Source organism: Zalophus californianus, chromosome 2 (genome assembly GCF_009762305.2).
Source record: "Zalophus californianus isolate mZalCal1 chromosome 2, mZalCal1.pri.v2, whole genome shotgun sequence".
Lineage (NCBI taxonomy): Eukaryota > Metazoa > Chordata > Mammalia > Carnivora > Otariidae > Zalophus > Zalophus californianus.
In genome coordinates this window covers 181,734,477-181,878,655 of record NC_045596.1, presented here as the reverse complement: position 1 = coordinate 181,878,655, position 144,179 = coordinate 181,734,477, and the positions used below count along the sequence as shown (strand labels likewise).

Genomic DNA, 144,179 nt, shown 5'->3' with positions numbered 1-144,179 from the left:
TCTTTGAGTCTATAATTTTTTTCAAGGGATTCTTACACCCTCCAGATTCTGAATTTCTTTGGATTATATCACTGGTTGATAACACTTTTCTCCATTGGCTCACATCTCAGTCTCTTTGATAATGGGTCATGCTATGAAATGCTAGGATGGAGACTATCAATGACTTTCCTATCTGGAATATGAGACAACGTAAGTTTTTGTTTTTCAAACACTCAAAATAGTGGTTGAAGGTTCAAAGTCCAAATGACTAGAGATTTTGGATTTTGTGCTTTGAATCAAATAATAGGCTTGGATAATAAATTCTCATTCTTTTAAGCTTTCCTTTGAATTCAGTAAAATAGTAAAAATAACATTTTTTAATTTCCAGAAAGTAGGAAAGATTTGACAACTTGGCATAGTCACTTTGTGAATTGTTGGAAAATATGTTAATTTAATTATAATGTAGAAATTACAGAGTTTTAAAATATTTTTAATGGGTAGAACAGTTAAATTGGACTTTATTTATACATGATGTGCTAATGAAACTTTTCCAGTGGTAAAGATAGTGACCTATAGGAATTTATCATTACTCTTTTATTAGAAACATCTTGGATACAATAAAATACACATATTAGAAGGCAAATTCCAGTGACTTAAACTAATGTTATAAACATCAACATTCATTCTTTTGTTAAATAGATTAAAAATTGACATGACTTATACTGCTTCCAACACTGGAATAAAAATATCTAGTTTGGCTAAAAGTACTAATTAATTTTCTTTATAAAAAGGTCAGTTATAAATAGCTGAAGAAATGTAGAAAAGAGCAGAAGTTTCCAATATGTTTACAAAATTTAAACATCATAAACCTATTGAGGCTGCTTTAGTATCAGCCTAGGACCTTTTCAAAATTCTTGCAATGTACTGTTTAACAAATATTTATTGATCGCCTGCTGTATGCCCAGATACTGGGGATATTCAAACTAAAGAACACGGTCTCTAGCTTCAAGGAGCTTATGGGTTAGTGAGACAAAGATATAGATACTTTCAGTAATAAGACAAATGTACACTGAATGCTGTACCAAGTACATAGCTGGTAAAGGAGAGTGCCTAAGAGTGCCTGGAACAGTAAAGGAAACTTTCAGAAGAAGAGTGGAATTTGTGCTAAAGCACAAAGGATAAGTTGGAGCTTGCATTGTGGAGAAATGAAGGGGTGGTTCTCTTGCACAGGAATGCCTTCTTTTCTTGAGAGGCCTATTTTGGGAACTAGAAGGGAAGGGAATATATGAGTCAAGATCCAGCCAGGAAAGCAAAACCCACACCAGGGAATTCAGTGGGAGGAATTTAATATGGGCAATTAAATTTAAAAAATGTTGGAAGGTTGAAAGAGCAACCATGGTGAGGCAAGGAGGCAAGACAAACACAAGGTTGGTGATGGCAGGAGGCCATTGCCTGCGCAGGACCAGAAGGACGAAGGGGGGGTGATGGGGCTGCAGCCCAAGATGATGGGTCACCTGCTGGACACTGGGGACCACTGAGGTGATTTAGCCACTGCTGGAGACACAGCTTGAGGAGGGAAGGAGGGAGAGAGAAGAGAGAGAATGAGGAAGAGAGAGAAACAAGAAATTTAGTTGGAACCCCATGGCCAAGGAGCCTGGGGAACTGTGGTTTGCAGGAACAGCTCCCTGAGTGTAAAGCAAAGCAAAAGAAGGATGAGGAATAATCTAAGAGCAAACAGGCAACTGACCAGAACAAGGGAACTTAGAGTAGAGGAACAGTCAAAAGATGAAGTAGGTGTCAGCTCATTACAACAAAAGCAAAAGGGCTTGGGGGCTGTTCCAGAATTTGAATTTTACTGAATAGTCACTAGAGAGCTTTCCAACAATGTTAAGCAGAACAAACTCTGGGTATGAATTCCAGTTCTGCCACTTACCAGCTCTTTGATAGGAGAAAAAAAGATGTTGAATTTATGTTAGAACAATAATTCTGAAAGCACTGTAGTGAATAAAGTGGACAGAAAAGTCTAGAAACTCTTGTTCCTGAAAGGGAATGGAATCCTGAACTGGGACCATGACAAGGGGGAAAGAAGAGAAGGAGACAGATTCTAGAAAAGACCAGGGGGATCTGAAAAACAGGAAAGATCAGATTTCCTAGATTTTGGAGTCTGCAGAAAGGGAATCTGGGGAAAGGCCCGAGGGGTGGACAGGCCCATCACCCCCACTGGGCTCATGGTGCACAATAGCAGGGCCTGAATCCATATTTGAGGTTCTGAGATCTTAATTTTCAGAATCCCCCTGCAATTTCTTGATGACCTCCAGTCTCCTCTTGACCACAGTCCACTAAGGAAGAATACATCTCTGGATGTCTCCACTGCCATTAACCATAACTTCCATGAAAATGTCACTTCTAAATAAGATGCATAAAAGATCCCAGAGTTAGAAAAGTGGAAATGGTTATTTCTGCTTTGGAGAGGCCTCCACATACACCTTCCATTTGGATGATGTAGGGCACATGTGAAATTTTCTTTTGGGATTTTATCTTTCAGTTACTCCATGTGTAATCTTTCACTCTCTGCTTTTTGTTTTGTTTTGTTTAAGTTTGCTCCTTACCAAGTGTTAGGGCTATAGATTTGAAAAATCACTTCCTCGTCCTCCATGTTTGAGGTGAAAAAGTAGAAGCATTAAAGAGATTGGACAACTTGCCCAAGGTCATACCACCCTGCTATCTGGTCAACGAACCAACAACCCAGGCCTCCTGACTCCCAGAGTGCTGTTGTTTGCCCTTAGCTGTGAGTCTAAGGGGATCAGCTTGGGAGGGGAGGAGCACGATGGTGGAGGAGTAGGAGACCTGGATTTCGTCTGGTCCCAGGAATTCAGCTGGATGGGGATCAAACCATTCTGAACACCTACGAACTCAACAGGAGATCGAAGAAAAGAATAGCAACAACTCTCTGAACAGAAAAGCGACCACTTTCTGGAAGGTAGGACGTGCGGAGAAGTGAATCCGAGGTGATATTCGGGAGGATAGACGGCGGGGGAGGGGGCCTCCGTCGGCCGCTTCTGGCAAGTGATAGAGCCGCAGAGCACAAAATTGGAACTTCTAGAAGTCGGCTCCGCTGAGGGACGTTGCTCCAGTGGCTAAGCGGGGGTGGGGGGGGGAACCCTCGCGGGACAGTGTGGTCTCAGGACCCTCCTCGGGGTCACAGAAAGACCGGGGGGTGCCTGAGTGCGGCAGAGCTCCCGGGTATCGGAGCGGGGAAGCCGGGATCTGCAGCACAGTCGGGCCGCTTCTCCAGCAGGGACCCAACAAGCGGCAGAGCCGGGGAGACTCCCCTCCCTCCCCCGGGAGGAGCGGCGCGGGAGTGCACCGCAGGGATCTGCTGGGTTTGGAGACTCCACACGGGGTCGGGTGCCAGAGATAGAAACGCTCGGTCACAGGCCGGGTGAGCACGAGTGTGGCCAGAGACTGGGGACATGGGAGTGACTGACTGCTTTTCTCTGGGGGCGCACTGAGGAGCGGGGACCCGAGTTCTTGGCTCCTCCGGGGCGGAGATTGGGAGGCCGCCATTTTCACTCTCGTCCTCCAAAGCTGTACTGAGAGCTTGCAGGGAACAAAAGCTCCTGAGAGCAAACCAGAGCAGATTGCTTAGCCCGGACCGACAAGGGCGGGGCAATTCCGCCTCCGGCAAAGATATTTGGGAACCATGGCAACAAGCCCTTCCCCCAGAAGATCAGCACGAACAGCCAGCAAGCCAAGACCAAGTTTACCAGTCAATGAGAACGGCAGAACTCCAGCGCTAGGGGAATACTGCACATAGAATTCATAGCTTTTTTACCATGATTCTTTAGTCTTTCAAAGTTAGTTTTTTTAAATTTTTTTTCTTTTTTCTTCTTTTTTCTTTTTCCCTTTTTCAACCAACATCTTATCAATCCCTTTTTTTAAAAATCTTTTTTATTTTTCATTTTTAGAGTCACATTCTATCCCTTCATAGTTGTTAACCTTATTTTTGTTATATATATATGATATATATATATAAGTTTTTCTCTCTTTAAAATTTTGGGATACAGTTTCTTCTAACAGATCAAAGTATACCCTAAATCTCTAGTGTATGGCTTTGTTCTAGTCTCCTGCCTGTTCACATTCTCTCCCTTTTTTTTTAAATCCTCTTCTTTCTTTTTTCAATCAACTTATCAATTCCTTTTATAAAATCTTTTATAATTTTCATCTTTACAGTCATATTCCATCCCTTCATCGTATTAAACCTTATTTTTGTACATATATAAGTTTCTCTTTCTTTAAAATTTTGGGAGGCACTTTCTTCTAACAGGCCAGAATACGCCCAAAATCTAGTGTGTGGCACTGATCTATGCACCAGCCTGATCATATTTGATCATATTCTGTTTTTTGTTTTATATATGTTTGTTTTTATCTTTATCTTTTTCTTTTTTCTTTCTTTCCCTTTCTTTTCCCCTGGTTTTAGGTCTTTTCTGAATTGTTTAGTGTATATTTTCTGGGGACATTGTTACTCTGTTAGCATTTTGTTCTCTCATTCATCCTTTCTCCTCTGGACAAAATGACAAGACAGAAAAAATCACCTCAAAAATTAGAGCAAGAGGCAGTACTGACTGCCAGGGACCTACTCAATATGGACATCAGTATGATGTCGGAACTAGAATTCGGAATGATGATTTTAAAGATACTAGCTGGGCTTGAAAAAAGCATGGAAGTTACTAGAGAAACCCTTTCTGGAAAAATAAAAGAACTAAAATCTAACCAAGTCAAAATCAAAAAGGCTATTAATGAGGTACAATAAAAAATGGAGGCTCTAACTGCTAGGATAAATGAGGCAGAAGAGAGAATTAATGATATAGAAGGCCAAATGATGGAAAATAAAGAAGCTGAGAAAAAGAGAGATAAATAACTACTGGATCACGAGGGCAGAATTCGAGAGATAAGTGATACCATAAGATGAAACAACAGTAGAATAATTGGGATCCCAGAAGAAGAAGAAAGAGAGAGAGGGATAGAAGGTATATTGGAGCAAATTATAGCAGAGAACTTCCCTAATGTGGGGAAGGAGACAGGCATCAAAATTCAGGAGGCACAGAGAACCCCTCTCAAAATCAGTAAAAATAGGTCAACACCCCGACATCTAATAGTAAAACTTACGAGTCTCAGAGACAAAGAGAAAATCTTGAAAGCATCTCAGGAGAAGAGATATGGAACCTATAATGGTAGAAACATTAGACTGGCAACAGACCTATCCACAGAGACCTGGCAGGCCAGAATGGACTGGCAAGGTATCTTGAGAGCACTAAACGAGAAAAATATGCAGCCAAGAATACTATATCCAGCTAGGCTGTCATTGAAAATAGAAGGAGAGATCAAAAGCTTCCAGGACAAACCAAAACTAAAGGAATTTGCAAACACGAAACCAGCCCTACAAAAAATATTGAAAGGGGTCCTCTAAGCAAAGAGAGAGCCTAAAAGCAGCATGGACCAGAAAGGAACACAGACAATATACAGTAACAGTCACCTTACAGGAAATGGCACTAAATTCATACCTTTCAATAGTTACCCTGAATGTAAATGGGCTAAATGCCCCAATCAAAAGACACAGGCTATCAGATTGGATTAAAAAACAAGACCCATCAATATGCTGTCTGCAAGAGACTCATTTTAGACCCAAAGACACCCCCACATTGAAAGTGAGGGGGTGGAAAGCCATTTCCCATGCTAATGGACACCAAAAGAAAGCTGGGGTGGCAATCCTTATATCAGACAAATTAGATTTTAAACCAAAGACTGTAATAAGAGATGAGGAAGGACACTATATCCTACTTAAAGGGTCTATCCAACAAGAAGATCTAACAGTTGTAAATATCTATTCCTCTAACATGGGAGCAGCCAATTATATAAGCCAATTAATAACAAAAGCAAAGAAACACATCGACAACAATACAGTAATAGTGGGGGACTTTAACACGCCCCTCAGTGAAATGGACAGATCATCTAAGCAAAAGATCAACAAGGAAATAAAGACTTTAAATGACGCCTTGGACCAAATGGACTTCACAGATATATTCAGAACATTCCATCCCAAAGCAACAGAATACACATTCTTCTCTAGTGCCCATGGAACATTCTCCAGAATAGATCACATCCTAGGTCACAAATCAGGTCTCAACCGGTACCAAAAGATTGGGATCATTCCTTGCATATTTTCAGACCACAGTGCTTTGAAACTAGACCTCAATCACAAGAGGAAAGTCAGAAAGAACTCAAGTACATGGAGGCTAAAGAGCATCCTACTAAAGAATGAATGGGTCAACCAGGAAATTAAAGAAGAATTAAAAAAATTCATGGAAACCAATGAAAATGAAAACACAACTGTTCAAAATCTTTGGGATGCAGCAAAGGCAGTCCTAAGAGGATTGTATATAGCAATACAAGCCTTTCTCAAGAAACAAGAAAGGTCTCAAATACACAACCTAAGCCTACACCTAAAGGAGCTGGAGAAAGAACAGCAAATAAAGCCTAAACCCAGCAGGAGAAGAGAAATAATAAAGATCAGAGCAGAAATCAATGAAATAGAAACCAAAAGAACAGTAGAACAGATCAATGAAACTAGGAACAGGTTCTTTGAAAGAATTAACAAGATTGATAAACCCCTGGCCAGACTTATCAAAAAGAAAAGAGAAATGACCCAAATCAACAAAATCATGAATGAAAGAGGAGAGATCACAACCAACACCAAAGAAATACAAACAATTATAAGAACATATTATGAGCTACGATATGCCAGCAAATTGGGTAATCTGGAAGAAATGGATGCATTCCTAGAGATGTATCAACTACCAAAACTGAACCAGGACGAAATAGAAAACCTGAACAGATCTATAACCACTAAGGAAATTGAAGCAGTCATCAAAAATCTCCCAAAAAACAAAAGCCCAGGGCCAGATGGCTTCCTGGGGGAGTTCTACCCAGTATTTAAAGAAGAATTAATACCCATTCTTCTGAAACTGTTCAAAAAATAGAAATGGAAGGAAAACTTCCAAACTCGTTTTATGAGGCCACCATTACCTTCATCCCCAAACCAGACAAAGACCCCATCAAAAAGGAGAATTATAGACCGATATCCTTGATGAACATGGATGCAAAAATTTTCACCAAAATACTAGCCAATAGGATCCAACAGTACATTAAAAGGATTATTCACCATGACCAAGTGGGATTTATCCCTGGGCTGCAAGGTTGGTTCAACATCCACAAATCAATCAGTGTGATCCAATATATTAATAAAAGAAAGAACAAGAAACATATGATCCTCTCAACAGATGCAGAAAAAGCATTTGACAAAGTACAGCATCCTTTCTTGATTAAAACTCTTCAGAGTATAGGGATAGGGGATACATACCTCAATATCATAAAAGCCATCTATGAAAAACCCACAGCAAGTATCATTCTCAATGGGGAAAAACTGAGAGCTTTCCCCCTGAGGTCAGCAGGGATGCCCACTATCACCACTGCTATTCAACATAGTATTAGAATTCCTAGCCACAGCAATCAGACAACAAAAAGAAATCAAAGGCATCCAAAATGGCAAAGAAGAAGTCAAACTCATACTCTTTGCAGATGATATGATACTTTATGTGGAAAACTCCAAAAGACTCCACCCCAAAACTGCTAGAACTCATACAGGAATTCAGTAAAGTGGCAGGATAGAAAATCAATGCACAGAAATCAGTGGCATTCCTATACACCAATAACAAGACAGAAGAAAGAGAAATTAAGGAGTTGATCCCATTTATATTTGCACCTAAAACCATAAGATACCTAGGAATAAATCTAAGCAAAGAGGCAAAGGATCTGTACTCAGAAAACTATATAATACTCATGAAAGAAATTGAGGAAGACACAAAGAAATGGAAAAATGTTCCATGCTAATGGATTGGAAGAACAAATACTGTGATGATGTCAATGCTACCTAGAGCAATCTACACATTCAATGCAATCCCTATCAAAATACCATCCACTTTTTTCAAAGAAATAGAACAAATAATCCTAAAATTTGTATGGAACCAGAAAAGACCCCAACAGCCAGAGGAATGTTGAAAAAGAAAAGCAAAGCTGGCGGCATCACAATTCTGGACTTCAAGCTCTATTACAAAGCTGTCATCATCAAGGCAGTATGGTAGTGGCACAAAAACAGACACATAGATCAATGGAACAGAATAGAGAGCCCAGAAATGGACCCTCAACTCTATGGTCAACTAATCTTCGACAAAGCAGGAAAGAATGTCCAATGGACAAAAGACAGTCTCTTCAACATACGGTGTTTGGAAAATTGGACAGCCACATGCAGAAGAATGAAACTGGACCATTTCCTTACTCCACACACAAAAATAGACTCAAAATGGGTGAAAGACCTAAATGTGAGACAGGAGTCCATCAAAATCCTAAAGGAGAACGCAGGCAGCAAAATCTTTGACCTCAGCTGCAGCAACTTCTTCCTAAACATCGCCAAATGCAAGGGAAGCAAGGGCAAAAATGAACTATTGGGACTTCATCAAGTTAAAAAGCTTTTGCACAGGAAAAGAAACAGTCCACAAAACCAAAAGACAACTGACAGAATGGGAGAAGATATTTGCAAATGACATGTCAGATAAAGGGCTAGTATCCAAAATCTATAAAGAACTTATCGAACTCAACACCCAAAGAACAAATGATCCAATCAAGAAATGGGCAGAAGACATGAACAGACATTTTTCCAAAGAAGACATCCAAATGGGCAACAGACATATGAACAAGTGCTCAATATCGCTCAGCATCAGGGAAATCCAAATCAAAACCTCAATGAGATACCACCTCACACCAGTCAGAATGGCTAAAATTAACAAGTCAGGAAACGACAGATGTTGGCAGGGATGCGGAGAAAGGGGAACCCTCCTACACTGTTGGTGGGAATGCAAGCTGGTGCAACCCCTCTGGAAAACAGTATGGAGGTTCTTCAAAAAGTTGAAAATAGAGCTATCGTACGAGCCAGCAATTGCACTACTGGGTATTTACCCCAAAGATACAAATGTAGGGATCTGAAGGGGTACGTGCACCCCAATGTTTATAGCAGCAATGTCCACAATAGCCAAACTGTGGAAAGAGCCAAGATGTCCATCGACAGATGAATGGATAAAGAAGATGTGGTATATATATACAATGGAATATTATGCAGCGATCAAAAGGAATGAGATCTTGCCATTTGCAATGATATGGATGGCACTGGAGGGTGTTATGCTGAGCGAAATAAGTCAATCAGAGAAAGACAGGTATGATATGTCCTTACTGATATAAGGAATTCTTAATGTCAGAAAACAAACTGAGGGTTGTTGGAGTGGTGGGGGGTGAGAGGGATGGGGTGGCTGGGTGATAGACACTGGGGAGGGTATGTGCTATGGTGAGCACTGTGAATTGTGTAAGACTGTTGAATCACAGACCTGTACCTCTGAAACAAATAATACATTATATGTTAAAAAAAAAAAAGAAGAAGAAGAAGATAGCAGGAGGGGAAGAATGAAGGGGGGGAAATCGAAGGGGGAGACGAACCATGAGAGACTATGGACTCTGAGAAAGAAACTGAGGGTTCTAGAGGGGAGGGGGGTGGGGGGATGGGTTAGCCTGGTGATGGGTATTAAGGAGGGCACGTTCTGCATGGAGCACTGGATGTTATGTACAAACAATGAATCATGGAGCACTACATCAAAAATTGATGATGTAATGTATGGTGATTAACATAACATAATAATAAAAAAAATAAAGGGATCAGCTTGGTTTCTTTTAAACTCCACATGTGGCTTGTCTGATTTTGAAAAAAGATTTATTTATCTATTTTAAAGAGCAAGAGAGGACCCGAGGTGGCGGGGAGCAGAGCGAGCAGGAGAGAGAGAATCTGAAGCAGACGCCCTGCTGAGTGCAGGCCTGTCTCACTGGGCTCGATCTCGGGACCCGAGATCCTGACCTGAGTTGAAATCAAGAGTTGAACGCTTAAGCGACTAAGCCTCCCAGGCTTCTGGTGGCTAGTTTATTTATTTATTTGTTTGTTTATTTATTTTTATATTTTTAAAGATTTTACTTATTTATTTGACAGAGAGGGAGAGAGGGCACAAGCCGGGGGAAAGAGCAAGGGAGAGGGAGAAACGGGTCCAAGGAGGTACTCGATCCCAGGACCCTGGGATCATGACCTGAGCCAAAGGCAGTCGCTTAACTGGCTGAGCCACCCAGGCGCCCCACTCAGTGGCTAGTTTAATTTAAGAAGCTAAGCCTGGGAAGTTAAAGTTCACAGGGGAACCAGTAAAATGCCAGGTAGCAGGGGACAAAGGCCTCCAATGAATAGCGGTAAGAGTGAAACTTCTTGGAATCAGCTATTCTAGCTTCACTCAAGCCCTCAGTGTCTCAGCAGATGTCCAATGTCCAATGTAGTGAAGGTCTTACCTCGAAGACATTTGTAAGTGTGGATTTGGCTGGAGAGAACCTAGGAAGATCCATAGGAGAGCCATAAAGTGTTAGAGAATTATCTTTATTGAAACACTGCCGGAGGCAGAAACAGTAATACATAACGAATAGAGTCCTTTGGACTTGCAAACTTCTTCAAGTTGTAAACTACTGAGGAAATCACACAGCAGCACACACATGCTACATTTCATGAAAAAGGAGGGATGACTAAGGTGGCAGAACCAGGAGCCCAGAGAGCAGAGCTCAGAGCCATAGAGAATATTCCTTGGCAAGGAATAAGACTGAATCTCTATGAAGCACCTTCCAACATTTCAACAAGGCTTTCAGAATTGCTATGAGCCATTGACTCCTTTATTCTTCCCAGTTTCCTCCTGCCCCCTTTTTTTTTTTTAAGATTTTATTTATTTATTTGACAGAGAGGGAACACAAGCAGGGGGAGTGTGAGAGGGAGAAGCAGGCCTCCCGCGGAGCAGGGAGCCCGATGCGGGGCTCGATCCCAGGACCCTGGGATCATGACCTGAGCCGAAGGCAGACACTTAACAATTGAGCCACCCAGGCACCCCAGTTTCCTCCCTTTTAAACAAGAATGTCTATAATGGTTATCCTGTCTCTGTTCTACTATTGTATTGGGGGGGGCGTGTGGCAGGGGCAGGTAACTTGTCTCTGTTGTTCACACATCTTCAGGTTGAGGGGGGTACACTAAAGGACTATCCCCAAGGAGCCTCATTCATACCAGGAACTCATAGGATGATGAGATTCTGGAGTTTGAGCTGACCCATTAGATTTCGTGGACCTTGGGAAGGGTGAGTATATTTTGCATGTGGGAAGAATGTAAATAATTTGTGGCCAGAGGATGGACTATGGTGCTTTTAAATGTGTCCATAAATTCTCTGATATTGCTCCCCTCAAGAAGTAGAGTCCAGTCCCCCTTCTTGTGAGTGTGGTCGGACTTAGTGACTCATTCTTCATGAGTAGAATAAAATAGAAGTAAGAGAGGGAAACTTTAGGAACTAGGTTACAAGCCACTGTACCTCAGTCCTCTCTCTAAGATCATTTATTCTGGCAGAAGTTAGCTGCTGCGGCATGAGCAGCTGTATGGGGTAGCCCATGTGGCAAGAAGCAGTGTCCTCCAGCTGAGAGCCGGGGGAGGGAGCTCTCCTGGAAGTCAATCCTCCAGTTGCAGTCATGCCTTCAGATGACGAGTCCTAGCTCACAGCCCCATTGCAACCCTGTGAGTGACCCGGAGGCTGAATCACCCAGCTAGGCTGCTTCCAAATTCCCGACTCTCAGGAATTGTGTGAGGTATTAAATGTTTTCTTAGGACACTGCATTTTGGAGGTAATTTGTTATGCAGCAATAGATATCTAATATAGCAAAGGGAGAAATATTCTTCTGTAGCATTTGTCAAATAAGTTCAAATATGAGGCCCTTAGTGAGCTTCCCAATTTCAGATAGTTGTGGCAAATTATTGCCTCTTGAAGCACATGGGAAGAGCCAGTGAGAGACAGGGGCAAATGAAGAGGGAGGTAAAAGAAGAGAGAGAGAGAAAGAGAGAGAAAAAAAGAAGGAATAAAAGGGAAAAAGTACCAAGAGAGGGACATGGGAAAGGTGACCCTATTTCCTAGTTTAGTTGAGACAGTCCTGCTTTGTAGTGTTGTCCTCATACAGTTATGACTGGAATCCACTTTCACTTTCAAGTGTCCTGGTTTGGATGATAACTATATGACTCTAGCTGGAGGCCAATATTTCAGGCTTCCTCCACTCTGTTTCCTGTCTTAATATTCCATCTTTTCCCCATGGCTTGTTGCCCACAGAGTCTCTCTAGTCTGCTCTGATATGTTTGCTACTGGCCCAGAGTCCTAACTTTGCCACCAAATCACAACCTGTCACCGGTCCCAGCTCCAGGAGGTAGAGGTCCCCTCTGTCCATTCCCTGTGTCCTTACATGAGTAAACAGTTTGTCATGGCAGCTAAGAGATCAGGGCAGGAACTCGGCAAACCTGGCTCCGATCTTGGTTGTATACTTACCGTTATTTGACTTTAGGAGAATTACTTAACTTCCTTAAGCCTCAGATAGAATCTACTATCTTATAGCGATGCTGAGAATGTTCATGAGATTGTGTATATAAAGTGCTTAGCACAGTGCCTGGCATATCTACAGAAGATAGACGGATATGCCAGATGCTGTATCTTTAAGCATTTTATATGCATAATATATTTGGTGAATATATGTTAGCTATAATCTGCACTTATTATCACAGAAGGCAAATTCATCTCATTGAGGTTGAAGTACCTTAGGTGTTGGGACATGTATATTAGTCGGCAGCTCTCAAGTATGTGAGTAATTGTATTTATTAGTTTTAATATTAGAAGGCAGACACATGGTTAGGAAATGTGTTCTGAAGTAAAGTAAAAGGCAAAGACTATATTTGCTCTCCGGGCTTGATATGCCTTTCTTTGTTCATTCATTCATTCATTCATACATTTATCCACTTATTCTTTCAACAAAGATGTATTAGTTATCTACCCGATCCCACATACTACACTAAACACAGGATTGAGCAATGCTTTGCAACAAGAATAAAGCTTTATTCCCACTTCTTCAAGGAAAACATTACATTTAAAAAAAGTGTTGTGTGGGAATATGAGTGACTAGCGATCTGAAGCCAAATTAAAAAAATATATATATATATATACACACACACATACGTTATGTTTTTCAGGATGACCAGATTTTATTTTAAATTAGCTTTGAGCAATAGAAGAAATTTTCTGCTATAAAAAGGGATGCATTTTAGCTTTTGACTTAACTTGATATTTTTTAAACTAAAAGTGGGAAAATGTAAATTATATGAATATATAATTCGGAATCCTGGAGATATGAGCAGAAGGAGCTGACAGGAAGACAGAATTTTTTTTTTTTGGCCATAAGCAATCCTGTTTTCTGTTTTTAGGAAGAAAGAAAACTAGTAGACAGAAATAGTCCTAGGTACATTGACTCTATATTTTGTATGCATACCATAAAATATTTAATAAAGTTAAGTAGATGCCTGAAAACCAAGAAAATTCAATAGATGAAGAGGGTGACAACAATGAAAATAGGCAATACATACATAGGGTAGGTTTAAGGCATTTGGCAATATCATTTAAAAAAATTTTTTTTAATATTTTCTTTTCCCTATTTTTAATTCCCTTTGATAATGAGCACCACTTTATACTTTTCAATAGCCCATGAAATTTTTACTTTTGTTTTCATCTTCAAGGTCAAATTTATGAACAAGTTACAAATAAGCTGATTCTAGATGAATTAGGGATATTATTTTAGGAGTAATAATAACCAACACTTATTAAGTGTTTGCTAAACTCAAAGCCTTACAGGAAGTTTCCCCTCTAGGTCTCACAAAGACCCCAGGACTCAGCCACTCTCACTGTCTGATCTCGCATGTGAAAAAGCCCGGACCTGGAAAGTGAAAGAACCGGGCTTAACTACACAAGTAGGTGGTGACAGAGTCAGGATTTGAACTCAGGAAGTCTGGCTAGAGAGCCATGCTTAATGAACCACACTCTTCTGAATGGATGGGCTAAATGTATTTCACCTCTTTATGTATGTTTCCCAATTTATCTTTTTTTGGAAAAGTTATGTCTTCTTGGATTCTGCTTTAAGTCCTTGCCCAGTTTCTCTGTTCTATCCAAGGATCATTTAACCTGACAATTATGCAAGTCCACACCTGTCTGCATGATACACTGACTCATTCATTTAGTTGAAAGGTGGAAACCAAATTGGTTTTTAAAAATACATAGGAATCTAATTGAAAAATTTCATGAATCACTTTAATGAGAAACTAGTAGCGGCATCTCAAGTACAGAGAGCCTCAGACAATTGTTTTTCAAAAGCGCTGGTCAGCTCTACCTATTCATCTTGAATAAAAATGCCTCTCTAGCAAGGCATTGTATGACAATTGTAATCACTGAAATTTAGGATGCAGAGAATCATTTCAGTGACTTTTAAATAGTTGTTCCTTATTCTTCTGTGTTTGAAGATAATGATGTGACTACTTATATATTGAATAGTGAGGTGACCAGTATTTTTCCCAGCTCTGGGTAAATTAAAGACAAACAAAGTTGATATCATTATTTGTCAGCTCTCGAATTTTTTCTTCGCGGCTGTCATTCATCATTTCCTCCCTAATTTGTCTCGAGTCGTAGTTCTCTGTTAGTCTTCGGCCCTCAGCCCTTGGCTCTGCCACACAGTTCAGGGAATGTTCTGTGTGTCCTTCAAACCCCCGTTTTTACCTAAATAGCTTCTGCCTCATGTAAAATTAAAAAAAATGTTATAACGTCTTGCGATTATTTATTCTTTATAAATTACTTGTGATAAGCTTGACTTTGTACCTTTTTTAAGTGAACCCATTTGGAATGTGGTTGTTAAGTAGAGTCCCCACATCGTATTGATGAGCCGTGAGGGATCCGGTCAGACAGTTCACCACGGCTGCTCTCTGGACACCAGCTCTCCCCGACCGGAAGGCTGCTTGTTGCCACACACTGTGAGGGCTATGAGCAGCATGCTTACCATCTTAATATCCTTTCTCCTATTTTTTTTCCGAATATGAAAGCATCTTCTCCATTATAATTTTGAGAAGAATCAATGCCCACTTCCAAACAGCATAAACTATAACTCTGTTCTTCATTTGTTTCTTACCATCCGGTATCTCACCAAACTCATAGACACGCTTGCACACTGGCCCAACTGTCCACAAACCAGGGAAGGAACGGCTGCGTAATTTTTGCAGCCATGTGCAAAATGAAAGCGCAGGGCTCTTTGTTCAAAAAAGCAAGAAAAAAGGGCTGTCTATGGTATTAAAGTCTAAAGTTTTGTTTTTCCTTCCATTCTCTCTCTCCCTCAACTTGTCGTGATGTTATCTATGTGCTACTTAATGTCATGGTCAGTAAATAAAAATTAAAAATGTTACATTATTGGGATGCCTGGGTGGCTCAGTCGGTTAAGTGTCTGCCTTCTGCTTGTGTTGTGATCCCAGGGTCCTGGGATCGATTCCCACATCCGGCTCCTTGCTCAGCGGGGAGCCTGCTTCTCCCTCTGCCTGCGGCTCCCCCTGCTCGTTCTCTCTCTCTCTCTCTCTTAAAAAAAAGTTGAATTATTAACACGGCTTTCCCCATTCATCTTTATATTCTCCAATGCCAGTTTTGAATGCAAACAGAGCATTTAACGCCTATGTGGAATCATCAAAATTACGTCATTCCTACTTCATGGTACAGCTTCCCCTCCGCCAGAAGAGCGTAGACAAGTTAGATGCAGGAAGCTTGTGGAAGAAGCGTCCATCTAGCACAGGCTGAAGTATACTCCTTCAGGCATCAGGCATCGGGATGCTCGCAAGGTGAGGGCACGTCTTCCCGGATGTGCTGGGATCCCATTCCCTGACCCCCTGCGCTTGTCTTTGCAACGGCCTGACACTGCTCGGGCGTCTCACACCAGCCGCTGCGCGGATACACCACCGCTCTGCAGGTGGAGAGCTCCCTGGTGAAGCCCAGTCAGACGTCTCCGCCGTCCACAGGCCTGGTGCTCCAACTCACTTGGAGGGGCAACTCCCAAGGGTATTGCAAGCTCTGAGTTAGAAAGGTCTAAGTACTTGGATTAGGAGTGGGTGAATGCATCATGGCACTGCCCCCTTAGGGCAGGACATCCTCCACCATCCTAAATGCAGTGGGATGTGGGTGCCCTGCCCCATTCCTACCCGTATCTGCACCCAGGTCCCTGCCAGGGGGCTGGATATTGGGAGCAAACACTTGGGCAGGGCTGGGGAGGGTGCAGCTGGGCAGGCAGAGGATAGCCAAGAACCCAGCCCGGGGACGTGCGGAGGGCGTGGGAAGGAGAACTGCCTGTGAGCAGAGGCCCTAAACCCCCTGCACAATCTCCATTGTCCCAAAGATTTCAGCTGTAAAACAAAAATTCAAAGATAACATTATTAAGAATTTGAAGATGGGGACTAGAGAGCGTTAGACCCCAATCCTGGGGCCCTTCTGTCCTGGGCTTTGTGCAACTGTGTTGATCACGTGACCATGAGGCCAGCACAGCCCAGGAATATTACGAGCGAGTTAGCTGACCTGCAAGGAGGTCGGAATAAACTAACAACATAGTTTTAAAATAAGATAAAGAGAAAATAACTTTTTATTGTTCCTTCCCATGATTCATACATGAAAATTTTAAAATACCTATTTTATTTTCTTTAAGAAAATTTAAGAAACATTTCACTCATGCATATAAAAATTCCCACAGGAAATAGTCTTCCCCACTCAAAACTATATTCAATCCTCTTGGTTAATAACAATAATAATGGTACTACTAGCTGAACGTACCTGTGAGCCAGACATTGTGCTAATTAATTAATTAAATTTACTTTATATAAATTATCTCATCTGATCCCTATAACATGGGGCAGATACACATTTTAGCCCCAATTTGGAGATGAGGAACTTGATATATGGGAGTCAGCTTGTCTAAGACCATGATGTGAAAAGAATGGTTTACTGTGACCAGACTTTATTACAGTAATGTAGAATAATTTAATATTTGGAAGCCTATAAAGCAGATATAGCGCATCTGGAGGTCAAATTGGAAAAATGTAATCATCAGTGGAAGCTGAAAAGGCATTTGAGATGATTCAACTCTCATTCCTTTTCCAGACTCTTTTAAATCCAGGAAATAAAGGGTACAAGATAAAGTATTTGTCTCTAATCAACAGGAAAATATTATGCTTCATTGAAAATATTAGAGATAACCTTATTAAACGAGAAATCAAAATTTCTGCTATTAGTATTTTACATTGCTCTGGGAACTATAATCAGTGAAATAATACTGGAAATAGGAATAAGAGCAATAATATAGGAATGGGCAAAGACACACTTGCCATCATTTGCATATAATATGATTTACCACCAGAAAACTCAAAAGAATCAGTAGAAAAAAATGTTGGAACTACTAAGAGTTTAATTAAGTAGCTGAATAAATAGAATGTTTTTCTATATACCAACAATAATCAGATAGAAAATCCAATGGGAAAAATTCCCATTCTTAGAAGCAGTGACAAGTACATAGGATCTAGAAAAGACCTCATCAGAAGTAGTATGACCTAGATAAAGAAAACTATACATTTTGGGATAAATTCCTGAGATAACTGTTCCTGAATGGGCTAAAAATATTATGAAGGTGTTATGATAGTTAATTTTTTTGTCAACTTGTCTGGGCCATGGAGTACTCAGGTGTTTAGTCCGATGTTACTCTGGGTGTTTCTGTGAGGGTGTTTTGGATAAGATTAACATTTAAACCGGTGAACTAAGTAAAGCAGATTGTCCTCTCTAATGTGGTGGGGTCTCATCCAATCAGTTGAAGACCTGACTAAAACAAAAGAATGCCTTCCTCAAGTAAGAGAATTCCTCCTGCCTTACTGCCTTTGACCTGAAACAGTGGCTCTCGAGCCTGCCAGCCTTAGAACTGGAACTAAATCATTAGCTCTCTTAGTTCTCAGAACTTCAGACTCGGATTGGAACTAGACCATCAACTTTCCTGGATCTCCAGCTTGCTGACTCACCCTGCAGATTTGGGACTTGTCAGTCTCCATAATCTTGTGAGCCACTTCCTTCTCATAAATCTCTTTCTGTATACAGGTACATCCTATTGGTTCTGTGTCTGTGGAGAACCTGACTAATACAGCATCATTTCTTCCAAAATTAACTTGTAATTTTAAAGTGATTCCAGTAATCACTTGGGAGGAGATATGGTAAGACAATTGTAAAGTTCATCTGAAAGGATAAACAAGTAAGAATAGTTGAGAACATTTTTGAAAAGAAGAGAAATTTAAGTCTGGCTATTGTAGGGGGAGGTAGACTAGTCTTATGGAGTACGAAAATATTATGAAGTTATGTTAATTAAAACAATGTGGTTATAAGGAAAGTCAGACAGTCCAAAGGAAGAGAATAATATCCTAAAACAGATTCAGGTATATAAAAATATTTAAAATACAATTTGCTTTATATTATGTGACAAAAGGGAAGAATTACTCTATAAATAGTGCTAGATAAATTGGCTAGATATTTGCAGGGAAATCTAGAGTTAAGTCCTCTTTTTTTTTTTTTTTTGCCATTTAACAAAATCCTAGGTGAAGTTTTTTAGTTAAATTCAAAGAAAATACAAACCATAAAAATATATGACAGGGTAGTTATCAAATTGGGAGAGGAATTTCTAAGCTTAAAACAATGGAGGAGGGGTACCTGCGTGGCTCAGTTAAGCGTCTGACTCTTGATTTTGGCTCAGGTCATGATCTCAGGGTCCTGGGATCAAGCCCCAAGTTGGACTCCGTGCCGAGTAGGAGAGTCTTGAGGATTCTCTCTCTCTCCCTCTCCCTTTGCCCCCCAGCCCTGACTCACCTGCGTGCTCTCTCTCTCAAAGAAGTAAATAAATTTGACAGAGAGAGAATGAGGGCACAAGCAGGGGGAGGGACAGACAGAGAGGGAGAAGCAGATTCCTTGCTGAGCAGGGAGCCTGACTCCAGTCTGATCCCAGGACCCTGGGGTTATGACCTGAGCTAAAGGCAAACACTTAACCCACTGAGCCACCCAGGCGCCCCTTCCTTTTGCTTCTTATAGGTATGTGCTTATGGGTATACGTCAACAATATCCATCTTCTCTTTCTTTTCCATTAAAATATCTTTCTACAGATACTTAGAGGTTAATTTTAGAGTTTAGTCATTAGGCAACAGAATATTCAGTGGATTTTGAGGGGTAATTAACATAGCCACCGCGGTGTATACAGTGATTGTTGGGTTCCTATAGAGTTGTTGCTCTGTTGTCTGGCATTCCGGAGTGTGTAGACATTATATGGAAAGCTGAGTGGTCAAAGGGTGGGTCATGCTCTTGATCCATTAATTTCCTTTTAGCCCCAAATTCACCCTTTTTGCCTTACTCTGTAATAACGAAGATGGATTTTCGTAAATGTTTCTCATTTGCCAGCCAGCCTGGTGTTAAACATTGTCAGAGGAGGGTTCTGGAAGGACACTGGAGGAGGAAGGGATTTTCTCTTCCTGGTTCTGGTATGGTTCACTTTCCTACAGTGCACTTTGCCTCCAACCTGTTCCCTGCGTGGTCTCCCTAGTGCTAAGTTCCTGCAGGGTACAGTTTCCTCTGGGATTTGGTGACTGCCTGCCTTCTCCAGTGCGCAATTCAGGCAACTGTGGTATGTCTGGGATCCCCAGATAGCATGGGACTGTGCCCCAACCCAGATCACTGCTCCCATATCCTGCCTTCCGTCCTGGAATTCCAGAGCCACCTGTAAGTATGCTGGACTCCTGCAGAACGCTGCCGCCGCTCCAGATCCTGGTTCGAGCTGTGCCCGGCCACCAGCAGTTGTTCGGGCACCTGACGAGCTCCAAGGCTCACTGAGGACTCTGTGATGATTGAGGACTCAACTTCTGTGTAGATGGTCTTCCCTGGGACCCTAGAGACTTCCAGCAAGCCCCACGTAGGAAGCACGGCAGCATCTTCACCATCCGGTGAGTCAAAGCTGTGCCCTCTCTGAAGAGTCTTTTCCTTTAAACTCTTTAACGTATTTATAAGCGCTCTTAAAGTTTGTATCTGGTAATTCAAACGTCTGGGTCATCACGGGGTCTGCTTCTATTGTTCATTTTACCTCTGGCTGAGGGTCACATTTTCCTGCTAATGTATATAATACTTGTCTATAGTAGATGTCGTGGATACTACATAATTGAAAATATAGATTTTGTCATCTTCCTTTGAAGAGTACTGAATTTTGTTTTGGTAGGTAGTTACTATACTGGCAGATCAGCTTGTGCCTATTGTAGATTAATTTTAGGTTTTATTGGGAAGGGTCTAGAATCACCCATATGCTAGAGTAGCCTTACTCTTAAGGCATGTCTTTAATTCTTGGGTTGTTTAATGAGGCCTTCACACCCTGGCTGATTTGAACTCTGATGTCTCCCAGGGCTGTGTGACCTCCAGTCCCTGCTTTCTGCCATGTGCCATGGAGTCTTGCCCTGCTTATGTGCTGTTAGTATTCAAAGACTTAAGAGTGTCCCTCTGCAGATTTCTGGGGCACCCCCTCTGCATGGCGCCCTCTTCTCTGGTCCTCTGTCCCACAGATTCCCGCTCCCCGAGCTAGCCTCAACTCTGGTTTCATTTCTTCCATCTCATGCACCTTCTCTATTCTGTTTGGGCTTCCCTTCCCTCTGCTGCAGTTTGGAAAGTGTTCCCAGGGAGAGAAAACAGAGCGAATGTAGAGTCAGCACACTGGTGTCTTTCTCTCAAGGATCAGAGCCCTGAAGTGTTTACTGTACACTGTTGTAATTTATGATAGAAGGATATGTCTGCCACCAGTTTCAGTCATGGCTGGACCCAAAACTCTTAATTGAGGTTTTCATTCCACCAATTAAATATTTTATTTCTAGAAATTTTATCTGGTAAGTGTATCTGTTTAATCCCAATGGTCTTTTTTTTTTTTAATAGTTTTTGTAATTCCATAGTTTGTTTCATACATAGCTCTGATTTGCTGTCTGTCAATTCTCACTCATAGTGGCTGGTTTTATCTAGATTTGGTAGTCGTTAAGAGGTTATGCTTGACTGTAATCCAAGAGAGTCTTGTTGGATGGTTTCTTCTGCTTCAGCTAGTGTGTTTCTCTCTCTCTCTCTGTGTATACACTTGTCTCAGGACCCTTCAGGACCTTCTTGAAGACTTTAGCTCAGAGGAGGGGGTCTTGGATCCAGGTTCTCCTCCTGACTGCTATTTCAAGGTTCAGTCTGCTCAGATACTGTCAGTAGAGAACTCTGGCCTCAGGGCAATCCTACCCTTTCACAAAACCTGCAGGCCCCCCATTATGCTGGTTTCAAGCCCCTGTGAACTCTGTTGCTCCAGCCTGGGATCCTTACCTATGTTCCTGGTTATTTCTAGCAAGTATAATTCAGGCTGCAAGCTACCTAATCTTCACCTTGGCTCCCTGAGGCTCAGCTCGTGGATTTTAAAAAATTTCTTTTTACCTCTTTTTTTTCTTTTTTTCCTTTTTGAAGGGAGAAACCCCTGGAGACTAGAAATGCTTGTGTGTGTTGGGTATTGGGTGGTCTAGCTATCGTGGAAGAGAAGTTTACCTCTGACCTAAAATCTCAAGTACTGGGGAGCAACAACACATGTATTAATTTTATAATCAGGAAAATAACAAAGAGATCAACAAATACCTGTATCTGAATTACTAATGTACATATTTATATGGTAAGTAATCACTGAGAAATTGAATTCTTAGTATAATCTGGTACTTTCATGTTGCCCAATTTTTTTCTCAAGGCCAAATACTAGCTAAAGGATACTTTCCATAGACTGAATCTTTGTAAGTTTTAGAAAAACATATTTAAGTTGACAAACGAAGACTGACATTTGGCTATGCTTTAATAGGCTGAACACCAAGCAAATCTTTTTTCCTTTATTTGTTCATTTTGCAATAAGTCTTGACATCACCTTCTCCTCTTTCTTAAATTTGCTTACTTAGCAGGGCACAATGCAGTTTTGATGTGCAATCTGATTTCAAAAGAATCTTTGAGACAGCTAATCTTCTCTACACTCACTGTAATAAAATATTACAGCACAAACGGTACATAAGATACTCACTTTCTTGAGAACCTCTTAGCACCAAAGAGCAATGACATAAAACAGTATAGATTTTCAGTGTTTTTTTTTTTTTTTTGTAGATTTTCCAGCTTGAATCTTTAACTCTTATAACACCTAGAGCTTGCAAAGAGTAAAGCATTATATGCCATAGACTGCAAGTATGTTTATTGTCTTTCATTCCTAAACTAATTTTATCTTCAGTTTAAAATCTACTAGTAGACTAATCTGCTTACCTTCAAGCTGCTTGCTTCATCCTTGAAAATATAGGTTTAAAAGTACCATACTGGGGGCACCTGGGTGGCTCAGTCGTTAAGTGCTTGCCTTCGGCTCAGGTCATGGTCGCAGGGTCCTGGGATCGAGCCCCCCATCGGGCTCCCTGCTCCGCGGGAAGCCTGCTTCTCCCTCTCCCACTCCCTCTGCTTGTGTTCCCTCTCTCGCTGTGTCTCTCACTGTCAGATAAATAAATAAAATCTTAAAAAAAAGAGAAAGAAAGTGCCATACTGAATTAGACTAATAATCAAGTTCAGTTTTTTGTCTCTTATGGTAAACATCACCAAAATATGTTTTGTGAGAGTATGGCTGCTGTCTTCCATTTTTTTTTTTTTTTTTTTGGTCCCCTTCATTAAATAGACCTATGGTCCCATCCCCACAGGTGACCGAGTTCAGTTCCGTATGGGTACTTCCAGATATATTCTAAGTATGGAGGTTAAATATGCTGTTTGGGACACAACTTTTTTCCACTCCCTCCTGAAACCATCCAAAATGACAGAAAAGCATCACTTTCTTTCTCAGGGACAAGAGAGTACAGGCACAAAATTTTCAAATCTCAGGAACAGATGGTAATTACCAAAGAGAACTTAAATGCCTGCAACAGAGCGACACCCTCAAAGAGGCCGATTCACCCTGCAGAGTTCCCGAAAGGCTTAAGAATGGAAGGATCCAGATACCTCTGAAGCTGGCACTGTAAATAAGATTGACTGAAATTCTGTTTGTAAAACCTTTAGATCTCAAGCACCTCGTGCACCAACAACATCCCCTCCCCTCCCCCCACCTCCCCTCCCCCGCCCAGCAGCTGAAGTTCTGCATCAGGACCAGAAAACAACCATTGTAGATGGAGTGAGAGCCCCGGGAAGCATTTCTAAAATTATGATTAAAAACTATTACTTGATGTGTTGGAATGTATTAACAATATATGTTTAGTTCTCGAGATGAGTTGGGGGTTGAATTCGTCATGGGTAGGTACATGAGAATTACACAAAAAATTAAGCAAGCTGAAAGGGTGAAAATTTTAACTCTAGGGAAAGTAAGAAGATGTATAAGAAAAGAAATATAATAACTGATGATGCTATAATAATTGATTTCACTAAAGTCATGTTCTAACTATACGAAAAGGATGGGGAAGGGGAAATGTCCGTCTTGGAGGGGTATTGCATAAAACAGCCAAACCCCCATCTTCCTTTGTAGGAAGTCAACAGTCAGTGATCTAAAAAATTAAATCAATCAGTAAGTATCTGTGTAACATATTATCCTGAAATAGGAAGGCAGATACCAAGATTAGAAAGTGGCATTGCCTCTGAGAGCAGAAGTGAGGGTTGAGGGGAAGAGAGATGCTGGTTTTTATTTTAACCCTCTAGAGCTCTTTGACTTTCAGAAATATATACTTTCAGATACATATAACTTTAAGATACATTAAAATACAATTCTAGGCAATGAAAGTGTGTTTTGAACATATTGTAGATTCTTCTGTACCTTGCTGTGCTCCTATAAAAATACCTTGCCAATCATCTCAGATCAGCACGATAAGCAGACTTCATTCTTTTTCAGAGTTACATGCAGTGTCATTTTGCAGACAGATTTGTTGGCATGCAAATTTATGAATATATGTATTGGGATATTACAATACCAGAAGTAAAATTCTAGGTCAGAACTTTGAGCTATTTCTAGATATTGCCCTCCAAAGATGCTGCACCCAAACGTATGGCCTCACCAGTAATTGCGACACACGCTTAACCAACACTGTGTATTCCAAACCACTCCATCTCTTCAGTCTGATATGGGAAAGGATATATTGTCATTGATTTAACTTGCATGTCTTTAAATTTATTTTTCTAAAAACTGTCTATTCATTCCCAATTTATTTATTTTTAAAAAGGTTTTTATTTATTTGACAGAGAGAGGAGGGAGGGGGAGAGAGAGAACACAAGCAGGGGGAGAGGCAGAAGGCAGCTCCCTGCTGAGCAGGGAGCCCAAAGCGGGACTCGATCCCAGGTCCCCGGGTTCGTGACCTGAGCCGAAGGCAGACGCTTAACGACTGAACCACCCAGGTGCCTCTATTCAATCCAGGTTTAAAAAATCTTTCCTCATTCAGATCCCTTCTCCATTCTCTTCTTACTTTCTCTATCCTGTGTCCCATAATTGCTTGTCCTTCTCTTCCTTTACGACACTGGATAAAATTTATCTTTCCCAGAAAACTTCCATAATAATGTTTTCATTTCCTCTCAGCATTGTATAGTTATGTGCCTATAGTCACAATTATAGGTATATTCCTCAGTTCTTAAGATGTCTGCCAAAAATACTGATTGTGATCTAATGATAATTATAAAGATATAGAGAATTCCCTTTGCGTTGGCTTTCATCATACAGTATTTCACAGAATGTAAGATGTGACTGATTGCAGGACACAAAGTAAAAGGGCTGCCAATTAAAAGAAAAAACCACAATGCTTTCTTATCACTTAGAATTTTTATTTTAACATTAGTGAATATTATACAATTCATATTTTTACAGCCTATGGAAGTAAAAGCACTATGTAAAATGTTAATATATAGCTATAAAACAGTAGGAGTTGTCTTAATAAAATGATGCCTACCAAGTACTAACATTAGTAAAACAGGGTCTGCTGTAGTGTTGGTTTAATTAAGACATTTAAACAACCAGTACTGTAAAACAAAACCGATATTCCATTCAGTCACATGAAACTTTCTGACTATGACTCTAGAATACAGGAATTCCTATTATACAGTTTGAGAAGCTTATGGCTCTGTGATTTATTTACACCACTAAAATCCCGATGAGATTAATCTCATTGGCATGTATTGCTATACCAGAGGGCCTAAGATCTAAGATCCATGTTGGTTTGGTTATCAACAAAAATTTTCAAAGTTCGGAGGTGACATTTTTCAGAAAGACATTAGTCCACAGATACACATATAAACAAAGTACTAAGTTTCTCTATTCAAGGGCAGGTATATTCATTTTAAGATAATATAAGAATGTACAACAGGTTGCTTTACAATTGTATTTTATAATAAGAACAATAAACTAGGACTTAAGTGAATTTCTCAACAGGAAATGATTCTGAGAAATAGCATAAACCTTTTAACATGCAGACTTTCTGTAGAGAGTATGATACTAAAATTTACGTATAGCTTCATGTTTCCACAGAATAATTTGTAGAAGGAAACAACTGAGAGTAACAGCATACATATATTTAGTCTGTTACTATTTTCAAACCATTAAAATTTTTTTAATCAATGTAAACAATCCAGTGAGAGATTTTCACCTCCCATTTTATAGATGATGAAGTTCAACAGTGATAATACAGAGGGAATCACTGTAATTACTCTTTCTCAATTTAATTTATCGGAATATTTTATTTATTCCCATTTTAATATTATGTTGCAGCCTTATAGAAGAATATTCATTTACACTGAAAAGCAAAAAAGACTGCATATGTACTATGCCTTTGGAGAGTGAGAGAATTATAAAGAATTTTAATGAGCTAATTCATTTTTAAATCTCTATTTAAAGAACTGTTCTCTTCTTCTATTCCTCCTACATATTATGCAAGTGTTAAAAAATTTGTCCATTTCTAGTACCATGTAATTCACCACATCCCTTGTCTACTTTTTAAGAATCAATATAAAGGAAAACAATACCTTAGGATAAAAAAAAATAAAGAACTGTTCTCAATAGCAATTTCTTCATGTAGGCAAGATAATATAACTTAAATATAAAAGTAAATTGCATTTTTTCAGTTATCCTGGATAGCAAATAATTAATATTGAGAACATCCAGTGTAAGGTAAAATAGACTTTGTGCATGTTAAATGAGTGGGCTGGCACTTTCATTTAGTCAATCAATTGAATCAACCTTCAAAGCAGGTGAAATTAAATTATTATACTATATGGAATCTTCAAATCTATGAATCATATATTTCTATAGCAATGTAAGAAATAATACCAGATAAAGAATGTAAAAAGTTTAACAAATACATAGTCAATGCTAATAGTAACATCTTCTTGGAAATAACATTACTTTTATAAATAGGCTGATGCAGAACTATCAATTTCACATTAATAACTCACAAAAACAAAGTCAGTATTTCCTATTTTCATATGCAAAAGCAAGGTAATAGCTGGAGTATGTACAATTTACATTAAATACATCTTAGAAAAGAAGATAAATGAACTTATCTTCCACATATAATATATAAATATATTAACTTAAATTCATTCTTTATTTTTGCACAGTATCCTTTTATAAACTACACTTTTTAACTGAAGAGACTTCCATTAGGTACTATCAAATTATTTTCTCCATGTGAAAGTCTAATTCTGTTTCTCACTAGAAAGTTTTTCTTTTCTCTTTAAGTCATATTGTTTTGAAATAATGAATTACACTTAAATTATTATTACTGGCTGTCTGGCATGTGGTCCTTTCACAAGAAACAAAATATTAACTTCTACCAAATATATACATCGCTCTTCTAAACCATTTCATATTTGCGTTTTATAGCACTCGCAGACTAATGATATGCAGTAAGTCACAAAGCTTCAGGAGACTATTCTGACTAGTGGTACGAATGTACGCCGTCTGTGGTTAGGGGCAGAAGCGTGTCCAGGACCAGAATGGCAAGGATGGCGACGGCTGCCAATAATGCCACTCTTTCCACCAGCGAGATGGGACTTTTTTTGAGGAAAAAAAAATCTACATTTTATATTTCTTTACTGTATACATAAAAGAATAACAGACATTCTGATGACTTTGGTAAATGAGCAAAAACTTTTTAAAAACTTTATATGATTCACACAATATATGTTAAGTACTTTTAAACGTTAAAAGTACAATGTAAACCATCACAGTATATTATACAGTAACTTAATTTCTATTTGTTTTTCAAAATTATTTTAATGTAATTAAAAACCTGGTAATAATGGGGGTTTATCAACAATTTTAAAGGCCCTAAAATAAATCTCAAGGAATACTCATTTTCTGAAAATAAGTTCACAGTCCAAAACCAAAGAAAATATGTTGTTGCTGTTAATTTTTAAGGGATCTAGATTCCAGGAGTCATACATTATTTTGAAATGCGGCAATTTCTAATAAATAAATAAAAAATTTAAATACATTCTTATATAGTCATTGGAAGTATCTATATACTTCTGAAGGGAATGAAAAAGTACAGAGTTCAGTAAATCAAGGCAAAAGCTCAACTTGATAACACATAACATGTATAGTTAGTGAGAAGATGCATTTTAAGTGTCTTATGTTCAAGAATTCTGTCAAGACAAATTATAATTAGCATTTCATCTTTTCCTTCATTTCTACATGTTCTGATCTCAGACCTGCTTCCATTCTCTGAAATTTGTGCTTCTTGCATCGTCGTGTAGATAATAATCCTTACAACTTTGCTTTGGAAGTACCTAATTAAAAAAAAAAAAAAATATATATATATATATAAAAGCAATATTTACTTAGGATGAAACCAAGAGTGATGGCATTAATCAACTATTATTATGGTATTAATGTGAAACAGTAAGGCACATAATGAAAACACTCGATGGAAAATATAAGATTCAAAGACTTCACTAAAACTTTTCCTTTAACTTAAAAGTTGAGTATTTTGTTTAGTAACTTGTCTAACCTTTGGTATTGTAAGGTCTAAAAGAGATGTTTTTGTCTCTTGGTCTATGTACTACTACATGGTTGGGAATACTACCTAAATGAACAAATGATAGGGTCTTACTTTTTTTAATGTTAGTTTAAATTCTTATAGGGAGTATAAAGCTCCTTCAAATAGAGACAAAGACCTGACTTCTTTTGTTCACTCAACAGTTACCACCTTAGATAGATAAATAAGCCTACTTGCCTCTAAACATTTTAGATCCAACATGAGTTTCCCAAATGAGTTCCATAAAAACATTAGATGTGAAAGCTTTGCAAAATAGTGGGTACCTGGTTTTCTCTTAGAGAGACAAATAAATAGTGGCATATTAAGATCTGATAAGTTCTAAGGGGGAAGAAACCTACTGAACCATGCTTATTATAGTATTTCTCAAGCTTATTGGATTAAGCAGCTTTTTTTGTTTTTTAGAATAATACACATTGATATCCTATGGAACCACTTTGGGAAATACTGCTATAGACAAATACAAACATTTCAAGCTCAAGAGAAATAGCAAGAAATATACATATTTGCAAGCATTCACTGTCCAGACCTAACTAATCAGAACCCACAATCAACCAACATTTTATAGCTACAATGGGCTCTTACAAGAAAAAAGGAAAAGCAAACCTCTCATTCTGGAGATTAGCAGCAAATATGAGTTACTTCTTTGGGTTGACACAAACTGAATGAATCTCCTGTATCTTCCTCAATTACTGTATTCTATGGTGATAGTTTAGTAACTAATACATAAGATGGCTTTGCCATCAGACAGAATGAGGCTCAAATCCTAGTGGGCCACTGACTAGCAAGTTATCTTTGGTAAATTACTCACTACGTCTTTATTTTCCCTGGTGTTAAATGGGACATCTGTCTCTGACTCTACATGTGGAACACCTTGTACAGGGCCAGGCACCTAAAATAACTAAAAAGTTACCTGCTATTATTGCAGCCGATGTTTGGACATGATCCTATAAAACAGTAACTAATATTCCTTAGATGCTAATGGTCCTAGATGATGAAAATCCTGCTTGGAGTCGTTATATTGTATCTGCTCAGATACAAAACTGTAGGTTTAAGAGAAAATTTTTCTTTCAAGACATTCCAAGAGAATTCCAGTGAGATGAGTATTTATTCTAGTTCATTTTTGGATCACAGCTTAATAGTAGCAAACCAATGCTTTGTTGTAATGGCTAATTCTTAAATTAAATTACTGGTCTAAAATCATTAGAAGAATAATTTGTAAATTGAATTAGTGGCCTAAAAATAAAAAAAAAATAAGTTATAAGTCTATTTCTTTCAGCGATTTCCTAAATGTCATCATAGAAAAATAGATTATGACCCTTCCTTTGTTACTGAACAAATTTAGACAGAGACGCTAACATACTTATCTGCTATGAAGTTCCTTCTTTAGACAGGATTTGAAAGTGGGATACTTCTGCACTGTTTTATAACCCTGTAGAACAGAGGATTAAAAAGTAAGCAAATGTAAATAAAATGTTATGGGGACACAGGTATGCAATAAATACATAAAGCAAAAATAAAAACACATAAAATTTGAGAGAGAAATACAGCGTCAGAGGCTTCTAGCATAGTTTATATTTTAATTCGATCTTGCTACTCTAAAATTTTTGAGGAAAAATAAGTGATTTTCAACGTATATCCATCCTTTCAGGTTATCCGTGCCATCAGTCGCCAATGTTAACAAGTGACCGCTAGGTGGCAGTTAAGTACACAGTATCTGTACCAACACGCTTTGGATTTTTAAAAAGTCATTAAAAATCCCTAAAAACGTTTCAGATGAATCGTGATTTTTTGGGGGCGGTATATATAACTTTTTATCTTTTTAGATGTATAATACTTAGGGGTATTCTTACCAAAGAGAGAAGACTGAACATTCTAGCTGTTACAAGAAAAATTTTTTCTTTTTCCATTTGTGGCACATCCACAAATATGTTAAATGTGTAAACATTTGTTGACTTACACTATATTTCATAATTTAAAACATATTTCTGAGAAAAAATCATTAGTAATTTTCAGTATAAGGCATTAATAGGAAAAAGAAACAGTTCAACAGACAAATTTTTTTTTACCTTGTTTTCCATTTAAAGTACTGAAGATGCAGTGACTTAAGAGCCTCGAATTGCTTACTGGAAATCTGCATCGTGCAAAATGAGAATCATGCTATTTCTTTGTATAGTACCAAGTCTGAACTGCCTGTGTGCTGACTGAATTAATCAAAAAATATTTGGCAACAGTTCTCCCCACAAACTGAGATGGAGACATTAAATTAATTGAATATGAAAATAAGTCACTGAAATTCAAACTGATTTATATTTTTAAAAAGCATTAACTTTTATCACCTTAAAGTGTTTTGGAAAATAAGTATGACCTTATGTTTTTTCTTCTCAAATATAACATTTCACATTTATATCCTTAAAAATTTATATAAATTGTTTTTGAAACTTAGACGGGGTTTTTTCCTTCTTCAATTTTTAAAAAGGGTATCAATAGGCTTCAAATTTATTGGTTTACCCGGAATCCTCTATGGAGTCTGTCTTTCATAATTCCAATAAATTCTTTATAACTTAATTGATCATCTTTGTCAACGTCAAAAATCTTGAAGACTGTGTTCACTAAATGTGGTGAAAGTTTGAGGCCAGTAGCTACATAAACGGCACGCTTGAACTCATCTAGATAAATGTTACAGAAAAGAAGTAAACGGTTAACATTATTTTTATAATCTGTTAATTGCTAGAAAGGTTATAAAAGAAGTTTTTCTAAACATGGGTCATGACCTTAGGTAACACATGACTCTTCTTTAATCATGCTATCTTTCAGGGAACAGAAAATGTTTGTGGTTTGAATTAAAAGGACCAAGAAGTAGCTGTATCTTAGGTTAATAATGTATTCATATTCAGTGGATGTTTAATGAGCACCTACTACCAGTGACAGACACTTTAGAAATTAAGATGAATAAGTTATCAAGAAACTTACGGTTCAGATGGGCGATGAGACACCTGCCCAAATAACCTAACACAGGACCACACAAAATTCAAAGTGTATGAGAACTTGGACATGAGTGATTACTTCTGTCTGTAGTGTGGAGTCGTAGGGAAAGGAGAGAGAAGAGCAGTGATTAAGAAAGGCTGCGATTTGTATGTGAGCTGAGCCCTGAGAGATGGATGGGGTCAGCTTGTGGAACTGAAGAGTTTCCATAGCAGGCATGTTGCAGAAGAGGTCTATGTCTTAGAAAGATCATTCTGTGAGTTGTCTAGGAAACATCAGAGAGGAAAAGAGAGATGTATTTATTCCTAGCACCTTCAAGAACATACTTTTGATTTCCTTCATTTCGTTACATAAAGTAAAAGAGTAACTTTCCATTCTGAACCAGGTAAGCAGATACTGACTTGTTTTTCTTCTCAAGGTTGACTAGTGGGTTTATCATGGCAGTAAATGCTAGTCTGTGAAGGCAGGGTTCCCAAAGTTTTTGTTTGAAAACACTAAGGTAGGCTGAGTTGAGAGGATGCCTTATTTGAACATCTGCACCAGACAAAGGGTGAAATATGAATAATTTTCAGGTTTCTCTAACTCAGTGAATACATGAATGCAGCTAAGTGAGGGATTCAATATCTATGTTTTTGGGAGAGAGAGAATTTATTAGCACTTAAGGCCCATAGTTTGGCTTCTCCCCAGAACTTGGGAATAACAAGACTGTCCTCTGAGATTTAAACCTGGGAATTAGCACTTACTAGGTTATGGCAGACACAGGTAAAATTACTTCAAAGACATAAATAGAAAGTCCTCATGTGGCAAGAATATTAAAAAAGGATATGACCCATGAGGAAGGGAAAGTGGTCACAGCCGCAGAATCCTAGGAAAACGACTGGACTTGTTTGTCTACAGGGCAAGAATGAGCTGGTCCTGAGGATGACAGCATTCTGAATTCTGTGACAGCTGTATTTCTTTGTAAATTAATGTAAAATCAACATTCGATTTTATATATTATTCATAAAACTCCATTAATGTAAGTCCACAGCAGAGGGGGTTCTGGCGGCAACATTCAGGTTTCTGAGTCAGCAGAGATTGAGAGTAAAATCGGAAATATAAATATCATCCTGTGACAACGTTTGGGCATGGCCAGTTGGCTCTTCTACAGGTAGACAGGTATCCCTCCATGTTACCAGCGGCCATGACGTTTCTTCCCCTTTGGATCTTTACAAGCATTGTTAGCTCTTCCCCATAATATGAAATGAAGCCAGTAATAAGTTTAATGGAAAAATTTAGCAAATTTCCCTAACTGCTTAGGGAAAACAGATTTCCCATTGAAGCATACACCACACTTCCAAGCAACTTGATGGCCAATATGAAATGTCTCATTAATTTGTTGTCAAAGTTCCTAGAAGCAACATATGATTAGTTTTTCCTTTTAAGTTTTGAAAGACGATTACTTACCTTGCCCTATAGAACGACTTGCAAAATTATACATATTCAAGGCTATTGCAAAGTCTTCCAAGTTGTTCAAAAACTGGAAAAATGACCTGAATTCGTCAAATGTGATGCCCTATATTAAGAGAATATATGTAAATATATTTAGTTTTGCCAAATTTATTACAATAAATATCCATACTTACTAGAAATAAATAGATTAAGCATCTGCAATGTACCTTGTAAGTAAACATTTCCAGGGCACATTCTGAAGCCTCCTTTCTCCAAATTAAATGTAAAATTCACTCAATATCCACTGCATGCGGTTGCTACCATTAGCAATGCTAGGTGAAAATATTTTTAGAACACTGTCATATCAGCACAGTGTTTCAAAAAATGATACAACAAAAATGAATAAAAAAGTTTCAATTGTGATAACTCTGTATTTCAGGCCTAAATTTTTTAAACCCTGAAAGTAACTATGATTAAGAAAAAAAAAAAAAGAGGAAGACAACCCCTAAAACACCAGTTTCTCCCGTACATGTATTCCTTAAATGTAACTTAGCATTAGGTAGGTCATCAACATCTGTAATAATGACAATGCAAAAATCAACATGCTGAGTAAGCCAAAAGCAGTGTACTTTTACTTATTTCTGTCGTGATAATACTGCCAGAATAGCAGGAGGAAGTACAATGAGTGTACACTTAACAGTTCTGGGCCCAACACCAGGCCTTGGTGAGGGACCATGGAAAGGCTTCTAGAATGTCATTTACATAAATTGCAATTATTGCTACTGCTACTAGTTCAATTAAACAGGAACATTATTTAAAATAAGCACAATGTATCTTAGATAATACCAATTTGGACATGAAGAGCTACATTTAATTATTGTGTTCTCAGCAAAATTAACATAATTGAGAAAGTAAACAGAAAAAGAGCAGAGGGCTAAGAGCTGGGGCTTAACAATTTCGCACTTTAAGGTAGAAGTAAAAGGAAAGGGAAACTAACAAGGCAGCATTGGAAAGCCAGGGAAAGAACCAGAAGAGTCTAATATAAGCCAACTATGGATTAAATGATTATCAAAATAATATTCATTACCAGTGTATTATCATAATAATAATACTAATTTTTGGTATATATTATTTCCACTTCACTTGCAATGCCTTTTTACTTACAAGGAGAATTCTCACTGTCTTTTTTCTTCACAATTTTCTCTCTTTTCTAATATTCATTTATGGACACTCCAACCCTGGATTCTGCTTTGTGACCCAATCCCACCTGCCATGTTTTCCAGGGAGGGCTGTTTGAATCAATTAGGGGGACTGAGCCAGAAGGGGTTTGTCTTGATGTGGAGAGCTTGTTGCTAGGGAAACTGGTCACTGTTCTGGTTCTGTATCAGTTTATGCTGCAACCAGCTGCCACAGCAATTTTTAAGCAAAGTATAAACAAAAATGTCAATACTTTTACGGAAGATAAGATTAAAAAGCAAATCAAGGAATGACAGAATAGAATGTTCACCACCTGAATCTTTAGATTTTTCAAAACAGTGTTCTCATGTTTGGAAAAGACAAGTCAAACTCAAAACCATACAGTAATTCTTCTATGTAGATTAAACTCTTTATGTTTGGAAATATGGAACTGTAAACTGAAAAATAGGGCATTCATCTTGATGGAGATAATTTAAAGCAATCCATTCTTAACAGCAGTGAGGGAAAGACAGTGTCAGGGAGAGGGAGGATGGTCATTTCTTCCTCCTCCCCACCCTCACCACCAGAATCACTTTTGTTCATGGAACATTTGGATTTGGATGAAATGTGTCCTAATTGTTAGAAGGGGAGTGAAAAGAAGTAACTTACATTTTATCAAAAACAAAATGATAATAACAACTGAAAAATTTAAAGCATCAAAAAGACATGAAACTGAGAGTTCAGAAATAAACCCAAATACCTATGATAGACTGATTTGCAGTAAGAGTCCCAAGGTCATTTACTGGAGAAAGAACATCTTTCTTTTTAACAAATGGTGCTGGACAACTGTATATCCACATGTAAACGAAAGGTATTGAACTTTTATTTCACTCCATATAAAAAAATTAACCCAAAATGGATCAAATACCTAAACTTAATAGGTAAAATTGTAAAAATCTTACAAAAACCAGAAATGAAAACTTCATGACCTTGGAATTGGACAATGGTTTCTTCCTTTTTTTTTTTTTTTTAACATCGATATATTGTTTATTTTCAAAGTGGAAGGGATGTTGTTATCTCCTACTTGGTAATGGTTTCTTAAATATGACACCCAAAGTATGAGCAACAAAATTAAAAATAGATAAATGAGACTTTGTCAAAAGTAAACATTTTTGTGTATTAAAGGATACTATCAAGGAAAGTAAAAAGACAGCACACAGAATGGGAGAAAATATTTGCAAACCATATATCTAATGAGCTTCTAGTATCCAGAACATATAAAGAACTTTTTAAAAATCAATAACATAAAGACAACATGATGAAAACATGGGCAAAAGACTTGAGTAGACATTTCTCCAAAGAAAATATACAAATGGCCAACAGGTACAGGAGCAGATGCTCAACATCATTATTCACCGGGGAAATGCAAGTCACAACCACAATGATCCCACTTCACATCCACTAAGAGGACTAAAAATAAAAAGGCAGGCAATAACAGTGTTATTGTGGAGAAAAGGTAGAGAAAATAGAAACTTCATTCATTATTAATGGATTAATATAGTTACTTTGGAAAGCAGCTTGGTAGTTCTTTAAAATGTTAAAAATTAAGGATGCTTTGTCACCCAGCTATTTACTCTGAAGTATATATCTAATTCTCTGACAATTCAGAACATATGTCCACATGAAAAAATGCAGACAAATGCTCATAACAGCATTATTTAAATAGTCCAACTGGAAACAACTCACCAACTGACAAACAGAGGAAGTGTGGTATATCCATATGATAAAGTATTATGTGGCAATAAAAGGGAATGAAGTGCTGATATTTGCTAAAATATTGATAAACTCTGAAAAAGTTATGCTAAGTTAAAGAAGCCAGACACAAAGGCTCACACATTGTATGATTCCACTTACATGAAATATCCATAATAGACAAATCCACAGAAACAGAAAGAGGATCAGTAGTTGCTGTGGGCTGAGGGGAAGCGGAATGGGTTATGGGATTTCTGTGTAAGATGATGAAAAAGTTCTGGGACCAGCACTAGTGATGGTTGTGTAACATTGTGAACATAATTAATACCACCACATTTTACTCTTTAAGATGGTTAAAATGGTAGATTTTATGTTATGTGTATTTTACAATAAAAATGTACATATACTACTGAAATATGTTATTCAGGATGTGAACAAGCACTTGGATTGAACTGTGCGGCAAGGCATAAGTGAACACAACTGAGACAGTTGATAAGACATAATTCAGTACAAAGACAAACTAGAAAATGCGGAAGATCTCAAACTGCTACCGTAATTACACTGGTGGTACGGGCTGCTACCACGCCCCGCCTGCAGCCATGAGGGTGCTCCCAATGTGTGCACTTGTTTTTCTTCGGTGGAGGTGCATAAGCCTGAAATAATTCTTAGGAGACCAGGGTAGGGGGCCTAAAGAATCAATCCCTCCACTGAAACAACCATCAGCTGAGAAAGACTGACAGAATCAACTTTTTTGAAACTCCGGAATCGAATCCGAAGTTTACAGCAAGGAGGGGACTGAGCAATAAAGAGAAGGGTCGCTGAAATTCAGTGTGTGCCTTGTGGTGTTTCTGTTCACTGAACTACCATTTTCATCTTTTAGTGCTGTGGCAGCAGCTTTGGGACTAGCGGCTGATGTTCCTGGTGTGGCTTCCTAGTGCCAGAGGGCTAATACGGGCCTTGTTATTAACATGGTGTGGTATGGGATTTGGTTTGTCTGGTGGTTCCTTGAGGGACTAGTGCAGAGGCTGACTTTTGATTTGCCCCCTTGGTCTTGGACTGGTTTGGCTTTCACGGTGACAGTGACAACTATCGAAAGATATAAGGACATGCACACTCTGTGTCTGTTTGAGGCAAGGGATGACGGATGGGACAAGTGGCAGACAGAATCCAAAAATCTGGCAAAGAGAAGGCTGAGGAGAATGGTTATTGGAACAGGGGCTCAAAGGGCCATTGTAAATACATGGGAAATTAAACAGGCCCAGGAACTGACACATGCTTTGAAAAGACCTGAGTGGATGTTAGGTAACTACCTCTGGCAGATCTGTGGGCTTTGTGGAAATAGGAGATCAAGGCAAAGGAAGAGGCTTAGGTAGCCTGGCTTAGTGTTGAAGGAATGCTCCAGCTCAGAGCTGAACTGCAAAGACAGTACTATATGTATTTTTTTCTTCCTGGCATTAGGCATTTAAGGAAATCTCTGTCAGTTCTCTGGCTAATCACAAAGATAACAGAACAGAGTCTTCAGTGATTGCACATGACAAGAAATACAGTCTTTTCCATTTGTTTAGTGACTTTCCAAGCTACCTTGCAAATGGACAACCACAGGGGAGAGTCTGGTTTTTCAGAGTTAGCAAAGCATAATATTCAAAATGCTTAGGTTTTAGCAAAAATTACAATGCATACAAAGAATTAGGAAGATATGGCCATTGACAGGAAAAAAAAGATCAACAAACCATCCTTGAGAAGTTTAATCATTGGACCAAATAGACAAAGACTTTGAATCAACTGTCATATACACTCAAAGGGCTAAAGGAAACCATGGATAAAGAACTAAAGGAAATCAGGAAAACTACCTGTGAACAAAATGAGAGTATCAATAGATAGAAATTATAAAAAGGAACCAAATAAAAATTCTGGAGCTGAAAAGTACTATAACTGAAATGTAAAGTTGAGTAGATGCTCAGCAATAGATTTGAGCAATCAGAATAAAGAATCAGTTAAAAGTATTCAGTTTGAGGAGCAGAAAAAAAAAAGAAATAAAGAAAAGTAACAGAACCTAAGGAACCTGCAGACACCATGGAGCATACCAAAATACACATTATGAGATGTCCAGAAGGAATAAGAAAGAGAAAAGAGCAGAAAGAATTTTTTAAAAATAAGATTGAAAACTCCTGAAATTTGATGAAAGATAAAAGTCTATGCATTTAAGAAGCTTTACTGACTTTAAGCAGAATAAATTGAAAGAGACTCATACCAAGACATATACTTAAACTGTCAAAAGATAAAGACAATCATGCAAACAGCAGGCGAGAAGTGATTCTTCACATATAAGGAATCCTCAGTAAGATTAACAGCTGATTTTTCATCAGAAATCATGAGGCCGGGGCGCGTGGGTGGCTCAGTCGTTAAGTGTCTGCCTTCGGCTCAGGTCATGATCCCAGGGTCCTGGGATCGAGCCCTACATCGGGCTCCCTGCTCCACGGGAACCCTGCTTCTCCCTCTCCCCCTCCCCCTGCTTGTGTTTCCTCTCTCACTGTCTCTCTGTCAAATAAGTAAATAAAAATAAAAAAAAAAAAAAAAAAAGAAAGAAACCATGAGGCCAAAAGTGAGCAGGATAGTTCAGGTGCTAAAAGAAAATCTGACAACCAAGAATTCTATAGGTGGCAAAGCCATCCTTCAAAAATGATTAAGGCATTCTCAGATAATATGTAGTAAAACGATCCTTCAAAAATGAAGAAAGTAAGACATTCTCAGATAAACAGCAGCCAATGGAGCTCATTACTAGCAGATCTGTCCTACAAGAAATACTAAAGGGAATCATTAAAGCTGAAAAGAAAGAAAACCAGGCTCTAACTCAAAGCTATATGAAGAAATAAAGAATTTCATTTAAGGTAAAGCTAATGGTAATTATACAGATACCATTTCACACCCACTAGGATGGTTATTACTTACTTGAATATATATATATTCATCCATGGACAGATGAATGGATAAACAGTATATGTACAATAGAATATTATTCAGCCATAACAAGGAATGAAGTACTGATACAAGTTACAACATACAGGAACCTCAAAAATATAATGATAGAAGCCAAACATATAAGGTCACATATTGCATGATTTTATTGATATAAAAAAGAATAAGTAAATCCATTGAAACAGAAATCAGACAATAGCTCCTAGAGGCTAGGGAGAAATACTTAATAAGAACAGGGTTTCTTTTTGGTGTTACGAAATGTTTTGGAAATAAAGATGGTGTTTCTATTGTGTCCATACTAAATGCCACGTGAATTGCTCAGTTTAAGACAGTTTATGTTACATGATGTTTACCTCAATAAAATAAACAGAAACAAAAGACTAGAATGAGAAAAAGATGAACTTGAAAAATCCATCTTAGTCATTAGAAGACATTATCAGCCAAATAAAAATAACCCTTCAGAAAATATGGTCTTACAAGAGCCTCAAGAGTAAATTACATTTGTTCTCAATGCAAAATGCATGCTCATCTCATAAACTGAGTATGCTACTAGTTATATTGTTCAAATTATATAGGTAACTGATCTAAATGACAACTAGATAACTTTTAAAATATAAACAACTTTAAAAGGCTAAGGGAAATGGGGCATTTTGGAATAAGCAGAAAATTCAAACTTGGAAGTTTACTGGCTGAATGAATGACCTGAAGTAAGTCACTTAAATCTTGCTGAATAACAGTTTCCTCAAAGCTTAATAATGAATTTTACTACTTTCTTGTTACTATTTACATTACATAGTTATTAGCAGAAGCCCTCTTCCCTTCTACAGTCTCTACCTACATTCTCTCCTAGGTAAGTTCAGCTGGTCCCATGGCATTTACAATTTTTAAAAACTATTTTATATGGCACTGTATTCATCTGTTCAAAATTCGAAAGGGACAAAAGCATGTACGACGCAAAATCTCCCTCCCTCTCACCCTTGTTCCTTAGCCATGCAGTTCCTTTCCTTGGAGGAACCACTGTCTCTAATTACGTGGTTCCTTCCAGAATTAGCACAGGCTATCTTTTTAAACAAATGGTAGTATACTGTACACATTGTTTGAAATTGTGCTCTTTTTCACTTGTGTCTTGGAGATCATTCTACTGTAGTATATAAAGAATCTTCTTTGTCTTTTTTTGGGAATACCTTTTCCATTCTATTGATACATCATAATTTATTTACTGATTTACTGAAAGACATTTAGACAGTTTCCAATCTTTTGCTGTTACAAACAACACTCTAATAAATAACCTTGTATATCTGCCGTTTCACATGAGTGAATATATCTGCAGGTGAAATTCACAAAAACAGAAAAGCTTTAAGTTCTACTTCTTTAAATGCTATCAATTCATTCAATAGGGGTTCAAGGTACTGGGATATAGGAGTGAATAAAAAAAGATAAACTACCACTGTTACATTCTACTTGGGGACACAGACAACAAATAATTAAAAAACAAGTTCTATTGTTTATCCAGATAAATAATGAAAAATAAAAACTAAACCTATATTATATTATACTCTAATATAGTATGTTAGAAGATGATAATGCTATGGAATAAAAACAGATAAGGGAAGAGGACTAGGGAACGCCAAGGGAGAGGGTTATAGTTTTTGTAATAGATTATTACTTACGTAATAGCTTATCTGCTGGTATAAATAGGTGATTATTTATCCATTAGATTGGGGGGTAGGCCCCCCTGAGAAACGACGTAGTACGCCACGCAGACAGCCAGGACAAGAAGATTCTGGGCAGAGCAAAGAACCCACACAGAAGCCCCGAGACAGAAGACTGCCTGGTGCTGAGAAGCAGGAAAGCTGTCAGTGTGACTGGAGCACGGGGGGCCAGGGGGCGGATGGGAGGAGATGAGGGAAAAGCTTGTTGGGCCTTGTAGGCCACCGTAAGGATTTAAGCTCTTTCTTTGAGTACAATGGGAAGTTTGTAAGATCTGAATCATGGTAACAATCATTTCCTTAATTGCCACACGGAGACCAAATTGTAGGGGGGCAAAGTTGGAAGCAGAGAGATGATTTAGGAGGCAACTGCAAGAATTCAGGCAAGAGAGAAGGTGACAAGGGTAGTAGCAGTGGTGGTGGCAAGAGTGGTCTTGCTGATGGAGGCAGCGTCAAGAGGATCTGTTGATGGATTGTATGTGGAATGTCAAAGGAAGGAGTCCAAAATTTTGGCTAGAACAATTAGGGAAAACAGAGTTTCCATTAACTGCAACAGGAAAGACAGTGTATGGAAATTTGGGGGATGATCAGGAGTTTTAATTTTGCAACTATTAAGCCTGAGGTGTCTACTGGATACCCAAGTGGAGATTCTGAGTAGGTGGTACAATGTAAAAGTGTGAAATTGAGGGGAGACGTTTAAGCTGGAGACATAATTTGGAAGTTTATACACTAATGATTACCAAAAGTAGTCCTGATGGCACCCCTATATTCCAGAGGCACATCCAACTGCCCATGTAATTTCTTCATTTAGATACCTCATAGGAATCTCAAACTCAAGTTGTCCGAAATGAAACTATCAATTTTTTCCTAACCCCAAACTTGTAGTCTTTCTTGGCTCAGTGAATGGCACCACTGTTTCATTATGTGGTTCAGGCCTAGGAATTCTTGATTCCTCTTCTTCCTTCACATTGAAATCTAATCCAGCAGCCAGCTTGATCAACTCTACTCTTTAAATGACCCAATATCTGACCACCTTTCTCTACGTTCCCCTGGTGCAAACCATGCTCATCTCTTCCCTGAACTCCTGTGACAACATTCTAATTTGTCTCTTTCTTTCAGAGGTGGGCCAACTAAAGTCTCTTCTCAATATACAGGCCATGATGATCTTTTGAAACATGAATCCGATACCTGGCACATGAGTCGGATCACATTTGGGTGTCACAGTAGACAGTGAATACTTGTTGCATAAATACTTGATGGATGAATGTACATTCACCTATGTTCTAAAGCAAGGTTAGCACACTTTTTCTATAAAAGGTCAGAGGGTACATATTTTCATTTGCGTAGGCAATATGGTCTGTGTTGCACCTATGCTACTAAGGCACAGAAGCATTCACAGACAGTGCTTTCAAAGAATGAGTGTGACTATGTTCCAATAAAACATTCTTTACAAAAAGGAGGTAGGTAGTTTGCTGACCCCTGCTTCAAAGTTTAAATACTACAGTAGCTTCCCGTCACCCTTTGAACCACCATGAGAATAAAACGTAAATCCCTTATCTTGGTCTACAGGGTCCTGGAAGATCTAGCCTGTATCTGTCTTTCCTCCATCTCCTACTATTTTCCTATTGACTTATTTTACCTTTTTTTTTTTTCTTGCAATTTCTCAAATAGTCTCAGCTTTTTCTGTCTCCAAGCCCTTGGTATTTGCTGTTTCCTCCACCTGGAATGTTCTTCATCCAGATCTTTGCATAGGTCATGCCTCACCGTCCTTCCTCAAAAGCTACCTGATCAGAGAATGTTTCCCTGACAGTCCAGATTATTTTCCAGTCCCCATGATTTTTGTTTCTCTTCATAATATTTATCATTATCTGAAAATATATCACTTATTAATTTTTTGTTTACTTGTTTATTGTCTCCACTAAGAGGTATTTCTACGAGACAAGGATTTTGCTTATCTTGTCGCTTTATCTACAGTAACTAGAATAAGGTCTTATAAATAGCAGATGCCTAATATCTGCTAGATTCATGAGTGGAAATAAAAGTATTTTAGAATATGTAAAGTGCCATCCAAGTAGCTGTACTTGTTATTCTTTTTGGAGAGAGGGGATGAGAAGTGAAAGGAAGGGAAAGATATAAATAGGGTGTTGGAGGAATATCACTGGCTTACAGTCGTGGGTTTGATTCCTCGGGCCAGTGTCTAAGTATCTGAGAGACTCAGCTTCCTTTTTTCTAAAAGAAAGACGTCAATGTCTGGAAGTCGGTTCTAAGGATTGATGAGGTAATACCAAAACAAAAATCATGAGAATCGATGTTGGTTCATTTGCCAAATTTTCCTTTTTTTTAGCTGTAATGATGTGTAGTGCTTAAGATACTTCTATCAATTAGACGTTTTCAGAAACTGAATTTAACCTAAAAGAAAACTTTATTTTCAAATAATTTTAGGTATAAAAAAAGTTGCAAAAATAGTACAAAGAGTTCCCATACACTCTTCACCCTGGAATTGAACTTTTTGAGTTATATAGATTTCTGTGTTTCCATTGGATAAAAGAAAAAGAGAAGCAGACTCATTTAGGCCCTAAATAATATCCTAGCAGCTTGACAAAGTAGTACAATTTCTAATATTTATTTTTAGGGAAGTGTCTCTGAATTGAAAAAATTCAGTTTAATCATGTAAAACAGATAAAAGTCCCCTAAGAGATTATGTAAACTAATGGCCAAATGCATCAGGTCTTTTCTTCTCATTCCTTAGGGGACCTGGCAAATTGTTAGCACTGTCACAGTGTATCCATTTTAAACAAAGTCAAACTATTTGCAAGTTTCTCTTGGAGAGATTAACTTGATCCTTCTATAAACACAAATAGAAGGCAATATATCCAAAACATCTCATGCTTGAAGGGGTACTTGTAACACCAGTTCTATTTAGTTGCAATGATGCATTCAAATACCACTAGGTAATGCAACTGCTCAGAATTGCTGACAACACATTTGCTGCTAAACAAACAGACAATCAGTTGTCCAGGGTTCTTAACCATTCATGCCATCCAAACTCTTTGAAAAACCTCACTTCACTTGCTGATAAGATCACTCACTCATCAATGGCTGTCTTCAAATGACCTTTTATTAAGGATATTAGAGAACAAAGTGTGACTGAAATGATGTCACTATAAACTGTTTCATAGGAGGGGATGTTTATGTAGTAGTCAAAGCATGTATTCAGCAGAATTCTCTTCAAAAACGATATTCATAATTTGAATAAAACAACTGCTAATGAACTTAATGGTTTTCAGCATATCTAAGAAAAATGTGGATCTCTATCCAGAATTTTACATTAATTGATCTTTAAAAAAAATAATAAAAAAAAATAAAAATTTAGCCAGAGCACCTAGGACACTGAGGAAAAATGAATGAAATATATCCAAAATATCTATTAATCCACAGAGGAGAAAAAGAACTAAGAAACAATATATTCTATAGACCTATATAATTATAAAATAATATCATATGTAATAAAATAGATATGGGAGATTAGATACCTTTTCTTCAGGTATACTGTAACGCACATTTTCCAAAAACACTGATGTGTTTTCCACATTTGTATATCGTAAAAGAATATGAGCAAAATCTTCTTCACTGATAGTGTTCATCCCATTAGAGTAGGAAAGGAATTCTATTTCTAGAACTTCTGTCTGTAGGTTATCCATGAATCTATGACAAAAATATAGAAAGAATGAATAAGATAAATGAAGAGTGATGGCAACAGATGATACTTAGCCTCTCAGGGCTCTGGCTTCCTCATCTTTAAAGTGGGGACAACAAAAAGACCTTGCAGGGTAGTGATGAGACTTAAAAGAGTTATTGTGTAGTGCCTGGTGTTTACTACAGAGGACAGTACATCCATGCTTATCACTACGGCTTATACTTTCTTAGGAATATACAGGAAATAATCCAGATATCCAGGCGTTTATCATTCAGTAACTTCCCATTATACTTATCAATATAATGACTAGTATTACAGGTATTGATGGAAGCGCTCGTTTGTTAGACAGTATCTTCAGCTCTGACGAAATCAGCAAAGAGGTGAGTATTTCTGCACCAGATGATTCCTAAAGACCTTTCTGACTTTAGCATGTTAACATTTTTCAAAACAAATATAAAATTAAGCTCACCTATAAAAATCTTCAAAGTTGAGCTCAGCTTTTCCTTTCTTTCCAAAAAAGTGTACAAGAAGTGTAGTATCTGTTACTAAACTTGTAATGTCATCAGCACGCTTAAAAAATCACAATTTAAAGGTTAGCTGCAGTAAACAAACAATAGGGATGCCCAATGTCCCTCAAATAATTTTATCAACATATAAATACCAAGAACATGAATATGTTAACATTAGAATGAAAAGCATAAGACTGTATTAATAAATGCCATTACAGTTAAAATGAAGTTCAATATTTGAAAATAGAAATATGACTGAAATTGATCTTTATCCTACAAAATTTTAAAGATGACTATATTTTAGGAAGTTTTCAACCTCAAATTATGCATATAGAATACCCATGTTTTAAATCATCTAAAATAGTTGAAATCTTTTAGTAATCACCTAAATGTTTTATCTTTAAGTCATTTAGTTTGGATTTTCCTAATCAACCTAAAAAAATCAGTTTTTTTAAAGGATGTTCAAAAGAGGTAAATTCTTCAGATATATGAAATATATGGGGCTGACAAAAGAATGGTCTTACGCTTCACAAAATAGTTTCCTTTGAACATGATACTTTCCTATTGTATTCCATATTTATGATACTTTAAATAGAAGATACCATATTTTGAAAGAGAAACTATACTACTATTATTTTGGAATTTACATAATCTATAATTTTTTTTAAAGAAAAGTTTACATTATTTTTGAATGGATAAGAGAATAATTCCAGAGGACTTTTTCCTTCAAGTTCCAACAAGTGTATTCTTAGAATCACTTGTCTAGTCCTTATAAAGTTTAATGACCTATGAAAATAGTCCTTCTTTCCTTTAATGTGGTGACACAGATTTCCCTTTTTTTTTCCTCCCTCCCCTTCCATCCCTTCTCTTCTTCCTCTTCTTTCCTTCCATTAACTCATATCTATCCTATAAACTCAGGTACAAAAATCATAAAATTCAAATGATTCTAACTCTCCCATATATTATCCTGGGAAATGTAAGAAAAATAAGAGGTTAAATAATAACTAACATTTTCTGTATTAAAAAAAAATAGCTGTAAATGTCCATCCAAAGGTACATCATGTCTGAAATGTTACTTCTTGGCCAGAATTCTGCTTCAGAGAAAACCTAAGAAATGAAAAGTATATACTTCTCTACAAAGGAAAAGTTGTGTCCTATGATCCCTGACGAAAAGTCTCATCTTACTCATAGTCCACACACTTTTGGTAATCTTTTGATTCTTTAGAGCTCTCTTCCCAATTTTTCATCAAGACAGCTGTTCTATCCTTCATACCATTTGTTGGGTCTTTATTTCCCTTCTCCCTAGACCAAATATTATTAACTTCTAATGACTAGTTTGGCGTTATAAAGAGTCCATCTTGTGATTGGTCTTTTTCCCTCCTATGTGCCTTTTAATCCCTCTTTTTAAGTGGTCTCTTTGCTACTTTGACTACTCAGGTCTCTCTTGAAACCTCCAACATGTAGGGTATCTTCTACTTTAAATTATCTAAAATTGTTGAAATTCTTTTAGTAAATTGTGTAGTCTTACTTAGGTTTGTTTAGCTTGTTTTCCTAAGTAATCTTAGGATTACATATATATATTATCTAGCATATAACCTCCTAAAAATTGTTTTGAAAGATCTCTACTTAGTTTAAGTTTGCTGACAACTCCCAAGTATTTTCAGGAGTTGGAATAACTTAGAAGTTTCCTATGTATCTCCAACTTCTTCGAAGATCTGATTGCCAGGGAGGAAATAACAGCCCGGAAGCCAGGTGCCACATACTATCTTATGCCTTCCTGAACAAGCTTATAATGGATGCTGAGGAATGTGAGTGGTGCCAGCCTTTCAGGGCTCCACCTGTGACAACAGACTAGGATAATTCTGAGTAGTGCTCAAAAGGCACTATTACTTTCACCAGTAGCTTTATGTTGCAGAGGCTGACTGCTGTAAGGAGAGGATTTAAAAGCAGACCTGAATTCACAGAGTTTTTTGACCTTTAGCTTCCTTATCTGTAAAATAGGCATAAACCTATCTACGATAATGATTTTGAAGATAAAATTAGACTCTGAGTGTAAATGAAGCATACAAATGTTATTATTGGCAGTCACAAGATGCTTTGGCATATAGCATTAAGACCTTTGGGGAAAAAAGGAGGTATCTCGTGTTAATTGTAAACATTCCATTGTGATTGTGTATGATCAAGTCTAACCCATTATTACCCATGGAATAGCCTCAGTAAATTGGGGGAGAAAATATTTGAGAAGGCAGGCCTAAATGGAGCACAGCAGTGGAGGCTCTATCGAATCAGCAGGCAACATTAGGAACTGGGGTATCCATCTAGAAGCTAGAGGACTGGAACGTGGCGGGGAGATAAAGTTGATCAGAAGAGGGGCCATGGTGTCTTAGACAAGTCACTGACTTCACAAATAAGCAGTGGGGTGGTGAGCACGTAAGATGACGAGCCCAAGACTCAGATTTCTGGCTTTGAATTCTGACTTTTTTCCTTATTAGTTAAGTGACCTCAGTGACGTTAATCTCTCTGAGGATATTATTACCCTCAGTAATAACAACAGTACCTACCTTAAAGTGTTGTTGTGAGGATCAGGTAACACATGTAAATCATTTAGCACTATAACTGGCATATTGTAAATGCTCAACAAATATTATTTATTTTTGCCAAATCAATATATTTCAAGAAGTTGAAAAAGGACTAGACAAGACAGAAAAGATAATAATGTTGAAGCTTAATGCAAAAAAAATGTTTTACATGGCACACTCTTACTTTTTTAACTGAAACTACACATATGTTATATAGATCTGAAAAAAAAATGCCTTCAAAGGAGAGGTCACAGGAACACCCAAAGTTAGTGAACTCAGCTAACATAATTATGAAATGTTTTCCTTTAGTGCTGTGATGTCCTTTACCTCAAAACCTAACACAGTGAAATGAGGTGGCTTTGTTTCATACAGGTTTTCAATAATGACCTCATTCTTCCAGCTTTTCTCATGCCCACTGAGCAGAGCAGATCTTCGTTTACAGTCTTTCATCATCAAAATCTTATTAGACTTAGGTTGCACTTATCCAGATAATCCAGACCCACAGAGGCATAAGTAACAGTTTGACATTAGAGAAAAAAAATTAGAAAATGGAAATGGTGAAAACTTTTCTCCCTCCATTCAATGAAACAGAGCACTGTTGGGAGTCATTGAAAACCACACCAGTGTCCTTAGTATCTTAACAGTGTTATATAACTTAAATCACAGGGGAGTTGGGACAAAAATAGAGACTTTATCCCTTTGATTCTTGTGCCCATTGTTAAAATAAAATGAATTCAGGTGTTTTCATAACAAAGCAAGAAAAAGCCACAAAAGAATCCGCATGGGCCATTTACATGAGAGGCCCTTACTTTGTTGTGATTAAAAATTACTTTAAATGATTTCATCAAAAATAAAATAGATAAATGAATTTGCATGGGATTAAAAATATGTAAAAATATTACAGATTTTTAAGATACCTTTAACTTATTTTTATTGATTATAATGGGATAATAATCATATCAAACTCTATCCAAAGGGCGGGGGGAGGGAAATCAAGTAGATTTCTAAGCTTTCTTTCTGAACCAATTTGAATCCTGAAATACTTATAAACAATTCAATGTTACCATGGCATCAGTAGTAACCTATAAAGAATTTCAATGAGTTGTAACTTAAAGTTAATTCTCAATTATCCTCTCTCATGTGGGAGGGTAGTAAGAGATAATCCCCAAATAATTATTTTATTTTAGAACACAATGTAAGTTTTGTTTTCTTCTTTCTTCTATCAGATTTACTTTCATAATGCTTGAATCAATTTATTAATTAATTTAGTAGCTTATGATTATAATGTGGATTGATTACAGCCAATGGTATGCTAGTAAATTAGCTCTTTAGGGAAAAAAAAAAGCCTGATTTGTAGTGTTTGCCTATTTCTATGGTATTAATACTTCTATCATGGCCACTTTCAAGTACCAACAGGATGTCACGGATGTTGAGTTGGGAGGAGATGTACAGAATTAACTCTAGGAAGCCATAAAAGCCAGCTCCAAGCACACCTCTGACAGTTCACATCTTGAAAAGGTCTTATGCATACCATGTAATCTCTGAGTGTATGTAAGAGCTAACTGGTCTTCTGATATTAAACCTCCCAAGATCTGAATTAAATTCAACATCAAATCAGTGGATTGTGTCTAATTGTGAGAATCTCTAGCAGAGTTAAATTAGATTAAAGATAGGCTGGAGGCTGAGGTGGACAGTTTAGGATGGAGAGAGAGCAGTGACATGACTGTTAGTTTGAAGCTAGGTCCCAGATGGCTTGAAGGACTCTTGGGCCAATGTCCCCATTTGCTCTTGTTTTTAGGCACTGACTACTATGTGCCTGCATAAATGATTACAGAATTAAGTACTTCTAAAATACCTTACATGAAACATCTATTACCACTTTATGACTAAAAAATGGTTCAAATTTAAAAGGTAATTTTAAAAGGTTATTTACTGGTCATAGTTACATCATATTTACATATCAGAAGTAAATTAGAGAAAGGGCAAAATGCTTTATTTGTTTTGGGATTTTAAAATTGAACACGAGTGACAAAATTAACATTTCCAAGTATCTGTCCCAGTCTAGAGGTGCCAACTGAGTAACACTACGTACGGATAACAGAAGTCACACCTGATTTCAGTTTACTTCTCTAGATATTTTTAAATGTAATTTTTAAAAGTCAAATTTTAGAAAAAAGAAATGAGAAGCCAGCTTTAAAGAGAAAAATAATGAAAAATATCTCAGTATTAAGACTGATAGTAAAGTTTTAAAAAATTCTTAATAGGATATATGAAACAGTGTTTAACGTAGAAGACATAGCCCATCTTTTAAAATGGCAAATCCCTAAAAACAAAACAAAACAAAAACCCAAAACAAAATGACAAATCCCTAGTAACACTGGCATGCTGAGTGGGTGGGGGGGGGGGGAAGAGCAGCCCACCCGAGTGCTGCAATAAGGTGCATGTCTCTATGCAATTCAAAAACAATAATGAATAACAGTCAGTCTGTTTTTAGTTTTCTATGCATTGGCAATCCAAAATAATGTCAAGTTAAAATATTCCTTCCTTCCTTGACTGGCTGCTCCTACCATACCTCCCTTACTCACCATTGGTAAACTACACACACAACTAGTATTCGGAAATTTAATGTTTAAATCTCCCATAACTCTAAAGCACTAGCTGTCTTTTTCCAAGTTGAAAGTTTCAGCACTTCATGTAACATGGCAAAATTATAAGGTTAAAAGATTCAGTGAAACTATAAAATAGTATTCTCAAATTTCTGAAAGTGATCCTTAAATTAAAAATAGCGATATTTCTTAGTTAAGTCATGTTTTCTACAACAGGCAAGCTGACTTAACACAGACTGTTATAGGTAACCTTGCAGCCCCTGCCAGTGTAGCAGACATATTTGAATCTATCATTTATATATAGAAATTACTGCTTTACTGAAGAAAACGGAAAATATAAAATTATTTTTGGTTTCATCATTGTAACACTAAAATGAAACGAAGACTAGTTTAACAAAATGGCAAATAGTACAAGGTCCTGGTTGAGGTTTAATTATACCTCTGCGAGGTCTGAAAAGAGTGCTTGGCTTGTATTACGTCTCAGTGTATCCCAATAGCTTCTGGAGACAAGTTCCTCAGCATCTGTTTTAAGTACCTGTAGAAGTTTTAAGAAGTACATCTGAAATCTAAAGAATAGTCACAAAGAATGATAATTTATACACTTTTAAGTCTCTTCTAGCCAACCTTGAAAAGAAAACACATTAGCTTACCTGTTTTGTTTTCTGCTGCGCACAACAGTATTATATTACATTGCTGGTAAACCCAGGGTATTTTCGAAGGTGTAATGGTATATAACCACTATTTCCACATACAATGTGGCTCTGTCAAAAAGGATCACATTCCTCAGCCCTCCCCCATGCTGTCTACTGAAACATGCATAACTTCTAAGAAAGTGTGAAATAAAAATTTTATTCACACCTTATGTGAAGTAAATTCATTTGGGCAGTATTTTGGTAATTTTGTAGCAACCTATAAACATCATGCTTAATTTAAAAATCAATTATTATTGGCTAGTGTACATCGCATCAGTGCATCAAAGAAAATGACCACATTCATAAGTAGAGACACAAAATTTAAATCAATCTAAAACTTGTCAAAAAGAAATATGCCAGTTTAGGTTAAACCAAACTAGTCAGGGATTTGGTAGGTATGTCTACTGTGAATAAATAAGGTACTTTCTAACCTTTTGCAAGGATAGAACACTAGCTTCTGTCTCAGTATTGGCTAATCTGAAGGCGGCGAGATCACAATTAAGGGCAGTCTAATCTTCATATGAAAACATAGAACTACAAGCTTAACTTGGGTCTCTGTAAACAAACATAATTAAATGCAGTTTCTGTCAGGATTTATCAGGGAAGATTTCACATGTTCGCAGGCTTGGTATTCTGGTTATTATGAGAAGAAAATGCTGCACGATGTATGCAGGAGTGAGTGTCTAATGATGAGAAGAACTTTTATTTTTGTGTGTGTTAATTTTTAAATCTGGTGCCACTAACAAAATTACAATATGTTTGGGAGTTATTTCAAAAAACCAAGCTTTAGTTCATTATTATTAATTAGAAAAAACACTGCCTATTGCCCATATTTTAATAAAATCTTAATAATAAAGTATTATTTAGCAGGAATCACTTATATAAACATAAACATACTTATTACCATCAGTGTAAATGCAGCAATATGTTAGAGAATCCACTCACCACACCCTCTAGTAATAAAACAAGCTTTAATAACTAAGCAGTTATAAGTCAAATAAAATTAGTTGAATTTAGAGCAAAGTTCATTTTTTTTATATAAGTATGGTAGAACCTCAAATGTTAACTAGATTAAATACTCTGCAAATATTATCTCAATATTTTCAATTTGGATACATTTTTTATTGTAACTGAAAAGGTCAGTATATGATAAAGAAAGGAATTATTAAACCTATCAAACTAGAAAATCAGGCTGACTACACTGTTATTTGAAGGGTAACAGGAATGATTGATTCACTTTGTGAAGCAATGCCTCCTTCCTTCTTCCAACACTGGTCACCATCACCACTCACACACTCACATATGTACACAGACCAACACTGATGACATCAGAAGGATGTTCACAACGTATTAAGGGATAAAAGTGGTTTGACAAACTATATTGATATGGATCTCTATAGAAAAAAATACATTTTCTGAGCTTAGAAAAGAAGTAAATATATTTGAATATACCAATTATCTCTGGTGAGATTAGGATATGTTTTATTTTCTTCTTTTTGCTTTCCTATATTTTAAAATATTTTAAGAATATATATTTATCTATCAGGATCATATACTACTTTTTTCAATAAAAAAATCTTATTTAGAACATAACAGCTTATTGGTCCCTCCTGCAGAAAGCTTTCACACTCAACATTTAGCTCCAAAGATTAAATTATGATAGAATATATAACTGAATTGCTATAACTGCTTATATATGTTGTTTTGTACAGGCAGTCTTTTAGATTAGAGTTTCTGAAAAAAGGAACAATAGTCTCACAGCAACTATTTTCATTCTTTGTATTAAGGGAAAAAAAGCTCACGTATCAGTGATTTTCTCAGCACAGTCATAGATTCCTAGATGTGTGTTTGTTCAGGAGCCAGTATTTAATTTTTTAATGGCTTGGGTGACGAGATTGAGAGTAAATTTTCAGAACATGCAAAACGAGTAGAAAACTTTAACGTCAGAAAAGTATAACACAATATTTAAAATAAGCTTAAAGTAGCAATGAAAATCACAATAGATTTTACAGCAAGAAATGCAAAGCAAATACAAAACCAGAATATATGCCTACAGACTAAGGAAAGACTGAGAAGAGAAGTGCCCAAATATCACTAACTGATGGCTATGAAATAGATATTATAATGCTCTGATGTAAATATAGGAAAATTTGCAAAGACTTCCTGAAGTCTTCTCAGGGTCTTTGATTACTATACAAACTTTAGGTCTCTTTACTAGAATGTTAAGGTAGGTGAAGACTTTTATTAAAAAAGGTAAAAGAAGACATAGATAGTTCATAAGAACTTCAAAAATGGATGGCACAGGAAAAATGATGTCCCAAAAGTACTGTATTCTGAAGCCTGACACATTTTTTGCCTAAGTTTAGAGTCTGTTATTAGTAGAACTTCCTTTAAGTTTGAAGTTTGGTCAAGAATTCCCTCTGAAAAATTCTTAGGTTGAAATCCTAACCTCCAAGGCGATGGTATTCGGAGGAGGTGGGGCCTCTGTGAGGGGAGTAGGTCATGGGGGCAGAGCCTTCATGAATGGGATTAGTGCCCTTATAAAAGGAACTGAGAGAGTTCCTTTGTCTCCTTCCCACCTCGTAAGGACACACTGAGAAAGTGCTATTCATGAACTAGGAAGTAGGCCCTCATCACCCACCACACTGCATCTGCCAGCTACATGATCCTGGACTTCCCACCGTCCAGAACAATGACAAATATTTGTTCTTCATAAGCCACCCAGTTTATGATATTTTTATTATAGCAATATGAATTGACTAAGACGGAAGGAAGGAAATAAAAGAAGGGAGAAAGGAAAGACAGGAGGAAAGAAGAGAAAAGGAAGTTAGGAAAAAAGAAGACTGATTTCAAGAAGGGAATATATCACTGTGGTAAGTAGAATAATGGCTCCCTAAAGTTGTCTGCCTGCAGACAAGTAAATAACCTAGTTACAGTTAGAATCTGAGAAAGATTATACTCTGAGATTAGGCAAACTGGGAAAACAAAAACAAAATAGCAACCCATAGAATCAGACACTAAACTGTCTTTATTATTAGTGATACTCAAAACACAGAAAAAATAAAAACAATAAAAAAGCCTATATAATCTGTGCCATTATGACAACTGTGGCCTGAAAAACTATAATGTGAGACTTGTAATTTAAAGTTACATAGGACTGCAGTTTTCCACAGAAACACACACACATAAACACACACCCACATACACCCACGCACACCCCTTCCCGGAAAAAACACACGTTTAGCCCAGTCCCTAATGAATCTCCACAGACACATTCCAACAAATATATGCTCAAAATACAAAATTACTAAACACATAAGAACATAAACCACCATAAGTGAGAACCAACAGAAACAACAAACAATAGAACAAGACCTGCAGACTTCAGATATTGAAAATAGTAGGTATGGAATACAAAATAAGTTTAATAAGCTTAAAGAATATGAAGCTGCATTTGAAAGTATTTTTCAGTAAGAACAGACTACCAAAAATTAGTTGGTTGATCAGAAAAAGAACCAAATAAAACCTCTGGACATTAAAGATGGAACTACTGAAATTTAATATCATATTATATATAGGTAGGGATAAAATTAGTGAACAGGAATATAACATGTATAACTTATACAGAAATGCAATGTGAAAAGATAAAAATATGGCAAATTATTAAAGAGAAATTAAGGGACATAGAAGAGAACATGAATATCTATGAAAGTTCCAGAAAGCAATTAACAAAGAAAATGGGAAAGAGACTATAATATCCAAAGAAATATTGGCAGTGAATATTCAAGAATTAATGAAAGAAAACAATCCCCATATTTGAGAAGCCTGGTAAACTTCATGATAGATAAAGGCAAAAAGAGAGATACAACTGTAGTAAAATTGTAGAATACTAAAGGCAAACAGAATCTTAAAAGTAGGTAGAAAGAAAAACAAGATTAACTACAAAATAATAATTAGACTCAGAGCTGACCTTTCAATTTCAATAATAGGAACCAGAAAACTGGAATGATATAATTTGCTGAGAATAAATGTCAACCTACGATTATATATCTAATAAAATTATCTTCCCAAATAAGAGCACAGATAAATAAAGATAAAAAATGAATTTATAGAATCAGAATAGATTGGGAGTTGCTAGAGGCAGTTGGTGGTGGTGCGGGGTGGATGAAGATGGTTAAAAGGTACAAACTTCTAGTTATAAGATAAATAAGTCCTGGGGATGTAAGGTACAGCATGGTGACTATGATTAATGATATTGTATATTGGAAGTTGCTAAGAGAGTAGATCTTGAAAGTGCTCATCACAAAACAATTTGTAACTATCTGAGGTGACAGAGGTCAACTAAACTTATTATGGTAATCATTCTGCGATATGTACCTATATTAAATTATGTTGTACACCTTAAACTGACATAGTGTTATATGTCAATTATATCTCAATACAACTGGGAAAAAATAAGGGCAAAATCAAGATAATTCCAGAAAGATCCTCACTTGAGGATATACTTTCTGAGATTAAGATTGTAAGAATTAGAATGAGATTAAAACGGAGATTAAGAAATGGCAAATATGTAAGTAATTCTAAACTAATACTGACCGTATATATTTAAGACATCTAATTTGTGGGATTAAAAAAAAAAGAAAGACAAGAAAAACAAACACTGTATAACCTCAAGTATCCATGCCAGGAGGGAAATGAAAGCCATCGAAGCACTTTAAGACTATTTTTAAGGAAGGGGTGAAGATACGGCCTATCTAATAAGACTTCATTATTTTAAGTATACTTATTATTAAAATTTCAAGAGTAACTATACAAGACATAGAAATATGGTGTCTTCTAAACTAATAGAGAAGAAAATAAAACGAGTAAAAATAAATCTTAGTTAATTCAAAAGAAAGGTAAGAAAGGAAAAGGTATATAGAATGGCTAAAATAAATCCAAATAAATTAATAATCACAGTAATGTAAACTGATGGAATCTGTCAAATTAAAAAGTAGAAATTATCAACCCATATAAAAAAAAACCAATAACATACACAAATTATATGCTTTTAAAAAAGACCTATCAAGATATAAGGACAGAGACCGAAAAAGATATGCCAGGTTTCTATTAATGACAGGCTAGTAAGCAGCAGCAAGCTTCTCATTGAAAATAACTGAAAAAGCTGGACAAAATATAAAATAGTTATATCTTCTTAAAAGTCTACTGTATAGATGTTGTTTGCCTCAGGTACTGTGTTGAGTGATGGTGTAACAGCAATGGTGGGTAAAACTGCTGGTGTCTTAGTACAAGACAGCAGAGGCAACAAAGACCAAGTCATTACATTCTTCAGTTCCATACACTCATATTAAAAAAAAAAATTCACTTAAGAATGTACTTGCTGAAGAATAAAACACATTTTTTTAAATTAATCTTTGAGCACACACTTTTTTAATTTTCAATGTGATGAAACTAGAAGCATTCATAAAACACTTCTGAAGTACAATGGTTGTCTTGAGAAAAAGCCTCTGTGCAAAGGTTTGTGTTGCAAGGCGAACTGGTCACTTCTTTCATGAGCTGCCATTTTTACTTGAAAGAACAATGGCTAGAGAAAGTATAGTTATTCAGACTTTGGTATTTGGTGGGCAGTCTTCTGAAAATGAACCAAGTGAGCCTGTCACTTCAAGGGAAACAATTAGTAGTATTTGTTGCCAAAATAACATACTGCAACAGGTTGAATGCATAAGCATCCATGAGGAACCAGCTGTCTTCTATTAAACCAGACATTATAGAGATTCCCAAAGAATGTGAAATACCACCCTCCTCACTACATTTTTAAAGTTATTTTTCATAAAATATGTTTAACTTGTGAGTTTATTATTTTTAAGTGGATTATTAGTAAATACTTTTAAATTTCTCGGTTTTAATTTCTAATATGGTAAATACAGATACAACCAACATAAATAAAAGCTTTTTTGGGTCCTCTCTAACTTTTCAATAAAGGTACCCTGAGAACAGAATGTTTGAGAACTGCTTACAGCAATAAAAGTGAGTAAACTAGGATTGGATACAACAGTGCAGATGGAACAGGCAGGCATGATGGTTGTGTCAAAGAAGCAAGAACAGAAAAACTCATTTAATATGATCCCATTCATACGAAGCACAAACACGGGTAAAACTAAACTATATTGTTGGGGCGCCTGGGTGGCTCAGTTGGTTAAGCGTCTGCCTTCGGCTCAAGTCATGATCCCGGGGTCCTGGGATGGAGCCCTGCATCGGGCTACCTGCTCAGTGGGGAGTCTGCTTCTCCCTCTCCCTCTGCCTCTCCCCCCTGGCTTGTGCTCTCTCTCACTCACTCTCTCTCTCTCTCTCAAATAAATAAAATCTTAAAAAAAATATATTGTTGAGGATGCATTAAGTAGGTGGTAAAACCACAAAGCAAAGCAAAGAAGTGATTTACATAAACGTCATGATTGTGGCTATCTTTTGGAGGAGAGGGAGGGATTATGATTAGAAAGACCTAGGAAGGGGCATTTGGGGGCATGGCAATGTTTTATTTATTGATCTATACAAGATCTATACTTTCATTATTAATTGTATATTTACATTTTACTTGCAGTAAATTTCGAACTAAAAAGTGTATTTTAAAAATAAGGGAAAGTTTCATTACTAAAGAACAGAAAATGAAACTAAATAGAAAATAATACAAAATATTAATAAAAATAAAGTTGGTATATTTATTTTGACAACTATATTGATTTTTAGGCAAAAAACATTTCTAGAGATCTAAGGATAGTATATAAGAGAAGATTCAATTCACTAAAAAGATTTAAGAAATCTATATTCTTATAGCAGGGAATAACAATGCTTCAAAATATAAAAAATTTAAAAATAACAGAATTACAAGTAGAAATTAACAAGTCTATCACTGTAAGTATAATTTAACATACTAATTAACAGATCAAGCTGACAAAAATATTGATAAAGATAGAGGTTTAAAACACATATTAACATGTTTGGTCTTATATATAATAAAACTCTGTACCCTAGTTGGAGAATACACATTCTTTTCAAACACAGACATTGTTTTAGTCCATAAAACAAGTTTCAACACATGTCAAAAACTGTATAAAAATTGGCATTTTTCTGACTACAGTGGAATTAGGGTAATTAAAATAATCTTTAAAAAACTTAAAAAAACCATATAGGACATTTCAAAGTAAAATATACTTGATTTGCACTATTTATTCTTTTGAATTCTTAATACTTGTTTTCATTCCTGTGGCAAGATAATCAAGAGTTGAATATATGAGAAATATGGAAAGAATCATGGTTATTCAGAACAGAAAAGGCTATAAGGTAACTATCTTCATGCATATGAAGGAGAATGCTCAACCTTACACTGTAGGAGGAAATAATTTGACATAATACAGGCAGAATCTACTGGAAGAGTGATTAAATTTTCTAACAGGCTATTACAGAGGCCACAGAATCTCTCTATAGTCAAAGTGAGGAGGGTCCCTGCCTTTCCTGAAGGAACTTCTTCTAAAGTTAGACTCTTAGGTTATATTCAGCTCCATGAACTGCGCTCACATTAGATACTATGGCCCTCCAGTGGATCTACAATTTTGGAAACTAGCACATAACTGCCAGTTAATTCATAATATTGTACTAATATATTCGTGCAATATGTACATCATGGTATTATATAAATTTTCGGGCCAACTGAACTTTTTTCTAATTTTCAACAAATTTCTCTTGTTTGTTTGCATGTTTTTGAAAATGATCATTCCTTTCTGGGCCAAAATTTTTTTTCTATTAGAGGAAAAAAATGTCAGTTTATATAACCAACAAAACCCTAAGGGAGTTGAAAAGTCATGCAAAATCCATTTAATAAGACTGTGGATAAAAATGACATCAAGTTACACGACTTTAAAATATGTATTTTAGGGGTGCCTGGGTGGCTCAGTTGTTAAGTGTCTGCCTTCAGCTCAGGTCATGATCCCAGGGTCCTGGGATCGAGCCCCACATTGGGCTCCCTGCTCAGCAGGAAGCCTGCTTCTCCCTCTCCCACTCCCCCTGCTTGTGTTCCCTTTCTCGCTGTGTCTCTGGTCAAATAAATAAATAAAATCTTTAAAAAAAATGTATTTTATATTCTTAGATGGAAAAAATGTCTTCAATTAAATAACAAAAATAAAAAATACTATCACAATAAAATGTAAAATCATATATTTACTTTACTATTAAATAAGCAAGCATAATATAAGCAAAATAGGCAATTTAAATCGGCTTCTTAATATCATTCTCTTACTCTCTGAGTGACTGCAATTTCTATATGTAACTTAAACTAGAGCTATGTTAGTACCTGTTTCCTTTTAATGATAGTATTCTGGAATGTATATTTTTAAAAATCACATAATCATCTATATGAAAATTATTTGAGTTTAAAGGAAAAATGTAAAATGCCACAGTTGGAAAAATGGCTCGTGCAATGACACATGAGATTAGAAGAATAAGTTAAAGTCACAAATATTATTAACATTTATTAAGTTTCAGACGGCATATGGCATTATAATCTATGAGATTTTCATTTTATACATTCTTACAAATTTTTGAAATGATTAATAGAGGAACATTAAAATTTTTAAGAAAATGGCAGACTATTTACTGGAAACAGTAGTGAATTTTGTAGTAAAAATTTAAAGTACTTGTGAGTTACCAAAACAATTAGTCATAAGGGTCCCATGGACTTGGCTTATTCTCCAACCTGTTCTAGGTCCATTCCTTGTGACTGAAGCAAGATACCTTGGATTTATTTTATGCTGAATCATTCTCCAATGTATGTTTAAATCTAGAACAGAGTTAATTTTTATAGTATGGAATTTTGATCAACTCTCCAACACAGGAGACAGCACACCTGCTTTAGAGTTGCACACTTAGGACTGTAACAATTTCAAGCAGGATACTGAGTCAGTAAACCTGAATTCAAGGGCTCCTCTTGGGGAGTCTGTATAATTTGAAAGATCCTTCCAAGTGACTTAAGGATCCTTGGGGAAATTCAATGAACTGTGCATGTTTACATTCAAAAGGGGCCATGGCCTTTTGTCAGTTGTTTAGGAGCTGGGCTAACCAACAAGCTCTGACTTTCTAGGAGGAAGGAAAGAAGAAAAGCTTAGCATAAGAATATCTGGAAGGTATTTGCAGGAACTCTCAACTTTTTCAAGAAAAGAAGAGTCTGAAAATCATAATCCTCTTCTTAGAAATAACATGATACAGTGATATAGTAAATATATCAGGTATCATACCAGGCTTCTGTATAGACCACAGGCAGTAGGCAGGCAACAAAAGTTTTAGAAAAATTTTGCAGAAATACTAATGACTAAGAAAAGTCTATCTGTTAATATTCTCTTTATTAGAGTTGAGAAAAGACTGTATCAGATGGAGAGATCTAGTTTTTAAAATACCTGTGTTCTGCAGGAGCATAGCCTGAGAATCTGCTCCATAATTTGTATTTACTCTTCAAATACTGCTGAAAAATATAAAATTTTCATTATTTTACCAGAGCTTTTGGTGGTTGTTCACTCAGCTTTTCAATCTAAGTTTAAAGATATACAATGGCTCTGTAAATTTTAGTCTTCTCATAAATCTAGGAAGGAAATAGAAAATTTTGGCTTGGCTGCACCTTATTATATTCAATAAATTCCTAAACATTCTCAATAGCAGATATAGCTGTATATAAAGAAATAACATTATCAAATATAACAGGTGAGGGCTATTTACATAAAGAACATTTAAAGTATTGTACATACACTATTAGTAGGAGAATGGTATCCATAAAGTTGAAGACGCTGACATAGAGCACAAAGGGCCAAATGAAGTGTCACATTTCAGAATGAACCCAAGTATAGCAAAAGAAAAAAAGAAAAAGACGACAAAATAATCAATTAGGAAGGGCAAATCATTATGCTACATTCTATATAGAGCACACAATACAAGTGGGATAAATGTTAAAGATGAGTAGCAAAGTTTTTCAAATCTCATATAATTAAATATTAAATGAATCTGTGCTCATTTCAACCATTTTCATTTTAACTCTCTGATCAACTACTGCTTTGAGTAAAACATTCCTCTGAAGTACACGGTTTTATTTAGACATGCTTCAGCAATTCTATATGGGTTAGGGGAAAAATCTAGATATAGCAGCATGGCAGTGGAATGGTATGAGAGATCTGCAGTGGAATCTTGTTCTGTTCTTTTTAGTGCTGTGATCTTAGGCAAGTTAATGAACCTCTCTAAGATGGCTTTCTCATCTGTGAATGGTATGATACTTACCTGGCAGAAATGTAGTGATGACTAAATGGGCGTAACATTTATAATGGATATGGCACAGAGTGTCCCAAGAAATATTATGTTCCCTTCTTTCCTTCTGAAGCATATACTATTAAGTGGCTATATGTTTTAGCTCATTTAATCTCCATAACAATCACATGTGGTCATTAGTACTATTATCCCCTTGTACAAATGAAGAAACTGAGGCACAGGCAGGTTAAGGACCTGTTCAAGGTCACCCAGATAATAAATGACTCCTAAGCCTGTGTTATACTGTCTCCCTAATGTAATCGATATATTTTCACTACACACTAAATTTCAATGGCTTAAAAACTGAAAAATCTCATCAGTTCAGATTTGCATTATTTAACATGTGGCAACAATTAACAGTAAGTTACCACTAATCATCATTATTGTTAAACATAGTAACAAATATTTGTAGAGAGCTATACTGTCTTAGAATGCTATTTATTTAGTTCAGAGGCTGTACTAAAGTTTATTTCTGAATTGTCTTAAGGAATAGTTTTGATAGCTAAATTATGTAAATAAATTTCAGGAGCACTAATTAAACTCTGTAAGATAAATACCTATGAGGTACCTGTGTAGATCAATGACTCTAGTAAGCATTTCTTTACATATAAGCAAGTTATACAGTATATTACTTAAAAATTCTTTTTATCTGTTCTTTAAAACAAGTCTCCTTCTCCATATATTTGCTAGAGAATGCTTCACTGACCTGTACGCATATAAAATTATACAATTTAGGGTATGCTGATATAATTTAAGTTTCATAATTCAGATAGACTGTCCCTAATTAATCCAAGTTAATGAGGTTTTTCTGTATCATTATTATGAGCTATTTGCATTAAATCAGCATTAACTTTACTTTACTTGGGTTGCAATAAAGCTCAGAGCCAAGCTTTGTGCTGACACTAACTTTTCCCAGTGTGGGTTGTCTGCTATCATTTCACCCTTTCCTCTCTCCCTTTGTTATTTGACTTACATATTTTAGTAAATGTTAATGATTAAAATAGTATGGTGTTTTTCTTGGAAGATCCACAAGTCCTTTCTGGAAGTAGTATAAACAAATAAATAGAACAGTTAAATTTCTGAAAGTAATGTAAATACCGCGTGTTTCAATTATGCTCAAATAAAAAAAACAAATTTATATCCATTGAAATATGATCTTTTCTATCACTGAGGTATCTCAAAAGGTTAATTAACATAGTTCAACCTCCTAAATGATATTTTATTAACAACTTGGCTATCCAGTTAAGTATAATCCATCAAAATTAAACAATTGCTTACTCTTTCAATATGTTATCTACAGAAAATAAAATTTATGAAGGTATTTAATTCTCTAGTGTTATTTGCTAATATTCTAAAAAATGGCATTTATGGGGCTAATTCCTATGGGATTTATAGATTATAATTTAAAAACCATGAGACCTGAATTAGAGAATTCGTAATGCCCCTTTTAATTCCTGGCTAACATTATATCAGCTCTTTGATTTTTTAAGAGTGTCTTCCATAAGCTTTGTCAATTAGAATACAGAGGGTGGTTCAACAAATATTGATAATTATAGTCAAATATACTATGAAATAATAAGTATTTCATATCCTGGTAATCTGATTTTATTAATATAAATATAAATATAAATATACACTTAATCTATTGGGATTGAATGTGGTACCATCTGCTATAGATAATCCATGTTTTTAAAAAACATAATACATATCCTTATAATAATGAAAATCATAAAAAAAAGTTGCAACTCCCTGAGGTTAGTTATTTGAATTCCAGGTAGACCAACTAAACTACTGCACAGGGTCACTAATTTGCAAAGGAAAGAGTTATCATTTACATCTCAACAAAACTGTGTTTCTGCTAAGTACCAGATGAAAAAATATGCTATAGTGGGTAAAAGTACAGTTTGGGAGCTGCCCAGCCATGGACTCCAATCTTGGCTTTGACATAATTACAGATAATAAGAGAACTATTAGCAGATTAAATGAGAAAATGCATGCAAAGCATCTACTACAGTCCCTGATAGTAAGAACTCAGAACATGTTTGTTATTTTTATTATATGAACCTGGGATACTGTCAGACTGAAATATGTGGGATAAACAAAAAGGAAACTGGTAGGAAAATGGAGGGAAATGTTCCTTAACTCTACCTTCAGAATAAGTTGAAAACATTAGTCATCCGAGAAGAGCCTATATTTCTAAGAATTCAAAAAAACATATTATTCCTTGTTTTTGTTTCGACATTCATATGGCTATAATGCCACTAAATTCACTTACATGTATAATTAAATCTTTGCAATTCACCTTTAAATTTTTTCATGCATAATGATCTGTATTCATCTATTATATGATATACCCTTCAAATCTCATGGATAACAACAATATGGATGAAAATGATATAATGAGTGGGATTATGGACACACATGTTTAATATCAATATTTGATATAATATTGATAGAGATGCATATAAATCTGAAGCAAATTTTCTACGTAAGAGCTTTAGAAAGTTTTCCCAAAAGGGACAGCTCCACAGTTACAGACTTTATTGTTTTTCAACATGAATAAAATAATTCTCAGCTAGAAAACCCACCTTAAACTACTATAAATTATTCTTACCAGCATTGCACGCTTTTCTTCATCTCCTTTTGTTTCTCTCTTTTCATTTTTTTTCCTGAATATCTCTTGAAGCTAAAAGAGAAAGTGATCAAGAATCAAATCTCCAGTGAGTTTCTGGGTACCTAGTTACCACTCTGTGCTAGGTATATTCTAAAAACAAAGAATTAGCTTCATCTACCAAGAACATTAAAACTACTTTAGATACATTTTCTGACACCAACTTTTTTTTCCTGAGAAAAAGAAAACACACCCTTTGCTATCGGCAGCCTGTGGTTCACTTAAATGTACAAAATTATAGCTTTACCTTATCTCTAAGACATAAAGACAGGGAGTTTGTGACACACAAATAAAAGAGATGAAGCCTACTGGGGTAGAAATAACACTGGAATAGAATTCAGGGACTCTGGGTGTGAGCCCATCTTCTGTCACATACTAATTTTGTGATGGTGGACAGGTCACATATCCCTCACGAGGCTCCACTTGACTCATATATGAAATGAGGACGCCCCCTTAAGTCCCTTTCAGGTATCTGTACATTGTGGGAGAAGCATGGGCTCTGTGTACAACCCCTTGGGCAAGTTACTCTAATTATTCGAGGGATTGTTTTCCATTTCCAGAACATGTAGATAATTCCTTACTTTAGAGGAATATTTTTTTTTCCTCCAGCTACATTGAGGTACAATCACCAGGTCTTGTAAGAATGCTGTGCAAAGGAAATATTACAGATAGTTACTCAGCACATTGCCTGTCACATAGTAACCTCTCAAGAGATGTCAGCTCTATTATCAATAGTATCATTACCTCTTTAAAAGCCTATTTTACAAATGGAAGCTTAGTCCTACCTCTATCACAGCTTTCTGGGGAGGTCACTGTTCGTGGCTTTGTAACTGGAACAGCTATCTTAACTCTTCATTTCATTTTGTATGGCAATAGTTGAAAGTCAAATAAAACGTATCACCTCCCAAGATATGTGATAACACAAATACAGTATAGAACCTGAATGATTTTTTAACAAATACATTTATTTTCACACTTTTTCTTAGTGAAAAGAGTTTTTTTTAGCAAGGGTTATTAATAATCATTTTTTAAGTAGGCGGGAGAATCATAGGTTTTAGACCTCTACAAGGAAGTCAGCTTAACTCTACCTCCTGCTTTCAGGAATTCTTTGCTGTTTACAAATAAAAACAACAAACAAAAAACATCACCTATGAGGCAGCAGGACAGCCACTGCAAAGAGTAAACCGCAGCAAAGAGTAGAGAGGGGAAACAAGTTGTACGTGAACGTTTTTACCTCCCATCCCCACCAACAGACAATATTCCAAAGGACATCTATAGAGACACCTTTCAATGCACTGAGTTCCTAAAGGTACTCTTTTAGTCAATGGGGTAGAACTTGGCAGTGTTGCCACAGAAAATTTATTAAAAATTATTTAGAATACTAGGCCCATTCTGAAAGTCCTAAAATAGTTTTATGCTATCATAACAAAACTATATTAAACTAAATCTGTTTATTTTAGGGTGTTAGGAACATGTCTATCTTTGCAGTGAAACTGAAAACTCTCACCTCCCCACCATCCTGAAAAGCACTTGAATGAGGGGTCCTTCACGGTTCCAGGTCCCAATGGTGTGGCTTAGGGACTGTCCCCAGGCAAGGGCTACATGGGTGTTAGAGTAAGTCATCTGATAGATCCCAGTAATTAGTCTGCTTGCTTCCTTTTGAATGGCTACTGATTATGACAAGGATTTTTATCTCTTCCTTTTTCTACCACAGAAAAGAATGATTTCATAGTTTCTCTTCCATGTTCCAGCCTCTGAGGAAAATATTAAGCTGTTTAAGAGGTTTTTTGAGGGATTTTTAATGGCTTGTTACAAAAGAAAATAGAAAATAAAATGGCTATTTATATGCCATCTCTTCCTTTTCTTTTAGCTAGGAAATATAGGTAAATACAGAATTGAACATAAATGTTAAGGGTAGAACTTGTTACTGTAAGCATCTCTACTTTGGAGAAAAAAAATAGAATAGGCATTTTGCCACTGAAAAAGATGCAGGATCCATGGGTAAAAAGAAATAGGAAAATTCTGGAAGGGGAAGTGGCAAGATGAGTGAGCAGCTGATGATGTTGCCAAACCAGCACCAAGCTGCATCAGTCAGGTGAGAAAGACTGAAGGCAGATACCTAAGAACAATCTTATTCTCCCCATTTTAGATCAGCCCTTGTTCAAAGACAAGAAAAAGGAATAGCAAAATGGGGACAAGACTGGAATATAAGGCAGTCATGAGTGGAAGAGAAAAGCAGAAAGAAAAATCACAGGTCCTATCATGAGAAGGAAGGGAAGTTCCGGTGGCAAAGAGCTGTGGGTGGGGGGCTGATACGATGGGGTCTGAGCATAACTGAGCATATACCACACCTCTGAACTGCCTGTCATCCACCCAGTGGAAAATATCTGACTCATTTCAAATGTTCAGAAAACATGTAAACAATTATAATCATCTTCATATAATGAATACAATTTATATATATATATATATTTTTAAAGATTTTATTTATTTATTTGACAGAGAGAGATACAGCGAGAGAGGGAACACAAGCAGGGGGGGTGGGAGAGGGAGAAGCAGGCTCCCCGCGGAGCAGGGAGCCTGATGCGGGGATCGATCCCAGGACCCTGGGATCATGACCTGAGCCGAAGGCACACGCTTAACGACTGAGCCACCCAGGCGCCCCTACAATTTATATTTTTATAATATAAAAATTATTTAAAGTACACGATGCTATACTTCTTTATTAAATTAAGGTGAAAGCATAAATTTTTCACTCTTCCTTCTACGTTATTCCAAATAATGCAAAAACATAAGGATGTAAGTAAGCAATATTTATTAAAAAAATGCAGCACATAATATACATACCACCAAAAACTCCTTTTTATCCACCATCTCATTGCCATCAGTGTCAAACATGTTGAAAGCTATTCTAAAACCTGCATGTGGCTCTGCCAGAAAGAACAGAAAAGTACTTGTGAAATGGAAAAATGTTTTTAAAGTGCAGTTGTAAATAGTTAAGTATACTCTGTACAAAAATACTTTCTTTCATCAAGAAATTAAAAGCAGCAGTTTACTATTAATGAAATATAATAAAAGCTATATATGTATACATCTTTCTATTTCATGTGTTAGCACTCTTAGCAACAAAACTGGTAATACACTTTAAAAGTATTTGTCTGATACCTGCTGTGCAGCACAGGCAGTATAATTTAACTACCTTAACTTCCAAAAATAAATACTTCTTTTTGTTATCCCAAGTTTGTCAGTTTAAAAGGGAAATAGCAAATCATCACATATGTTCAATATTTAGAACAAAAGAAAAAAAATATGACACAATGGACCAATCCTGATTCTTAGGAAAATCAGAATGGAAATGACCTATGAAAATAAATGTCAAGCACAAGAGATTACATATTGGGTTTAAACTTTCAGAAGCTTCAAAAGCAGAAATATAAAATAAAAGAGGCTTGAATAATTCTCAATTCCCCAAAATACAAGGAACAATTATTTTTCAGAGAAAGACACACTTTTAAACACTAAGAACTATTTAATTTTATGAACCTTATAATGAGGTTCAATCCCTTTATCCCTTCTAAGGCATAAAGAAAACCTCAACAGAAGAAAACTTACATATCCTTCAAAGAGAAGCTCAGTGCACATGCCTTTGTGAAACATCTGACCCTTTCTTTTTTTAAGATTTCATCCATTCATTTATTTTAGAGAGAGAGAGCGCACATGCGCACACACACACACACACACACACACACACACACATACAGGCGCACGCAGTCGCGTGAGGGGTGGAGTGGTAGAGGGGGAGCGAGAGGGAGAATCTCAAGCAGACTCCACACTGAACACAGAGCCTGATGTGGGGCTGGATCTCAAGACCCCAAGATCATGACCTGAGCCAAAACCAAGGGTCAGTAGCTTAACGGACTGATCCACCTAGGCTCCCTCTGACCCTTTCTTTTGAGATGACTGGCAAAAAGTTTTTAAAAGGGACTTCCATAGATATATTTGGCATTACCTGTTGTAAAATCTTGAAACTAGCAAAAGAGAAGCATGTAACCTTACTTTCTTAACTGGTAATAGCTGTCTCTGAAAATGGAAACAGAAGCCAGTCTTATATGCAAGCTCATTTCTGGCATATAGTTTAGGAATTGAAACTTACTTTCATCAGCATTCAGTTGAGAAAGAAATAAAAAATTTCATTATCTCTAATAACCAAGTTTTAAGCTTTAAAATGATCTTGAAAATACATAATGAAAAGAAGTCTTCACTGTTTGGAAGGGAAAATGAAGTAAAAATAATAAATAGCAAAGAGGAAAGAATCATAGACAGGTAAGGTGAATTCTCTAGCCCACTTTCTGCCAGCTCTCACAGTTTTCTGCCAGTTTTCACATTTCTCTTGGTTCTAATCTAAAAAACAACCAAAAGTTTTCAATTCAAATTCCCAGAAGTTTCTAGAATAGGTTCTGAACTCCAAAGGAAGATTCACTGCATCCAAAGATCCTAACCTTTCCATGTAAGCAAAACCACCATAGGTTTTTTCCCGACACTCTTATCCATACCCTGTCCCATCTCAACAAGTGGCTTTCCTAACCAGTTCTATTATATTCTTGCCTGTCACTCGCTGGTTTAGGTATTTCAGACTTAACGGTTTTGCAACCAAAGTTGTTCTATAGCTAACAATGTAACTTTTTCACAAGTCTCTGAGAACTCCTTGGTACTCCTCTAATTTTCATGGAGTATTCATCATTGACTAGACTTGAATCATAATGGCTTCCAGCGTGGAACAACCTCAGATAGTTGTATTACTAACTGCACAACATTTCTTGTTCTTCAGCACCAACATTTTAATTTCATTTTGAGTCCAGGAGGAAAAAAAATACAAGAAAAAATAAAGGATAATTTTCGAAATTCACATGCACACATGTACATCCCCCAAACTTCCTGCGACAGAACTCCAACATAACATCATTCATTACTAAATTCAGAATAACATAATGGCTCCGATTTTTCTAATCATAGAAGTACAAGGAATTTTTCATTTGTTTCTAATGGCAGAGTTTCACGGATAATTCGTATTTCCAGACATCTCCACAAATCCCCACAAACAGAAATCCCTCTAGCAATATTCTTTCATTTATTCTTTTTTTTCACTCATTCACCAACTAGTTTTTGAGAGGCTACCATGTGCTAGACATTGTCCAGAAATGGACAAAAAAAGAGAAAATCTTTGCCATCATGGACCGTGCATTCAAGTATGGGGAGACAGACAAAAACATATAAACCAATAAATACTTTCAAGTAGTTTTAAGTGCTATGAAGAAAATAAAACATGGTAAAGGGATAAAAAGGGAGAGGTAAGAGAGGGAGCTATTTTAGGGAGGATAGTCAAGAAGGGTTCACATTTCACATTCAAACGAAACCTGAATAATGTTTATTATCATGAGGATCTTGAGGAAAAAGCACTGATGGCAGAGGGAGCAGAAAGTACAAATTCCTGAGGTGAGAATTCAAGGAACAGAAAAGCCAGGTGGCTGGAGCACAGTGAACAATAGCAGGTAAGTTCCTGCATTAAATACAATGAAATTTAACTGAAATCATTAGTAAGCCCTTCTTATATTTCATAAAAATTGCTGCATATGAGAGGCAGAGAATAACAAAGCTGTTTTAGTATGTATAATGGGTATTCTGATACACTCACAGTTAGAAGACTCATTCTTTCACACTAGTCTTAAGAAACTTAATATTTCAATGAGTGTAGCAGGAAATTTACAAATCCCTACATGACCTGACTTTTAGGCTTTCATGTAAACCCAAAGGAATGATATATGATATAAAATTTATAATTTATGAGCATTTTATTCCTATACCATATGCCATAAAAATATTTATGTCTTTGACTCTTGATAGTGCTATTTGCTGATAACATTTAGACATGAATTTTGCAAAATAACCACAGATAAACCTAAAGTGATTTTCAATAGTAAGAGAATCTAAGATTTGTTTTCCAAGATTCTTATTTAAAAACAAAACTGTATCCAAAAGTAGACTCAATGAGTACACTTACTTGTTAAAATACATAAAAGAAAAAGATATTCTGTGTAAGAAATCACACCTAGAAGAAAAATAGTATTAGTCATGTTATATATAAAATATTACTTTATCAAGCAAAATATTATTCTTACAGTAATAAGTTATATTAATAAGGAACTTACTGTTTTAAAGAAAATGCTAAGTATTGTTTTAAATAAGACTAAACTATTAAAAATCATGGCAAAAGAAGCAACAACATTAATTTTAATTTGTTTCACAATGCTTCTGTAGAAACTCATGCAAAATTCCCATTAATACCCCTAGATATATTGGCCAAGAAAGCAAAATTATATTGTTTATTTATAACTGTAACTTTAAACTTGTTGCTAGTTTTCAATGGATGAACTAACATAAAATAAAAAGGTTGGAAATGGTTAAACTGTAAAGTGCTTAATTACTTCTTAATAACTCTTGAAAAAAATAACAAATAACTCTTGAAAAAAACATTTAGATATTCCTGCTTAAAATATGATTTCTGTAATCGCATTAAAAAACAAAACTCTGTATCACTTTTCTGCTTTCAAGTTATTATTATTTTTGACAAAGTTAATGGTTCTATTAAATGTACTCTAAGAAGTTTTTGTCTTAATTACATGGCTTACACTTTCTGAATATTGCATCCCGAGTTCTCTGTAATCCTAGTATTACAAAGTTTAAAAGGTAAATACAAATATATATTCTGTTACTCAAATTCTTGCTTTTGGACATAACACCCCAAACTAGAACTAACGCTTAATTGAGCTTCTAGGTGGATCCTGAGAAAATTAAAATCAGGAATAAGTCAGTAACACTTCTCCAGATATCAGATAGTCCTAACGTTTAGTAAAAGCGTATACAAAAATCCTTAAATAATCAGATTGTGAACCTTGAAAGTCCATTCTACCTGATGTTCTTTGAGGCTCCGCTCTTTGTTACAGAACAAAGAGAAGAGAAGTCACTGTCAGGCAGTTTGTCAGAAAACTTGAAGGGAACTAGCTGGAGGCCCTGAAAGCATTCCCTTCTTTTGTTTATACTACAATATTGTGACCTATAGACAGATAGTTCTGGTTGACTGCCATGAATGTTATGGGAGAAAGATTCTGGAATGGTCAATGTATATAAAAGATACAATACCTAGATTCCATAGGGATCCCTCATAGAAAGAAAGAGAGAGAAAGAAAAAGAGAGAAAGAAAGAAAGAAAGAAAGAAGAAAGAAAGAAAGAAAGAAAGAAAGAAAGAAAGAAAGAAAGAAAGAAAGAAAGAAAGAAAGAAAGAAAAAGAAAAAGGGAGAAAGAAAGAAAGAAAGAAAGAAAAAGAAAGAAGAAAGAAAGAAAGAAAGAAAGAAAAGGAGAAAGGAAAGAAAGAAAGAAAAAGAAAAAGAAAAAAAGAAAGAAAAAAGGGGAATGAGATTGGGAAATGGATTCTCTGTCTCTACAATCCCATCATCACTGACTGTTGTTCTAATTGACCTGGTGGAACACACAAGAGATGTCGGTTGATATAAAGAAGTTTAATAACTGTATCTTTTATTTGATAATTAACTCAAGATTTCCCTCAGTGAACAATTAGCAGTGAGAGTACTAATCATAATTATCATGGTAGGTACTTGTTTGTAGGACCAAATGGTTTTTGAGGTGGTGTAATCCACACCCAAGAACAAAGTGAAATTTATGATATAATTTAATAAAAATGATCAAGGAAAAGAGAAAATACTACTCAACATGAACTGTAGATTCTTAATGCTTTCCAATTACAAAAATGGAAAACTATTAGACTCACCTTTTATTTTAAGGCCACCCCAGATCAAAAAAATAAAATAAAAATACATATGCTAAGCATATAAAAAAAAGGGTAAGAAAGATGTCAACTACGTTTCTTTTGAAAATTCAATAAAAGAGTTCTAAGGGAAGTTCCTTAAAAACATTATACTGTTTAGTTCCTATATCATGATACGTTACATAGTTGGCTGTTATAACTAAGTCTGAAGTACATGTTTTCATAAATGTTGCATATCAATTAATTTTTTGTAAAACTGCATAACATTTTCTTGCGGGGGTAATACTTTAAGCAGATAAAATGCAATTGTAAATTAATCTCCAATAGCTCTCAAGATTTAGCTTTAAAATTCCTTTGCCACTTAAACCTATCTATAAAAAAGCAAGGCTCTCTGTGACATTCTACTTCGCCTAACCTAATGGTTCTAAAACTTTTTGTGTACATGGATTCCTTTGATAATCCAATCACGATGACACAGCTCTGCACTATCCTACAGGGTAGCCATTGGTCACATGTGGCAACTTAAATTTAAAATAAATAAAATTAAATACAATAAAGAATTCAGTTCCTCTATTACAGTAGCCACATTTCAGGTGCTTTTTAAAAGCCCACATCTGGCTAGTAGCTACTATGGGAGACAACAGAAATAGAACATTTCCATCACTATAGGTAATTCTCTGGGATAGCACTGAATAGATCATTTCCCCCCAAAAACATGCAAATATTCATGTAACATAAAGATTAGGACAAGCTTAAACCCAGGGCTTCCAGATTCAACCCCTTCTATGACTACAAAGAATTTCCTTTTTCCATGCATTTGGTTTTCTCAGATTATACTCGATCCAATTTGTATTTTCCCATGAGAGGTATTAAAAGTAAGTATTTTTATATTTGCTAACTTATCTCTTTGAGCTTTGATTTTTCCTGATCCTATCATCCCACCCTAAGATTTGAATGACAATCTTTAAGACAATTTCCAAGAAAAAATTTCTAAGAGCTTTAAATATACCATGGCCCCGATTTCGCAAAGATTTTAAAACCCTAATTATGAAAAGACTACGATGAAAGGTAAGGTGTCTACCCCTTTCAGATTCCATGTGAACCAGGTGGAAGCAATTTGAATTTCTAATTCCACTCAGATAAAATAACATGGATTACAATTATCCTTTAAAATATTTGTCTTCATGCTAGAGTATAATTATTTTCAAATCAGTATCTGTTAAAATTGATGAAAATGAAAAAGGTAACTGTTTATACAATTTCTTTAATATTTTTATTAAATATATACTCTTATATTTGAAAAAATAAAAAAGTATATTTACAAGAAAAATTCCTTTTTAAGATTAAATTTAATCTTTTAAGATTAAAGAGATTTTATTAATTAGTCTTTTTATAAATATGTACAAAAAGTAAAGTGTAAAAGAAAACGGCAATAAAAGCTATATAATTTGATTGTGAGGAAATGTATGAATTAACAACTTAGCTTAGATACATAGATATAGACCATATAGTAGGTTGAAAGGTGGCTTTTGCAATGAGTGTTGTTTTTAAAAGAAACATGTTCAAATTGGGTGACCAAAAGACATATCCAATAAGTTCTTCACGGTGATTATTAAATTTTTAAAAATATGTAATCTCCTGGAAGTAAAATGGAAGGAAGAAAAATAGTTGGAGATCAGTATTTTTGAAAAATGCTTTCTATAATTAAATATAACCCTCACTACTCAATATGGTTGGAAAATAATTTTTTATAGCCATAAAAGTTCACTTTCTTCTAAAAAATTTGAAAGACATGAATAATATATTTAAAAACATAAAAACTAATGATGTAATATATGGTGATTAATATAACAATAAAAAATATATTTAAAAATAAGAAACACCTTTAATCCCGCTACCCAGAAACAATCATTAATATTTTGGTGTTTTTCTTCTCAGTTTTTTCTCTATGCACACACACATCTGCACATATAATTAACTTGTTATATTATTTTAAGTATAAGGAAAAATATATATAAAGAGTATGAATAATATAGCGTCCATTTTAAAATGCATAAGTACTAAAGTTAACTTACCTCTTTCTTTAAGATTACGAAAAAGCTTTGATGATCCTTTCCAAACTGGTGGTGTTTCTGAGAGCATTTGATTTAATTCCTATAACATAAGGTATCATAACATTGATTAATAGGTAAACCACTTACTTAAATAGATATAAAATATTTAAATGCCTTATACAAAAAAATTCTCCACTTAAAAGACTTGAGACATGGCTGTATTTATTCTATTCTATACCTGTGGTTCGTTCAACCACAAAACCCAATATTTGCCCACAGTCTAAATATAAAATAAATCATAAAGAAGCTATGTTGAATTCAATTAGAGCCACCAAAAATTTCAGATAAATTTAGCAAGTGGAGGAATATATATAAAATAATCAGATTAAGATAAAACAGTGAGTTTAAGTTCAGGAACCAGTTAGAAAAGGATAGTTTCATGAAAGTGGTAAGTAAAGGTGGATTTCCTAATCAAGGTCAGAGATGATGGCCTGGCTTCACATACTGTCTCTTTTCTGTAGCCCTCTTGGATTTAGGGAGCTTTGTGGATGAAGTAAATGGACAGAGGATCAAAATGGGAAAGAATGAAGAATATTTTAGTAGTGACTCAAAGAGTGCTGATGTCAAATGGAGTTCAGGGGTATTGAGTGATTATGACCACTGTTTCCTTTTTTTTTCCTTTCTAATTTTAACTTACATATTCAGTAAAGAACACAGACTTCAATTGCTTAGTCAGCCTTTTTTGTTTGTTTCTAAATCAAACTACCACAGCAGGTTGGGGAGCTATTTTGGAAAATTTAAACATTTGAATCATTGTTCAGATACTAAAGGAATTTTGAATTTATTATGCATACTGAGTTCAAAATAATTAAATGAAAATTATATTTTGGTTAATTGTAAAGAAAAAATATTAAAGGATTTGATGAGATAAACTGAAATAATTTGAAATAAAAAAGGTGGTTTGCTAAGTAACACACTGAAAAACACTAGAAACCACTTCTATTTCCAGACCTGATTCTTCTACTCAACATGTGGTTCCCCAATAGCCTAGGCATAACCTGTGAGCTTGTTCAAAAAGCAGAATTTCAGTTCCCAAGCCAGAGCTACTGAACCAGAATGTGTATTTTTAACAAGAACTCCTGGCGATTTTGTTTCCCCATGTTCCAGTTTGAGAAGCACTTTTAGACAAACCCTTCCTGATGTGGTTGTACCTAAAAATGTTCTGTAACATTATAAACTGCTTTTTTTTTTCATTACAAAGCTGAGCTGACAGGCAAATAAAGAAACCCTGGGATGCCAAAGGCAGCAGAGGTATTTTTAGGGGATTTATGGATTCCCTGCAGCCCACTGTGAACCCCGCTTTCATCCCCTTCATAGTGCTATCTATCTCTGCACTGCAAGTAACAGATGCCACCAGACGGCCAACAGTGTCTGATTAGAGTAGCAACGGCACAGGGTAAGAATTCGGGCTTGAATAACGATGAGAAGCTGGAATATTTACTGCTTAAACAACAATAAACTCATAAATATTTTTGTTAGAGCAAGAGATTAAAAAGAACATTTTGCATATATTTGATATACCTTAATGTATACCGTATCTGTCATATAAGTATCAACTTCTCTTTCTCCATTTTAACTATTTCCATGTATTCAATTTCATCTCTTCTAGCTTGAACTCAGCTAGAGTTTACAACCAAAAAAAAAAAAATCATAGCTACCTTTTATTGAGTGCCCTCTATGTGCCTGACAATATATAATCTCTCATTTAATTTTAATTAACAATCCTCATTGTGCATATTTTACTGAGACTTAAAGAGGATAAGAACTTACCCAAGGTCACACAACTACTAAATGACTGACCAGATCCTTACTGACTAAGCAGTTTATTTTAGTAATAATTCAGCTTCTTCTGGTCTGGATTATCTAATTAACACACTGATTTTTGTCTTCGGTTCACTTTAAGAAGTTTTAAAACGTATTAAAATCTGTATTTCCGTTCAGACTGGGAATCTCTCTCCCCATTCCCAGTGCCTAGATCTTGGTCTCTTACATGTAGTAGTGTTATAATAATAAATAATTTGGGGCATCTGGGTGGCTCAGTCGATTAAGTGTCTGCCTTCGGCTCAGGTCATGATCCCAGGGTCCTGGGATTGAGCCCCACATTGGACTCCCTGCTAGCAGGGAACCTGCTTCTCCCTCTCCTCCCTGCTTGTGTTCTCTCTCGCTCTCTCTTTCTCTCTCAAATAAATAAAAAATCTTTAAAAAAATAATAAATACTTTGGTTGGCCTTTGCCCCTGGTTCCTGGAAGATGCTATATCCTTGAATCACACTTGGTTATAGGATGACCCTGGATGGGTTACTGATAGCCAGAAAGAACCACCATGGGATTAGAAGGTTGGGGCTCTGAGCTCTCCCTACCTCTGGGGAGGGGTAGGGAAAGGGACTGGAGACTGAGTTCAATCACTGGGCCAATGAATACATAATGAAACCCTTAATAACTCAACACCCAAGCTCAGTGGACATTGCCACTGGTAAATATATTGGTGTGCCAGGAGGGGTGACACACCTCTCCATGGGAAGAAGGCATGGAAGGTCTGTGTTTGGGATCTTCCTATACCTTTCCTTGGAGTCTCTTCATATGGCTAGTTCTGATTTGTGTCTCTTAAAATAATTATAAACTGTTACTTATAAATATAGAATGTGTCTGAGTTCTGAATCAGTCTAGCAAATTATTGAACCTCAAGGGGAATTATGGGAGCCTCTTGGATTTGTAGCCAGTTGGTCAGAGGTGTGGGGGGCCTGGGGACACTTGATCTTGCAGCTGGTATCTGAAATAAGGGCAGTCCGTTGGGGACTGTGCCCTTAAATCAGTGGAGTTTGACACTAAATCTGGTTTTATTGCTTATTGCAAGTTGGTATTAAATAGATATTTGCTGTATCAAATTCATTTTCCTAGAATTATAGTGCCTTGTAAAAGATTTATATAATTTTCTTAAATAAGTACAATTTTGTCTTATTATATAGTTAATTTATATGCATTATAGAAAAATTAGCAAATATAGAAAATAAAAACTAATTTCAATCCAGGAATGAACCATAATTGAAAGTTTTATTTAAATCCTTTTAGTCTAATTCTCTCTAGGCATAATTATATAGCTTTTTTGTCATTGCAGCAAATATTAAATTATTTTCTACATATTGTTTTGTAACTTACTCTTTGCACTTAATACTTCATGGGCATATTTTCCTGCCAGATAGTCTTCATTGCATTTTAATGGCTACACAGCAGTTCTATACCAGCAGTTCTGAAATGTAATTCTTTATACTCTTAAAAATTATTATGGACCCCAAGGAGATCTTGTTTATGTGGATATCTATCAATATTTAATGCATGTGGAAGTAGAAATGATAAATTTTTAAACACAAAAAAACACAAGCACATACTCTATTAGATGTCAGATTGATGGCATCATCAATCATCCTGTAGCCTCTAGAAAACCCTACTGAACACTTGTGAGAGAATGCAAGTAATAAAACAAATTATCTTTTTGGTGTTATTATAAAAATAGTTTTGACTTCATGGACCCCTGAAAAGGTGTTTGCACTTTAAGAACAGCCAGTCTATATTATTCTGCAACTTGCTGTTACTCAACTTTCAGTCTTCTAGGTCCATTCATAACTTGGATGTATTTTTTCACTGTGGCTCTGTATTATTGTATTTGTCTTTGAATGCCTATTTCACAATTTTTTTATTTATTTCTCAACTGACTGACATTTATATTGTTTCTTTTTTTTAATTTTGGCTATTACAATTGATGCTGCAGAAAACGCACACAGGACTGCTGGTGTAGTATTTCTCTAGTATACTTCTCTAAAAGTAGAGTTTTTGATATGTACTTTCAACTTTATTACATTTGCCAAATTTCTCTCAAAAGTGAATATACAAATTTACACCCTCACCTGATTCTTTCTTCTTTGTTGCTAATTATTGGTACTGCTAGATTTCCAGAAGCTGATAATCTGATGGGTGTGAAATAGTATCATATTATTGGTTTAATTTGCATATCCCTAATCACTAGTGAGGTTGAGGTCCTTTAAACATGTTTATCAGCCATTCTATGTTTACCCTCTTTTTTTCTTACTGAGCTGATTATCTTTTTTATATTGACTTACAGGAGTTCTATATGAGTACAGTACACTTAATGTTTTGTTAATATATTGAAGCATAATTTTCCCATCTGTCATACTTCTTTTAACATTGTTGGCACTCTTTTGGTATGCCAAAGTTTCTGATATTTAATTTAGTCAAATTTTCCAAAATTTCCTTTGAGCTTTGTTTTATATGTCTCATCTAATGAAACCTCTTGTGTCCTTTATTTTGCTTCTAATATTTCACAATTTTTTGTTTGTCAAAGTAAGAACTTAATCCATCTGAAATTTGCTTTTGTATATGGTGGTCAGTTTGATATTTAATTGTATTTAGCCCCATTCTGGAAAGACTATTGTTCCAATACCTAAAGGTCAATCCTTCCTCCAGGGATTTACAGATCTTCCCATACATGCCTTGGTCTGTTTCTAGACTCTATATTCTATTATTTTCATCTAATTAAAAAATTCTTGCAATAATATAATACTATTTTAATTATAGCTCTATTATTAATCTTAATATGAGACAGGCCCAATTGTTCTCATCCTATTGTTTGTCTGTTTGCTTCCCTTCCTTCCTTCTCAGAATTGTTTGGAAAATTCTGGGCCCTTACTCTTCTAAATGAATCATCTGTGAACATGATATATTTCTCTGCTTACTCATATCTCTTAAAAATAGAATAATATCTTGCACATCTTCTGTTAAGTACACTAAGAATCTAATAGTTTTTGTTGCTATTGTGAAAAGTATCTTATTTGATAGTGCAGTTTCTAATTGCTATTGCTGGTGCAGAAACACTAGCAGCAACCTTGCTAAACTTTTACTAAATCTGAATTTGAAATCTATGCATTTTTATATTTTTCTCTCAATCATATTGTTTGTTATTGTCCTGCTCCTTAGAACCTATTTTTTCTTGTCATACTACATGTTATAGCCTGAGTTATGTCTACCTCAAATTTGAAGTCATAATTCTCAGTATCCAGAATGTGACTATTTAGAGACAGCCTTTACAAAGGTAATTAAGATTATTAAACGAGGTCATTATAGTTGGTCCTAATCGAATATGACTGGTGTCCTTATAAGAAGACATCAGGATACAGACATGCACAGAACAATGATGGGGAGATGACAGAGGGAGAAGACAGCCATCTGCAAGCCAAGGAGGGAGGCCTCAGAGGAAACCAACCCTGCCAACACCTTGATCTTGGACTTCCAGCCTCCAGAACTGTGAGAAAATAAATTTCTGTTGCTTAAGCCACCCAACTTTGGTATTTGTTACAGCAGTCCTAGCAAATTAATATACTACCTTAGCTTAGACCTGTAATAAAACAGTGAGTAGTGGTTGTGATAGCAGACATATTTGTATTCTATCTAATTTGAAAGAGAATGTCTAAACATCATGCTTGCTACAGGCTTTAGAAGATTCGCTATAACTGGTTAAGGAAGTTCCCTAGAATGCTATACTAATACGGTTTTTTTTTTTTTTTAACATTTTAGTTCTTTTTTTTTTTTTTAATTTTATTTATTTGACAGAGAGAGACACAGTGAGAGAGGGAACCCAAGCAGGGGGAGTGGGAGAGGGAGAAGCAGGCTTCCCGCTGAGCGGGGAGCCCGATGCGGGGCTCGATCCCAGGACCCCGGGATCATGACCTGAGCCGAAGGCAGACGCTCAACGACTGAGCCACCCAGGCGCCCCTAATACGGTTTTTTTTAATTGAAGTTTATCATACATTTAAAAGTGCAAAAGGAATATATGTAAAATTTAAAGTTAGAAATTGTTAAGAAACAGAAAATTACCAGTACTTTAGAAGCCTCTTTGCACTTCTCACTGATGATATTTCCTTCCATCTCCCCCAGAGGTAAATATTGTCTTGAATTTAATATTTATCGTTCCTTAGTTTTCCCACCTATGAATGCATCTTTAAGTGGTTTCTTTTTAGACTTTATGTAAATGGAACTGTAATTTATATTTTTGTGAACTGCTTGTCATTATGTTTCCCAGATTCATCTAGTTTAAGCACCAGTATAATTCATTTGTTTTCAGTTGCTATACTATTCACTGTATGAATATATAAAAGCTTATTTATCTTATTGACATTGTATTGTAGTCTTTCTGGCCAACCATGAATAATCTAATAACATTCCTGTGACCCTCTCATGCATGTACGAGTTTCTCTAGGTATAGAGACTAGTGTAAAATTATTGGATCATAGGGCATATTCAAGTTTAACTTTACTAGGTATATGTATATGCACTGTGGCAGAATTGAGATCCAAGAGAACTGGTAGGTACAGGGTATGTGTATCTTTAAATTTTATAGACGATGCCAAACTATTTTCCAAAGTGGGTATGTATATATATATCTGAATTTGAAATCTATGCATTTTTATATTTTTCTCTCAATCATATTGTTTGTTACTGTCCTGCTCCTTAGAACCTATTTTTTATGTATATATATATACATAGTGTGCATGCATATGTACACCAAGAGCTTCAACCTACCTGTTTGGTAAGTGACTTCCACGTTTTAACAACTGTAATAAACAAATATAAAAGAATTAGATAATAAATAACTTCATGTAATGTACATCTGAATTCAGTAACCATCTATAACCCTAACTCATAACACCAAGCTTCTATATCTAAAAGACAAAGTATTTTTTAGCTTTGAGATGTGGATCTAAGGTATAGGTTTTATTTATGTTACGTATTTGTTTCATGTACTATACACTAGTTATAATAAGTGATAGCAGTAGAATAGGAAACATATTTTCCATAATCATCTTACTTTGGAGATTTCTGGATTTATAAAGTTAACTTACTCCATGTTAAACATCCTATGGGCTTAAAAACACAAATACTGATATTTATTAAATATTCATACTAGAACATAAAATATGAACATAGAGAAATTATAATTTTAAGGTGCTGCCTATGATCTCTGCTTTATCTCTAGTTATAATTCAAATGCCAGGTCTTTCTAGGGTGAAGGGGAAGGATGGGGGCAATGAGAAAATGAGATGAAGATGAAAGCAGGTAACACGATAGGGAGACCCTCATCCTGTTCTCCATTCTTTCTCTGTATTTAAGAATCATTTCTAGAACAAGAGTATTATAGTTGAATAAATTACCTGAGATCACTTTCTTTTTCTGATTCCTCCTCATACCCTTGAAGATCTCAAACACTATAAATCTTATAATATTGGAATAAATGCTCAGTCACCACTGCTGTTTCCTTTGCTCAGATTTGAAAACTCTGAAAATCCAATGTCTGCCCAAGAATTATCTCCAGGTTTATATGTCATTAAGTCTTATAACACAGCTGCATTAGGAGCTAGTAAATATTAATTATTTCAGCTACATTACAATAATGACAACCAATAATTTTTTACATGGTAATGTGGCTATTTCTTTATAATTAACCATAGTTACTGTAAACAGTATATCGAAGTCAGGACTATAAGATAGGCAGTTTTTGCCATGTAACTTTCTTTTTTGTAAGCAATATAAGTCACTTTAAGATCGAAAGCATAGAAGTATGTTCTAAAATTCAGCAAAGTGATTTTTATGGAGATTGACTTCTTCTCTATATAGCAACAATATCCTTTTTTTACCCAAGATAATTTATACAAACGTGTAATCAAGTGATTAAAATCACAGGTTTATAAAGAAGTCAGCATTTAGCCTTAATTCTAATACATTTATTTCATCCACCTTTTCATAATGAACAGAACATTGTAAATAGTATTTATTACTCTGTTGCTTTTGAAATATAGCAGTATGAACAGAAGAAAAACAAATGGCACAAAAGTACATGCACATGCTCTTATGCAATGTTCAGAAGCTATTTATCAGAAGAGGAAGTTAGACACACTCTTGAGTTTTGTAGGGTTTATGAGATTTCCAGGGTAAATTATTCACAAAAGACATATTCATTCTGCCGGATATGTCACCATGTTCAGTATTATTAGCTTTTTTTATAAAGACTAAAGAGCCATTAAGATTGTTCTTCAAAGGATTTTCTGATTTTCTAAATTCCTTATTTCATATGAAGTTACTACATATATAAATATAACTTGGGTGAAGAGGGACTTCAATTCTATTGGATGTATTTTATTTCTTCAGCTATAGCTTGATGTTCATATTTTAATACTTTTATGTATGTTTGAAATTTTTAACAATATATTTTTTAAAACTAAAATTAAAATAATACTTGGAGCTACATGAAGGTAATCAATTATTTTAGTTCTAGAAGGGAAACTTACCTTTTAGGTTCTATTTAGGTAGGTAAAGTAAGAATTTTTCTAGATTTCAAACACAAAGCTATAATCAACAAATATATCTCGATTAACATTTATTTGAACTATATTAAGCAAATGTTTACACAGCATACCAATTTTTTCCTGTTGATGTCACCATAAAATTATATCAAAGATTTTTTAAAAAAATTATGATTATGAATTCAAACGATGATGAAGATGGTTGACAATGACAGCTACCAGCATGTATTAAGTGCTTACCATGTATCTGATATTTTACTAAACACAACCAATATTACTCAATCTTCAAAAACCTCATGAGGTTGCTATTATTTTTATTTTTATAAATGAGGAGACAAAAAAATAAAAAATTTAACAAAGTTCTCAAAGCTAGTAAATGAATACTCAGGTTTAAATACAAGTCTGTCTAATTTCAATATGCCACATTGAATATGATTTAATATTCAGTCTATGAAACATTTTCTCTTCTGAGGCAAATACTTCTTTTTGTAACCCCACACTTGAAAAAAAGTTTTTACACATATCTTGATCTTTAGTGATCATTCTTAACTATGTTTTAAAAGTTCCAGTTTGAAATTAACTGATCAGTTAATTTCTGGTTGTTAAATGTCCTGTGCAAGTTTTTTATAATGGAATGTTTTTTCCTGCAAGTGGTAGTTTTGTAATACCTTGAAAAGAATCAAATTTGAAATTTATTTCCAAAAAGTAAAAAGCCACCAGCAGGCTTACAGTTGGTATATTATGAAGAAAAAACTCAAGAAAATAATGAATTAAAAATTTTCAAACTATGAAATTCTAAATTAAGCATTATTTATTGAATTTCTCAAATATAAATTTGACAAAAATTATAGGATTTGATGCAAAAATACCATTTGATATTCTAAAAAATACATCAACAGTTTTATCAAATCTGTGCTAACTTAATAATAAATATAAAAAGTCCACATTGTATGAAGTCAATTAAACAAATGTATGGAACACATATATATCTATTTTTGTATAAGGGCCTTTTCTACGTACAGTCTCTACACTTACGAAACTTAAAATATTTTAAGAGGACAAAAAGTATCAAACAACAAATTCCAAGGTGAAATATGGTTATCTGGTACATGGTAAGTACTCAATAAATATTTCTAGAAGGGAGGGAGGAAATGGAGGTTAAAGGAGCACAGAGAGCTATAATCCTTACCATAGCCCTCAAATTCCTCCAAAAAAGAGCCCTACTCAATTTATAGCCTTTTCTATCACTACTACCTTACATACTCCCAAAGTGGACTATTCTGAATACACCATTTACTCTCTTGATCCCATGTGTTTGTTCATATAGTTCCCTCTCCTTCAGTTGATAACCTCAGAGTCTCCTGACAAAATATTGTATGATAAAGTCTCTCCTTCAGCTACTATCTTTCATTTCCTCTACTTCACAGCTGAACATTTTGAGAGGGTCCTTTATACTCACTGTCTTCATTTCTTCATCTGCTCTTGCAATCTGGTGTTTGCTCTAATCACTACACTGAAACATCATTTTAAAAATCATCAATAACCTTCAAATTACCAATCTAGTAGACATTTTTCTGTCCTCATCTAACTTGACATCTCATTTGACCATTCTGTTCATTTTCCTTAGCTTCTATGACTCCATACTCTTGATCTTGTTCCCATGTTTCTGGATACTCCTATTTTTCCTTTTGAGGCTCATGTTTCAAGCTGTTGTACCTTCACCATTTAAAGTCTAGGAGTTCCTCAAGGATTGGTCCTTGGTCATCTATGTTCTCATTTATACTGCCTCTAGGCAATCTCATCATAATTATTGCATTAATTACCAATCACATACAGAGAACCCTAAATATATACTCTACCCAGTCCTCTCCCCTCATTTCCAATAGAAATAATCTAAAATATAAAATATTGATTAAAAGCTAATTTCAAAGTAGCCAATTTGCCAAATTATTTAGGATTTTAATTTTTTTGAACTTTTACACTTTTTTTTTCACCTCACATAAGTTACTTTTTTGGGTACTATTAGGAATGCTTAAGATCTACTCTCTTGGCAAATTTCAATTATACAATATGGTATTATCAATTACAGTAATCATGCTACATATTACTCTTAAGGATTTATTTAAGGTTTTGCCATATCCCTAGCTCTGAAGAAAAAGGGCTATAATTTGTTCTAACATAAGTTAAGGCATTTTTTTGGCAGTTTCAAGTAGATTATCAAACAACTGATTATTTGGTACATTGATTTTCAATGACTTGAAATGAATGATCAAAAGCAGATCCAACTGCCTCTTCCATATCTCCTCTTTTGGATATCTAAGGCATCTTAAATCCATCATGTCCAAAGTTGAAGTTAAAATATTTCGCTTCAAACCTGGTCTCCACTGCCATCCATACAGGTAAACCAGCCAGAAATTTTTAGTACTCATTATTCCATCATCACCATTACCACCCTCATTAGAAGCTTTTCAGCCTGACAAGTCTCCTCTCTGATCTGCTCATGCTCACTCTGGCCCTCTTCAGTCTATGTCCACCCTGAAAGATCTTTTCAAAACACAATCTAATAATGGTATGCACCTGTTAAAAACAAGACAACAGGTTCAATATGGAGTTCTTATGCTAAGACCCACATAACCAAGCCACGGCTTAATTACAGTTTCTGTTCTACCAGAAATGGAATCTTAACTCAGTCAATCAGCACTAGTTTGTAATCTGCCTGAGAGACCCCTGCTGTCCTCTAAAGGAAAGTAACCTTACAATAACTAACCCACTTTTTTTTGCCTCATATAACTTTCTTATTCTTATTCTCTTCTGCCTATAAATCTTTTGTTTTATACAGCTCCTTGGAGCTCCTCACTATCTGCTAGACTGGATGCTGCCTGACTCATGAATCATTGAATAAAGCCAAAAGGATTTTTAAAAGTTACTCAGTTGAGTTGTTTTCTAACACACCTAATTATTCTGCAGCTTACACTAGTGCCATGATTTTCCATTACTTTTAGGATAAAAACAAAAATGTTTAATATAAGCTTACCAACTCAATGATTTGGCACTGCCCTACATACCCACCCTCACTTCATACCATATTCTTCTTTGCTCCTTGCACTATAGCCACCAGATCTTTTTCCCCTCCTCACATGTATCACATTCCTTCTTGTGATGGCACCTTGATACTTGCTGTTTCTCCTGCTGAAATTCTCTACTCTCAACTTCCTACAAACCTACTTAACTCTTATTCACAATTCACATTTCATGTGGATATTTATTTGCCCAGGGAATATCTCCCCGAGCTACCTAAGTTACTTCTCCAAAATATGCTCTCAGTATCTTTCTTTCATGGCATTTATCACAGATATAATTTGCTATTTATTTACTTCATTGATCAGCGTTGGTTTTGTCCACCAGACTGCAAGCATTGTGAGGGTGGAGGGCACCTATTTTTATTTGTTTGTTTCCCTCACCCCTTTATCTCCAGAGCCTAGTACAATACCCGGCATTGGATAGGTGTCTTTGAGTATGTCGTCATATGCTGTGAGATGAAATGGGAAGTGTGCATAAAGCACTCTGTTGCATTCCAAAGTACTATTGCTGTCTTGAGAGAAAGCCCTGTGATTCTTTGAGCTGCGAACTGAACTTTTTTTCATGGAACATGATTTTTACTTGAAAGAACAACTGACAGATAAATTATAGTTATTTAGACTTAGGTATCTGGCAGGCACTTTCTTACAAATGAACAAAGTCAGCTATCACTTAAAGAAAACAACTGACAATATTTGTTGCAGTAATACATTTGAGCTTCAGTAAAAATTAGAATTGGGAAAACTTGTATACACCACCATGAGTTTGACGGCTTTCCAATAAGTAAAGAGAATATTATGACAATATCACTGAATGTGATTTTAAAAATGTATTGTATGATAAATATGTCAACATTTGGAAGATCTGTATAACTGAATCTTCCATTTGATGTTACAAGATTATATAAGGGTAAAAGATCCATTCAAAGTGCAGTGTAGGCCAGTGGATTTTAACATAACAGATGACAAAAGTTTCAAATTCCACACTGCAACTAAACTTTAAGAAACTACCACTAGCCAAGTGTTGATACAGTATCAAAGAAGAATATTTATAATAACCTGAAAGGGCTATTAAAAATACTCTTCCTTTTTCTATTTCTTTATCTGTGAGGCAGATTTTCTTAATATACTTTATGAAAAACAACACACTGCAACTACTGAATAAAAAAAGCAGATGAGAATATAGCTATCTTCTATTACTCACTGAAGAGATTTATAAGAATGTACATAATGCCAAAGAGTTTGAGAACCACTGCTCTAACAGATGAAAAGCTGAGTAACAGTATGTATTTGCCCTGTAGGAGCCATGACAAATACAGAAGAAATATAGGTAGAATTCTTGACCCAGATCTAGCTTCAAAGCCAGTCCTCTGAATTACTGTGTTCATGCTGGATAGAAGAACTGAACAGGCAGAATATGAACCTATTATAAAGAATATCAAGAGTAAGGTGGTTTTTAAGTTCAATGAACTGAAAAAGAGGAAACAAATGAAAGTTTGTGAAAAGAGATATCAGTCAGGGTTTATAAGAAATATTAGTCTAGTAAGATTATATAGCATAATGTCTTTTGAAATACATTACTTGGTTAGTTGTTCTGAAAACTTAACCTATTCCACACTTTTACAAACCAGAGATAAGAAAAAATCTCATAAAATTATTAAGAGAATTTACAAAATATACTTACATTTGGGCTCATCAGTTGTAACAGCCAAAATAAAATCATATGGAGTCATGAATAACTGTCCTTCACATTCTATAGAAGCAAACAAACGAAATCCTCCTTTCCCGAGATGTAGCATAGAGGTCTAAGTCTTCGATGTCTGTTCGGTTGATAGCAACCTAAAGTTAAGAAAGTAAATAAATTTGAACTGTGTGAAATAATGTCTCCTTTTAGAAGCTAAATGCTTTTAATTATGCTGAAGTGAATTAACAGAGTAAATGACCAAGTGTGAAAATATGTCTTCTGGAGAACTTAATAATTTTATAAATAAATTACCCATGTGTAATAAAATGAATTGTTTGAAAGATCCTACTATAAATATCATTAAGGGCCTGAAAATTCTAAACTGGCTCTTTAGGGCGCCTGTGTGGCTCAGATGGTTAAGCGTCTGCCTTCAGGCTCAGGTCATGATCCCAGGGTCCTGGATCGAGTCCCGCAAACGGGCACCCTGCTCCTTGGGAGGCCTGCTCTCCCTCTGCTTCTCTCTCTCTCCCACCCCCCGTCTCTCGTGAATAAATAAATAAAAATCTTAAATAAATAAATAAATAAATAAATAAATAAATAAATAAATAAACAAACAAACTGGCACTTTAAAGGACCAGTAATTTACTTCTGAAGTTTCAGTTTCAGAAAACATGAAATTTTCTGAGCTAATAGTTTCTTTAGAAAGAACACTAACTCTTGCTGAATGCCTACTATGTGCTCTCTAAATAGCCTTACTGATCTAATCAGAATTCTGTTCAGTAGAGTCTTTGGTTTTTTTTTTTTTAAGATTTTATGTATGTATTTATTTATTTGAGAGAGAGAGAGAGAGAGAGAAAGAGCACAAGCAGGGGGAGTGGCAGGTAGAGGGAGAGGAAGAAGCAGGCTCCCCGCTGAGCAGGGAACGCCATGTGGGACTCAATCCTAGGACCCCGAGATCATGACCTGAGCTGAAGGCAGATGCTTAACTGACTGAGCCATCCAGGCGCCCCTAGTCTATTGATTTTCTAAAAGAAGAAAGTGAAACCCTGATATGTTATTCAGGGCTACCACTAAGGAAACCACTTAGTGGCAGCGCTTAGATTAGAACTGAAGTTGCTAACTCTAGATCACTATAGTACAGTTACTACCAATAGTTGTTCTGAATTCTACCTAAGGTTAAGATTAACAGAATTAGAAGAGTGTGTATAAATGCGGGGGCAGGGGGGAGGAGGAAGTCTCTTTTGTTTTCCTTAATTTGAAGACCTTTCTTTGTGGATAATTTTTCACTGTTATTTTCTCTCTGAACCACAGCAAATTTATTTTTTAATAGAAGGATTTTTTTATTACAAAAGTGATGCATAGTTATTATATATAATTCAGAAGACAGAATTTTTAAAATTTATATAGTTTTTTTTTGGCAAAAATGGGACTACACTACACTGTTCAGTAATCTGATATTTTTCACTTATTAATATATCAGGGCTAATTTCTCATGTCACTAAATACACTAAATACTCTAGTAGACCATTTTTTAGTAACTGTATAAAATTTCATAGTAAATGTACGATAGTACAATTTATGAATTACATATGGTTGAATATTTAGGTGATTCATAGTATTTTACTATTATAAAACAATGTTAAAATGACCAGCATAGAATATATTTACATATATGTACAAAGAGTTCCTTGAGATAAATTCCTAAGAGTGGATTTGATTGGTCAACCAAAACCTTTTCATATATATTTTCACTCTGCCTCTAGGGAGTTAATAGCAATTTACAAGATTATCAACAGTATAATAATTATATTTTGAACACTTCATAAAAATTATTTTATATTAGAAAAAATTATTTAGGATAATAGAAATTATTATTATATAAGGCAAACTTATTCTATTTATTGTCTCTTCCATGTCTATGAGGTCATAATGCAGATTATGTGTAAACTATTAAAATTATTTAAATATCTAGTATCTTCAGAAGTCGTATCAAAACAATCCACAAGAACTTTCAACGAGACTACATTTTGTATTTCTAAGTTACACTTTATTAAACGAAAAGCTAGGCAAATGACTCATCTTTTCCCACTATTCTGAAGACTAAGACTTTTAAAAACATTACACAAGTAGTCAAATAAAAACTAAAAGAAAGGTTCACTCCCTACTTTTTAATGGCATGTATAAGAGATAGAATATATAGTCTCTGCCTTTAAGAAATATGCAATGTATATGGAGGGACAAAATAGTAGTTGGAGAGACAAAAGGTACAAACATGGAAGAAAGGAATGAGTCAGGTTAGAGTAAATCAAAATAAAAAGCACTATAGAGATTGAGGTTAATAAAATGGTTTCATGGGGCGCCTGGGTGGCTCAGTTGGTTAAGCATCTGCCTTCAGCTTAGGTTATGATCCCAGGGTCCTGGAATTGGGACCCCGCATCGGGCTCCCTGATCAGAGGAGATCTGCTTCACCTTCTCCCTCTGCTGCTTCCCCTGCTTGTGCTCTCTCTCTTTCTCTCAAATAAATAAATAAAATCTTAAAAAAAATAAGGTTTCAGGAAGAAAAAATATGAATTTTAATGTCAGGAAAAGATATGAGCATTCTAGGTTTATACAGAATATTTGAAAAGACAGTAAGAACCTTCCCAGAGCAGAGGATTTGCATTCATGGAAAAGGGTAAGTAAACTGATAAGATTTCTGAATGCCAGACTAAAGCACTGGAATTTAATCTGATAAAAAAATGGCTTTAGGAGATTTTTACGTAGAGCAATGACACAAAGAAAATGATGCTCTTTAGAAAGATAACGCAGCTCCAGACGAACCATGAGAGACTATGGACTCTGAAAAACAAACTGAGGGTTCTGGAGGGGTGGGGGTGGGGGGATGGGTTAGCCTGGTGATGGGTATTAAAGAGGGCACGTTCTGCATGGAGCACTGGGTGTTATACGCAAACAATGAATCATTGAATACTACATCCAAAACTAATGATGTAATGTATGGTGATTAACATAACATAATAAAAAAAAAAAAGAAAGATAACGCAGCTCCATACCAGAGACAAGCCAGTTCAGCAGTATGTTAGTAACAATTACTCAGGTAATCCATAGGTATTGGGAAACTGTTTTGGCTCTGTCATGGGTGAGAAGTGAGACACTGAGCAACTTAATGTCAATAATGGGCAATAATCTCCCTGAATAGTCCTCAGGGATCAGTCTAATATCTTAGGTCCCTTTCTATACATATATTCCAGGGGGTTCTTCCTCCTAGGACAGGGAAATCAATCTTATCTGGGACCACAGTTTACTCTCCTGCTTTCTTCCTGCTAGGCCATTTCCTTGGACCTAACTGGCCCCAATCAACCAAGACTGATTTCCAGAGAATTCCCTGAAGGACCACTCTGTGTGGAGCTCTCATGGTTTCTGCACCATTATCTGAAGCCATGCCTTAGTCTAACATCTTGAACCACAGTTTTTGCCTGTAACATCTTTATTTGTTATCATCTAATATGGACTTGATCTGTGACTTCCGCTTCTACCTGCTGCTGCCATTATTGCTTATGATGTACCTGTGTTTTCTCATGAAACGTTCCTTCCTAAGTGTCTGTCATTGGTCCCAGCACGCCAAACCCGCTTGACCACTGCAGCTGGGAATTTGATCCACCTTCCATGAGCTAATGCTGACAACTCTTCCTTCTCCTTAACTTCTACTAACAATCAATCAACAAAACCTGTTGTTCTCCCTCTAATTTCTCACATCTGCCACAGCCACTCTTTTGTGTAAGCACACACTACTTCCCTAAAATTTTACAGTTATGGCCTGTGATTTTTGCCTCTAATCCATTCTCTACTGAGAGAAAACAGGCAGAACTATAGGATGGTGTGAATCCTTTAACCACCTGAGTAAGTTTCAGAAAAAAATCTGATCAAGTAGAGTTAAGTTTTCACTTAAACTCCATTGCAGGAAAGAAACTGAAGATGGCACAAAGAAATGGAAAAATACTCCGAGCTCATGAATCGGAAGAACAAGTGTTGTTAAAATGTTTCTATTACCCAAAGCAATCTACACATTTAATGCAATTCCTATCAAAATACCACCAGCATTTTTCACAGAGCTAGAACAAACAATCCTAGAATTTATAGGGAACAACAAAAGACCCGGAATAGCCAAAGCAATCTTGAAAAGGAAAAGTAAAGCTAGAAGCATCACAATTCAGGATTTCGAGTAATATTACAAAGCTGTAGTGATCAAGACAATATGGTACTGGCACAAAAACAGACACATTAATCAATGGAACAGAATAGAAAATTCAGAAATGGACCCACAACTGTATGATCAACTAATCTTCGACAAACCAGGAAAGAACATCCTTTGGGAAAAGGACAGTCTCTTTAACAGATGGTGTTGGGAAAACAGACAGCAACATATAAGAGAATGAAACTGGACCACTTTCTTACACCATATACAAAAATTAATTCAAAATGGATGAAAGACCTAAGTGTGAGACAGGAAAACGTCAAAATACTAGAAGAGAACACGGGTAGTAACTTCTTTGACATCAGCCGTAGCAACTTCTTACTAGATTGGGAGGCAAGAGAAACAAAAGCAAAAATGAACTACTGGGACTTCATCACAATAAAAACCTTCTGCAGAGTGAAGGCAACAATCAACAGAACTAAAAGGCAATCTTCAGAATGGAAGAAGAGATTTGCAAATGACATATCTGATAAAGGGTTAGTATACAAAATCTATAAAAAATTTATCAAACTCAACACCCAAAAACCAAATAATTCCATTAAGAAATGGGCAGAAGACATGAATAGACATCTTTCCAAAGAAGACATCCAGATGGCCAACAGATATATGAAAAGTTGCTCAGCATTACTCATCATCAGGGAAGTACAAACCAAAACTACAATAAGATATCACCTCACATCTGTCCAAATGGCTAAAATTAACAACACGGGAAACAACAAATGTTGGCAAGGATGCGGAGAAAGGGGAACCCACTTACACTGTTGGTGGGAATGCAAACTGGGGCAGCCACTCTGGAAAACAGGATGGAGGTTCCCCAAAAAGTTAAAGATAGAACTACCCTATGACCCAGAAATAGCACTACTAGGTATTTACCTAAAGGATACAAAAATATTGATTCAAAGGAATTCATGCATGCCGATACTTAATAGCATTATCAACAATAGCCAAATTATGGAAAGAACCCCAATGTCTATTGATTGATGAATGGGTAAAGGAATTGTGGTGTGTGTGTGTGTGTATAATGGAATATTAATCAGCTATCAAAAAAATGAAATCTTGCCATTTGCAACAACATGGATGGAACTAGAGTGTATTATGCTAAGTGAAATAAATCAATCAGAGAAAAATACCATATGATTTCACTCATATGTGGAATTTAAGAAACAAAACAAATGAACATGGGGGGAAAAAGAGAGGCAAACCATAATACAGACTCTTAACTATAGAGAAAAAGCTGGAGGGTAGGTGGGCGGGGGATGGTTAAATGGGTGATGGGGATTAAGGAAGGCACTTGTGATGAGCATTGGGTGTTATATGTAAGTGATGAATCACTAAATACTACTCCTGAAACTAATATTGCATTATATGTTAACTGGAATTTAAATAAAAACTTGAAACAAAAACAACAAAACTCCACTTAATGAATTCTACCCCTGTTGCCTTAGCAATAATACACATCATTTTTGAGAATGGCATTAGGTGGTGCCTACAGGTTTATTTAGCAACACCTTAAAAGAAGGACTGGGAAGGTGTTTGAGAATGGTTCATGCCCCAGACAAAAAAAGTATATCCTAAAAGGGAAGAATATGATTTATGTATAAGAGATAAACAGAGTCTGGGTGCTTAAAAGGGCTTCCTGCTACTGCTTACTTGTTGCTTCCTTCATTGCCTCTTCTCAATTTAGTGAGATAAATCATATAGTGCAATAATATACATTGGCACTGCTCAAATGCAACATAAAAAGTAAAAACCAATTTTCCCATGTTGATCCAGTATATTGGTCCGATCCTAAAACAGTCTAATTATCATCAACTGGGGGGAATGGGTTCATCTGACTGGAGAATGGGATGAGAGGAAGAGAAGAGGAAATCAATACTTTGGTTGGCTTTATATTCTTTATATTATTTGCTACTCCCTACTCAAATGCCATGCTGTTTTAATTATTATAGCTTGTGGTTATGTTTTGATATTAGGTAAAGCAAGATTTCATCTTATTATCAACCTTTAGAAAATATTCATAGTGATTGATATTCAAGTTTCTTCTCTAAGTGAACTTTGAAATCAATGTGTCAAATTCTATTTAAATAATCCTACTAGCATTTTGTTGGGGATGACACTCAATTTTGGTGTAATTTAGGAGACCTGATTTTTCCCATCTGGGAACATGGTTATCTACTTATTCAGGTCTTCTTCAACTATGTCTTTCAGTAAAGTTTTGCAGTTTTCTTCATATAAATTTTACGTATTTTCGGTAGATTTTTGGTACATTTTATAGTTTCTGTGTAATTGTGAATTGTGAATGGAACCTTTTATTCCTGTTACATTTTCAACTGGTTATTTCTGATGACCTTCATATATCTGCTTTGTATCCAATTACCTTTTTAAATTCCTTCATTAATTTTAATAACTTTTTTCCTTCGATTTTCTAAGTAAATCATAAATTGTTTCATAATAAATGACAGTTGTAGCTTTTCCTTTTTAATATTTATACTTCATTTTCATTGTCTTAATTATGAGAGGTCTATGTCTCTAAATATGATGCTGAATAGTTATCAGTAATAATAAGCATAATTATCTTGTCCCATGTTTTGGAGAGAATGCTTCTAATGAATTTCCATTAAATGCAATGTCTGCTGTTGGTTTTGATCATTATCTTCTACCTTAACTCAGGAATAGGTATTTCTTTTCCTTTGTTCATTGGAAATAAATGTGCTTAGAGTTAGACTGGTCTTCACAGACCTTAGAGATCATCTGGTCCTCTTGTTTCTTTACCTTTTTTACCAAAATAGAAATATAAGTATGAGTCCCCAAACAAAAATTTAAAATGTGTTGGGCAAGTACCAGCATAAATAGAAATCCTCAAACAAAAACTCAAAAGGTATTGGACAAAACTCAATTATTTATATTATATTTTAACAATTTTTAGTTTCCAAGATGAATATTTAAAATCAACTAATGAGCTAATGTAAATTCATTCATTCATCCAACAGATACTTGGTATGTGCACTATATACAAATGAATTAATTATAAAATAATCAATTGGAAGATTACTTACTTTATCTAAAAGTGTTTTAGAGACAAATATGAGTAAGCTTGGTTTAATGGTTCTACCATTCTAGATGGTTCTACCCATCTATGCGCATTCACTCTCAAACCTTCCAATTGTCCACGTGCTTCTTTCTCTGTGGTTTATAAACAGACTATTTAATTTTTTTATAGATTTATTAGAGAGAGAGAGAGGGAGAGAGAGAGAGAACGAGGGGGAAGGGGCAGAGGGAGAGGGAGAAGCAGACTCCATGCTGAGTGGGGAGCCCAACGTGGGGCTTGATCCCAGGACCCTGGGACCATGACCTGAGTTGAAAGCAGACTCGTAACCAACTGAGCCACTCAGGTGCCCCAAAACAGACTGTTTTCTTAATGAATGATCTAAGAGCACAGATGAAGAATTCAGGTTTTTTCGTTTGTTTGTTACTGTGGTACAGTTCTAACCACATTAAACTTTACAGTGTTTACGAGGTTGATAAGGAGCAGTGGTCCATGAAGTTCAGCTGATACCTGACTTGATCCACTAGAATCCCTGAGAAAAGGGACAGCTTCAGACTAGAAGATTCCCAAAATATGAGAAGGAACTCTCAGACCTTTAAAGGACTCAGCTTTGCTTTTGAACTTTCCAAAGTTTAAAAAATCTAAACCTACTGAAGTTCTAACATCACTATTATGAGCATTCAAAAACAAGAACCAATAAATAAAGGTGAAAAATGATATTCAAACCAGTTTACTAATCCTCTTGGCAGTCTTGCTTGCTTACAAATGACAATGATCTTGTATCATGTTAATGTTCAGAGCATTTTTTAAAAAACAAATACAGCCATTTCCCTGTAGCACACTGGTGTGAAGCTATGGGTATAATCCTTATATTACAAGGAACAGGTGAAGTATACCAGTATTCACTGGATGATCTACTTTAATACCTTTTTTGCTATCTAAATCCAATATATCTTTCTAAAGTTAATTTCTAAAGCTTAAAATTAATCTAAACATTTTTCATTAATATGTACTGTTTCAGTAAATAATACCTTTTGCATCACAAATTCCCAATATAGAAAAAACATCAATAAGTACAATATAGCTAAGGTGAATGGAAAAACAAACCTGAAAGCCATAAAACCTGAATTATCTACATTTAGTTGTTAAAACATTATTAAAATGAAAATCTCCATTATCAATCCAAAATTATGTACCTAAAAAATAAGGCTTTTAAAAGTGGCAATAAAATGTTAACTAGACCATTTGTTAACCACAGGGAAAATACTGACAGGAGTTAATATAAGTCATGGTCATTTAAGAAAAATTCTTAATTTCCATAGGTTGACAGTCAAACTAAAAAACACCTATTTAGGAAACTAAGGAAGTGACAGCCTTTAAATTGTTAAGGAATATTAAAGAGAAAACCCTCAAGTTTATAGTGGTCACAAAGAGAAATAGCTCTCTGAGAACTTAGCTGGTGGGTACTAGAAGCATAGATGGAGCTGAAGACTGGTTAAGCTTCTAAGAAGTAATTTCTCCAAAGTTCAAACTTCAACACAAAGTTTCCACGTTCCATCTTTCCTGGAGATGCTTCTTCTAAGGTGAAATCTTTTCTCTGCATGCACTCCTGTCTTTGGAAGTTATTTGTTGGTGTTATTATCAGCAGACCCACTCAGAAAGCTCCTTTTAAATGCAGGGAAACTGGAACATAATTTTTGTTAGGCATCAATCCATGAAGTATAGCTTATTAATTACCAATTTAAAAAATTTGTTCTAATTAAAAATTCTTAGAGATTAAATGTAATACATTCATTTCAGTCTCTGGAACCAATCCTGTCCCACCCTGGAAATAATCAAAGACTTTCAGGCCAGAGATTTGGGTGGTGGTGCCTGTCCTGCTCTGGAACCAGGAATTCAGCTTCCGATTTGCTTCCTATTATCAGAACCTACCCCTTATTTCCCCACGTCAGTACCTGTGTACCTGCCAACCTGTGCCTGAGACCTTTTCCTGAATCCTTCAGTAGTTCCCCTGGGATTACAGTGCTTGCTTATCCACTCATCCCAGTGGTAGGTGTTAAGCTGCTATTTATCCGGTCTCCTAAATGCTTTATTTTAGAGTGTCTGCTATAGAGATCTGCTAATTATCAACATATTCAATAGCTGTCTACTGCTAACACCTCATGAAACCAACTAAACTAATACTACCCAATAGCTAGTCCTAACCTGTTGGTAGAAACAAGAATGAGTCTAATTTCACTCTGTGCCTGAGATGAGCTCTGGGAACGATAATGGTCTCTGAGGTATGGTCAGCTCCAGTAATATTTTAGATCAACTCAGCTTTTCATTTCTCTGGAAGTGAGAAACTTCTGCAGCTATTTCCAAGAAGATAAATCTCTTCTCCCTATCAAATAGTCTCCGTGATTCTTCCACTCAGACTCTCAGAAAGGAGACCTGTCATAAAGCTTCTGCAGTCATGTCCTCTGTATTGTATAAGATACTGCTCCCCATCAATCCTAATTAATCACATCCTTGTAATAACATATCTGAAACTCTGACAACAGTGAGAGTGTTGAGAGTTGCCTGAGTCAACACTGTACTTTAAATAAATCCTAGTTATCTTCTTTATACATCCCTGTTACGTCACTTGTACTCCTCCTTTCACCCATTCATACCGGGTTGCAATGATCTGTTTACATCTCTGTCTCTGCCATTTAACCAGGAATTCCTTGAGAGCAGTAGTAGTTGTTATGTTTATAAGAACTTAACTAGTGATGAATATAATGCCCGGCACATCTAAGAGGCTTGGTAAATGATTACTGTGTGAATAAACAAATGCTTGTGGATGAAAACAAAATTGGCAACTGGGTAATAACGAGTCAAAGGGATACCGAGTCTGGGTCAGGTAGGAGACAAGGACAAACAAAAGAAAAGCTTCTGATTCCACACTAGGAATTTAGAGTGAGATAATAAAAGATAATCTAAAGTTTTAGAGAGAAAGATATGGCATAATTTGTGGGTATCTTTTTAAAAAGTTGTTCAAACATATCTTTAAACTGTTGGAGGGAATGCAAGCTGGTGCAGCCACTCTGGAAAACAGTAAGGAGATTCCTCAAAAAGTTGAAAATAGAGCTACCATACGATCCAGCAATTGCACTACTGGGTATTTACAAACAGTTAACTTTGGGGGGCGCCTGGATGGCTGTTGGTTACACATCTGCCTTCGGCTCAGGTCATGATCCCAGGGTCCTAGGATCGAGCCCCGGGTCGGGCTCCCTGATCAGTGGGATCAGGGAGCCTGCTTCTCCCTCTCCCGCTTCCCTGTTTGTGTTTGCTCTCCCTCTGTCCAATAAATAAATAAAATGCTAAAAAAAAACAAAACAAAACTAATGTTGGTAAATACTTAAGTTTAGCTATTGCAATAAAAGGTATGAGATTTATTTTTCATTTTATTATTTTAATACAATAAAAATTCTGGTTAAATGAACCTCTTCTTAAGTAGGGATACAGACAAAAGTAATTTACTGCTTAAGTCTTAAAATGTGGAGCACTCAATTCTCACCCCTCCCAAGTGATTGCAATATATAAAAACTACATATGTAGGTTTTTTCATATTTAGATTTTAAAAGGGTTCTGTGTACTTAAAATTTTAAAGTACAACTGACCCTTGAACAACACAGGTTTGAACTGCACATGCCCACTTACACAATTTTTTCAATAAATACAGTACAGTTCTATAAATGTACATTCTCTTATGATTTTTCTGAACATCTTTTCTCTAGCTTACTTTTTGCAAGAACACAGAATACATATAACATACAAAATATGTATGTGTTAATCCACTACTTATGTTACTAGTAAGGCCTTCCAATCAACAGTAGGCTACTAGTAGTTACATTTTCGGAGGAGTCAAAAGTTATATAGGGGTTTTCAACTGGAGGGGTGGTGATGCCCCTAACTTCTGCATTACTCAAGGGTCAACTATAATTACAATATTACTAGCTACATATTACTTCACTTAGCTTCTTTCAGTCATACATTACCAATTCTTTTCTATAATAAAGAATAATTTCTGCTTCTATAATATTGCTTCAAAAGGGGGTTAATGAAATTCACAAATTTTTCTAACTTTTGATTAGAGGAATAAGAACAAATGAAGAGTATATTTAGTGAGACATTTATCAGTATATGAATTAGGGCAGGCCAGACAGAGAAGAATATAGCTTTTCAAATTTGAATGAATAGTGGTAGTTATAACATAGACGTACTTTATTGTTGGAGAAAAAGATAAATACAAATATGATTTGGAAGATGCTCAAATTTAGTAGATTACCCTTTTTCCTACATGAAGGATTGCAGGAGGGCACAGCAGAAGAGGGAAGAGAAGCCAGAACAGAAAAAGGGAACTAGAGCATATGTTTTATTTGGCACAATCCTGAACCAAGTACAAGACCCAGACTGTGGATATCAGCCAGGAATAAGGTGATACACAGTGGTTCAAGCAGCAGGCAAATTGGCTTAAGACCATTATTCAAAGGGAAGGGTATGTGCTATGGTGAGCGCTGTATGTTGTGTAAGACTGATGAATCAGAGACCTGTACCCCTGAAACAAATAATACATTATATGTTAATAAAAAGAAGAGATAAGTAGACCAAATCAAGAGAAGCCTGGATTCAGAAAGAAGAAATTTAGTCCCTGGAAAATTGGCATAAGGCCACTGGGGTGTAAGATAGGAATCCATAAGGCTAGGACTAAATCATGGAGATCACTTCCATTAATAATGTCAAAAGTGGACAAGTTAAGCCATTAAGCTCCTTTGTCTTAGTATCTATGGTCAGGCTGAACCTATAGGTCTGCAGTTAGGTGAACTTTCATATCAGAAGAATATAGAAGACCAATCCAGCTGACATATATATATACACACACACACACACACACACACACACACACACACACACATATATATACACACACACACATATATATATATATATGATAATTGCACTGACACAATATTTTTATTTCTTTTGGAAAGATGAGGTAATTAAAAAATGTAGCTTTTATTATATATATAGCATATATATATATAATTTACCTTCATCAAAAAATAATCATTTCTTCCCTTCTCAGTGCTCAAAGCCTTCACCAATTAATCCTTTCTCTACTGTATTAGGAGAGGCTAAACTCCTCAAATATAATGGCTCAAACACCACAGAAGGGTGCTCATCTCTCTCTCCTAGGAGCCCAGAGAGGACATTCTGGGACTAGGTTCCAAGTGGGATCAGGGAACTCTGCTTCAGTGACTCAGGGGGGTGCCATTGTCAACTGAGGTGGGGGAGGGGGAGGCGGCATGCAAGAAGTTCATGTGATAAGCTTTTATTGGCCAGGCCTCAAAGTGGCATAAATCACTTCTGCTCACATTCAGCTGAAGAGAACTTAGTTGCATGGCCCAAACTTAAGCACAAGGGATGATGGAAAATGAAAACCTGGGCATCTACAGCCCTAACTATTAGGGAGGAAGAGAAGAGATTACTGTCAACAGCTTGCCGTCTGTCACACCGACTTTGGTGCCAAGGACTCATGGGATGTAAAGGACAAGGGAGGAAAATATTAGAATTACATGTACATTTAACAAAGACTTGGAGAAATTCACTTCCCAAACAAACCACATCTGTAGGATTGGAAGCCTCATGGCAGGTAACACTTCCAAATCATCATGAATTTTTCAGGAAATACTAAGCTGCTATGATTCAGGTGGCGAGTTCCACACATTTTATCTTCTGCGTTCTGTATCTCTTTCCAAAGTCTTAGGCACAGCCACTATTGACTTGAAGTTCAATGTTGACATCTGCACTCTCCCTAGCTCTACTTTTCCAAATTTAGCAAAATGCTTCTGTATCTCTGACCTTTCCACAAAACACGGCAGTGAGATTAAGAAAACACTGGGTCTGGTCCTCCATCCTTAAATGTTGAGAGACGTCCAGTGTAAACAGATGTTTTGTGTTCTACCTCCACAGACCTACCCACATTAGCTATGGGAGGCTAAACAGTAATTACCGTCCTACGGCTTGATTTACAAAGTCTGAATTGAACCACCTATAGGGAAAAATGTAATGGTCTTCCAATTTTTGCTCTACAATTCTAAAACTGAGTTATTCCCAAACTAAATTTGATGACAGATTGCTATACTCAAAATATTAAAAAAACCCTAAAAACTCTAAATCTAAGATCCAAGTAACAGAGAAAATAAAATTACCTGAAAATTCATATATATAAACTTAAGTTTTATTTTCTTAACTTGTTTCAAATTCTAACAGTTTCATTTCTTTCATTAATATAGTAAAATTCACTCTGAAAATAAAGTATCAGCAAACTTCAAAATAATGAAACACTACAGCATGTGTGACTGACAAATATTAACTATTAAATATAATCATGATTTCTTGGCTTTATATGGGCATATTCTAAATAGATATGTTAAAATTTTTATAGTGTTATTTTTCACAGATTAGGAGAATATAGACATTTAAGTTTAAGGGAAGGTATCATTGAAAAATTTTTAGATGTGGCAAATTTTGTGAAGGAAATGGAATTTTTCATTTCAAAAAGATCTTGCACAACTGCTAATGAAAACTACTCAAGCATGGATCTCAGAGTTGGCACATAAATTATCTTATATTTAAGTGCAAGGCCACACAGCAGAAAAATGAAATCGTAGAAATCTAGAGGTAAAAAAGAATTTAAATTTGCCTTTTCATTTTATTCCTCCTAGGAAATTACATTTTATACCTTCTAAGAAATTATTTTATGGGAATTGCTTAACATTCTTTTCAAGTTTGCTAAAAATGTTTAGGGAATTTTCTTTCTAGCTCTAGAAAGCTCTATCTTTTATGTTTTACTGAAGAACAGTGAGCTACATTTTAATCTCAGTTTTCTTGTTTATAAAAATGGAGAGTTTACATGGAAATAAAAATTTTAAATACAACTGTAAAACAAAATACATAATTTATTCATAAAAATAAGTAATGATCATTTTTCAGGTAACTGTGGAATCTCTAAGTCACGTTGACATGAGCAAGATGAATGTTTCAAAAGTGGGAGAAATAATAAAAGCTACATTTTTTAATTACCTCATCTTTCCAAAAGAAATAAAAATACTGTGTCAGTGCAATTATCTTCTTTGGAATTTCCAAACTCAGACCTTTGCAACTAGTACTTAGATGTTACTTCTTAAGGTAGTAAAACAAGGGCCTTCAGGCAACAGTGTACATCATTATCCTTCCTATGAATAACAGAAAGCGAAGGTTCACTGCCAAGGCACAGTCTCATGTTACTTCAGGTCAGCAATTTGAAAATTTACTCTGCGGTAAGGTCTGATTTTCCCAGGGAGGCAAGATTAAATGCCAGATAAAAGATTCACTACTTGACAATTAGAGAAACTGATGCCTACAAGCTGATAATACCCTAAAGAGGTAACTTGAAACAATTATATCAATTATCTAAACACTGTATAATGTATTACCTTTTAGCAGGTGAGAAATAGAGCCATGAGAATGAAAAATGGAAGAAGGGAAAATAAAAACCATTTGTATTAACCAACATTATTTTGATTACTCATCCTTATTAGTTTCTTTAAAAATGGCTTGATATTAAATCAAACCAACACTAATTTTAAAAATAAAGAATAAAGCATTTATTTGATTTCAAGTAGGAAGCTGAGCATTTGTTATTACGCCCTACCTGATACTGGCAACAGGGCTAACATTTTTACAAAACACCGAAGAGCAAAAATCTTTTAAATTTAGATTTTTAGGTTGTATTTTCTGGATAAGAATCTTATGAAATTCTATTTTTATTCCAGCTAAAAAGAGGTTCACATAAGTATTACACTTGGCTTTCTCAAATGGCTTCAGGCTCATTTACAAGCTTCTAAGAAGATAAAAGGGGCAACAGTTTCTTTGCTTGTTGGGTGGTCGAAAGGTTAAATATCAAATTCCAATGTGGGAAAATCCCAAGTACTCTAGGTGAAATGTTTTGATGCTAGGTAAATGTGTCCATGTGGAAATAGACACAGTCTGAAGACCAGCCAATAGTATTTCCCTGGCTGAAATCAAATAGAAAAAAAAGTTGTAAAAAAAAGAAAAAGTTAACTGACCACTTACTCTAAAGTCTCCACTTGTATTGTTATAGTAGCTTACATTATAAGGTTCTTTACAAGTTTGCAAAGTACTTTCACAAATATCATCTCAACATTGATAGGAGGATGATGTGAGTAAGTCATCTAAGGAGGCAGTATGCAGAGAGGTTTAGCGTGTGTATCTCATCTCTTCTTGCCTATTCAAAGTCTTTGCTCCAGCAATACCTCCCTTGCCCTGCCTACTCTCTCACTATTTTTCCCTCTTCTACTGAACACTTCCCTTCCACTTACACATGTTGGCATTCCTCCAGTCTTAGAAGGCTTCCTCTCCTACCTCTCCATTTAGCTACTCTTCCCTTCCTCCGCACCTTGTCTCCTGCTTTCACTTCCTGTCTCTGACCGCCTCTACCTCAGTAGGTTCTCCCCTCTACCACCCCACTAAAACTACTTATCAAGGTCATAGATGAACTCTTTGTTGCTAAATTCAAAGGTTAATTCTCAGTTTTCATCTTACAGCATCTGACACATTTGATAACTCTTTTTTCGTTAAAATAACTTTCTCAGTTTCCAAGACATCACTTTCCTGATTTTCCTTTTACTCCTCTGGCATTCTTTGTACTTTTGCTGGTACTTCTTTGCCAGTCCTCAGACTCTCTTTTTAAAACCTATAATTACTTCTTTGATGATCTCATCTGGCCTTTACATATTATAAACATACTGACAAATACAAAATTTATACATCTAGCCTTCAGAAATAATATAAATTCCACAAAGGCAGGAATTTTTAAGGGGTACACTTCAGCTTCTCCAGTTTCTTGCTTGTAGCAAGTTCTTCAATATTTGATAAATAAATGAATGCATGAAAGTGGTTGTAAAAACTTACTACAATTATTAAATGATTCCTTTAAAAGTTGAAGCATATTAAAAATCAATAATTATCTGGCATTAATGTAATTGGCTTCAGAACTGTGGGGTGGAGAAGGCAATACAGTCAAAAATGTTCAATAATTTGTCTTATATGTGTAACCACTTGAAGACTAGAAAGAGGATGTACAACTTTCAAGCCACCAGAGAGATAGAAAAGAGGGGGAAAAAAAGGACAAATCTAATGTCAGGGCATAAAGAGAAAAAAATTACACATGCTCATGTAATACAGCAAAAACAAATACAGATATGTCAATAAATATGAGTGGGTTAGACTCTCTCATTAAAAAAGAGCAACTCATATTTTTTTTTTTGATTTGGCTCTTTTTTTAAAATTTTTTATTATGTTAATCACCATACATTACACCATTAGTTTTTGATGTAGTGTTCCATGATTCATTGTTTGCGTATAACACCCAGTGCTCCACGCAGAACGTGCCCTCTTTAATACCCATCACCAGGTTAACCCATCCCCCCACCCTCCTCCCCTCCAGAACCCTCAGTTTGTTTTTCAGAGTCCATCGTCTCTCATGGTTCGGCAACTCATATTTTTAAGAAGCAATATAAACATTCCTTACAAGAGTCAGAGGTAAACATTGCCCCAAATGTTTGAAAATACACAAAATTACGGGCCAAAAGCATTAAATGGGACAAAGAAAAATTCACCAAGACATTACACTAATAAAACAAAACAACTTAAAATTATATGATGGAAAACCTGTTAGAAAAATGCAATTTGACCAACTCACAGTCATGGCTGAGATGTCAATACATCTCTACTAGAAATGGGTAGATGAAATGAAGAAACCATGTAAGAAAAAGAATCTGTGTAACAAAACAAATAAGATGCTTATTTGTTTTTAATAAACAAAATATATAAACTGACCATATATTAGTCTTCACAAAAATATCAATAATATAAAAATGTGGAAGTTATTTGGTTCAATGAAATATTCACAGAACATTGGGTAGTGAATATAAATTTATGAGGTGTACTTATATCAATGTAGATAAATTTCTTAAATATAATACTAAATAAAAATACAAATTATAAAAGGATACTACCAAATATGTATATATTATTCAGGGGTACACTCATTTGTAATAAAATTATGAAAACATTCATGGGAATGATAAAAATCAAATTTAGAACGGTGGTTATCTCTTTGGGGAAGAGAGAATTATGATAGAGGTATATATGCTGATGGTTTATTTTTTAAGCTGTCCAGTGTAGATATAGCTATGCATTATATTATTACCTATTTATTGTATTTTTAAAAGTAAGATATATGTTGTTTTTAAAAGAGAAATCATTCAGGTTTTATTCCTTGCCTCATATGGAAAAATGCTAAAATTTATCAGCAAAGAAATGAACATAAAAAAAGCACTTTGGAAAATTTGAGATACACTACTATACAATTAGACAATTCTTGGGTTAAAGAAGAAACGAAAACTGAGAATACAAAGCTTTTGAAAATAAATGACACTTAGGGACTCACAAACAGCAATCTGTGTAATTTGGTCAAAGCCATTACTAACATGGGAAAATTAATATCCTTAAGTATATTTTTTAAAAAATAAGAATTTAGGGGCGCCTGGGTGATTCAGTCGTTAAGCATCTGCCTTCGGCTCAGGTCACAATGGGATTGAGCCCCACATCAGGCTCCCTACTCCGTGGGAAGCCTGCTTCTCCCTCTCCCACTCCCCCTGCTTGTGTTCTCTCTCTCGCTGTCTCTCTCTCTCTGTCAAATATAAATAAAATCTTTAAAAAAAGTAAATAAAAAATTAAAAAAGAATTTAAATATATGTATTCAACTCAAGAAGCCAAAGAAAGGATAAGATAAATTTGAAGAAAACAGAAGAGAATAATCCATAAAGATAAAAGCAGAAGTAAACAAAACAATAAAACAGTAAATGAATTTAATTTAAAAAAAGTAGTATCTGAAAAGACCAATAAAATAGACAAACCCCTATCAAATCTGATTTGAAAAAAGAACTGAAAATGAAATAAACAATATTGAACACAAATTACAGTATATCCAGAGTTTGGAAGAGTACCCAATTATAAGACAAGAATCAGAAATCTATAGTATATTGATATAGTAACATTTTAATATAATACATCAATGAGTAGTAGTCTATGGCCATTAAAAAGGATATTGTAGATCAGGAGGTGGTACTTGCGTAAGATTTACAGGACACATAGCTTGGTGAGAAAAAAACAAGAAAGAATGGGCAAAAAAAGACAGAAACCAAGGTCATGCTTTAAAGAAACATACACACACGTATAGACTTTAGAAAAAGCTGTGGAATGCTACATTACTTTTTAAAAAGCAAACAGCACATATATTATTAGCCTCATTTCACAAAAGAGCTACTAGCCTAGTCTAGAGAATCCTTCATCACTGTCATACAGACAGCAACTGAGTCTATGACCAAATCCAGAGTTCTTCCACATTGCACAAGTTGGCATTTTGGAATAAAAGTGCATTGGTTTTGTAATCCTTCAGGCCTATGTTCAAATGCCAACTCCACCACTTCCTAGTTAGGTAACCTTGGGAAAAATAATCTCTCTGACCTTTAGCATTTTCAATTGTAAAAAATGGGCAAATAAAAACCAACTCCACAAACTGTAAAGATTAAATGAAAACTAAATGAGAACACTTCCTTCTCCGTTGGCCAATAGAATCAGTTCATCAAGAGTGTCTACTCTATTGATCAGCAGGTCCAGAAACAGTCTTTGGCAGCTCAGCTCCATGAATAAAGTTTGAGGTATCAAATGCCTTTGTGGTACTATAAGTTGGAAGTTCTTTAAATGTGTCCATGATGATAAAACCATTCCAACGGCCTGGCATTTCCTTGAGGCTCCCATCTGCCTTTACCACCTTTCTCTCAGTCTTCCTGGCTCAGTTCCAAACATCTAGATTATACGGTATGTGGTATTCTATTTATTTCTTAAGAGTGATGGCTGACCCTTCATGACAGAATTTCTAGCTATGCACTGAGCCACAGTCTTCTAGGTCTGGCGACATGACTCCCAAGATAGTTTTTCTAGACTGCAACCGGAAGGAATAAACATAACACATCATTAAAAGTTTGGACTATTTTACCCTAAATGAATCACCTTGAACTTACCCAACTCTATTAGCTTGGGCTGCCATAACAAAATACCATAGACTGGATGGCTTAAACAACAGAAATTTATTTTCTTACAGTTCTAGAAGCTACAAGTCCAAGATCAAAGCATGTTAAGTTTCTGGTGAAAGCTCTCTTTTTGGCTTGCAGATGGCACCTTCTTTCCATATCCTCACATGGTCTTTCCTCAGTGTGTGGGCACATTAAGAAAGTGTGAGTGAGCTCCCTGATGTCTTTTCTTATAAGGACACTAATCCTATTAGATCAGGAGCCTACCTTTATGACCTCATTTAACCTTGTACTTCCTTGGAGGTCCCATTTTCAAATACAGCCACACTAGACATTAGAGTTTTAACACATGAATTTTGAGGGGACACATTCAGTCCATAACACCAACCACAGTGACTCATCTGCCCTTTTCCTCTACTCATTTATACAGGTCTTAAAAATGCTCTGGCAGATCACTTCCCTCAAGCTGGAATTTTATTGTCTGGAAGAACTTGAATACCTGGAGATTTTACTACGTGTCCTCTTTTGGATCCTTTATAAACAAACAAACAAACAAATAAACAAACATTCAGTAAGATGAGTCCTAGAGTCCTTGGCCTACCTGTACCCCAATGGAAGGTCACAACTTGAAGTTCCCTGCCCACCAACCAGCCTTGGCCTACTTGCATCATAGTGGGGGATCTCCTGCATGCCAGTTCTATCTCATGGTTCCCTGTCTGTCAACTGGCCCAATGCACACCAGCAGGCAGTTTCCAGGTAGCCAGTCCTAGCTATGTTTTCGGGTCCGCCAGCCTCAGCCCAGCAACTGTGGGAAAAAAGCTCTAGCTGTGAATACGCCTTTTTTAACAAGGACTAAATCCCAATCTAGGGAGGGAGCCCCCCTTCCAAGTTTGTTCTTTCCTTAGGTTTTCTCCCTCAGCCCTAGAATATTCTTTTGAATTTTGATTCCTTCTTAGTAGCTAAGCTCTTGTAAAGAGTGAACAGTTCTTCATATTGAACCTTATCTGTTCAAATTACTGTGTGGTTTCCATCTTCTGCCTGGCCGCTGACACAGAAGAGCTTGAGATGAGTGTCACTGGGTGTTTCACAGTGCCCCAGGAACAAGCAGAACAGAGGCACACCAGAGTCAGAGAAAGAAGCCTCTTCTGCCTACAGTGTGCCCGCTGCACAGTCTACTGGCAAAAAAGAAACGTTTGCAAGTTCCAACGCCAGCATTACAAGCAGATGCAATGAACGGCAGACTCGAAGCTGAGGCAATAATCTGATACCTAGCATCGTAATCTTGCTGCTATCCATACACAGTCGCTATTTAGCTACATTTAAAAAAAAAAAAGTTAACACATACCAAGACCTTCTTATGTGCCTGACCATTTTAAGCTCTCTTAATAATCCTGTAATGTGGAATGACTGGGTGGCTCAGTCGGTTAACATGCCTTTGGCTCAAGTCATGATCCCAGGGTCAGTCATGATCCCAGGGTCGTGCTCCCTGCTCAGTGGGGAGCCTGCTTCTCCCTCTGCCTGCCGCTCCCCCTGCTTGTACTCTCTCTCTCTCTGACAAATAAATAAAGTCTTAAAAAAAAATAATCCTGTAATGTAGGGACAATTACTATCCCTACTTTACAGATGAGGGAAATGAGGCATGTATATTTAATTAGCTTTGGCAAGGTTCTTGAGTAAAAGAGCTGAGATTCATATCTAGGTATTCTGATTCTAAAGACCACACTCTCAACCACATGCTATATTAATTTTTGTTTCCATTGCTAGGACAAAAACAAGCTTTAGAACTTGAAGAAATTTGTTCCTTTTCTGGAGGCCACTTCCCCCACTGATGCAACACACCATTAGCATGGGACAGCTTCCTCTTATGCTCCTGGGCACAGCATCACCCTTTAGACTAGAAAGCTGGTGGGCACTGAGGAAGAAACAAAACAAGAAGAAAGTGGAGGAGGTGCTAGAGGATGAGGAAGAAGAATATGTGGTGTAAAAATTTCCCAAACATCAAGAGGAAAAGGCAAAGTGGACTACCTCCTACAGTGGAAAGGGTCGTCAGATGTGGACAACACATGGGAGCCAGAAGAGAACCCGGGCTGTCCTGACCTCATTGCCGAGTTCCTACAGTCACAGAAAACGGCACATAGGACAGAGAAATTATAGGAAGGCAAGCGCAAAATTGACTCTGATTCTGAAAATAAGGAACAAACCAAAGAAGAAAGAAGAGTCAGAAAAGCCATGAGGCTTTGCCCAGGGTCTGGAGCTGGAGCTTATTAATGGAGCTACAGACTCTGGTGCAGAGCTCATGTTCTTGATGAAATGAAAAAATCTGATGAGGGTGACCTGGTCCCTTCCAAGGAAGCCAATGTCAAGTGTCCACAGGGGTCATATCCTTCTATGAGGAAAGTCTGATGTGGCATTCCTACCTCTCAGAAGATGGTGACAAAAAAGATGACAAGAATTAACTCTCCTGAGTACTAACCCCTGTCACATCTAACTGTGGGTTTCAAGTGGAGAGGGAAGGAGTTCTACTTGTCTTGACACCACAGAGGTGGCTTGAGATGTCCTTTGAAGAGTCAGTACAGTACTTAGAGCCGCCCAAAGGAATATAAAGCCTTTCCAGCTGTGTGGTTTGCATACCCATCCCAGTGGAGGGGAAGGAGAAGTGCAGCAAGGCAGCTCATTCTGAACTTTGCTGAGAAAAGCAGAATGCCTTCCATGAAGGACAAAACTTGCAGAATGGGTGTATAGGAGAGCAAACGACACTGTAGCTCTTCAAAGAGCATGTCCACAACATACAGCCTGCTTTCCGAAAGTGTTCATTGCATTTTTATAGTGTGGTGTGTATGTAGTTTCTGGGGATCACTGGTGTAATATTTAGGGGTAGGAGGGATGGAGTAGGAAGGGAGACAGGTAGAATCATTTTTGTTAAAATTTGGGGCCTGATTGGGAAAATGGTGAAACATTGGAAAGAACAACCTAATGATGATTTGGTTTTATGTCCAGAATATTTTATCTTTTAAAAAAAAAAGTCACTGGCAACCTAAATGAAGACTGTGAGAGACTGTTTAAAAGCTGTGAATACCTGAAACTTCTAAGTCAGTGTGTCCCCTGCCTGAGCTTAATGCTGCTCCCAACAAAGGACTACGGCAGTTAGCAGCTGTCATTTGTAGAATGGAAACTGGTTAAGAAGGGAAAGTTTTATTGGAACATATGCCAGGCGACTGTTCTGTCTTAGAGATGCTAACCCTTGACGTTGACAAGACCCTTTCTTTTTCAATTATAAAGTTACAAATATCAGCTTGTTCATCCAAGCAACCGGCTGAGGTATTTGGGGAGGGGAAGAGGGTGGAATGGAAGGTGGGAGAGTAGGGAAGGAAAGGCCCATGCTCTTAGAATGGAAAACTCTGGGAGCCTCTCTGCTTTTTGAACTGTGAACTCTGAAACCACTGGTGGTGGCACTGACAGCACAAGTTCACAGGAGCACGTTGAGTGGGAGGATTTCAAAAGCCCTGGTCTCAGGAGAAGACGAAGCTTTCATACTGGGGTAATGGTTCACTTGTGCTATGGTGAGCGCTGTGAGTTGTGTAAGACTGTTGAATCCCAGACCTGTACCTCTGAAACAAATAATACAATATATGTTAAAAAAAAAAAAAGATGAAGAAGAAGAAGATAGCAGGAGGGGAAGAATGAAGGGGGGAAATGGAGGGGGAGACGAACCATGCATAAGAGACTGTGGACTCTGAGAAACAAACTGAGGGTTCTAGAGGGGAGAGGCGTGGGGGGTGGGTTAGCCCGGTGATGGGTATTAAAGAGGGCACGTTCTGCGTGGAGCACTGGGTGTTATACACAAACAATGAATCATGGAACACTGCATCAAAAACTAATGATGTAATGTATGCTGATTAACATAACATAATAATAATAAAAAAAAATACAAACAAAACGAAGTTTTTCTAATCCCAGGAATTACCTAATACCCAAAATGCTGTCTTGGATCATGAGATACATCAGTTCTCGACATTGTCTAGACCTGTACCTAAAAATCCACTGTAAAATCTTCTTAGGCATGTGTTAGGTTTCTGTGAAAACTTTGTTTAAATGTAAACTTGGTACCACATTGTCAGTTTTTGTCTTAAAACTATAGATAAAAAAAAAAGTGAAGAGAAACTCTATTAGAAGCTAAAGTTCTTGGGGCGCCTGGGTGGCTCAGTTGTTAAGCGTCTGCCTTCGGCTCAGGTCATGATCCCAGGGTCCTGGGATCAAGCCCGGGCTCTCTGCTCCGCAGAAAGCCTGCTTCTCCCTCTCCCACTCCCCCTGCTTGTGTTCCCTTTCTCACTGTGTCTCTCTCTGTCAAATAAATAAATAAAATCTTAAAAAAAACCAGAAAGAAGCTAAAGTTCTTTAATATTACTATTAAAAAAGACAGCACACTTAGATAGTATTTATCTCTGAAAGGAAACTATAAACAAATATGTCAAAATGTTAACAAGCATTAATTCTGAATGCTGGAATATACAGTTCACCCTTGAACACAGGTTTGAACTGCACAGGTCCATTGATCCATGGATTTTTTTTTTCAATAAATACAGTACAGTGCTGTAAATATATTTTCTCTTCCTTATGATCTTAATATTTTTTCTCTAGCTTATCTTGTTTTAAGAATAAAATAAGGTGTATGTATATTGTAATAATATGCATATAATACATACCACATACAAAACAGGTGTTAATCAACTGTTAATATTATCAGTAAAGCTTCTGGTCAACAGTAAGCTATTAATAGTTAAGTTGGGGGGAGTCAAAAGTTATACACGGATTTTTGATTGCACAGGGGGTTGGTGCCCATAGCCCTATATTATTCAAGGGTCAACTGTATAATTTTATATACCTTTTAAATTTGACAAAAACAACTTTAAAAAGAGAATATAAGAAAAAAGCACGATTAAAAGGTATACAATCTTAAAAATAATTCAATTTTTCAGTTGTAGAAATTATTATTGAAAAGGATATACAAGTTTTAAAAATCATGTAATATTACTTAGTTTTGGCAGTTTATTCCCATTACGTTGACATTTTATTTTCAGAGAGAAATTAAATGTCCCTGAATTTAACATGAATGAAAGCTGAAAAGGCATTATCTGGGACAAAGTTTATAATACTGGTGTTTTAATTTATAAAACGGATTTAAAATATATATACAAAAGAATATTACTCAGCCATAAGAAAGAATGAAATCTTGCCATTTGCAAATGGAGCTAGAGGTATAATGCTAAGCAAAATAAGTCAGAGAAAGACAAATACCATGTGATTTCACTCATGTGGAATTTAAGAAACAAAACAAACAAGCAAAGGGGTAAAAAAGAAAAAGAGAAAGAGAGAGAGAGAGAAATCAAGAAAGAGACAAGACTATAGAAAATAAACTGATGGTTACCAGAGGGGAGATGGGTGGGAGATGGGTGAAACAGGTGACAGGGATTAAGGAGTGCACTTGTCGCGATAAGCACTGGGTGATGTATAGAATTGTTGAATCACTATATTGTACACCTGAAATTAATTTAACACTATATGCTAATTAACTGGAATTAAAATAAAAACTTAAAAAAATTAAGTTTAGAGAGGATTAAAAAGATGGGAACATTTAAAGCAACAAGTTATAATCAAATAAAATATTAGGAAAAATAAAGTGATTTTAAGATTAAACAACTATTATAGCTAAAATGGACCTTACAAATTCAAATCAATCATCCCTACCTAGGACATTTCATAGAATAATAACCCTGAAAGGTTAAATGACTCAGTTACTGTTACAAAGACAGGCGGTGGCAGAGCCCTAAAACTGAACCTCTCTACACACATCTCATTTGAGATATAAACATTTTTAAAGGTATAATTAATATGAACTCTCTAACTTCTGTTCTCAAGGTTTTATACTTGGAGAATTTTATGTGGGGATTCAGTTTTATTATCTAAGAAAGTCTGAAATACTTCCATCTAGAAGTTACCTATGAGGGAAGATAAAAAAGCTGATGCTCAAGGAAACAGATTAAGTTCTTCTCTATCTCCAAATACAGAACTATGCAGTGCGTATTTGCAGGAACCATAGCAAGTTCATAAATTTCTAGCAGATTACAGAGTATATACCTGGAAAGTGGCTCTTGATCAGGCTCAAAGAGGAGGTGGTTGTAGAGATTAGGCCAATGAATTTCTCCTACCACAAGGAAACCTGTAAGACTTGAGGTAGGAAAGCAGATACTCCTTCAGGTTTCATCAGTGCAGTAAGATTATTTTTGCAGACGGAAATTTACTTAGATTACCTGAGGACAATATAAAATCTACACGTTATATATGATATACATACTTTCAATTAAAATTCCTATTTAAACTTGAGGAGTTATCAGTTCTTATAAGAGAATTAAAAAGTTAAGGATATGATGTTTGAAGTAATTGGTGGTACAAAAATATATTAATTGTATCAATGAAGTCATTCTTCTTTCTAAGCATACAGCTAGAGTACATTTCCCAGTATCTCTGGCACTTAGATGTGGCCGTACGACTCAGTGTAGAAAATGTAGTATGAATGGCAGTGATGCCTGCCATTTCCAGGCCTGGCCCATTAAACCTTCCCACAAGAAGGCTCCCTCTATGCTCCATCACCCCTTTTTGGCTAACTGGTATGGTGACACCCTGAGTAACCTTGGAAACCACTTGTTGAAGATGGCAGAGTCACCATCACTCTAGATGTCTGAATGACAGCATGGAGGAGAGCCACATGCAGGAGTCTTCCTATCAACCTGTACACAACCCAAGAATTATTACATAAACAATAAGTAAGCTTTTATCAGGTTAATCCACTGAAACTTGAGGGTCTACGTGTTAGTACAAACTAGCCTACCCTAGGGGCGTCTGGGGGGCTCAGTCAGTTAAGCATCTGTCTTCAGCTCAGGTCATGACCCTGGAGTCCCAGGATCGAACCCCGCATGAGCAGGGAGCCTGCTTCTCCCTCTCCCCTGCTCCTCCCCCTGCTTGCACACATGCGCACTCTCTCTCTCTTTCGCTCACTCTCTCTAATAAGTAAAAAAATCTTTAAAACTAGCCTACCCTAATAAAATCCTATTTGAATCTAATTCTGTATGTTAAATTGACCCTGAATCTTGGAAATGATGTGAATGTCCTGACAAGAAGCAGAAAATGAAAGCTTATAATTAGACAATCTGATGTTACTTTTTTTTTAAGATTTTATTTATTATTTATTTATTTGAGAGAGAGAGAGAGAGAAAGAGACAGCAGGGGGATGGGGAGAGGGAGAGACAATCTCAAGCAGACTCCTCGCTGAGCACAGAGCCCAACGTGGCTTTGGATCTCATAACCCTGAGATCATGACCTGAGCCGAAATCAAGAGTCAGGTGCTTAACTAAGTCACCTAGGTGTGCCAAAAATCTGGTATTTCTTTCTGGAGAAGAGTACATTGTAGGACTGTGCTACATTCTAAAAATTAAGGAGAAGCTATCCAAGGATTTTATGTGGCCAAGGGTGGAATGTTTACTTTTTCAAGAATCTTCCTTCATCAGTAAAAACTGGTCTTAAACATACTCCCAAGTTTAACATTCCTGTGGAACGAAATAAATGTGGTCAGCTGTCTTTTATCAACCAATTTTATTTATTTTTATATTTTTGTCACTGAGATGGTGAAGGCACTCTGCTCTTCTCTGCCACCAACTTCACTTAGGCATTAATACCTGCCAAATAAATCACTGATGCTGATGGAGGTAGATATGCCCTGGTTATATCACTTAACCACCTTGCCAATGGCAACTTGTAGGCATTCCTACTCACTTTTAAAGAGGACTCTGAAACATAACTCATGGTTTTCCTCATCACCCCAAATCAAGTCAGAGAGAACGTTGGCCCATTTAATAACTTAGTCTCAAAGCTCTCTGACTTCCCAACTTCAAAATTCAAGGAAAAAATTCTATCACCACACTACATTATCACCTAGAACTGCTCCATCTCTTAGGCTACTGGGCATTGCTAGAGAAAAATCATGGACTCCAAACTCCTTTCCCTAGTTTTGCAGGAAGATACCTTTATTCCTATGGAGCTAAAAGTGAGAGAAAGATAAAGGCAAATTTAGTTCTGAGGAAGTAAGAAACTGAGCAAATTTACTTCTGATAGATCATTTTCTCTGTGAAAATGGAGGTCATTTGCTTGAGACAGAACAAAGTGAGGTGTGCTGCAGGTAGAATGAAACACATTTTGAAGTAGCTGTTGTAGGGTTAGAAATGGAGGTATCAGGGACATCTAAAAAGATTGTTAAACATGTCTTTTTGTCACAGGTTTCTGTTTCCCAAGAGTTTATACCTAGATAGAATTTCTGAGTTATTAGGCATGTGAATCTTCAATTTACTATATAATGACAACCTGTTTCCCAAAGATTTGTACTCCTACCAACAGAGTATGAGAATTTTTGTTGCCAAAAGTGGTCAATTTTTTTTTTAAATTTTACCCATCTAATTGGTAAAAAATGGTGCTTCATTATGGTTATGATTGCATTTCCCTATTATTAGTGATGATCATCTTTTCACGTGTTTGGTCTTCTGAGTATCATTCGCTTGAATGGCCTGTTCAAACCCCCCTGTCCATTTTTCTACTGTGTTGTCTTTTTTAAAAAATGATTTGCAGGGCACCTGGGTGGCTCAGTCGGTTAAGCATGTGCCTTCAGCTCAGGTCATGATCTTAGGGTCCCAGAATCAAGCCCCACATCGGGCTCCCTGCTCTGCGGGGTATCTGTTCCTCCTCTCCCTCTGTCCCTCCCCCAGCTCATGCTCTCTCTCACTCACTCTCTCTCAAATGAATAAAATCTTTAAAAAATAAATAAAGAATAAAAAATGATTTATAGATCATTACTATTTATTCTGGATATTCTTTGCAAGTGCTACATATTGTAAGTATCTTCTGCCATTCCAAGACTTCTATTTTATTAGAAATTTTTGTTTTAATGAAGTGAAATGTAGCAGTATTTTCCATTCTAGATTGTGCTGTTTGTTTTGTTTTGAAAATCCTCCCCCGCATAGGGCCAAAATTTTATCTTCATATATATTCCTCTAAATATCTTGAAGGTTTTTTTTCTTAAATCACATTTAGGACTCTAATCGACCTCGATTATTACAGCATGAGGTAGACATCTAATTTTATTTTTGTTTCCCACATAGAACACTTAACCTTTAATCAAGCCTTATTGTCTTCCATACCACTATAGTTCAATATTTGAGGACCACCTTGTTTTAACTCTTTTCAACATAGTAATAATTACTATTTTTGTTGTAGTATGTAGTCAATGCTTAAGAATTACTTCATTTTTTTACCAATTTTTGTATTCACCATTCCTTCTTGAATTTTACCCTTCATTTTATGTTCATGTGTTCCTCATAACCATTCTTTAGTAATTCTTTCAGTGATGATCTGAAGCTGTCCCAATCTTATAAAAATGATTTTATCCTCATTCCTAAATGACAATTTACCTAGGTATAGAAATCTAAGATGGCAATTATTTTCTCTCAGCATTTTGAAGACATATTATACTACCTTCTGACTTCTATTCAGTGTTACAAATCAGTCTTCAATCGGGCCAGCTACTATCCCTTTGTACAAATCTGTCCTGCTTCTCTTTATCTTTGATTTTACAGTTTTACTACAATCTGGCTAACTACAGATTTCTTATTATTTATCCCACCAGGACAGTTTATGCTTCCTAAATCTTGGGATTACCATCTTTGTTCCTTTCTGGGAACTGTTCAACCATTTCTCTTAGAATATTGCCTCTCTCATTCTCAGTCTGTACCTCCTGATAGACAAATTTTATTTTATTATTTATTTTTTGAAGATTTTATTTATTTGACAGAGAGAGACACAGCGAGAGAGGGAACACAAGCAGGGGGAGTGGGAGAGGGAGAAGCAGGCTTCCCGCGGAGCAGGGAGCCCGATGCGGGGCTCGATCCCAGGACCCTGGGATCATGATCTGAGCCGAAGGCAGACGCTTAACAACTGAGCCACCCAGGTGCCCCGTGATAGACAAATTTTAGATTCGGTCTATTTTTAATGTCTATTAAATTCCCCTTAATATTTACCATTTCTTTAAAAGTGTTACATTCTGTGTAGTTTCTTTAAAATTATTGTCCAGATTACTAATTACTTCTTCAATTACATCTTATATGCTGCCTTAACTATCCAGCCTTCAAGGACTATATTTTACATGTCTAGAAATTCTTTACTGATTCTTTTTCATACTGATTTTTCATTATCTTTAATCATTTTGAATACACTTAACTTACAGATTCAACCAAATTATCCTTTTTGTTAGGAATCCACTCAGTTTATTAACTCTTCTTTAATAAAACTTCATATATTTGTACTTTGGGATTATGAGCTTACCCTCTTCCATATCTTTTCTGTAGGAATTACATATGGCCAGTGTTCACGGTATTTCCTCCAAACAAGTTTTCTATTTCTTTCTGTCAGTGACATCAGCTTTTTCTCTGTTTGGGTAGTGTACGTTCTAACTCTGAACCCATATGAGGTAGTGAGGGACCATGTTTATACATTCTCAGAAGATTTTTTTTTCCACTTGGAGTCCAGGCAGACATCTTCAGGTCTCCCTGTCATCACACTAGGAGAATGACTTTTTCTAGGCCATTCTTTTGAAGAGGCTCTGGGTGTCTCAATTTCAACTTCCCAAGGTCTTGTTTCCATCCCCAAACAGGCATTAAAATCCAAGCGCCTACAATTCTATGAATAATAATCCACTTCTCGCCCAAGCAAGCCACAGCTCACGCTGTTCTAGTTATTAGTTTCCTCTTTATTTCTGCCTCTGGCAATTTCCCTTAATTTCTTATGAGTACAGTATATTTAAAAGGATGTATAAAATATTTTTATGACAGATTATATAGTATGCTATTATTGTTAGAACCAAAAGTCTAAACCATTTATTTTATTAAATGGGCATTCCATAATTTATTTATGAGCATTTTCATTTCATTTAAAAGAAAAAAAAAGCCATTTTCCTAATACAATATACTTCACACCTAAGAAAGATGGATAGATAACTATTATTCATTCTCTAGTTTTTCCTTAGAAAGAAAACTCTGATTTTTAGCTAGGCACAATAGCACACAGAATAAAGGTTACATTCATCAGACTTTGTTGTAGTTAGTTACATAAGCTAAGTAAAAATGACTATTTTGACTAAATTCAGGCTAGTAAAATGTAAATGAAAGTGTTTTTTTTGAGACTTCCTGAAAGGCCAGTTAAAAGGAGCTGACTCTACTATTCAGGGCCCAGGTAAATAAAGGCTAAGTGACTCATTTCTCCTGATCCCAAGCTATCTGCTTCTTATGGCACCTTACTTTCACTTATTTTAACCAAAGTTATTTCCATAATCTCTTTAATCCCTGAATTTAAAGTTGTAGAGGGCATTCATAAGTAGAAATGGGCAAGCAGATCATTTAGAGGGAGGAAGTGAGGGAAAGGAAAGGGAGGAAGCTCTATATTTTGCCAAGCTGAACAATTACATGAAGATCACAGTCGCTTTTGGATTAGGATGTAGTGCTGTGAGTGACTCAGTAGGACACCACGGCGCCTTCACAGATTTTTCTAGGTACCTCTGACCCCTCTGTCTGCCAAAACCCTGATCCCCAGTACTAGTACCAAAGGACTTAAACTCACTCCCTAGGGAGCCATTCTGCTCTCCTACATTAAGAAAGCACAGCTGTAGATACTTGAATTTTATAGTACATTTAAGAATGCCACTTTCTCAAAAAAAAAAAAAAAGAGAGAGAGAGAAATGGCACTTTTCTGTAGAATTTAAGAAACCTTCCTTAATAAAACATATCACCCAAATATGAAAGAGACATGTTTCTAGAACTTCTCTATCAGCCTATAATCAAATAACAGACCCTTGGGTCCCTGAGTAACTTCTGTTCTTATTTATCTGACAGATAATCCCTCTGTGGTTCACTTCTCCATATCGTTCCAATTTTCATCATTCTATTGAAGATCAATGTGCAAGCCAATCTGTGGCTTTAGCCATGTTCTGAATTCTGTTGGGCGGGGGATGTGGGTAAAACACCTAAGACACAAAGTGCTACTCTCCATAATTTGCCAGCAAATGGCAGAACCTTGATAAGTTTGCCTGCTTGCCTGCAGTTTTACAAAAATTTTAAAAAACTACTATAATAATTCAGGATAAGTTCGAGATTTTAATTATTTGGTGATACATATGAAATACTTTTGATAATTAAATATTTAGTTCATGGGGTGCCTGGGTGGCTCAGTCGTTAAGCGTCTGCCTTCCGCTCAGGTCATGGTCCCAGGGTCCTGGGATCGAGCCCTGCATCGGGCTCCCTGCTCAGCGGAAGCCTGCTTCTCCCTCTCCCACTCCCCCTGCTTGTGTTCCCTCTCTCACTGTGCCTCCCTCTGTCAAATAAATAAATAAAATCTTTAAAAAAAAATATTTAGTTCATAAAAGCACCCAGTGTTTGTGCTTCCAATAAAATTTAGAATATCAAAGTATGAATTACAGATTTTAATCTTACTCCCCAAATAGGATGTATTCACTTTGATTAAGCCTGTGTTATAAACCACTTGAATCAAAATTCTTACCTGACTTTGATGATGATCAACTAATCACCAGGGCTGGCAGATCAGAGGAGAACAGGACAGGCATATGCGACAATACATGTACACAGTACGGGACCAAAAGGTTACTAAGACTGGACTCTTTACTGGTAGGACATACAATCCTAATATGATCCATTTATTTGGATAGGAATCAGTATGGAGAAAGCCATCTGACAACAAAAGTTGGAGTTACACTGATCTCCTTTCACCACAAACCCTAGTCTAAAAGCTGCCTATGATTGCCCATAGGACTCCATCATTAAGTTTGATGGTAGTAACAGCTTCAAAACCTGTCTTAATCTCTTGGGGATGATAAATGAATGCGCTTGTATATATATGGAGAATTACAAGTCACCTTCCATCTTTAGAGTAGTAAGAATAAAATTAAAGTACAGTCAACCCTTGAAAAATGCAGGAGTTAGGGGCACCGAACCCCGTGCAGTTTGAAAATCCATGTATAACTTTTAATTACCACAAAACTTAACAACCAATAGCCTCCTGTTAACAGAAAGCCCTACCAATAACCTGAAAGTTGATTAACAATTATTTTGTACATTAAATGTATTCTATACTGGATTCTTACAATAAAGTAAGCTAAAGAAAAGACAACATTTGGGGCGCCTGGGGGGCTCAGTTGTTAAGCATCTGCCTTTGGCTTGAGTCATGATCCCAGGGTCTTAGGATTGAGCCCCATGTTGGGCTCCCTGCTCCGTGGGAAGCCTGCCTCTCCCTCTCCCACTCCCCCTGCTTGTGTTCCCTCTCTGGCTGTGTCTCTCTCTGTTCAATAAATAAAATCTTTAATAAAAAAAAAGATGATGTTTTAAGAAAATCATAAGAGAAAATACATTTACAGTACTGTATTTATGGAAAAAAATCTGCGTATAAGTGGACCTGCACAGTGCAAACCCCTGTTGTTCAAAGGTCAACTGCAGTTGGAAGAAGTTTAGATGATCCTATTTGAATGTAACTAATTTTAACAGGTTGGAGCTAGCTTAAACTGGACATAACCTATGGGAGCCTTTCTGACCTGATGTGAAACCGGTTAGGAAAAATCCATTTTGAATTGTTCCAAGCAATTGAATAATCCATTATATCCCTTCCAGAGAAAGAGATCATCCAAATGTCTCATCTAGTCAATATTTACGTATCAATTAGATAGATATCATCCTTATCAGAGAGCAGAAAAAAATGGAATTATTTGAAATTCTTTTATATACACTTTCTGTATTCTAAATTCTGGAGCTGGAGTATTAAATGAATAAAAGGTAACCTAGTGAATGCAGAAAAAGCAAAAAACTTGGATTCTACTTTCCCAATTTGGAAAATTAACTCTTCGATGAACAAACACTTACTATGCTAATCAATTAAATGATACAGCACTAAATTTCCACATTTTATTTTGCTTATATAATCTATCAATACGTCAAAGCATTAAGGAGCAAAGGGTTACTTAAAAAGGAAGATGAAAAACATGTCTAGAAAATCCTGTTTAGTACACAAATGACTAGGCATCTTCCTTAATGCTAGATAGATAACGCCATAAATAAAACTTGTTTGATTTTTTTAAACACATTTTTCTCCAATAGAAGTGTGTTTACACTAAACAAAGTAAAGTTACTCAAATTCTTAGTGTTTGGAACAACAATTACAGGAGATCAGTGAGAACTAACAGTCTCCAGTTTAAACTTGCCCATCAAGTTTAAATAAAAGAATAAAATCTCTAAGTGTATTGTCAGTTTGGTCCATTTCCTATGTAAGTTAAATATTACATCGTGGGTAAAAAAAAGTACTAATTAGATCATATTACTAAGGTTTATACATCTTAAAAGTGGAATAAAATAAACAAGAATTAAAATAGCAAAAGCTGTGACCATGTAGAAATATCCATTGAAAAACTTCTACATTTCATGAGCAAGTTAAAAAAGATTTCATGGTTTTCTAGTGGTTTGTGGTTTGTTTTTTTTTAATGGCTATTTCAATCCACCACTCTCCAAATCTCTATCGTGGTTACTCTACAAATTTCTATGATCTTGCTCTAAGAAGATGACATCACCTTCTATTTCACAGCAAAAATAGAAATCATCAGGCAAGAACTCCTTCAACCACTTGCCACTAAAAATGTATAATCTCTGTGTCCTCCCATCCCTTCTTCCCATTACACTGGAAATGGCATTGTTCCTATTATCTGAGATTAAATTCTTCCCTTGTGCTTTAACTTTCATTTCCCATCTGTACATTGGTTCTTGGCAAATCAATTATCCCCTCTCCTTCCTTTGGTTTAGTGTTCCTCTTCTGTCCTTCAACATTTAAACATATTTAAGGGTCTTCCTCCAAAAAAAAAAAAAAAATCAATTCTATGTTCCTTAAGCTACTGCCCTCGCTTCTCCCTTTCATGGCCAAATTTATAAAAGTGTTGTCAACACTTACTCATCTTGTCCACATCACCTTTTCTTTACCTTTACTCTCAGCTTCTCTAACTATAATTTGATTTTCACCTCCAAAATCTCACCAAGATCATCCATGACCTCCTTATTGCTAAATCCAGTGACCACTTTCTATTGCTCATCTATGATGAACTCCTCTGGTAGTGCTCATTGAAACTGACTATAGTACTTCTTGTCTGAAGTACTACCTTTTGTTGGCTTCCATGACTCTCCTGGCTTTACCAGTCTAGACATTACTTCTCAGCTTTTTGCAGGGTTCCATTTTTCTGACAGTTTTTTAAATCACTGATGTTCACCACTCTTTCCTTAGGTGCTTTTCTCTTCATGTTCTATATATTCTGAACAATGTCATCCATTCTTATGACTTTCAATGCTTGGTGATTTTCAAATCTATTGCTATAGCACAAATTTCTCTCCTAAGCCTTGACCTATGTATCCAACTGGAAGTCTCCCTTGAGCTGTCCAGAAGACACCTTGATCCATTTTAAAAACATCACTCATGCACACTCCCCCCAACCTTTTTTTCTCCTGAGGACCCAGTCTCAGTGAACTGCTGCACAATCCACCCAGTGTCCAAGACAAAAACTTGAATATCATCCCAGATTCTTCCATCTCTCTCATCCCTAAAATCTAGTCAACTACCAATCCTGTTGATCCTACCTCTTGAATCTCTCTCCAATGCAGCAACTTCTCATTGCTTCACTGCTATTTCCCTAGTAAAGTTATAACCATTTCTTGTCTAAAGAAAGCTCAGGTCATGATCCCAGGGTCCTGGGATCGAGTCCCACATCGGGCTCCCAGCTCAGCGGGGAGCCTGCTTCTCCCTCTGACCCTCTCCCCTCTCATGCTGTTTCTCTCTCTCTCTCAAATAAATAAATAAAATCTTTAAAAAAAAAAAAAGAAATATTATGGGTAAAAACCGTTTGAGATGTATTTTTTTAATTAAAGAATACAGAGAATCATACCCTCTAACATTCTCATCGAAGAAGTAATCTTACCTGGCCTCCTCCTTTTCAGCATTGCATCCCTCCCTCTATATTCCCTATCCAGTCAAAGTGATATTCCTAAAATGCAAATTTAATTATATCATCCTCGTGCCTAAACATCTGTCAATGCCTCCCTATTACTCTTAAGGTAAAGTTCAAATTCCTTGAAAAGTCTTAGAAGGTCTTGTACTATCTGCCTCCTGATTACCTTCTAGCCTAAAGTCTGTCTGATCACTCCTGCCTCAAATTCTCTGCTATACATCCACACTGATCTTTCAATTCTGGAAACACGCTATGCTTGTTCCCACACATGTTATTTCCTCCTGGAACACACTTCTTCACCCACTTTGCCTCCGTGTTTCCCTAATAATTCCTACCTATCTTTTAAATCTCAATTTAGACCTTAACTTCCCCCAGGAAGCCACACTTAATGTCCCAAGCCTGGGTTTTATCTCCTTCCTATATGATCCCATAGTATACTCTATTTTTCCCATCACATCACTTTAGCATATTGCATTATAATTATTCTGTATCCTCACTATACTGTAAGCTACAAAAGGACATGAATTTTATTTCATCCATCACTATATCTCTAGTCCCTACTACACTTCAATAAACATTCCTTGAGTAAAGTATTTGAATGAATAAATGGATGAGTGGAAAGATGGATAAATTGTTTCTAAATGGGACATGAGATGGAAATCTTGATCTTACGGCTCTGCAACTGAAAGTAACTGCTTAATAGATGATAATAGATGAATCTTAAAAATTATTAATTATTTGGATAGAATTATGTACTCTAAGATAAATGATCTTCCCGAATACTTTTCCAGGAACAGGAAAGGTAATACTCTTTAGCATTTTATGTATACTATTTAAAAGAGAAAGAAATGGAGGGAGAAGATATTAAAGGAGCCATTTAGTGACAGAACTGCTATGTTGATAGCAACTAAGAAACTTTTGGAAAACTGGTACAGGAATCTGGTAGTCAATAGTTTAGATATATAATTTTACATGAGCAACCACCTCAAAGTAAAATATTAAAGTAATACTAAAAGATTAAGGACTCTAAAGAGAATGAATTTGCTGTCTTCTCATATAGAGAGAAAACAAAAATGTATGCATTCTGCATCTACTATCTAATGAAATTGCAATTAATGAATTCAGATATACTACTAATGCTATGACTCAGTGTCCAATCATTAATCCTCAAAGATAACACCAAGAAGTAATACACCCATTATTTTCCCTTGCATTAATTTTCTAATCTCTAAAGTCAAATGCAAATTTACATGGATGAGGTGATTTTGTGAAAGCAAGCTTTTTAAAGAACTGTAATAATAAAATATTGTGACTTATTTCAGGATTTAAAATTCACTCATTCAGTCATTAAATAAGAATTTATTAAAATCTTATGAGCTACAAAATTTATGTGCTATATGGAGGATGAATGAAACCTCCCTCAAAGAAGCTTCAAAAATTTAGGGTTAATATAACTGTTCTAATAATCTCAAATATCTTCTTTAATCTTTAGGCAGAAAATGGCATCCATTTCCAAAAATTATTAAAGATAAATTATATATTCAATCAATAAGAGGAAAGCTATACTTTACTTTCTTAGTATCCATAACAGTCCAGCCCCAAATTATATAAACAGAATTATGTGTCAGATGTGAGAATCAACTAGAAGTCACATTAAACCCAAATACTATTTACCTGAATTCCAATTCAAAATACAACTCAATGTTATTATATTTTTTTAAAGTGGAGATTATGTAGATCAAGGGAAAAAACCTGTATACACCTTCATTCAAGCTGATTGCTGTGCATTATTTGACAATTTCCAAGTCTTAGAAGAGAATTACAGATGAGGATTTTTTAATTTAAGTTCAAAGTCATGACAGTTTCATTTCCTGATTCTCATTGTCGATCTGAATAAAAAGACATCCATAGGGCGCCTGAGTGGCTCAGTTGGTTAAACGACTGCCTTCGGCTCAAGTCATGATCCTGGAGTCCTGGGATCGAGTCCCGCATCGGGCTCCCTGCTCAGCGAGGAACCTGCTTCTCCCTCTGGCCCTCCCCCCTCCCATGTTCTTTCTCTCTCATTCTCACTATCTCAAAATAAATAAATAAATCTTTAAAAAAAAAAAAAAACATCCATAAAATGTTGTAAGTATCTTTCATTGCAACCCAGACAAAAAGTATTGCACTTCTATAACTCCTGGCTTGGTATAATCAGAAAGAGGATATATTTTTTTTTTCCAAATTCATCCAAATTTTATTCTGTGATTTACTTAGAAAAAAAATCTACACTCAAATCACTCTATGTGGGGGGATCAATAACATGGTCAGGCCACTAGAAGAAATGTACGTGGAATCTGGTGGATCTGACACTGAGTGATTCAGAAAGCAAAAAGCGGGAATCACCCACCTAGTGTAGCCTCCTCTACAAAATGTTCTTCTACACAGAATTAACCGATCCTTCCCTCACTCTATAAAAAGTGAGGGATCTTCTCTATTTACACATTCATCAAAGTCTTTGATATTCTGGGAAAGAATAAGCATAACTTCCTGTTTCAAAATGTGCTGCCTTAAAAAGAGGTTGGAATAGATATACAGTGACAGAAATAAAAAATGCTTGATTATTGGCAATTATTATAGAACTATACCAAAGAGATACAAATATTGTTCTCTTTTCCACTTGAGAGTAAAACTATGTGCAAGTCATAAAATAGATGTGTTCTGTACAATAAGTAAAATATGGATTAAAGTGTATTAAGCAACCTAAATTTTTTTATCTTGAATCTGAAACAAAAAGGCAGTCCTAGAACAAAATTTTTCCCAGTAATAAAAATAATGTTTTAAGGCTAAAATTGTAGGGTTCTAAACAGAATCTTGTCACCATCTCTTTACAATATTAATAAAGTTCAAGGCCATGTCTACTGAAAAGTTTTGGCAAGCCAAACTCGCACAATTAAAATAAATATAGTGTCACGTGATTGGTCTCCCAAAGCCTGGAATTTTGACCTTGACTGAAGTCTTCTGACACCTAATGCTATAAATAACCAGCATTTAGCTGAACAAAATATTAAACTATTAATTCTCACAGAATGTGGTTGTGCCTTTTCAGTGCATATGTCCTGTGCAAATGTTTAGCATGGGCTTATTCATTTGACAAATATTTATTGTGTGTCTACCAGGGCTAGGCCCCATATCAAGCAATGAAGATATAAAGGAGACCACGACCAACACAATGCCTCTCCTTAAAGAGCTAAAAAAAGCAGAGAAGACAAAAAAAATTGCAAAAAGTCATCACCTAGTAGTATAGGTAAACAGGGGCATTTTAATATCTATAGAGTAAGGGAAAGCCTCCTGGAGGAAGTTGAGAGGCAATGTCTTAAAAACAAAAATCTTCAAGGCTATGGTAACAGAACTGTATATCTGTAAGCTACTGCTATTCATGCCCATCAGTTAAATTCTATAGTCTCATAACATGTACAGGTTAATTTATTGCTAGGCTTATGTTTAGCATAACATGCTGCTTAAAAGAAGTTTTATAAATCAAAGGTTCTTATAGTTTTAAATCACAAAAGGAATAATTTCTACCAGTTCAGGAAAATCAAATGAGTATAATGAGTAAAGTGGCAAAACAGCTTTCAATATTTCTGAATAATGGCAGACTGACCTCATGAGTCTCTTTCAATCTCTTTCTCTCTTAACCACATTAAAATCATAGTAAACGGAATTTTTTTTAAAAGATAGAAACATATAAGAACTAAGAAAGAGAAAAAGGAAAAGAGACTAAAACAATCAAAAGAATTCATCAAATTTTTATAAAATGGAGACGGATGAATGATAATTGACATAGAGGGGCAGAGGCAATACCTGAGTACTGAGGAGGAGGAAACCAAATGGAAGTGAGCTGACTGGAGATACAGACCCCAGAAAGGTTAAGACCTTGGGAATTCAAGGAGTTGTGAAGCCAGAGTGTGATGGGACTGAAAACACAGTAAAAACATCATTGGATACTTCCCCAACACGGGCTCTCACGTATGGGTGCATGTGCACCTGCATCTAGATTACAGCTCCTCCAACCTCTCCTATTCTTTGGAGAAACTCAGTGACACCAGAGAAAAGGACTTAGAAAACACTGACATTTGGGGGCGCCTGGGTGGCTCAACCGGTTAAGCGTCTGACTCTTGATTTCAGTTCAGGTAATGATCTCAGGGTTGTGAGACTGAGACGGGCTGCATTGGGCTCCTCGCTGGGCGTGAAGCCTGCTTAAGATTCTCTGTGTCTTCCTCTGCCGATCCCCCCTCCCTCTCTAAAACAAAACAAAACAAAATAAAAAAAACCACTGACATTTGGATGCCACTCTATTAAAAAGCCCAGATCACCAAATGAAAAGCCATTCTCATGTATAAATAGCTTCTGAGTAGCTCTCAAATATAGAAAGGCAACAACCACAGATATATGAGGAAAACTTCCAAAATGAAAGTGAGAGCTTAGAAAATCAAACAGGAATAAAAATTAACCTGGAAGAAACAACACAATGCATGAAGTGGAAGACAATGAAAAAACAAAACAAAACTATGATTAATATCCTTATAGTAAAAAGAGAAATTTAGCAGCCATAAAACAAAAACAGAAGGCTGTACCACAGGAACATTAGAGAACAAAAAATAGTTTTAAGTTAAAAAATTAGGATAGCTGAAATAAAACTTTCAATAGGACAGCTGGAAGATAAAGTCAAAGATATCTCCCATAAAAACAAGCAAACAAGCAAGATCAAAAAGTTAGAATAGAATATTAGAATTAGATTAGGATCTGTCAGGAGGCATAACTTCAGACTAACAGAGGTTCCAGAAAAAGAAAACAGAGAAAATGGAGAAAGGGAAATTGTCAAAGAAATAATACAAGAAGAGCACACAGAACTTTCAAACATGAATTTCTATATTGAAAGGATCCTTAAGTTCCTAGCACAATAAATGAAAAAATGCCCACATAAAGCTCTTATTATGAGTTTCATATAGCAGGGTAAGAAGAGATTATAAAAGTTTTCAGGGCTCCTGGGTGGCTTAGTCAGTTAAGCATCTACCTTCAGCTCAGGTCATGATCCCAGGGTCATGGGATCGAGTGCCGCATCAGTCTCTCTGCTTGGCAGGGAGTCTGCTTCTCCCTCTACCCTTCCCCACTGCTCGTGATCTCTCAATTCTAACTATTTAAAATGTATTAATTCATTTAATTTTCATAACTATGAGGAAGAAACTATTAAGTGTGGTCTTTTAAAAACTACATACTATTTCTCAACTTTAAAAGTAAAATTAATTTTAGGGGTGTCTGGGTGGCTCGGTTGGTTGAGCATCTGCTTTTGGCTCAGGTCATGATCTCAGGGTCCTGGGAGGGAGCCCCAAGTGGGGCTCCCTGCTCAGCGGGGAGTTTGCCTCTCCCTCTGCACCACCCCCCGTCACGTGCCTGTGTGCGCACTCTCTCTCTCAAAAAAAATAAATGAAATCTTAAAAAAAAAGGTAAAATTAATTTTAAAAAAAGAAGAAAATACTGTTTTAATGCTCTCTACCTTCCTAATCTGTTCCCAGATCAATTATGGTTGATGAAAAAATTCTGTCTTGGTCAATGGGGGACACAAGTTTAATGTATGGGGGGTGGGGAGAAGAGGAGAGGGAGATGAAAGTTGAGGGTATGTGCTGCTAGCATTTTAAGTATTCATTGTATAAAAGTACTTATCTTATGTATTTATAATTTGCAGCTAGAAGGTCCATGGCACAGTGGATTCCCTGATTTAAATGCATCAACGACCTCCACCAAAAGAACTGATGCACTCATCTCGGACCACCAATATGTATTTGGGCAAAGAATAAAGAATCTATACATTTCCTTAACGTTAAAAACAGAATAGCTACCTCTTTTCTAAATTACTGTCATCTAAGCTCTTCATACTCTTTAGTCTTGCAAAGAAAATTTCCCTAAATGACTCCTAGTCATTTACATGACTATTTATTAAATACAACGATATGACAAAAGCATCGTGCCGCACTCACTCTTACCCTCATCTTTACCTTACATTATCAGTTGCATAATGATACCTGAACATTTCCACCTGAAGATCTGTAGGAGTTAGCCTCATTCGGTTTCCTATATGTGCCGTCCTATCCATCTTCTCACTTATTTTCCTTACTTAAGAGTTTCTGATTTGGGGGGGGGGTGGGGGGCGGGATATACTCTTTTGAATAGATTTTTTTGTTTTTTTCCGTTTCCAATCTGGGGATATCTTCATTCTTTCTGACCTATAATAAGGAAGTTACACAGTTTTGGCATTTACTCCCTTGGGACTAATAAAGTGCTATGCAGTAATGTCGTTGCTTTTGAGACCTCAGACCACTGCTTCAACACTCATCCTACTGCACTGGACCTCCTGGATCATTTGCTGTTACCTGGTCCAGCCTGGGCGTTCCTATCTCTCACATACCCAGGCCTCCACGTTCTTCCTGGTATACCCTTGACTTCTTTGTAGTCGTTTTGTTTTGTTTTGTTTTGTCTTGGTTTGGGGTTTTGATTAATAGGTGGTACCTGCAGCAACCTCTGAGGTCCTGATGCATCAATGACAGCATCTTCTATGTCTTCCCAACAGCTGGGTGAACACACCCTGGACTGCCTGGCCTACGTCTCGGTCTCGGTCTCCCGGGAGGTACCCATCTGCCACCGCAGACCTCACACTGCGACAGCCTCCAATGTCCGGTGTCACGGTGGCCCACAGTCCCAAGCGCACCCAGCAGGACTGTCGCACCCTCCCTCCCGGCGCTCAGGTGGAACACCTTGGCGGCCCTACCCTCGGGCGTCACCTGCGGGTCAGTCCCAGCGCGCGCACGCGCTCACGCACCTACCGTTTCCTTGGCAGCCGCGACCGGGATAGGAAGCAGCCCCCGGCCGCGGGGCGGGGTCCTCCGGCTCCACAGCCGAGCTCTCCGAGGGGGCGCCCCGGGGCGGGTGCCCACGCGGAGTCGGACCGCGGGTCCCCATACAGCTGGTAGCACACAAGGCCGACCAGACCCCCGCCGGCCGCTGCCGCGATGCTCAGCTCCCCCCAGCGCCTCCGCCACCTCCAAGCCGCCTCAGCCACAGCCCCCTCTTCCTCCTCCCGGCAGGAGAAGGGCCGGCCAGGCGGGCCCGGGGCTACCCCCGCAGGCCGCCCCCACGGCCCAGGAAAGGGATGATGAGGGCAGGGCGGAGGCGGGAGCCGAGGCGGCGGCCACAGGAGCCTCCGCAGTGCAGCCATTGCGGGAGCTGCCCGCACCAGAGCTAAGAGGCAGCGGGAGGGGGTGGGGGGGGGGCGGGCAACGAAACCTCGCGAGAAGTCGGTGTGCGGAGGTTCGATGCTGTCCGAGGGCGACCCCCTTCAAACATGCGGCCTGGGGTACCCTGTAGCCGGCCTTCAGCTGGGGCGACCGGGGGGTCTCGGGCCGGGAGATCCTGGGGGAAGGGGGCGGATCCCGGCTACTCCTCCGCCCGGCACTCCTGTCTCAACGCCGCAGTATAACTGCGCCTGCCCCGGCAGCACCTGACAGCGGCGAGAAACCCAACACCGCAGGGTACAGACAAGTCAGCAGAACTTCAAAGATCCCTGGTGTGCGGGGGGTGGTCCAGCGTCCGTCCGCAAACTCGCCCATCGACTTTGCTTTGCTGGGTGGGTTCTGAATCATTGGTAGTGCTCCTCTAGGAAAGTCACGTCCCCTGACACAAGGTCACGAAAAATCTGCAATTGTATCTTCAGGTGTAGAGTAAAAACGAGGTAAAGTGTGGCCCAAGTCAAAAAGATGGCAGATTAAGTCAAAGGCTGTTTTGACTACACAGTGACAGCTTCTGGACTTTTAATGGGCGCAGGCTAACATTTTTTAGTTACAATTAATATTTTTTTTAAAAAATCATTACCATACTTGTGGTCACTCAGTTCAACAAATCAGAAGCGTCTTGAAAGATACCCTTACTTTTGTAGGGATGCTGTTGGTATAAGTATAAAATAGTGTGATTGTGTCGTCTTTATTTTTATTATTGCTATAGCTGTTTGTTGCTACCTTGTCAGTGTCACTTCTATGAGAAAGTGTATATGACATTCTTACCAGTTTCCCACTCCTGAGCCCAGTTTTGGTTAACTGAGTAATGCTGGCTTTGGTCTCTACTCTGGAATGGGTGCCAGGTCCCCTAAAATATTCTGCATCTAGGGGTGTAAACAACAAAATCCAGTTGTCTCTACTGAGCTATAGTCACAAGGGAATTAGATCAGTTGATTCTGGCAATTCTTATAAAGACTAGGGCAAACAAAATGAGGTTTTCTGACCCAGATCTTGCTATTCCCCATTCCTCACTAACAGGAATGAGGAAGACTAGCTCCTTGTGTTATCAAGACAATTCCTTCCATTTCTGCCTTCTTTGAATTTTGGGAAATTCTGTATTCCCAAAGAAAAATTTATTCTCTGGATATATAACACAGTTCTTCTTCTGGCATTGTTTACTTTGAACTGAACACAATTTCCGGATTTTCTCATAAATTTCCAACATGGCCTGATGGCAGAATTCTTGGACAGACCAATGAATTTTATTACTTGTAGATTTAGGTTTGTCAGGTTCTCACAGAGCTTTGGATAAAGCTCTCTCTGTATGCAAAAATTATTCTAATTACAATTTCTACAGTACTTTCCCTCTAAAAGCAAAATTTCCAAAAGAATATTGCTTTCTTCTCTGTGATTATAGCTACATAAAAATAACCAAATTCCTTCATTACTTGATATTTTCCTAGGTTTACTTTTCAAGGGGAAAAATTATAGGAAAACATGATATTAGGAATTTGGGACATTTGGAAATTAAAGATAATATTAGATCATATAGATTTAGTCCAATTTCTTTCAACTTTTATGTCAATTCTCCTGCGCATTAATAATATCCAAAAAATGTCCCTATTCCACAGTGAGAGTCCATACCTTCAAAAAAAAATTCACTTATGTTCACTATGATCTAAGTAAAAAGAAATGCTCTGAAGCATTTTAAAATGTTTACAACAGCAGGGATCAAGCCAAAGAAGTTTTATCAAGAAAGCATATTTATCATATGGAGCAATAAACTAGGCAGCAAAAGATTTGGACTCTTGGTTTTGCCACATCTTAGTTGCATAAACTTATAATGCTTTGAAGGCCACAGTTTCCTATAAAATAATGAAATTGAATAGGTGATCACCTTCTGAACGCATGGTCCTAATTAACCAAAATGCTCCAAGCATACCAAGCATATGTATACAAATACTTCAGAGCATTTTTCACATCATTTCTCTTTTCAAAACCTATAAATACCCTACAATTGCTTTCTTTCCTATTAAAATTCCATACAATGACCTAATTATTTTAACCTTTCACTGTTTTTTTAAATTGTAAATAAACAAGTGACTTTTAAAAATGTGAAATTTAAGTGTAATATGTGTCATGCCTCGGCAGAAATGTCTTGTTTAACAATAGTCCTATTTAAATATTCTGCTTACCTTATGTGACTCAATCTGAGCGCCAGAATTTTGACTAGTTAAAAAAAGGAGCAGAGCACCTGAGTGGCTCATTCAGCTAAGCGTCTGCCTTCGGCTCAGGTCATGATCCCAATGTCATGGGATCAAGCCCTGCGTTGGGCTCCCTGCTCGGCAGGGCAGTCTGCTTCTCCCTCTGCTGTTGCTCCACCTTGTGCTCTCCCTTTCTCTCACTTGTGCTCTCTCTCTCTCAAATTAAATAAATAAAATCTTTAAAAAGAATGAGCAATTATATCTAAGGCCCCTACATCAGGGCACATGAGTCCCCTACCAGCAGGTGCACTCAATTCTGACAGAGTGAAGTTACCAGCCAAAGAGCAAGGCTGCAGCAAGCCCCTTCTCTCTTGGGAAAGTTGTCATAAAATTATCCCCATCTTCAGCACTGCCTTCCCTAGGGTACAATTGGCAAATTCAAAGGAGAAAGTGAAAGTGGTGGGGAAGAGATGTTCTCTGGGGCCATAGCTTTTTCTTGGTCTTTGTCTTTATAGGACTAGCCACTAAGAGTCTGGAACTCAATTTTTCAGCGTCCAGGGCTATGAAAACCAAGTTACCCAAGGCACTGAGGGTCTGTTTGTTATTTTGACTATCTTCCACCCCTAAAGACAGACTGACAATGCTTTGTCCCTTGCCCTTCTCCCTTTGTCAAAACTAAGCTGTGCCTAAGCTCCATTAAACCAAAGTATGTATTTAGCCCTGCTGCAGGTGCATAGTAGGACCCCAGTCAATGTTTATTAAGTGAAGAAGGGAATGTTTTTATTGTTGTAGGGGGAGAGGCCAAGAAGGGACGGCAATTCAGGAGGCAAGGCAATAAGGTAGTTTATCAGAGGCTAAAGGAGCTGATAAACCAAGCAGCACATATGGAAATGTAATGAAAGCAAATAGAAGGCCAGAAGGAGAAAGCAAGAGGTTGGCAAGGAAGGATCCGAGATAGAGTGTGGTCATGGAGAAGGGTTGATTTAGGAACAAATTTTGTGATTTTGTGATTTGAAGCCATCCTCGTACATATATTTTGGCATGATCCTGCTGGACCAAGAGCCTTAAAGCAACAGGGTTTCATCAGGTTCTTTCGGTCCTCTGGGGAATTCCAGCATGATCCATGGCTGAAGGTCAGAGAGTTGAGCTTGACATTTCCCTTTCTGTTACTCCATATCTCACTGGTGACAACAACCAAGCTGCCAGTTGTACACACTTAAGCTTTTAACTTCAAGACAAGTAATAAAGTCACTTTGACAATTACATCTGTCCAGTCCGATTAAATAATTTCTGACTTTATATGATTTCCAGAGCCCAGCTGACAGTGTCTCACTGTTCAATTCTTGCCATTTTTGTCCCTCATTTGGTGGTAGGAACTTGTTTTCTTATGTATTTGGGAATCTTAATATAGCCTAAAGAGATTTAACCAAGGAGTATCTTAATAAAAGACTTGTAGTACCTGAAAACCTTTAAGAAGATGCTCAGTAGATATTTCCCTTATTTACTAAGAAAAGACGAAAAGAACTTTTTTAAAGCAACAACGTACTGTTTTATCTTCTTTAACTTGTAACACTTTCTCCTGAAAAATGTCCATATGGACAGACCCAATAGGTGTCTGGTGTTACAACCAATATATACCCTTGTCTCTGGTTCTAACCCCAGACTGTCAGGTGTTAGATGGGAAATTGCTTTAAGGGCAGATAACCAAACAGAAGGGCAGCCTTCAGAACAGATGGAAAGATCAGCGCCAAGAGGGAACGATTAGAGAAATCAAACATAGCATAAGGTAAGTCCATGTACTTACCTGAAGACACTTACGGGGATGGCAAACCAGCTTCATTTCTTGCCAATGCCAATTGGTTGGTACTGAGCAAAATTTTCAGACCAGGTCCAGAATTCAGAGGAAAAAATACATTGGTAGATGAGTATACCTGCAAAGAGTAGGCTATCAGACTGGGCTGAGCTGTGTTACAGGACCACCATGGTTTCCCTTGCAACTCTCCAATTGGAGAAGACAGTAAATAATAGAACAAAAAAAACTGGAAAATGTTTAAATGTTTCTGTAATACACACGTGAACATCTTATATTTGCCCTTGAAAGATTTAGCAGACTGAAAAGAATTTAGAGATAAATTAATCTGGAAAATTTGTAAACTTTTAAATCTTTTAGGGGTAGTGTGGAGAGTCCTTATTGGAAACTGTCAAAAGAAATCTGATATAGAAGCTCCCAAGGGCACCTGAGTGGCTCAGTCGGTTAAGCGACTACCTTCGGCTTAGGTCATGATCCCAGGACCCTGGGATTGAGCCCTGCTTTGGGTTCCCTACTCAGCAGGGAGTCTGCTTCTCCCTCTCCCTTTGCTGCTGTCCCAGCTTGTGATTTCTCTAGTGTACTCTCTGTCAAATAAATAAATAAAATCTTAAAAAATAAAAAAAGAAGCCCCCAAATACAAAGTAAATAACAGTAGAATTTTTTTTTTTTAAGATTTTACTTATTCATTTGAGACACAGAGATACACACACACACAGAGAGAGAGAGCATGATCGGGGGAGAGGCAGAGGGAGAGGGAGAAGCAGGCTCCCTGCTGAGCCAGGAGCCTGATGTGGGGCTCAATGTGGGGCTCGATCCCAGGACCCTGGGACCATGACCTGAGCTGAAGGCAGATGCTTAACCATCTGAGCCACCCAAGTGCCCCAACAGTAGAATGTTTCTCGCTGAACACAGGAGGGTTTTGGACCCTGTTCACTTAAAGCCTCCCTTTAAACTCTCATAGCTAGGCCTGAAGCATTTCTGTAGAATCTTAGGGCTTAAAAACCACGAAAATGTACAGTTTTCATTTTTTTTCTGATGAGGAAACTGAGAGGCTCTCAGGTTAAAGACCGTTCTCTGGGTCACACAATCAGGACTTGTGTTTCAATATTCTGCCCTACATCTACATAGTTTCTATATTGGAAGGAGAAAAAATTTAAAAGTTTTTTTAAGGCACATTAACTTGCAAAAAATAGAAAGAAATGGCATTAGCTCAAATAAAAGATATTTTTAGGATAAAATCATATCGACCCAGGGAAGAGTGGCACTGAGTCTTAGGAAATGTGATAAGCGGGTCAGCTCTAGAGATCTACATAGTAAGTGTTCAAGGACATTTATTCTAACATACTCCTGTGAACATGACTTGACCACTAATTCCATCGGTCTCTGTGAATCTTAGTTTAGGTTCTAAAGAGAAAGCAGTGACTTGGTGTGGCCTTGGTGTGTTTTCTACCTTTGTTAGTTTCTCACTGTTGGGCCAGTCAGCTGTGCCTGGGAAGAAAAGGGCTGAGTCATGGAGGAGCATTGTCCAGTTTTTCTGTTCTGTTATTTCTGGGAAATAGGGAGAACAGCTTCTCTTAGAAGGCTCCCTGGGCAGGTACCAATGGTGTGCTGCTGGAAGTTTAACAATCGATTCCGGGGTAGAAGAAGTAGGGAGTCGTGATTTATGGCATTGGCAGATTTCCATGGTATAAATACTCTCACCATGGCCGATGCCAAGCTACCTACATGACAAAGACGCAGTAGCACATCATCATATAGAATACCCATTAAACACATAGAAAGATACAATAGGTGTAGGAAAATAATTGGGAAATGAGAAGTTCTTAGTACTCATTACCTTTGATTTAATATAATGTATCCAATTGTAAGTTCATATATTTTAATTTTTAATAATGTCTCTAATCTAATAATGTCTGGCTCACTAAATTCCTGAAAATTTAATAGTCAGTTCTATTGAGCTACTGCAAGCTAGCTCCAGCACACTACTAGCAGGTACTTAATGATTACCATATCCATTAGAGAGTTTGGGCATTCTTGAAGATCAGTGTTTGACACAAGAAGGAAACAGTATGAGTAGGACATAAGACTAAGCCAAAAAAAAAGACCAGAATTAAAAATTTACCTTTGGCCACAAACAGCAAATTAATTTACCCATTTTTAGTCAATAGGGGTTAACAACCTTCCTTCCCTTCTTGGGGTTGTTGATTGGTTTCAATCAACCTATATAAAGATGTTACTATGGAATTAGTTTTACTCTTTCCAATTAATTATATTTGCTGTTCCAAAGACTTGAAGTTAAAGAATCATCTCAGGTATGGATGGGAACAACGGACTACCCAGAACCAGGTAGAGACTATTTTTTTTAATGTTTTCCTTTTCATTTTTTTTAATTGAAGCATAGTTGACACACAATGTTACATTAGTTTCAGCATACAACAAAGTGATTGGACACCTCTGTACATTATGCTGTGCTGATCACAAGTGTAGCTACCATCTGTTATATACAACACCATTACAATACCATTGATTGTGTTCCCTATGCTATACCTCTCATCCCCATGACTTATTTATTCCATAACTGGAAACCTGTCTCTCCCACCTCCCCGCCCCTCTGGCAACCATCAGATTATTCAGGTGGAAACTACTCTTTTTTTAGGGGGGGGCGGGGTAGAGACTACTCTTGAGCTCAGTCTTGGCTCCCAGGGTAGAAAGCTGTGCATTTAACAGCTAATACCCAATAGGAATCAGCTCTGATCTTACCAGGTCATTAGGTCTTGCTTTATGCTAATGTTAATCCTTAGCTTTGATTAAAATATATTATTTCAAATTTATAGTAATATAAAAATCTAAACAATATTTAAATTTATTACACTTAAGATTTCTATTTTGTCCACAGGAAGGTAGTCATTCTTAAGCCAAAGTAATCAACAAGTGATTTAGGTCACTATGCATATCTTTTTCTGTTAAAATAAATGAGTTTGCCTCAAACACTGGAGATTGATCTGAAAACAGAAAGTCTGAAAATATGGGCATTCATAAATTCCTTGGCAACTGAAGCATATCAAAACTCTTGCACTTTGGAAAGGATTGCAGTCTTTTCAGGATTGTCACAAATCCTGTGTTCAGGAACCTGTAAACCTCAGACTTCCACATCAAGGGAAATGAAGTGAACCATTCACTTGATGATAAAACTTTATAGAAAACCACTAAATGAGCTACTCTAACATCATCATGCAGGTGCATGGAGCTCCTTAAACAAATTATTCCAGATTAAGTAGGCCTGTTCCTCCATCTTTCTAGTATTATACAAGGAAACCATGTTTGATTAGAATTTTATTGTGTGTGGTATTTGTTTCAGGGCACATGCTTTGATCAAAATCTATGTAATGGAGGCCTGTGTTCTCTGATATCTAGAATTAATCATTGAACTCTTGGCTATGGTTAAATATAATAATTACCCTGACTTAATAAACATCAATGTGCCTGTAAAGAGTTTGTCCCTAAAGTGAATTTTAAGTAAAGAGAAACATCAAACAGTGATGAAAACAATATGTGAAACTCAAGATCATTATCCAAACCAGGTGCTGTTTCAAACTGAAAATGAACCAAATTAAGAAGAAGGACAAGCTAAAAGTTGGGGTAAAAAGAGTAATTCATCATTAAGTCTTTTAAAAATGGAAACAAATCAGAAATGAATTTCAGAACATCGTGTGAATGCTCCTTTGTTCTTCTTTCCAAGTCTATAGATTAAAATTAAATTTTCTTCCAAATTTTCTCTGATAATTATGAAGGACTCCTATGACATCCAGCTAGAAGAGATCATTAGGCAGTTAAAAATGTGGAACTAGAGCTTTGGGAGTGAGGTCTTAATGGAGGTAGCTGACCGCTACGGAGCTTTGTACTGAAATTTAGTTGAATTTTAAATGTGATATTAGTAAAAAATATCATACTTTGAAAGACAGCTTACATATACTATAAATGGATTATGTTAGAGTCAAAAATTATGTTATATAGCATATTCATAATGGGAATTTGCAGATACATCTACAGATATACTTTGTTTCAGAAGTTGGAATCTCAAGTATATAAATATCGTTATCTACATATTTATTTTGATAAAATATCAGTATTTGAGTTTCATAATTAGAATCTTCCTTACCTTCTTTAAAGCTCTGATTTTAAGAAAAGGAGAACTTAGACGATTTTAGGAGAGAGGTTATCTCTAAAGATTTGTCTATAATTAGTCTATAGAGCAAAGCTACTGAATTTTATTTTCCAATTAAATTTTACCTTGAAATTTGGATAGCTATCATAAAATATTAGATTGAATGGGACCGTGAGATAATTTAGTCTAAGGTCTGTGTTTTAGCCAGGAGGAAACTGAATGGATCATGCCTTACCAGGAGATATTTCCTGATCTAGCTTCTGTCTGCTACCCCTCCTTTCTTTGACATTTTCCTAACAGGACTCATTAGAGCCTTGTTCACAAGAACAGCTGGAGTCAAATATTTTCAGTGTCAACACTTTCACGGGATCCTGACAGCTGTATAGTGTTTGCTGAGCTGCATTTTATTCCTACGGAGATTATTGACATCTTCACAGTTTTCCTGTGATTTTTATCTTTGCCAATGACATGCTCATTATAATTGTGCCGTTTTCTGTTTCCATTTTTGGAAGGGAGACTTGGCTGAGGAATTTACCTATAGCATGGCTAGAAGCTGAAGTGAAACTTGGCACCATTTATTCCTGTCTATCAAGGTCCCTCTTGGCCTGATCAAGGGTCTGGCAGCATGTGTATCCACACCGTCCTCTAGTGGCTGACCCCATGGGAGACCAGCTATACCACTCGGCCAAGACTGTCCTTTCTCTCAGTGCACAGGCTTATGAGCGGAGGTTATTATTTTTTAGGATGAAGAATATTTCTCCTGGTGTGCCCGAAGTTTTCTAACAGTCAAATTAAATTTTACAGGATTGCATATACATTCTATGACTTGGAAGCTTTCTCAGGGGAAATAGAAAAATAAATTAAAAAATCTAAGCAAGTCCTTCATGGTTCTGGAAAAATCTGAAAGTGTATATCCATCAACCAATAAAGATTTATCAAGCATTAAAAAAAAAAAAAAAGCCAAGCACTGTTGTAGGCGCTTGACATACATAAGTGAAGAAAACAGACAAAGGATTGACATTCAAACCAGACTACTTGTAAATGTGATGTGTTTCAAAAACTGTACTACCAGGAACTGTATTCTTACCATTCAGTAACGTAAGGGATGTTTGCCTTCTCTTCTTAACCTGCCTTCAGGCCAGGGTGGAGGTGGCTGGCACCATGTCATCTGCATAGCTGGTACCATATGCATTACTAGCCTCACATGAGCTAATGGTGCTCACTCCAGAGTGACCGTTCGGGAACGCTATTTCCGTCTTCCTAAATTGTGTGCCAAAATGTAAGAAGTGCCTTTGAATCCTCTTTCCATTCCCCTTCTCCCAGTTCTCCTCCCTACACCAGCACTAACTTAGCTAGTGTCCTCCTGAGCAGTTTTTGCCTAGGGCTATGCTCCAGTTCTGCAAAAACAGGACTGGTTATCGGACGCCTCTAATTAGGGGAGAAAAAAATGTGTAAATAAGGCTTCAGTTACTCTTATCATATTACTTTGGGGGAAGATATGAAATTTCAAGGTGGTTTAATTAATCACTTTTCCATTTTGTTTTTTAAAAAGAATGTAATTCATCCATATTATTGATGTCACAATAAATTAAACTCTTGTATCTCCAGTCTTGTAATGGTGTGTTTTATTTTTAACTCATTCTCAGGAGAGACAATGAACAAACTCATTAATTATTTAAATCTGACTTCCTGAATTTTATGAAAGATTCTTTATTCGGAAGAGGTCATTTTTTTAAATCAAAATTTTGATGGCAATTTTATGCCCTCAAAAATGCAATTTATTTGAATATTGATGATTTGATTTTTATTTATTAAAATAAAAATACTCCTTTAGTGTTTGTGTGGCTTTGTTTCAGTCAGATGAGGCGTATTTAATTTAAAATACTTTCTTTACTTTGAAAATGGAGAAATGAAAGAGAAAGAATCTTATTGGAATCTATGAATACATTCATAGTAAGGAGGTAATAAGCAGTGAAAAAAATTAGCAACCAGAATCATTTATCTTAATTCACTCTTCAATTGCTGATTCTGGGTGCAAACAAATGAAGTAATGCATATGAGCAATGATGTCAATTTGTACCACTTTTTTTATAAGGTATACTTCAGTTGCTCTAGAGAATCAGCTTTTATCAGTACTTTGGTATTTGCAGCAGGTGGGGTGGGAACAGCTTTGGAAATAGATGTGAACTATTTCAATTTTAATGATGGTTTTTCCATTAACTAGGTGGCAGTTTTCTGAAAACCATCTTCCCTCATCTGCAAAATGAAGGTGTTTGGTTGAGGTGAGTTGGCAAGTTCCTTCCAGGACATGAAAAAGATAAAATACTTTCACACCACAATTTTATGACATATTCAAACAATGACAGAAGATCATACGAAATAGGAATGAATGATGTGTATTTAGCCAGATGTTGTGAAATAGGCTACTTCCAAAACTTTATTTTAGAAGTATACTTTTTGTAGATCCACCTCGAAATGCAACTAGTTTAATCTTTCATTATAAGAACCAAAAGATCATTTTTTCTATGCTCCAAGTAAAGACCACTATTAGTTTTGATGATAGTTTTGAGAAACCATCTTTATCTTCTTGCAACCTAGAGCAAAACATGGAATTTTAAGTGGCCTAAAACCCAGGAAAAATTGATAATAATTATTTTCATTAAAATAATCACTTAGGAGTGCCTGGGTGGCTCCATCTGTTAAGCATCTGACTCTTGGTTTTGGCTCAGGTCATGATCTCCTGGTCAGGAGATGAGCCTAGTGTCAGACTCCAAGCTCAGCAGGGAGTCTGCCTCCCCTTTCCTCCTATCCCTCTCCCCCCCCCCCACCGCCCTGCTTCATGCACACACTCTCTCTCTGAAATAAATAAATAAATATTTAAAAAAATCACTTAGATGTTGTAGCACTAATGGATTTTCATACACATTTGTCTGTAGGCTTCCTACAACACTTTTACCGGCATGTTGGATAGGACACATGTTGTTATCCCAATTTTACAGAGGAAAAAATTGAGCTCTGGGGCTCCAGTAATTTTCTCAAGGTCTTATAACTATTGAGTGGCAACATCTTGCTTCTATCTAAAAAGTGAGTAAGGAAAGAAAAGAATACATGGTAAAAATCAAACTATGTGTTGTTTACTACTCTTGTTACTCTTTGTGATGGGTAAAGTGGGGAGGGGGACTGGAGTTGACATTCCTGAAATAAGTAGGCCATGACAAAGATGTTCAGTTTATGTCAAAATTTTATTCTGCTTAAATGAAGGGGGGGAAATCGGAGGGGGAGATGAACCATGAGAGAGGATGGACTCTGAAAAACAAACAGGGCTCTAGAGGGGAGGGGGTTGGGGGGGGATGGGTGAGCCCAGTGATGGGTATTAAAGAGGGCACATTTTGCATGGAGCACTGGGTGTTATACAGAAACAATGAATCGTGGAACACTACATCAAAAACTAAAGATGTAATGTATGGTGATTAACATAACAATAAAAAATTTAAAAAATTATTCTGCTTAAATTTGGTCCCCTAAATTATGTGATTTTGTGGTCAATTAACTTTCCTTTTTCCACGTGTGGTCAATACTATTCACAAAAAATATCCAACCTCTTCTGGTGGAGGTTTGGGATTTGGTGCAGACTGAGACTCTTCCATGCAAATAGTTCAGGAATTCTGATTTAATGTCAATTATCTTACATAATGGCTGTTGAATTTAGATTTTTCTCTCCTACAATTAAAGCGCTTCTAATATCTGAGCTGTGACCTTCCAAAATTCACATTAAAAACTTAAATTTTTATAAAATTTCATGCTTATAGAAAAGCTACAGGAATAGTACAGAGAACTCCATATACCCTTTATTCACATTCTTTGTTGACACTTCACTCCATCTGCTTTGTCATCTATTTCTGTCTCTAGATGCATAAGCATTTTTTTCTGAACCATTTGAGAACAGTTTTGCAGACATCATTCCCCTTTATCCATAAAGTTTTATTTTGGATTTCCTAAGACTTTTCCTTATATAACTGCAATGCAACTGTCAAAATCAGGAAACTTAATGTTGATACAGTGCTATTATTTAATTCGTAATCCATATTAAAATTTTGCCAGTTCTTTCAATAATGTCTATTATGGTTGTATTTTTCTCTGGTTCACACTCCATGCCAGGATCATACAACACATTTAGTTATCATGTCTCTTTAGTTTCCTTTACTCTGGAGGACTTCCTCAACCTACCTTTCTTTGTGTTTCTTGATTTTGACATTTTGGAAACATGTAGGCCAGTTGCTTTATAGAATGTCCCTCACTTGGGGCTTAGCTGATGTTTCCTCATGATTAAATTGTGCATTTTTGACAGGAATACCAAATGAGTGACATTGTCTTCTTCCTAAGGTATTAAGAGGCACATGACATTGGTTTGTCCCATTATTTTTTTAAAGATTTTATTTATTTATTTGACAGAGACAGAGAGAAAGAGAGAAAGCGAGCACAAGCAAGGGGGAGATGCTGAGGGAGAAGCAGGCTCTCTGCTGAGCAGGTGACATGATCATCTATACAGAAAATCCAAAAGAATCAATTACAACAACAAAAAGTCCTGGAACTAATGAACAATTATAATGAAGTTGTAAGATAAAAGGTTAACTACAAAAGTCAAGTGCTTTCCTATATATATCAGCAATGAACAAGTTGAATTTCAAACAAAAAACAGTGGCATTTATATTAGCTCATAAAAATGAAAAGGTATAAATATAACAAAATATGTACAAGATCTAAATGCAGAAAACTACAACACTCTCATGAAAGAAGTGAAAAAAAAAGAACAAAATAAGTGGAAAGATCACCCATGTTCATGAATATGAGACTTAATGTTGTCAAGATGTCAGTTCTTCTCAACTTGATCTATAGATTCAATACAATGTCAATTGAAATCTCAGCAAGTTATTGGATGGGTATTGACAAATTGATTCTAAAGTCTATATGTGGAAGAAAAAGATCCAGAATAGCTAACACAATATTGAAGGACAAAAACAAAGTTGGAAGACTGACAATACTTGAAGTCAAGACTTACTATAAAGCTATGGTAGTCATGACAGTGTGGTATTGATGAAAGAATAAACAAATAGGTCAATGGAATAGAATAGAGAACCCAGAAATAGACTCACATAAATACAGTCAGCTGATCTTTGAAAAAAGAGCAAAGGCACTACAATGGAATAAAGACAGTCATTTCAATCAATGGTACTGGAGCTGGGACGCCTGGGTGGCTCAGTAGGTTAAGCGTCTGCCTTCAGCCTCAGGTCATGATCCCAGGGTCCTGGGATCAAGTCCCACATCGGACTTCCTGCTCAGCGAGGAGCCTGCTTCTCCCTCTGCCTGCCACTCCCCCTGCTTGTGCTTTCTCTCTCTCTCTCCCTAATAAATAAATAAAATCTTTGAAAAAAATAAAAATAAAAAAATGGTGCTGGAGCAACAGGATATCCACATGCATATATCCATATATATATATATCCATATTTTATATATATACATATATATATAATAAATCTAGACAGAGACCTTAAAATCATCACAAAAACTAATTTGAAATAGGTAATAGACCTAAGTGTGAGATAAAAACTATAAAACTCTTAGAATATAACATAGGAGGAAACCTAGAACACCTCGGATAGGATGATGACGTTCTGGATATACCACCAAGGGTGCAATTCATGACAGATATACTTGATAAGTGGAAATTCATTAAATTTAAAACCTTCTGCTCTGTGAGGGATAATGTTGAGAGAATGAGAAGACTAGCCACAGACTGGGAGAAAATTTTGCAGAAGACAGATCTGATAAAGGACTATTATCCAAAATACATAAAGAACTCTTAAAATTCAACAAGAAGAAAACAAAAGCCAGATTAAAAAATGTTCCAAAGTCTTTCATAGGTACCTCACAGATGGCAAATAAGCATATGAAAAGATGCTCCACATCATATGTCATTAGGGAATCACAAATTAAAACAACTAGATATTATTACATACCTATGGGAATAGCCAAAATTCAAAACTCTGACAACACTTAATGCTGGTGAGAATGTGTAGAAATAGGAGCCCTCATTCAGTGCTAGTGGGAGTGCAAAATTGTACAGCTACTTTGGAAGGCAATTTGGCATTTTCTTTTTATTTTTTTAAAGATTTTATTTGTTTATTTGTCAGAGAGAGAGAGCACAAGCTGGAGCGGCAGCAGAGGGAGAAGCAGGCTCCCTGCTGAGCAAGGAACCTGACATGGGACTCGATCCCAGGACTCTGGGATCATGACCTGAACTGAAGGCAGCCGCTTAACCGACTGAGCCACCCAGGCGCCCCACTATGGATTTTTAAAATAATAATGCTGTCAGGGACTATTTATTGAGCACCCATTGTGAAGCTGGTCTTCTACTATGCACTTTATATGTATCGTCATATTTAGTAACAACACAATCTTTAGTATTAGATACTGTTATTTCTATTTTTTTAAAGATTTTATTTATTTATTTGAGAGAGAGAGAATGAGAGAGAGAGAAAGCACATGAGATGGGGGAGGGTCAGAGGGAGAAGCAGACTCCCTGCCGAGCAGGGAGCCCGATGCGGGACTCGATCCAGGGACTCCAGGATTATGACCTGAGCCGAAGGCAGTCGCTTAACCAACTGAGCCACCCAGGTTATTTCTATTTTTATTTTTATTTATTTATTTTTAAAGATTTTATTTATTATTT

At 36.4% G+C, this 144,179-nt stretch overlaps 1 protein-coding gene and 1 pseudogene across 1 annotated transcript; one reads left to right on the top strand and one right to left on the bottom strand.

Annotated features, from left to right (window-relative positions):
• Positions 1–24,901: 24,901 nt before the first annotated feature.
• Positions 24,902–129,451, bottom strand: MICU3 (mitochondrial calcium uptake family member 3). The gene is given in 18 exon segments (XM_027598495.2): positions 24,902–27,872; positions 29,502–29,570; positions 30,650–30,807; positions 32,570–32,678; positions 43,701–43,872; positions 44,334–44,434; positions 49,998–50,093; positions 60,039–60,077; positions 63,203–63,274; positions 66,107–66,189; positions 69,318–69,365; positions 73,175–73,253; positions 79,804–79,835; positions 86,343–86,433; positions 86,435–86,497; positions 128,824–128,877; positions 128,879–128,941; positions 128,943–129,451. Coding segments are annotated over 17 exon segments (1,602 nt in total). The 5' UTR covers positions 129,216–129,451; the 3' UTR covers positions 24,902–27,872.
• Positions 107,672–108,281, top strand: LOC113924455 (annotated as a pseudogene).
• Positions 129,452–144,179: the final 14,728 nt, after the last annotated feature.